This window comes from Diplotaxodon limnothrissa, linkage group LG2 (genome assembly GCF_057381915.1).
Source record: "Diplotaxodon limnothrissa isolate DT_005_m linkage group LG2, D_limnothrissa_male_GT1.1, whole genome shotgun sequence".
In the NCBI taxonomy this organism is placed as follows: Eukaryota; Metazoa; Chordata; class Actinopteri; order Cichliformes; family Cichlidae; genus Diplotaxodon; species Diplotaxodon limnothrissa.
Window position 1 is genome coordinate 29,489,130 of NC_140597.1, and position 117,862 is coordinate 29,606,991.

A 117,862-nucleotide genomic window follows, 5' to 3' on the forward strand; every position below is an offset into this window, starting at 1 on the left:
CAGTCTTTGCATGATGTCCACGTCACTGTAAGTTTCTAGCTGACTCTCAGGTGTGACAGGTGTGCCAGCAGGAAAGAGTAATAATAACCTGCATCCTGAGGTTTGTCATGCAGGATTAAAGGAGCCAGGCTTTGTTCACACAGCTAGGATTGTATTTTACACTGACCCTGGGTCAGTACAAGTATCATACAGTTTAAACGAAGCACTGAAACTTGCACATATTTATTATAGATGCACTGAAGCTAACCGAGATATTTGCTGTCAATCTGTGGCTGCGATTAAACACTTTACTGAAAACTTTATTAACTGGTAACTTCATCAGTCATGACAGAAGCTAATATTTCTGTGCTAACATCGTTTAACCAGTAACAGCTTTCCTCCAATATAAGCTAACGTTTACACCGTAACTTTAAGCTAGCACCATAAAGACGGTAAAACACGTAATAATATCTACAAATGCATCTTAAAGCTGTTATATTAGCACTCGGTGTATTACTAACATAACCACATTAACATTACTGACACTCGCTGACTTTTAATAGTCATTCTATAAATGCTGTCCGTTTAAATGGTCTTACCTGTACACACTGCATATCCACCGGATTCCAGCCAGAGTGGATTCTGGAGTCTTCCCACGCTCCTGTTAGTGATCCTCCATCTGGATGGATGAGAACAACCTTCTGAACAATCTAGCAGGAGATGGCCCATATCTATGGGACTGGTTTGTGCTAATAACGCTAATGTATGGACTGATAACAGCCGAAGCGGGTGAATAAAGTCACCCAGTCGCTAGCTGTGCCATTACCCAGCATACATCACTCCCTCCGTAAATGCAATAAACGATACAAACGTGTTGGTTTGGTGACGCGGTAGATGAGCTCGCCTCATCTACCTTATGTTGCAAGTCTCAAATCTTGATTGCCTGGATCCATTTAGTGTTTTATCATATGTGTTTTAAGCGGTAAATCTCAGGTAAAATGAACTGTTCTATCTGCCAGGAAGGACACAAACACAGACCCAAGATATGTAGGTCAGGTGGTAGCTGACCTACATACTATTAATCATGAGCTAAGGTTTGAAAAACCGCATGTGTCATTACCAACAGGGGTTCCAAGTAAAACCACTGGCATCATGGGAGAGTGTCTGTGTCTAAATTTCAGTCTTTCATGGATGCTAGCATATGCTTGTCAAATAAAGCCTGATTTTAGTTTAGTTTTCCTTCTATAAATAGAGATATTTCTAAACTGGAAATGTTCAAACTTCAAACTGGCGCAGAAAAACAATTCAAAGGGTATTAAGTGTCTGATGGTTCAAATTACCTTGAAGGACGATCATTGCAGTATACTGTAAAATGAAACACTGCATATACATATTATACTAGAGAGTACCTGTGCGTAGTATGAATAACATAACCACCGCACCAGAGGTGTAAGCACCTTTTGCAAGGCACTCAAGGAAACCAATGAACAGCCTCAAAAATAAATGAACAGGTGGAGATGCAGACTGTATTTGCAGATTACAGCTCCACCACAAATCAAATCAAGGCAAGTTTATTTGTATAGCACAATTCAACAACAAGGTGGTTCAAAGAAACAAAAACAAATAAAAAGCATGATTTAAAATTGATTAAAACAAGCAAACAAACTAAATAACAAACAAACAAATCATCCATCCGCTTATCCTTTTCAGGGTCGCGGGAGCCTATCCCAGCTGTCACAGGGCGAAAGGCGGGGTACACCCTGGACAGGTCGCCAGTCTGTCGCAGGGCTAACACACAGGGACAGACAACCATTCACACCTAGTGGCAATTTGGATTATCCAATTAACCTATCCCCACAAGCTGCATGTCTTTGGACGGTGGGAGGAAGCCGGAGTAACCGGAGGGAACCCACGCAAACACGGGGAGAACATGCAAACTCCACACAGAAGGACCCCGACCTGATGGTGGAATTGAACTCAGGACCTTCTTGCTGTGAGGCAACAGTGCTAACCACCATGCCACCGTGCTGCCTTACCTCAAATCAAATCAAACTTCCATATTACAGCGAGACTGCTCAGCAAGGAAAAATAGTCAATCTCAGTAAGACTGAATGAAGACAGACTAAAAAATAATTGCATCTGCTCACACATTACTCAGCTGTAAGGTTTCTAAGTACTCAGATGTAACACTGTGGAGGAAAACCCAAAGAAATGGCAAACAGAAGTTCATTCTAATAAATTGGAAATGTGGGTCAAGTCCGTCAAATAGAGAAAGAAACTTGTCGCAGTGAAGACAAAAAAAGAATGTATAAAAGTCAAAACATTTTAATTAAATCATTAATAAAACAGATAAAAGCAAAGGTGAGTTGATTTTTAACTTGTAACATTTTTGTAGTGTGTATGTGTGCTGCAGCGATCATTAGTTTTGCTTATAAAGATTACTAACGAAAAAAATGTTCTGGTAATATATAGCACCATACGGAGTATGAGGGCCACATTAAGTAAAGAAATTATTGTTGATCATTTTGAGAATACAGTCGAAATTTTGGGATTAAAGTAAAAATTCTATTTTAACAAAAAAGTCAAATTGTGGGGATTAAATTTGTTGTTGTGAGTTAGAGAAACAAATTGATCAGCCGTTTTATCGTGTCTTGTGAAACAACATGTCCGAGGGTGTAACCACTGATATCTTTACATCTATCCACTGATAGCATTTTCATTTTGTACAAATATGGCTAATTCTTCCAAGTTTATTTTGTTGTTCCTTCTGACCATCTTTTTAGCGTCTTTATAAGTATCACCTCGCTGTGTTTATGTGACTGTGTGACCTTCCCACACTTTGGGAAGGTCCGTCATAGTTGATGACAGTGCACCAAGAAGTTCCTGGATAATGGGAAAGGTTGAGAGAACAGTCCCTGATTCTCATGGACTTGTCAGACGTGTGTTCTCCAAAACCAAAAGGCCTGTCAACAAGTTATGTTTCTTGCTTGAAATGGAGGCAACCATTTGAATCTCAGTCTCGTGTGTAACAGATTTATGTTCAACACACATGATTACTGTTTCATGTAATGTTTGGTTAAGCCAGTTAAATTCTGAGTGTTGATATTAAATGACACTATATTGCATTAATATGTAATTGTTATGCCTCAGCAGTAACAATTAGGGGCCGGAATGTAAACTTTCCTTGTTTAAACATGCACCATGGTGTGGTCTTTCTTTGCTTGTGACTTCTTGATGTTGGTAAATACAATAATTGAAAAATACCACATTACATATAATATACATATGATAATGTGCAACACATTATGGAGTATGCTTCTGCTGTGAGGTCCTGCCTCCATGCACTTATGCAATTAACCGCTAGACGGGTATATTTATAAATAATATTATATTAGGGAAATTTTCCCAGACATATTTTTGACCTGGGGGTAGAATTGAAGGGAAAATGCTTATGAACTTGCAAATTAAAAACATGATGCATTTAAAGTATCCCTTAAGAAGAGAATTTGTTCTAGTGTGCGATGGCCGAACCTGTTCCTTTTCGTGGAGATAATTTCTCCTGCCTTAAGGGAAATCCCTTCACATGGCACAGAAGAGGCTGGAGTGCAGAGAAACTGGTAGAGATGCAGGTATACAGTCTACCTGGGCCCCACAAACTATCAGCTAAAGAGAATAAATAAATTCAATTGCTGCACATTTGGCAGACTAACATTTTCAGATTAATTACACAATAAAATATATATTTTACAACATTACATGTAAAGAGTCAAGTGGAAGTTTTTTTTTTAAAGTTATTTAATGACATTTATATTATTGAAGAAGATTTTTGACATTTTACCTTTTTTCCCGTTGTCAGATATAATAAGCACACACAAAACAAAAGCAAACGGCCAGAAACAAAGCTGGAAAACCACACAACAGAACCTCCTCTGTTCCTCGCTGGCTCCAAATCTCTCAGTGGAATGATCAGTGGTTCGCTATCTGTCACCATCAAAACACTCCACAAATCCCGCGAATGATTCATTTCCTTATAAACCATTGAATCAGACACAGAAGCAGTTAGGTTCTAAATGAACCTCGGACGTCACTGATCACGTGACTCTGGCCAAAGCGAATCAAGCTTCGACACAGTGCTTCTGAAGCAGTGTGTTGATTTTTTGGACACACGCACCGGAGCTTCAGCTTCAAGCGGGCCATCACTAGTATTTAGTCCTTTGTCTGTGGTTGGTTTGTCTGAGTTTCCTACCTCTGTTTTTCCAGGTTCCAAGTTTCATGCAGTGTTTTGTTTATTTGTTTTATTTTTGTTTTTCCAGTATAGGTTTTGTTTGTTCTATTCCAGTTGTTCTTTGCTTTTTGTTTGTGCCTTTTTCTAGCAAAATAAAAGGCTCGCTTTTTGTTAATATCCATCTCAGCTCCATGTCTGCTTTTGGGTCCACGTTCACCTCACTCCCTGTCATCTGCCTCCGCAGACGTGACACTTCCACGTATGTTCAACGTTAAAACAATGGCTCATCTCCCTGAAAGATTTGTCTCCAAAAGTGAGATTTACTAATTACTCAGGTAAAAGTAGAGCCCGTACTGCACCTTTTTAAAACTTAATTACAGTGAATACAATTCTGGCCAAAAGTACTGGCAGTGGCACCACTGTTAAAACAATTTTTAAAATGTATTTGCTAATAAAAGGTTTTGAAACTTATGAATTTCCCATGTTTGTTCGTAAGAACTTCATGAATAAGTTCCCGTAACTTAAGTGAGCTTTACTTTGTAAATGAGTTTGAATATTTTTTTTAAGTTTTAGGAACTAATTAGATTTTACAGTGTAGAAAGGTGTAAAGAAAACAACAACTAAAAAACAAACTTTATGTGACCAAAAACTTTTGTTCACAGTTATACAGATTTGTTGGAAACAGCTGTTCAGTTCATCCGGCTGTGTATGAATGAGTTTATCAGTAAGCTGAAACTTAAGTCACATGGTTTCTGGGAAATCATGTGGTGTAGCCATTCTACTTTGACTTTCATTTTTATAGCACTCATTTGAAACGAATGTTTGATCCTGATATGTCTTATATGGCATCTCAATTATTGGCAACTTGCTTATGCAGAGATCTAAAGCTCCTTATGGTATTATATGACATCCATTTCTTGAGAGCAGCTGGGAGGAGTTTATGAGAGGGCAGACCTATCATTAAATATTACTGATCTCTATATAAAGATCAGTGTCTTGTAGGATTCATAAGAGGGCATCTGGATCTACACAAAACAGAGGTGAGTTGATCATTATTTAATAATATTTCTCTTGTAGAATAGCTCTTTATTGTCACTGTTATAAAAACAAACACATTTATGTCTGCGTGTGTGTGCAAAGACCTGGTAAAATCTGTGCAGGCATGAGTATTAAAGGAAAAACGTAACTTTTGCCCCCTACAGTGAGAGTCTGGGTGCTTGGTTTGGCTCCGTTTACACTTTTAGAGGGAACCATAATTTTAAACCAGTTGTAAGTTTTTGGGGGTGGGTTTCTGATCGATCACCTCCTCAAGCTAAATTTAACATTTACCTTGAGGAGGTTAAAAATTATGTAAGAAATAAGCTATAGTCTTTATAGCCCCGAGAAATTATGTTTCAGCACTAATGATACATGTTGAATGAACATTTTAGATGTTGATCTCTAGCTTCACTGTCAAGGAGCACTGAAGTTGTTATGCCAGCACATAGTGTTGCAGTATTTAACTAGGGCACATCCTGTTGGTTTTTCCCTATCCATATTTTGTAACCCATACCCATTAAATGTTTGTTTGTTTTTAGTTTAACCACTAAATGACAATGAGGAGTGATGAGGAATTGTTTAAATTAGATGATTTATGAAAATACCAACTATATTTACCACAATACAATACACATAAACTGTACAATTTAAATGCATTAAAAATGATATTTTTAAAGTTTTAATGTTAAAAGTAATCACTCAACAGAAACAAACACCATTTTTATTCTGGATTATCATGGGAGATGTTTAATGTTGAGCTCAGCTGAAATAGTTTTTGTTAATCCAGCTCATTAAGTGTCAGCCTCATAAAACAGCGACTACAAACATACGATTTTATAGAATACGATGAACAGGAAACATTTTTCTAATCTTCATTTGTCCAGTTTTGGTGAGCCTGTGTAACCTGCAGCCTCAGGTTGCGCCACCTGGTGCGGTCCTCTGCTACTGTAAGCCCATCTGCTTCACAGTTGGAAGTGTTGTGCATTCAGAGATGTTTTTTTGCATATATTTGATGTAACAAATGCTTGAGTTAAATGGTTTGAGTTGAGCCTTCCTATCAGCTTGAAGCAGTCTACCCATTTGTCTCTGACATCAGCAATCATAGAAAATCCCAGTAGATCATGCCACATTTGAAGTCAAATAAATTAATTTTCTTATCAATTCTGATGCTTATTTTGAACTTCAGCCGGTCATCCTGACCATGTCTACGAGCCTAAATGTTTTGAGTGGTGTCACATGATTGACTGACCAAATATTTGACTTAACGAGTAGCTGAACGTGTGCACCTGATAAAAAGTTCTATCTTTTTGTACTTTCATCTTTGATAAACCGAATGCATATGTGACACACAGACCTGCAGTAAAATGAGAAGCTGATGAGATGGATGATCAAGATATTGCAGCGGCAGAGGAAAACAACGACAGCACAGGAGGAGAGTCTGAAAACACGTCTGAAACACCTCCCATCAATGAGAGAAGTAATGTGATCATATTATACTGTTATAGTCAGACCTATTTAGACTATGCATCTGATTTGAGTTTAAACACAGTGAAGCATTTACCTCTTTAATTATTTAAATTTAATTTATTCTTTATTCTTATTATTTAGTTACTGTTCATTAAAATCACAAAGTAATTGTTCACTGTGGTTTTAGTGATGTCTGTATTGTAACATGTTGTTCTTTTTCTTCAGTGGCTCCTGATCTCACACTTGTACTAATTGGTGATCCAGCCTCCATTGAGATCGGACCAAAGAACATTTTCCTTGACCATGAAGTGCACACAAATGTGGAACAGTTTTCCTCCAATCTGTATAATCTGTGTGGTCGACACGTCTGTGTCATTAACATGCTCGGTCTACAAACAAAGGAAATCCCTTTAAATCAGGGAGTTCATGCCTTTGTCTTACTATTACCCAACACTCTGCATAACAACCAGTACAGCTCAGGAGTGCAGTGGCTAGAGAAAGCTTTTGGGCGAGGAGCACTTTCTTATTTAATCACAGTGGTGACTCATGAAACAGGTGAAACATGTGAAAGTGCATTAAAGGAGCTGAAAACTAACACAGAGTTTAATGAAAAAAGATACCACACATGTAACAGAAGTATGATGGATGAAAAAGAGGTAGCAGATTTGTTAGAAAAAATAAACATCATGGTCTCTGAAAATGATCCACAAAGCTACACTGGACTGGTGTGTGCTGAAAACAGAGAACAGGAAGGACACCTGGAGGACAAATCCCACAAAGAAGAAAGGAAAGACTCTGAGTTAAAGACAAATAAAACAGGTACCTGCCTGTCTGTGTTTTAGGCATTTTTCCAACACTGTTGCAATTCTTAAAACAAACTCTCACAGTCAGCATGTTACGACCCCTCTGCTAGGGGACAGGGAGGAGTAACATACATAAGCCTTCACACAGGAAGCTAAATGAAAAAAAGGGGGTTTTATTGCAGAAATTCAAACAGAAAACTGACAGGGCTGCATTTTGCAGGCCACTGGGCAAATAATCAGTACACCATTGATTAGTACACAAGAGAGTGAAAAACTAAAGCTAGCCTCACGGGCAATAACACCAACAACCACCTACTCAAGCTAAGTTCAACCATAACCCGGGGTTAACAAAGTTCAACACCATGAACAGAGTTGGGCGAGCAAAGTTCAAAGAGGGAGGCAAGAAGGGAAAACTGCATGTTCAGTCCTAAGCAGAAGCCACTGAGTGAAGGATATATAGCCTTTTGTAGCCACAGATGAGTACAATCAACCACTCATTGCTTCCTGGAGCACCACAGTATCCCAGGCAGCCAGTTATCTGTGAGGGTTGACATACTGCAATTTGCATTCAGGACAGCACGAGTCTCCAGCTAGCCAATCGTCAGCGAGTGCTGGCACTCTTGCATTTGCTTGAAGAGAAAGGCAATCTCACTCCCTCCAAGGCCCAGGGCCATAACAACCCTCCCCTTAAATTACAAAACTAGGTTTTGTATACACGATCTTCACAGTTCACAGCAGAAAATAAAACAAGTCATACTCACCACCTGGACAGGCCAATAAATTTTCAGTACCCTTTTTATGCTGAATCTCTAAGTTGTATTCTTGTAATAGGGCCCATCGCACAAGGCGTCGATTGTGGTTAAACATTTGAGCAAGGAATACAGGAGAGTTGCGATCAGTGTTAATGTGTCGTCTGTGTTCATGCATTACGTGCTAACTGGTTGCCCAGACCTCTGTTGAACATGGCCCTGTCGGTTTTCTGTTTGAAGTTTGCAATAAAATCTTTATTTTACTTAGTGTCTCATGTGAGGTCTTGTGTATGTTACTCCCCCTCGTCCCCTAGCAGAGGGGGTCGTAACATAAGTACACATAAGTACAATGGACAAAACTGTGAATCTTAATTTTATTAGATACAATTAATGTAGTGACAATATTTATTTATGAACAGTAATGTTAGAATTAGCTCCTCTAATGTCTGATTATTGTTGAACTCATTAAAGAAACCTAACTGGTGCTTTGGAAAAATCTGATTTATTTAATGAATCTGGGTTTTTTTCTGTCTAGATCAGTGGCTCTCAAATTTTTCACAATGAGTACCACCTCATAAAATATATAAAGTACTACCCTTATGACCGACATTAAATTACAGTAGTATAGGCCTATTTAACACCATATACAGTTTGCACAAGACAATTTTATTTCTTATATGAATGTTAGTTATTTTAACTGTCATAAACAGGATGTGAAAAGTGATAATAATAATAATACTAACTGTACAGCATTAAAACATTCATAGCAGGTGGGATATCCAATCTTTAAGTGATGACGTATGAACCCTGCTTCCGGATCCAAACTACTCTGTGTTTATGAAGGCTGTTGTGTTTTTAACATGTTTTAATGCTTTGTATCTTCTTCTATTTAATCTGAACAAGCCCCTAAAAAAGGCAGTGATCACTGTCGGCCTCTCTCAGTTTTTATTACCACTATTTATTTTAAAGCTCAGTTTTTAAAACCTTACAATGTAACTACAGCCCAGCCAATGCAGCAATAAATGAATGACTAACCTTGTATTGTGGATGGATTATCTCAGTTGTTCTCCTGACTGAAGTTTGGTCCATTTACAGCATCCTGCCATTTGATTGTATTTGTCCCTAACCACTGGAAACTCTTGCGTTAACTTTTATTGTTAACTTTTTATTGTTTCGTTTTTATTGTTTAGTTTTCTGTCTTCATTTATGTTGTACGTTTTCATTTTTCAGAAATCCCTCAATCAGAACATGGTATATTATTTAATCTTATTTTTTGGGGGAGACTTCCCGCGTACCACTAGAGGGAGCCCACGTACCATCATTGGTACACGTACCACAGTTTGAAAACCACAGGTCTAGATAATATTAAAAGCAGAGTTCTGTTGGTTTAAGTAGGATCAGTTGTTCCAGCTCCTATGCACGTTTCAATTATTTGTTTCTAAGGCTATCTGGCCGCAGTTGCACTTTTACATTATTCAACTATAATTGAGCAAAAGTCATATGTTAGCTAAACATAAAGTCCTCTGTATGATGATCTTCAAACATATTTCTTTTGCTCCATGAATGTGTCTTGCCTTCCCTGTTTTTTTTTCTTTCTTGCCTGCTTTCTCTAACTTTGATACCATCTCTGTCCTTCAGTTATTCTGTGGTGAATTTTGAATTTCATTGCTTTTCACAGTATTAATGTCAGAGTTATAGAATTGTCTAACAGCTCAGATGGAGGCCAGGATTCATTCAGAGGAGAGCCACAAAATATCCATTATATAAACCTCAAATAAACTGTATTATAGATGACCTTTATACTGTGAAGAAGAACACAGAATATCATTATGTTGACTCATTAGTGTGTTGAAGTTATCACACTAGGTTCATTTCTAGTTACCAAAACAGAAACTGGTTCCCTTGATCCTGCATTGTAAAGCAGATATTTTCTTTGCAGAAGAAGAAGACGAGGAGGAGGATACAAATGAAATCAAGGTAAATGTTACTTTTTTGTTTTAAAAAATGTTCATCATTGCACACCAACATTTACTTTCTAAAATGAATATCAGATATATGACAGAGACACTGGAATTGTGTATTAACTGGTCATAAGATGTGAGCCTGTGAGAAATGTGTGAAAAAAGACATTAACTGCTGGGTCATCTGTAGTCTGTTTCGTCTTTAGTCTACATCAGTGGTTTTCAGCTAACAAACAAATGACAGTATTTGTTTCTCAGAATGAAGAAGGCACTGATGACAAACAATCAGAGAGTACTGATGACAGCACAGCATTAAGAGAAGAACCTGAAATCAAGTCTCCAGTGTGGTCCCCAAACAAACAGAAAGGTAACGTGTTCATTTTGTGTTCATTTACACAGTAACTTATATAGAGACAGTTTGAGAATTCATAAATTAAAGTGTGATGTTTGTATGTTGTGACCCTGGAGCAGAAGAAACTGATGTTGATGAAGTAATCATTAGTAAAAGCAACAAATATATGTTTAGAAACTCTGAAGAGGGTGATACAGAAAATTACACTAGTGTGAGATGTCAGACTGTTTCAACTAACACCACAGAGCATGAGCTATGCTTCATATGCCTCTGTTTCTAATGCTTTTCTGCAAAATCTGGATCACTACAAATGTACACTCTTGTTGAAGTGTGCATGTTTAAATTACCACCAAACTTTGGCTATAACTGTAATATAATACATTTGCAGTTAAATAGCACCTTTTCAGTCTTACTGACATGCAGATGTATTTTTATATTCATAAACTGATGATCTCAAAGTGAGTGTTGCTAAAACAATCGAAAGGTACAATCCCATTCTACAAAAGCAGGGACACTGTGGGAAATGGAAATAAAAACAGAACGCAATGATTTTTTAAATCTTAGACATCCATATTTTATTCACAATACACAAAGATGTTGTATCACATGTTTAAACTGAGTAAATGTACTTTTAAAATGGAATTTGTCCCCACCAAAAAGTAGGGACAATATGTTCCTTTAACAATAGTCTATAAAAGTCCAGGATCTGAGACCAATTGCTGGACTTTTGGGAAAGTAATGTCATCCTATTCTGGTCCGGCATATGATTCTATCTGCTTTTCCACTTTGGCTTCATTTTAAATTAACTTTGGCTCAGAGAAGACTGTTTGTGCATTGTGTTCACATAGATTTAGAAAAAGCAGCTGGAGTGCCAGAAAAATACCATAAAACAGAAATTTACCATCATGTAAAAATGCAAAGCATCATGAAATGCAAAAAATACTTAAATATCAAATATATCAAATATACTGACAATATAAATGCAAAATACAATATTTAAGCACAATTTACTAACATGTACTGATAAGTACACAAGTGCCACCCGCGACCCTTTGCCGCATGTCTCCCCCTCCGCTTTATTATCAGTCTTCACAAAACTTGAAATTGTTTGCAACTTCTATTACTTCTATAAAAATTGAATGTGCTCCATTCCAAATAGCTTTTAATGAGCCATACAAATGAAACAGAATAAAAATCAAAAACATCTAGCAATTAAACTAAACTTAGAGTTACACTGATTATGGCAAATCCCCCTGCTGCTGCAGACATCTAAAGATCTTTGGACACTTTAAACAGCAGAGTTATGCTTCCATCCAAGTCCAGATGAGAGCAGGTACAGTTCATGTTTTTTGTGAAACACAATGAAACACTTGCCGACCCTTAAGGAAAAGTCACCAAGACTGACTGTCCACCACCTGCTAGAAGTGTTGTTCTACCCTTTTTCATCTTTTGCTTGGATTTACTTAACAGGATCAACACTCAATAGTAATTCTTAATTAAACACAGATTCCACTATAATGCGCCTTCTTCACATACTATCAATAAAAGTAGCAAAATAGTTGGAATTTGCAAAGAGCATGCTAATGGTGGGAGTCTGCATTTTATTCCTGCACCAGAGTAATGTGTATGACCGAAGTGATTAGATTTGACTGATAACTCAAAATCTTTACATTTTTAATAATTAAAAATCATTAATCTATGTATTTGTGGCATGCAGAGAGGTGGCTCATCTTAAAATCAAGACAAACACTGCAGTCTGGAATCCCCATGCAATTCAAGAGCTGTTACAACCAGCTTTATTGACTATACAAAAAAAGTAAATAATTATCAAATAAGCATCCTCCAGGAATTAAGTTAGAAAACAAGGGGACAGAGCACAATTTAAAGTACTATTAAATTTACTATTCACCCTAACTCAGTGATCACACTCCAAAACCACAACACAGTGCTTCAGAAGCTCTGTGTCAAGGCTTGGTTTGTCTGGCTAGGTTCACGTGATCGAAGTGAATTGTTTGCTGGATTTTTGGTGTATTTTGGTGTTTTACAAGTAAAGGTAGGGTACACAATGACAAGGAAAGTTTATTCCTTAAAATTATTTATTAATAGAGTCCTGCTGAAATCTGTCAGCACGACTCTTTGGACTTGTAACTTGTTCTGTAATTTTACAGATTTATTTCTTACAATACAGGTAAAAAAGACTGTGTAGTTTTTTTGCTTTTTTTTTTTTTTTCAACTGCACCTGTAAAAAAAAATGAAATTTCTATAGTAGAAAGAGAGAAACTGAAACTTTTTGTTATGTGTGGCTTACTTTTTGTAGTATGAATAGCCATGAGGGAGATTTTTGTCAGTAGGAAAAGCTATAAAATTGACAATACAGGTCCAAAATTTATGCTTGTGCTTGTTTGTGGTGAGCAGCAGATCAAAAAAAGTCAAGAATTATAAATGTCTTTATGCACACATTCAGGCCTGTGAGACTCATTTAGACACTCTAGACGCAGACATTTCTGCATCTCTGCCATCCAATGACATTTTATATGTTGTTTATTTTATATGCTTTTCAAGAGTGAACTGTAAAGTTAGTCTTTTACAAGGAAACTATTTTTTATTCAGCATTTTCATAAAAGCTTGATCTCTATGCATTTACTACTACTAGGGAGGACACACATGAAGTTTAAGGCCTGGACAAGTTTGAAACCTTTTGTCCTCCACAGTGGAAATGGCTTAGAAAATTGAGCAGGTTGGAAATATTTATATGTGTTTGTATATTAGAGTTATAAGAACTTCTTGTGCTGTGTGGGTGGTTCAAGTTGTTATGTGTCAGGTTTCGGCATTGTGCAGGCAGGAGTTGGACCCAAGATGCAGGCTCTCAGACATGAGGGATGAACTCAAAATTACAGCTTTATTGGCTGGCAAGGAAAATGCATGTAACACGAAAACTCAACTAAACTGGGAAAGAATAAACTAAACTCACAGGATAAACTCACAGCAAAACACAAGCATGAGGGATGACACGACACTGACACAGAGAAACTCAGGGCTTAAATACACTGGGGAATAACGAGGGAATGAATTCAAATTTTATTTGTCACGTACACAGTCATACACAGTACGATATGTAGTGAAATGCTTGGACAACTGCTCGTGACCTAAAGAAAACAAAAAGGCTATGAATAAGATAGGAAATAAATATGAAAAATTAAAAAGGGTAAATTTAACTAGGAAGGAATAAGATAAAATATATAAATTAAAGTTGAAAATAAAATAACTGTACAACAAAATACACAATACAGAACTATATAAGAATGTATGAAGAAATATAAATAAATATATACACAATAACAGCAGCTGTACAGTATTAACTGGAAGTGAAGAATGTAGTGACCAGTGTTGTGCAATCCACATTATGTCTTGTGCAGTGCAAATATGCTTAAAGTGATTAAGTGATGAAGTGAAAACAATGTCCAGAAAGTCCAGTGTGTGTGTAAGAACTATATGTGTGGGTCAGTACTGTGTGGTGGTGTGATTGAGAGACCGTATCGCCTGCGGGAAGAAGCTCCTCCTCAGTCTCTCTGTGTTGGTCTTCAGGGAGCGGAATCGCTTTCCTGACCTCAACAGAGAGAACAGTCTGTTGTTGGGATGGCTGAGGTCCTTCACGATCTTCCTGGCCTTGGTCCAGCACCGCCTGCTGTAGATTGAGTGCAGGTCAGGGAGCTCGGAGCGGATGGTGCGCTCAGCTGATCGCACAACCCTCTGTAGAGCTCGTCTGTCCAGCATGGTGCTGTTCCCGAACCAGGTTAAGATGTTTCCCGCCAGGATGCTCTCTATGGTGCACGAGTAAAAGTTCCTGAGCACCTTGGAGGGCAGTTGGAAGTCTCTCAAGCCTCTGAGGTGGTAGAGACGCTGACGGGCCTTTTTCACCACGGTGTTGATGTGACAGGACCATGACAGGTCCTGCGTGATGTGAACTCCGAGGTATTTGAAGCTGTCCACTCTCTCCACTGGGCACTCGTTGATGACAGGGGTCTGGTAGTTCCTCTCCTGCTTAGTGCTGAAGTCCACTATCAGCTCCTTTGTCTTACTGAGGTTTAGAAGGAGACACAGAAGGAGAGCACAGCTGGGGGAAATCAGAACTGACGAGACAATTAAGCAAAGCAGGATATACTCACATGAGACACAGACCTTCAAAGTAAAACAGGAAGTATAACACTGAGATGCGGACTAGACACTGTGGAGACAGATCAACTAAGAAACAGAGACATAAACCATAAGGCATAGAACTCAAAGAATCAAAAGGCTAGAGATGATAAATAATACACAGAGGGAAATACTAGGAACGGAACACAAGAAACTAGACTCAAGGGAGTAACTAAAGACCAAAAATGAGAACATAATTCACAATACAAAGTGACAAAAAACACAGGAAACTAAAAAAAAAAAAGTCAAGAACCCAGGTCCCTGACATTATGGGCCTGTCCTTTAACCACTGATCAAAAGCTTTGAAAATGAGCATAGCCAAGATTTTTCCACTGTCAATGGTAAATACCCTCCACAAACATCTGTAACAAAGGGGTTTAAAAAAAAGAAAGAAAAAAGAAAAAAGAAAACCTGGTTTATATATTAACAGGAATAAGTAAAAATTGGTTACCGAAAGCATTTTTCAAGTGTTCCTTTATTTAAAAGTGGTCACCACAGCAGGGTTTTGGGTCTCCTAGTCTCAAACCACAGATCTTTTGTGTTTTTAGTGAATGTGTTAACCACTGCAGTGTGGAGTCAAAACAAAAAGAAAAAAAATTGACAGGTTGTGCAGAAAAAACTGTATTGCTTCTATCACACATTGATTTGGCCTTTTGGTTCTATTTTAAACTTCAGGAACCTCTGATGTGGACTTGAACGTAAATAAGAAAAACATCAGTGGAAACAAGCACAAGGTAAGAAAAATATTATCAAATAATTAATTTACTTTACCACACTGTACAAAACTACAAATTTGTTACATAAATGTAATTTCTTATTTGCTGCAGTCAAGGAATGACTCTGAAGTTAACAAGAAGGAGTCATGTGAAAAAGAAACTGAAAAACTGTTTGACAGACTTCACATTCAAGAAAATCTTCAAAGGAAGTTTCTACCAGCAGATTTTCTTCAGATACGTCCACCTGTGAAACAGCACCATGTCACATCTGAGACAGATCTAACATATACTTTTCTTCACAGGCTGATGATGTTAGATTACAGGGCCAGATATGTTCGTGTGAAAGCGGACGGTCCTGAGGGGACACATCCAAAGTCTGTTCGAGTGATTGATATCACTAAGAAAGATTTCATTAATTTGGATGCTTTATTAAGCATGAGTGCAGACACGCGTCAGTCAGAACAGACTCATTTGCATCCAATGGATGTTCAGATGGCAGTATTTCACTGCTCAGACAGCTTCCTTAGACAGATGATGATTACAAAGCTCTCTCAGTGTCAGTATGCCTTACCACTGCTTGTTCCTGACCCAGTCACTATGGAGATCGAGTGTCCTCTGTGGACTTTCAGACAAATAACAAAGACCTGGAAGGTAACTGAAATCAAAGACAGCTCAAACATTGTCACTATGAAGAGTGTTCCAGTGTATAAAGCTCAGACACCCTTGGTGTCATTTTTCCGCCTGGGTTCTCTGTCAGTGTCTAAATCTCAGCTGATGAACACTTTGATCAACGACCGTCACAACACCTTCTTCCACAGAAACTGTCCAGGAAGCACCAAGTCTCGCTATCTGATGGATGGTGTGGCAGAGATTGCCTGGTACTGTCCTGCTGGAAAACCCAATGATGCCTTCAATGACTGCATTGCCTTTTGTAATCTTCATGGTGATGCACTGTTGACTGAAAGACAGCGCGACATACTGATTAAAAGATCTTTAGTCACAGTTGTTCTTGTTGCATCTTTGCAAAAAGATGAAAGCTTCTCAATTATAACAGCTCTTTTTGAGTCTCAAAACCATTTCATTTTTCTCACTGTTGATGACGACCGTGATCTTTTTAAGACAACAACTGGACAATACATCATGGGTCTCAAAGGCAAAAGCCAGTCAGATATATCTGAAGAACTGAAACAAATTATTCGAGAGGTTTCGTCATCTCTAGATGGTTCAAACTTGAAATCATCTTTCCAGCTTGAAACCATGGCTGAGCTCTCTGAAATCAGAGTGGATGAAAGCGTCCCAGCCTGTCAAAGAGGGAAATCTGCTGCTATGATCATAGTGGATATTCTTTCAAAGGATAACATGAATGTTTCAAAGCTTAAAGATGAATTCCTTCCTTATCGGGGTGATCTGTGGCATCAGTGGAGCAAAATACATAAAGAACTGTATCATCTCAGAGGAGACATCGAAAAGGAGAAATGTAAAAAGGAACAAGAACTGATGAACATACGTCAGAAACAATGTGCTGCTTCATTCAGTAAACTCGTGGAGTTGTTCATTGTAAGTCTCTCATCTTTTTCACCAACAGACAAACAGTATTTCCTGAAATGGATTCAAATCTTAATGGATGATCTCTCCACAGATGATCTTTCCTCAGTTCTCCAAAGCTATGATGAAAAGTGGTCTGAGGTCTTGGCTTTGAAGAACAAACACATGAAATCAGATCTGTTAATAAAAAAACAAACTGAGCTTGAAGAAATATCCAGAAAACTACAGTCTGCAACTTTTGGTTTGGAGCACATCTTCAGAGAAATGGGACAGATCTATGAAGCTCATAGAGCAATAGAAGGAGAGAGCAGACACACTGACTGGTCTAAATACCCTGAGCTGGCTGCACAGCTGATGATATCAGGACACCCGATGGAGCTGATGGATGGTGATGCAGGTCATGTGCCTTTAACATGGATCTCCAGTCTTTTAGAGGAAGTCATCAAGAAACTGGGGGACAAGAGAGTTTTTGTGTTGTCAGTTTTGGGCGTACAAAGCAGTGGAAAATCAACAATGCTAAACACCATGTTTGGGTTGCAGTTTGCAGTGAGTGCAGGCAGGTGCACCAAAGGTGCCTTCATGCAGCTGCTCAAAGTATCAGAGGAGATGAAGAAAGACTTGAAGTTTGACTATCTTCTAGTGGTGGACACTGAAGGACTGCGTGCTCTTGAGCTGGAAGGTAACACCACTCATCACCATGACAACGAACTGGCAACATTTGTTGTTGGTCTGGGAAACCTGACACTGATCAACATCTTTGGAGAGAATCCATCTGAGATGCAGGACATCCTGCAGATTGTTGTTCAGGCTTTCATGAGGATGAAGAAAGTTAACCTTTCTCCCAGTTGTGTGTTTGTTCACCAGAATGTTACAGATGTTGCAGCAGCAGAGAAAAACATGGATGGAAAGAGACGCCTGCAAGAAAAACTGGACCAGATGACCAAACTAGCAGCTGAAGAGGAGGATTGCAATGCTGACTGCTTCAGTGATGTCATTAAGTTTGATGTCCGAAAAGATGTGAAATACTGTGCCCAGCTATGGGAGGGCAGTCCACCCATGGCTCCTCCTAATCCAGGTTACAGTGAGAGCATCCAAGAAGTGAAGAACACCATCCTCTCTAAAGCTTCACAGTCTGCTGGGATCACTCTCACACAATTCAAATACAAAATCCAGGACCTGTGGAGTGCCCTCCTCAATGAAAACTTTGTTTTCAGTTTTAAAAATACACTTGAAATTGCAGCATACAGAAAATTGGAGATCCAATATGGAAACTGGACTTGGGACCTCAGGAGCAACATGTTGACTGCTGAAAATCAGCTTTATAACAGAATAGAAAATGGAAATCTTGACATGGTGAAAGTGAGTGACCTTACAAAAAAAACAAGCAAGACATATGAAGAAATAAAAACAGCAATGAAAAAGTATTTTGACGAAAACAGAGAAAAAGAATTTTTGGCTCAGTGGAGAGGCCGATTTGAAACCAAACTCAAAGAGGTTCACGATGAACAGGTGAGCACAGTGAAAAGAAAACTGGATGAAGTTATTCAACAAAAGGAGGCTCGTAAAAAGCTGGATGATAAGAAAAAAGAGTTTGAGGACAAGCTGCTACAGAAGAGCAAAGAGCTCGCTCAGCAGCTGAAGGATAAGGCCAAAGATGAAGAAGAACTTCAAAAACAGTTCAACTGTGTTTGGAGTGACTTGGTCACTGAAATAACAGCAGATATAAAACCTGTTGAAGACATCGACCTGGAAGAGGATCAGTTTAAAATCCTCCAAGAACTTGGTTTTGAACATATTCTCATAAATGAATCCAAAACAAGTGGCAGTTACAAGAAAATATCCAGTGTTGGTGATTATTCAGATTATGTCATCCTTCAAAAAAAAAAGGATCTTTATGAGGCAGGTGAAAGTGAACCAACTCAAGATATTGTGAAGGATGACAGTCACGCAAGTAAACTCGGCGCATATGTTAAACAACCTGTCTCAAATTTTTGGAAGTATACCAAAACATTTTTTGGATATAATTCAAACACAAAACAAAAACAACATAAATCACACAGTGCTTTATCTTGTCATGAACAGCAACAGATCAGATTGCTCATTGACAAAGCTGAAAAACTGTCCCTTGATTCAATCAGAGCCAAACCTGTGGCTACAAGAGGCTACACATCAGCTTACTTGCAAGAAGTGGCAAAAATTGTAAAAGAAAAAGTGGAGAAATTTCAGTCAGAAAGTAAATGTACTGTGAAGAAGGACTTTAAAGTCGATCTCTTACTGTATGTTTTCTACAAAGCAGAGATTTTGCTTCTAGACTCCCAGGAGGAATTCAAAATGAAGCATGATCCACTTACTTATTTAGAAAGCAAGAAAACACAGTATTACAATGTTTTTAGAAGCTTTTGCAAAGGAAACTTATCTGCTGTTGTGCTCGCAGAACTGATCTGTGAAAAGCTGAAAGCTTCCATTGTTGAGGCTGTCTGTAACAAGACTGCCATTGGTCTGGCTGGAGAGATGAGGTGTAGTTTCCCAGCATTCAATGGGAACAGGCTGAACTTGGAGAAACATGTGCTGAAGTCACTCGCTGAGAATGAAAACGTTGATGATTTCATCACCTACATCAGAAATCCAAGGAGACAAACAGAAGCTTTTATAAAAGCAGAAGTAAAGAAATACATCTTCAGAGATCACAAAGATGAAACTGTGAATATACTCAAGAAAAATGTTGATGATATCAACTCACTGATGAGTCAAGCTTTATCTACAGCAACACAGAAAGTCCAAACTCAGAGAGGAGACATAAATATGTGGCTGAAGGAATTTTCTAGTTTGTTAAAAGATGAGTTAACTCTTGATACGTTTTCTTCTCAAAACTTCAGTGACATTAATAATTTTGATTTCTTAATGGAAGCATTAAAGAAAGAATTTACACCCATAAGTGATGAGATAAGGAGTCTCTCATTGAATAAACTGAAGGAATCCAGGCTGAAGCCTGATGAAATCCTCATTGATCAGCTGTGTAATTGTTGCTGGGTAAAATGTCCATTCTGTGCAGCTGTTTGTACTAACACCATTGAAGGTCACAGTGGTGCTGACCATAGTGTCCCTTTTCATCGGCCTTCTGGAATTAAAGGATGGCACTATAGAGGCACAGTGGAATTCAGCATTGATTTCTGCACAACAAATGTTGCAAGTGATGGCAGTTTTTATCCTTGTCATGATTCAGAGGAAACTGTTCCCTATAAACGGTACAGAACTGCTGGTCCAGAGTATGCTGACTGGAGAATCACCCCTGATGAGTCTAAACTGGTGTACTGGAAATGGTTTGTGTGTCGATTTCAAAAGGAACTGGAAGAGCACTACAATTTCAAATTCCAGGGTAGAGGAGAGATTCCCAGTGAGTGGAAAACAATCTCTAAATGCAAAGCCATTAGAAGTCTGGATGAAATGTGCAAATGAGTCAAAGAAACAGCATTCTTCGGTTTATATGTCTTACATAATGACGGAAAGAAAGATTTAGTGATTCAAGTAAAATAGCAGATTCTTTTTAGAAATGACAGGATTATTACAACATAGTTATACATAATTCTAACAATTAAAGAGACTCACAGCATGTGAGATTAGACTCTTACTATGTAATAATTATTGAACATTTAAAAGTAACTCTTATTGAAATGTAGCTTTTGTAATAAAACCTTTTTGTGTGTATTTTGCACTTACATTGAACAAATACATTCATTTTACTTTATCTTTCTTTTGCTGAAAGTTGTTGCAGATAAAGTTAAATTAGAATTATTTAATCAATTGTGTCCAGTAATATAATCTGAAACATCTGAATTTGTCTCATGTGTTAATATTCTGTATATTTTGTAATTTTATTTTATTGTCTTCTGTTGAACAACTTCCAGTTTTTCATCTTTGTATATTAATCAAGTTTTCTAATTACAGTTTAGAGGAAAGGAGAGAGATGAAACATGAATATCCACTGACAGATTAAGGGCTCATGAGATTTGTTTACTTGGTTATAATAAATTTAGAAAAATTTAGACTTTTTGTTTTCAACATTGTCTAACTTTTGTTTTCATGATGATATCTTTTTAGACCATTTAGTGACAAAATAAATATAACTTCATTGCAACGAATGGTTGTTGAGTTAAATGGTTTGAGTTGAGCCTTCCTATCAGCTTGAAGCAGTCTGCCTGTTCTCCTCTGAACTTTGACATCAGGAATTATCACTGTTGAGATTTAAATATATATATTTTAAGGCTTATTTTCTTATTATATTGCTTTGTGTACTTTAATAATGAAGGTTTGTACAGCAAGGCCACTTTTGACTCATAAACTAAGTGGTCAGCCAGACTGAAAAACAGGAAGTTAGTGTAGAGCTATACAAGTATATTAATAAATACAGGAAGCCAGACAGAAAAGAGGAACTTTTACCATATAAGGAGTGTTTGTATCAAAACTGTGTGACGTGTAAAGTACCAAAATAACACCTATATGTGAGACGTTTTTAAATTCTAATGTTAGAGTTTCTGCAACTGGCTTTTGGGGCTGTGCAGGGCTCTCTCTTCTGGAAGATGACTGAATAAAAAGAAATATAAATGTTTTGACCACTATGAGTCGGGTTTTCTCTGTTCTATCATGGGGATAAAAGGATCGGGATTTAATATCACCCACCCACAAAGCTGGACTGTCCGGTGGGTCGATGGTGATTTTTTGTTTTTATGGGCCAATGTTTTTTTTTTTTTGTTTTTTTGTAACGGTATAAACAATAAAAGGTGGTGGATTGGCCAATTGGTCATGATCGACTCTGGGCTGGACCAATCACAGCCAAGGAGGTCAGATGCACCCTCCCCCTCAGGGGTCATTTTTAAAGTATATATAAAGTTTTTCTGAATGATCATCTTTTTACCCTCAACAACATTTAACATTTAGCACGAAGAGAAGATAAATGCTACAAATCATAAGGTATAACCAGATCTCAGCACCAATGAGAATTTCTGAGTAAATATATTAGACAGTGATCTCTGTCAGATTTATATTGTTGGATTGTCATTTATGCTTAGAAACATATAATCAGTAATGCTTAGAGATATATAATCGATTGCATATTGATAGAATGTTTCATCCTTAGTAGTCTGCAAAGACTCTGTGTGCGTTCCAGAGTCCTCTGGCATACACGCATATCCTAAGGACATGAGAGAGGTCGAACCTTCTCTTTCTGATTTAGAGTATAGGACAGGGGTTGGCAACCCTAGCCACAGTTGGCACGCGAAGGGTTAACTGATGGCACGACCATAGCTGGACTAGCCATTGGGCATACCGGGCATTTACTCGGTGGCCCGATAATTTTCTTTTTTTTTGTAACGGTATAAACAACGAAAGGTGGTGGATTGGCCAGATGCTGGCCGGTGTTAGTATTGCCCTGTAGAAAATACAGTATCCTTCTGTTAAACAATGTGCCATTAAAAACTGTAAAATAAATTACAGTATGGTGGCAGTAAATTGTCAGTGTTCGGTCCATACTGGGCAGTGTCTTCTCAGGAAAATGAAACCTATCTTTTCCTGTCACATGGTTTCTGGGAAATCAAGTGGTGTAGCCATTCAACTTTGGCTTTTCCTTTCGATATCACTCAATTGAAACTCATGTACACTCCTCTAATATGACATGCCATTTATTGAGAGCCGCTGGGAGGAGTTTGTTAGGGCCAGACCTATCATTAAATAGTACAGATGTCTCTATATAAAGAACAGTATCTGGTAGGATTCATAAGAAGGCAGCAGCATCTACACAAAACAGACAGAACTATAAGAAAAAAAAACCCCACACACAACAAGCAAAGGTGAGTTTATTATTGATTTCTGTAGTAGTGTGTGTGTGTGTGTGTGTGTGTGTGTGTGTGTGTGTGTGTGTGTGTGTGTGTGTGTGTGTGTGTATATACCTGGTAAAATCTGTGCCTGTGTGAGTATGATGGGTAGCAAATTAAAGGAAAAAATTAACAGCTGATCCCTAAAGTGAAGGTCTGGGTTACCTTTTCAAGGGAAATTTAACATTTACCTTAAAGAGGATGAAAATGATGTTCAGCACTAATGAGAAATGTTAAATGAACAAATTAGATGTTAATCTCCAACTCCACGGACAAGGAGCACTGAAGTTGTTATGCCAGCACATAGTGTTGCAGTACTTAGCTAGGACAGAAACCTGTTGGTTTTTCCTTGTCTGTATGTTTGCCGTACCGTTACACACCCATACTCGCTTTATTTGTTTTCAGTGAGGGTTCGTCAGCACTTTCTCTAGAAAAGGAGATCTACTCCAGTTATTAATTATACTGTGGTTTACCCTGCAGCAATATCATTTTCAGGTACCTGTTACACCAGGTACAACATGCTGTTTTATAACTAAGTTGCAGATTTGTACTCTTATGTTGCATTTCTACATGCAGCAACATAACAATGACCTCCCTCACTTTTACAGCTAGATAAGCTACATCTCCCTCTCTGATATTACATTTAATCTCTTATTGTTTTTAGTGCCCATATTTCTTAGTGATCGCGATATTTACCACATTATACTACAAATAAACTTTACAATTAAAAAAATGCATTAAAAAAATCATTTTTAAAGTTTCAAAATTAAAAGTACTCATTCAACATGAAGAAAACACCAGTGTTATTCTGGATTATCATGGGAGATGTTTAATGTTGAGCTCAGCTGAAATACTTTTTGTTAATCCTCCTTGCAAAACAGACACTACAAATATATGATTGATTGATTGAATCTTTATTTTGAACATGTTGAAAAAGTACAACAACATAGAATTAAAAGAGTGGGACTTTCCCCCCAAAGAGGGACAAAAGGACCCCCTGATGATCCTCTAATCACCTAGGTATAAATCTGGGACTCTCTGCCATTTGACCTTAGAACTGAAGAAGCTTCTCGGATAAGAGGTGAAACGTCTTCAAGCAACTTAAAGAAATCCAGACGCTTTTCTTTGCAAGCTCCTTTGACTACGATGACCTGGATGACTGAGAACCTTCACAGACAAATCGATTGAGATAAATATTTTGAGTTGAGTCTTCCTATCAGCTTATAGCAGTCTACCCATTTTCTTCTGACACGAGTGGTTATCACCCAGAGAAATGCTGCTATGATATTTTTAATTTTTTCGACCATAAGCAGTTTGAGTCAACTGCTGTTGTGATTTTGCACTATGTAAATAAAATTGAACAGAATTGAATTCTCTGTAAATACTGGAGAAAATCATGGGAAATCCCAGTAGATCACGCCACATTCGAAATTTATAAATGAGTTTTCTTATCAATTCTGAGTAGGGATGGGTACCGGTATCGGTTCTGACATATACGGTAGTAACCAGACCGAAAAGCAGCGCACATTTCGGTGCTTTATTTCGGTGCTTTTTTTTTTCCTGAGCTGTGATACACTTTAGATTCTAGCCAATCCTTTTACGTCTCCGAGGATAGTAGGCGGGTCCAGGTACGTACGTTCTTTTAGAGCAGAGCTACAGATTAAAAATGCCCAAGAGGAAGCGGTCAAAAGTCTGGCTGTACTTCACAGCAAAATATGCAAACTCAGCAGCCTGCAACAAGTGCTTTAAGCTGATACTGTGATACTGTCAAAGGAGGTAACACCTCAAATCCGATGAAACACCTGGCGACGCATAGCGTTTTTTTTAAAAGCCGAAAAATGCGCCGTATTTGATAGCTTGCTGCGAGACCTCACACCGTGCACATCTACTGCGGGTGTGGTGCCTGTTATCGGACCCGGGGTTAGCAACATCCCCTAATTTTGTGTTCTCCATTCTTTAAGCACCGCTTTGAGCACCGGCACCGTTTCAAAAGTACCGGTTTGGCACCGGTATCGGATAAAACCTAAACGATACCCATCCCTAATTCTGAGGCTCAGTTTGAACTTCAGCCGGTCATTCTGACCATGTCTACGTGCCTAAATGTTTTGAGTTGCTGTCATGTTATTAAAGAGCAGGTCCATGTTTGTACCTGATAAAGTGTAGTGATTTTATGCTGCACACAGGGGACAAATAAATAGTTGTCTTTTTGTACTTTCATCTGTGATAAACTGAATGCATATATGATACACAGACCTTCAGTAAAATGAGAAGCTGATGAGATGGAGGATCAAGATAACGCAGCTGCAGAGCAGAACAACGACAGCACAGGAGGAGAGTCTGAAAACACGTCTGAAACACCTCCCATCAGTGAGAGAGGTAGTGTGATCATATTATAGTGTTATAGTCAGACCTATTTAGAGTATGCATCTGATTTGAGTTTAAACACAGTGAAGCCTTTACCTCTTTAATTATTTAAATTTAATTTATTCTTTATTCTTAATATTTAGTTACTGTTCATTAAAATCACAAAGTAATTGTTCACTGTGGTTTTAGTGATGTCTGTATTGTAACATGTTGTTCTTTTTCTTCAGTGGCTCCCGATCTCACACTTGTACTAATTGGTGACCCAGATTCCACTGAGATCGGACCAAAGAACATTTTTCTTGACCATGACGACCAAACAAATGTGGAACCATTTTCCTCCAATCTGTATAATCTGTGTGGTCAACATGTCTGTGTCATTAACATGCTCGGTCTACAAACAAAGAAAATCCCTTTAAATCAGGGAGTTCATGCCTTTGTCTTACTATTACCCAACACTCTGCATAGCAGCCAGTACAGCTCAGGAGTGCAGTGGTTAGAGAGAACGTTTGGGATTGGAGCACTTTCTTATTTAATCACAGTGGTAACTCACGAAACAGGTGAAACATGTGAAACATGTGAAAGTGCATTAAAAGAGCTGAAAACTAACACAGAGTTTAATGAAAAAAGGTTCCACACATGTAACAGAAATATGATGGATGAAAAACAGGTAGCAAATTTGTTAGAAAAAATAAATGTCATGGTCTCTGAAAATGATCCACAAAGCTACACTGGACTGATGTGTGCTGAAGATAAAGACCAAGAAGGACACCTGGAGGACAAATCCCACAAAGAAGAAAGGAAAAACTCAACAAACGAAAGAGGTACCTGCCTGTCTGTGTTTTAGGCAAACAAACTCTTGCACTCAGCAGTGGGCTAACCTGTGAATCTTAATTTGATTAGATACAATGAATTCGGTGACATTTATCTTTAGAATTGTCCTTGTAACCAAAATTTTATTCATTTGATAGATTTGTGCAAAAGTTGTGAGGGTTTCTGTCCAGAAAATATTAAACGCAGAGGTGTAGTGGTGTTTGTTTAAATAGTGGTTACCCATCTGCCTATGTCTACACACAAATGAGAGTTATTTGTTTCTGAGGCTGTTTCACCCCAGTGACAAATTCACATTGTTGTAGTTATGCATTAACTGAGCATAAAGTCGTCTATCAGACCATCTTCATACATACCACTTCTTTTCATTCTTTCATTTGAGATACCTGCCTCCTCTCTACGTACAGATGCGTTTGGAAGAACAATGATTCTTCGTCAGGCTTCTCTCATGTGTCTTAACTGCCACATTGATGTCTGGGAGCTAGATGGGCTTAAATTGTAATATTACCACTCATTTTGGTATGATCATGGAGACACAAAACACATTAGCTTATTCGTGTTTTGATCAGTATTATTGCTGCTCCCCTTTTTTTCCAAGCGAGGATAGCAAATATTCAGTTTGTTTCAGCTGAAATTTGGTTGTTAGTTTAAGAGTAGGTTATTTCATGCAAGAAGGTTACTAAAGACAAAATAAGCAGTGTTGGGCAAGTTACTTTGGAAAAGTAATTAGTTAGTTGTTACTTCTTCAAAAAAGTAATTGAGTTAGTAACAGTTGTGCAATAAACAAAGCTATATGCAGCTATTTACCTAAAAATGCATCCAAGGCCGGGATTTTTTTTATAAGCATTTCAAACTATTCACAGAACAATCAGGTGTTCTGCATCAAATAAGATGCCACACAAATTATTTGTTCCACTCTAATAAATTATTTCAGTCCACGATACGATAAAGGAGAACATAAATACCCTGATACTTGCAGGGCATGTATCTGTTATGAAACGGCTGTGTGCAGACAGGAAAAGGACCCAAAGTGCAGACTCCGGAGACAGAAAGTAACTCAAACCTATTGCTAAACTCAAAAAGTAACAAACCTGAGACTCCAAGGTGAACTTACACCAACAGAACACACAGCTAGATAAGGGTAGATCACAACACCGACAAACTGAAACACAGGGCTTAAATACACAGAGGGAGCAATCAGGGAATGAGTAACAGGAGGGAAACACCGCTGGGGCAAATCAGGCCTAACGAGACAAAGGAAGCACAACCAGACGCATTTACATGAGACACGGACTTTCAAAGTAAAACAGGAAACATAACACAGAATGAACTTACACACAGACTCACAGGCAGGCACTACAGAGGGAACAGAGACGTGGGACCAGGGCAGACACAGACACTGACTGGACACGGGGATATAGCAGACAGGGGAGACAGCAACTAAGGATTACACAGAGACATAAACCATAAGACAGAACTGTAACAAAGAAACCAAAGACTAGAAATGATAAATAATATAATAAACTCAAAACTCTGGGTCAACAACCCAGGCATCCTAACAGTATCACACGTCCTGTTTTCCACCTGGAGACTGTGTTTACACGGCAGTCTGCCTTTGGTGGCTTTTTAGCAGGACCTGTGACATTCAGCAGTCGCCTCATTGTTCTGACGTACAAAAAAAACAAAAAACAAAAAATCAACTACACAACACACTAACTACACACAACAAACATACTAAACATTGACTTTAATGACTTTCATTTTGGTTTATTGTAAACTACAGTACACAAATATCAAATTATGAAATTCAGTTCATCTGTTTGTGTGTTTTAAATTGAACTATTCAAACAAATTTAAACCAAAATAACATACAAGTATTAAGGGGTAAACACATAATTATGGCATTTCCTGTATGAGGCCTCTGTGGTGTTTGCCTGGCCAATTTCTAGTTACTAAAACAATATATCATGCCTTTACCACTGAAAATGTGCATATGAAATGAGCAGTGACTGGTTGCCTTGATCTTGGATTGTAAAATAATTATTTTAAGACTTGTACGCTGATCAACTGTGTGAAATTTTTGACAGCTCAAGAAATGTATAATTGAGTTGTAATCACTTTTTATGCTGTGGCAAAGGATTGAAATTCACTGTCGCCCAATGGACATGCCCTAATCGATGCTCAAAAGCTTTAAAATTGCTTTGTGCCATCAAAGCTCAGGTCCTCCACAACCATCTGCAACCACTAAAGGGTAACATTTTAATGAAAATTGGATTTTATATTAATAGGAATAAGCCAAAAATGGAAATGGTGACAAAATACTCATGTCAGCTGCTCCTTTATTTACAAGAGGTCACCAGAGCAGATGGATTCATATATTTGATTTGGCAGAAATTTCACACTGGGTGCCCTTCCTGATACAACCCCACCCAAGGTTTTATGTCTCCTCCCTGTCTCCAACCAGAGATTGTTTATGTGTTAGGAAAATGTGTTAACCACTATATTACAAAGTCCCAAAGAACAAGTTTGAAAGCTTTGCAGCAAAAACTAGAGAATTGTATTACTTTCATTACACATTGATTTGACTTTTTGGTTCCACTTTAAACTGTAGGAACTTCAGATGAGGAGGTGAGTGTAAAGGAGAACATCAGTGGAAACAAGGAGGTAAGAAAGTCACCATTTTTTTCATATAGGACATTTTACTTTACCACACTATATAACATTATAATTTCTTTACATAGAGTACATATTTATTTTCTTATTTTCTGCAGCCAGTGAAGGTTTCTGGAGAAATCAAAAAGAAGAACTCATGTCAAAAACAAACTGAGATACTGCTTGGCAGACTTCACCTTCAAGACAAATTTCAAGATAAGTTTCCACCAGCAGATTTTCTTCAGATACATTCACCTGTGAAACAGAACCATGTGACATCTGAGAAAGATCTAGCTCAGATGTTTCTTCACAGGCTGATGATGTCAGACTACAGAGCCAGATACATTCCTGTAAAATCAGACAGTCAGACAGAGGGGAACCACCCCACACCTGTTCAGGTGATTCACATAACTTAGGAAGATTTCAGTAATTTGGGGGCTTTATTAAGAATGGGTGCAGGCACACATGAGACAGAACAAACTCATTTGCATCCAATGGATGTTCAGATGGCAGTATTTCACTGCTCAGACAGCTTCCTTAAACAGATGATGATTACAAAGCTCTCTCAGTGTCAGTATGCCTTACCTTTGCTTGTCCCTGACCCAGTCACAATGGAGATCGAGTGTCCTCTGTGGACTTTCAAACAAATAACAAAAACCTGGAAGGTAACTGAAGACGGCTCAAACATCGTCACTATGAAGAGTGTTCCAGTGTGCAAAGCTCAGACACCCTTGGTGTCATTTTTCCGCCTGGGTTCTCTGTCAGTATCTAAATCTCAGCTGATGAACACTTTGATCAACGACCGTCACAACACCTTCTTCCACAGAAACTGTCCAGGAAGCACCAAGTCTCGTTATCTGATGGATGGTGTGGCAGAGATTGCCTGGTACTGTCCTGCTGGAAAACCCAATGATGCCTTCAATGACTGCATTGCTTTTTGTAATCTTCATGGTGATGCTCTGTTGACTGAAAAACGGCGCGACATACTGATTGAAAAATCTTCCATCAATATTATTCTTTTTGCTTCTCTGCAAAAGCATGAAGAAAGTCAATCATTTATATCAGGTCTTTTTAAATCTCGCAAACCTCTCATTTGTCTCTGTGTTGATGACTGTGATGTTGTAAAGACAACAACTGGACAATACATCATAGGTCTCAAGGACAGAAGCCAGTCAGATGTATCTGAAGAACTGAAACAAATCATTAGAGAAGTTTTATCTGTAGATGGATCCAGCTTGAAACCATCTTTCCAGCTTGAAATGATGGCTGAGGTCTCTGGAATCAGAGTGGATGAAAGCGTCCCAGCCTGTCAAAGAGGGAAATCTGCTGCTATGATAATAATGGATTTGATTAAAAAGAATAACATGGATGTCTCAAAGCTGAAAGATGAATTCCTTCCTTATCGAGGTGATCTGTGGCATCAGTGGAGCAAAATACACAAAGAACTGTATCATCTCAGAGGAGACATCGAAAATGAGAAATGTAAAAAGCAACAACAACTGATGAACATACGCCAGAAACAATGTGCTGCTTCCTGCAGTAAACTGATGGAGTTGTTCATTGAAAGTCTCTCATCTTTGCCACTGACAGACAAACAGTATTTTCTGAAATGGATTCAGATATTAATAGATGATCTCTCCACAGATGAGCTTTCCTCAGTTCTCCAAAGTTATGATAAAAAATGGTCTGAGGTCTTGGCTTTGAAGAACAAATGCAATAAATCAGATGTGTTATCAATAAAACAAACTGAGCTTGAAGAAATTTCCAGAAAACTGCAGTCTGCAACTTTTGGTTTGGAGCACATCTTCAGAGAAATGGGACAGATCTATGAAGCTCATAGAGCAATAGAAGGAGAGAGCAGACACACTGACTGGTCTAAATACCCTGAGCTGGCTGCACAGCTGATGATATCAGGACACCCGATGGAGCTGATGGATGGTGATGCAGGTCACGTGCCTTTAACATGGATCTCCAGTCTTTTAGAGGAAGTCATCAAGAAACTGGGGGACCAGACAGTTTTTGTGTTGTCAGTTTTGGGCGTACAAAGCAGTGGAAAATCGACAATGCTGAACACCATGTTTGGGTTGCAGTTTGCAGTGAGTGCAGGCAGGTGCACCAAAGGTGTCTTCATGCAGATGCTCAAAGTATCAGAGGAGATGAAGAAAGACTTGAAGTTTGACTATCTTCTAGTGGTGGACACTGAAGGACTACGTGCTCTTGAGCTGGAAGGTAACACCACTCTTCACCATGACAACGAACTGGCAGCATTTGTTGTTGGTCTGGGAAACCTGACACTGATCAACATCTTTGGAGAGAATCCATCTGAGATGCAGGACATCCTGCAGATTGTTGTTCAGGCTTTTATGAGGATGAAGAAAGTTAAACTTTCTCCCAGTTGTGTGTTTGTTCACCAGAATGTTACAGATGTCGCAGCAGCAGAGAAAAACATGGAAGGAAAGAGACGCCTGCTAGAAAAACTGGACCAGATGACCAAACTAGCAGCTGAAGAGGAGTTTTCCAGTGCAGAGTGCTTCAGTGACATCATTGAGTTTGATGTCCAAAAAGATGTAAAATACTGTGCCCAGCTATGGGAGGGCAGTCCACCCATGGCTCCTCCTAATCCAGGTTATAGTGAGAGCATCCAAGAAGTGAAGAACACCATCCTCTCTAAAGCTTCACAGTCTGCTGGGATCACTCTCACACAATTCAAATACAAAATCCAGGACCTGTGGAGTGCCCTCCTCAATGAAAACTTTGTTTTCAGTTTTAAAAACACACTTGAAATTGCAGCATACAGAAAACTGGAGGACCAGTACGCAAACTGGACCTGGGCCCTGAGGAGCAACATGTTGACCATTGAAAACCAACTTCATAACAGAATTGAAAATGGAAATCTTGACAAGGTCGAAGCAAACTATCTTAAAAAAGAATCACATGAAACACATGAAACAATCCAAACGGAAATGACAACATACTTTGAGGAGGACAAAGACAAAGAAATCTTGGCTCAATGGAGAGGCCGATTTGAAACCAAAATTAAAGACTTTTGTGATGAACAGGAGAGCACAGTGAAAAGAAAACTGGATGAAGTTATTCAACAAAAGGAGGCTCGTAAAAAGCTGGATGATAAGAAAAAAGAGTTTGAGGACAAGCTGCTACAGAAGAGCAAAGAGCTCGTCCAGCAGCTGAAGGATAAGGCCAATGACGAAGAAGAGCTAAACCAACAGTTCAGCTCTGTTTGGAGTGACTGGGTCACTGAATTGACAGCAGATACTAAACCTGTTGATGACATCAACTTGAAAGAAGATCAGTTTATTATCCTTAAAGAACTTGGTTTTGAAGAGACTCTGATAAATGAACGCAAACAAAATGGCAGATACAAGGACATGTCAAGGCTTGGAGATTATACAGATTATGTCATCCTTCCAAAGAAAGGAAATCTCTCTGACACAAGTGAATCAACTCAAGATATTGAGGAGGATAACAATCACACAAGTAGACCAGAAGAACATGTTTCAGGACCTGTCAGAAATGCTTTGGAATATATAAAAAAAACATTTAGATACAATTCAAAAACAAAACAAAAACAACATAAATCACACAGTGCTTTATCCTGGAATGAACAGCAAGAGATCAGACTGCTTATTGACAAAGCTGACAAACAGTCACTTGATGCAATTAAAGACAAACCTGTGGCTACAAGAGGCTACACACAAACTCACTTGCACGAGGTGGCCAAAAACGTAAAAGAAGAAGTGAAGAATTTCCCAATGATATATAATTTGAAAAAGGAGTTTACAGTCGATCTCATACTGTATGTGTTTGACAGAGCAGAGAGTTGGCTTCTAGACTCCCAGAAGAAATTTAAAATGAACACAGATGCACTGACTTATTTAGAAAGCAAGAAAACACAGTTTTACACAGTCTTTAGAAGCTTTTGCAAAGAAAGCTCATCTGCTGTTGTGCTCGCAGAACTGATCTGTGAAAAGCTGAAAGCTTCCATTGTTGAGGCTGTCTGTAACAAGACTGCCATTGGTCTGGCTGGAGAGATGAGGTGTAATTTCCCAGCATTCAATGGGAACAGGCTGAACTTGGAGAAACATGTGCTGAAGTCACTCGCTGAGAATGAAAACTTTAATGATTTCATCACCTACATCAGAAATCCAAGGAGACAAACAGAAGCTTTTATAAAAGCAGAAGTAGAGAAATACATCTTCATAGATCACAGAGATAAAACTGTGAATATACTCAAGAAAAATGTTGATGATGTCAACTCACTGATGAGTCAAGCTTTATCTACAGCAACACAGAATGTCCAAAGTCAGGGAGGAGACATAAAGATGTGGCTGAAGGAATTTTCTAGTTTGCTAAAAGATGAGTTAACTCTTCATACCATTTCTTCTCAAAACTTCAGTGACATCAATGATTTTGAGTTTCTGAAGGAAGAGATAAAGAAAAGACTCGATTCCATCATTGAGCAAACTAGCAGCCTCTCTTTGGGGAAACTGAAGGAATCCAGGTTAAAACCTGATGAAATCCTCATTGATCAGCTGTGTAAGTGCTGCTGGGTAACGTGTCCCTTCTGTGCAGCTGTTTGTACCAACACCATTGAAGGTCACAGTCCTGATGACCACAGCGTCCCTTTTCATCGACTCTCTGGAATCAAAGGATGGCACAAAAGAGGCACAGTGGAATTCAGCGTCAATTTTTGCACAACAAATGTTGCAAGTGATGGCAGATTTTATCCTCATCATAATTCAGAGAAATCTGTTCCCTATAAACTGTACAGAACTGCTGGTCCAGAGTATGCTAACTGGAGAATCATCCCTGATGAGTCTAAGCTGCCGTACTGGAAGTGGTTTGTGTGTCGATTTCAAAATCAGCTGGAAGGGTACTATAAGTACAAATTCCAGGGAAGAGGAGAGATTCCTAGTGAGTGGAAAAAAATCCCTAAGGATGAAGCTATTAAAAGTCTGGATGAAATGTGTTAAAGCATCAGAGAAACAAAACCCTTCAGTTTTGGTTTCACATTGTAACTCATTACTCAAATGAGTAGAGTTTTTAGTGTCATAAGTAAAAGTGCAGGGCTTGTAGAGATGACAGCATTGCTACAGGGAAGCAGAAGTAGTGTCTGAGATTATACTGTTTTTTAATGTGATAATGGCTTAACATTTAAAAGTAACTATTATTAATATGTTCTTTTACAATAAATACTTTCTCTATGGATTATACTGGAACAAATAACTTGATTTTACTTTTTTCTTTTCAGGTTCTTTTGTTCAGGTTGTGATAGATCATGTAAAATTATAATTCTTCATTCCTTTTTTTGTCTTTCACATACAATAATAATATTAATAATAATAATATATTCTCAGTCATCTGAATTTGTTTCAAATTGATTTTCTGTAATGTGTTTTTGTCATCATGTTTAAATAATGACATATATTGATCCTCATATATTGATTCTCAGTTGGTCTAATCACAGTTAGAGAAACACAACTGTTTTTTTATATTACATGAAAATTCATTCACAGATTTAAGGCTGATTTGTTTTGTTTACCTAGTTGGTACATTTAAAACTAGTTATCCAGACTGAGTTTACTTAAATTAGAATTTTATCCTGTTTTTCTCCATTTTATCCTGAATATTTTCCTAACTATTGTTTTTATGATAAAATCTTTTTACAGGTTTTTATAAGTGTGCCATTCAGTAACAAGTATAAGATGAACATTGGTGTTATCTGTGTGCAAATGTGTTATGATAAAATAAAAGACTTTCTTTCTGACATGCAGTGAAAATTGTGTGGCATTTATATACTTAGAACTGAGTCTTTCTATTTTGTGTTTGTGTGGGTTCTCTTCAGGTACTTTCTCCCACAGTCCAAAGACATGCAGTCAGTGGGGACAGGTTAATTGGTAATTCTAAATTGCACTTAGGTACCCTTAACATGGGTAAGCGGAAGAGGATGGATGGATGAACTGTTATAGGACCTGCAGTCTTCATCATTCAGCACTTGCCCTTCTTCTATTGCACTTTTATCTTTGTGATTGCTAATAGTTATATGTTTCTTGGTAATTCTTGTTAGGCGGATGTGATTACTATGTGGTGGCTAAAAGAAACAGAGTTAGGGGGCTTTTTGGTGTTGTGTTGTTCTGTTTGTTTATTTAAATTATTATAGGTTAAGGTTTTGTAGTAATAGTTTTAATGAAGTGCCAGTAAAAAAAAGACATGTTCAAGAGCAGAAGGGGTGGGCATTTGTAAGTACTTATCAGCTGTTTTTACTGTTTTATAGTCTAAATTTAGTTTCTCCCACACAAAACAGCTTTCAAGCACTTCCACTGACAAATGGCTGCAATACTAGAGTATATAGTCGCAACGGTAGAGAACGTGTTCAGTAAACCTACCAGTACAACAGCATACAAAACTGTATTACAAGTTCAGGTCTTCCATGAAAAATTCCTAATTTAATAATTAAAGGATAAAATTAGCTTGATAAATACCGAAGTTTTTCGAACTACCACTTTAACCTGTTTTGCTCAAAATGACGTCATAGCTACTGATGATTTAAGGTCATGTCAGTCAGACCTTTCTCCAGTTGTATTTTGATGCATTATGATCTCTGCAAGATTCTGGCACAGATTTAACTAACCATAAATAGGCAGAGTAACATAACTATAAATCGACAGAGTAGAAGATAAACCAATATTGATTATAAAATAAATAATCTTGAAAGAAAATAAACATTTGTTTTAATTAACGGTCAAAAAATTAATTCCTAAAGAAAGCTATTACAGCATTTTCCACATTTACTCATAAGTTTGACCTCCCGATCTACTGCCATTGATAAAAGCTGACGAACTAATAGCGCCCCAGAAGTTCAGAGGAAGGTTTCTGCTGCCCCCTGGTGTTTGGCTGTAGTATATGCCTGGATAGAAGCATTTACAGTCTCTACCAGTGTTGACATGCAGGTGGAGCCCTTAGGTTCCTAAACAAGATCACAAATCACTCGCAGCTTTCACACAACCGCGCCATTTATAAACTCGCACCTACTGTTCTAAAAAAAAAAAAAGCAAAAAAAACAAACAAAAAAAGGACAGTGGTTGGGGGTGATGGTAAGAGGGTTATGCACTGCATTTTCATCATTTATCCCCCAATCATCCAACATACTGAAAGAATAGGTTCCACCTTAAGATATGTGCTGATTTAAGGAAATAAAGCAGTTAAAATTAAAATTAACACCTCGCTCAAAATGTACCTTAAAGGAATAATTAAGCATATAAGTACAACTGCTCAGTATATGCTTGAGGCAAATGTTGTGTTACCTTAGTTAACACAGGTCTGTGTACTTTGCTGCAACTCTGGTAGTCTTCCTTTGTGGTAAGGCCAACACCTCACTGGGTGCCACAGTCCTGATTAATTCTGCTCTCTGACATTTCATGTGGTTTCATGCACTTTTATGGACTGAGACAGGAAAGACGTTTTATTAATGAGATCTCATTTAGAAATAGAGGCAGCATTTGGATGCAGCTGGTCTCTGCTTAAACCGTGTGGTTTTTACATGTTTTGCATCTAGTTTTAATTAATGTAAAACATGCAAAACATATGTGCGATATATGGATGTGTGATACCATTAGTTCAGTTTCAGCCGTCACGGTGTTTATTAAGCCGCACATTGTAATGACAAACTGATTTTGATCCTGTGTGTATATTATATGCAATGAAAAAATTTCAAATTGTATGTTAATTAATAAAAAAAATGCATGATTAAGATCGAAGGTCTGAAATGTTGCGTCGTTCTGATCATAAGCTGGGTTTCTCAGGGAGCCTTTCCCCTCATGAAAGTTAAAAGTTGTGGTGTTGCCCTAAAACAAAGTCCGTGCTTTGTGAACTTCAACATCAGAGGCCACGAGCTGGTTAAAGGTTATATGTAAGCAGGGTGTGCAAATGTTGAACTACGATAACTGATAATCAGTGAATGGCTGGTGTTATTTGATACCATATCTCAATAGATTTTGTAGGATGAATGAATCAAAGAGTACAGTGAACTTATGTTCAGCAAACATGATTTGAGCTTTGTAACTGGGTTATGCTGCTAAAAAGGTAAAAAGATGCCATCAGAAGATGGGTAATCAGCAACAATACTTAAGTAGGTTGTGGGATTTTAAACAAGGCAGGATGCTTTGTTGTTTGCCGCTGCCATTTGAATGTTGCAGTAGAAACTGAGACTCACGAGACCAGGAAATCGTTTTTCAGCCTTCTGTTGTCCAGTTTTGGTGAGCTTTTTAGAATTGTAGCCTCAGATTTCTGTTCTTAGCAGACATGAGTGGCATCTAATGTGGTCTTTTGCTGCCATAATCCACCCACCCTCTTCGAAGTTCAATGTGTTCTGCACTCAGAGATGCTCTTCTGCATCTTTGAGATGTAATAAGTTGCTGTCTTGACTTCCCGTCAGTTTAAAGCAGTTGAGCCATTCTTCTCTGAAATCAAGTGCACATTTTCTCCCAGAGAACTTGACCATTCTGTGAAAACCCAGTGACTGTAGAAAAATCCCACATCAACATTTTGTGAAATACAAAGATCTCTCCGGCAGTAACAACATCATTCAGAGTTACTTAAATCACCTTTCTTCTTCATTGTCTAAGGAGCTTGGAAAGAAAAGCGTCTGGACTTTAAGCTGCTTGAAGACGTTTCACCTCTCATCTAAGAAGCTTCTTCAGTCCCAGATTTAAACCCTGTGGGAGTATCCCCCCAAGAGGGAAAAAAGGACCCCCTAATGATCCTCTACCTAATCACATGAGCCAAGGTGCGAAAACGAGTGTAGGTCACAATCACCCATGGTTTCAAGTGAGCTCATTGGGAAACCTAGCCCCACCCTATCATGGGATTTCCTGAGGTCAGATGGACCAGGGTATGAGTGGGCGTTAAGGGGTCTGGAAGGGATCTCAAAACTGGATTATAGATGGCAGACAGTTGGTGTCATAAGCCACCGCCTCTGTTCAAAGATGGTCGCTCACAGTGGACATAGATGGCTTCTTTCACTCCTCTTTCAAACCATCTGTCCTCTGTGCCCAAAATGTGAACATTGGCATCCTCGAAAGAGTGTCCTTTGTCTTTTATATGCAGATGGACCGCCGAGTCTTGTCCTGTGGAGGTGGCTCTTCTATGTTGTGCCATGCGTTTATTAAGTGGCTGTTTGGTCTCTCCAATGTAGAGGTCTGGGCATTCCTCGCTACACTGTACAGCATACACCACATTGTTCAGTTTGTGTTTAGGAGTTTTGTCTTTCGGATGATTCCTCATTCATTGTAGCTTCGTGCTATTAACACTGAAAAATTCTCTGAGAAATGATAGATGGCACATGTCCCGTGATGGTGCGAGTGATTTTCAATAACTTTATTAAAACCATATTGTGACACAGACCAGAACACTTACAGAGCACACAACAGAAATAAATACCATCATGTGTACAGCGCTCATTGCCGAACAGAATTATTGCAGCTGGCTTTTGATTTATGTCATCCAGAAAGGGAGAGGGCATGCTATGTCATCAGACAGAGATACCACCAGGAGCTGGGCTCAGTGTGCCAAACACCCTGCCTGCTTTTTGACCGTAGAGAGCAGTTCCTTAAACACGTCATCGGCTCTGATATACAGCTAGGCTGCGTCTCAATCTAAAACAATCAGCTCCTGCTCAGCTCCGCTCGAGGAGGCATCGGGCTGCTTTAATCAAGGTCCATGTCAGGCTTGCTCTCTGTAGTTTCTGAGGCAGGATTGCCCGCAGCCTCGGTCGTTCCCTTGTCTGCCGCTGCTTCCTGGGGTTTCTCCTGGCCGTCGACGGGCCCGTTCTGCTCTGCAGGGGTCTCCTCTTTGGGAAGCTCCACTTTGGGTTTGGGCTTGGTCACGATCGGGTTACAAGCACCGAAAAGCTCCTGTGGAAAAATGAAATGATGGGTTGATTCAATAAAAACTGAACTAACCCTACAGTCTAATATTCCTAGTGCTTACAATCTTAAACTCACCCTTGTTTTTGCTTTAATGTCTTTGACTTTGACAGATGGATCCACCGCCAGGCTCTGTTTGCTCTGCTGGTTCATGGCACTGTTCATCCAGATCATTGCATCGTTGTTCAGTTTGTCCACCTTGTTTACATCTGCCTCATCTAAATGGTCATACTGCTCATCCTGGAAATCAAACAGGCAATATTATGTGCTGTGCAGGCAACAGAAGCTATTAATAGTAGTTCTCATGTCTTTTAAACAATACCGTGTAAACATATTTAAAAACAAATACATTTCTTAATACTGTAGTTAATAGTAGTCACCTTCATTTTGTAGGCTTCGATAAATTTCATGTACTGCTGGATTTGTTTTCCCAGCTCATCAAAAGCTTTAGGTCTCTCTTCAGACTCTGCATACCTGTCCTGAATCGGCTGACCAAGTTTCTGCAGAGCACACCGTAAACACATCAGTTAGAGGAATCAATATGTGATCAGATTAAGACAAGAAACATAAATAAAGAAATAAAAAGAAATCAGCGCAATAATCACCTTCAACTCTGCCAGTTTGTCAATGTACACCTGTTTGGGTTGGTCCTCTCCATCTTCATACAGCCAGTTTTCAGTATCCTCCAGCTTTAAGGACAAAACATCTCGGTCCTAAAGAATTAGAATGATTTCACATTATGTCGAGGGACGTTGAATCTGCTGCTAATTACATCACGGCTTATCTTAAACGATGAATGAGACGATGCTCTTCACTCACAGTTTCGCTGACGAACTTCTCCAGCATGCCGTGCAGTTTGTCCCTCATTTCGTACACGTACTCTTCTACATTATTCTTAGCGTCGTTCCTCTCCTTCTCCAGCTTATCCTGCATGATCATCTTGCCCTGAGGAGAACAAACACAGCCATTCTTACTCCCAGGCGAGATGACTGGATTGTGTAATGTCAGTGTGAGAGATGGGTGAAAATATAGGTACCTCATTTTCTACAAAAAGATTGAGCATGTCGTTTGCTAGCTGCCACTGTGGGTTGTTTTCAATTGGAAGCTCCAGAACTTTTGTCTTGACTTTGGGTTTTTTGGCTTGTGGAGGCTGATCGGACTTCTTCTCACCCTTGTTCTCCTCTGTGGAAGTCTAAGGAAAAAAAGAAAAGGTATAACAAAATATAAACACACAGAATGAAACAACTGTATTATAACATTTACAGTCTAATGAATTTGCTTCATAAGGATAAAACATAAAAATCAAAACATTTCAGGGTTCTAACATAAAGACTTTAATCTGGGCTATCAATATTTAACTGATTCTACACAAACATCTCACCTCCATCTCTTCACTCTCTCGTGGCGTCTTCTCTTCTGTTTCTTTCTGAGCCTCTCCCTGAGTCAGCTGCTCATCCTGATCTGTCTGCATTTTGCTCTGCTGTGGGAAGAAATTTAAGAAGTCTTTAAGAAGAAGCATCTCACAATGAGTACCGCATGACTCTTTGTGATGAACCGTTTGTCCAAACTACCTCTCCATCTTTGTCGGCAGCCTGTTCTGTTTCCATTGGTTCCTCTGCCTCATCAGACTTCTGCACTTCAACCAGAGAGGCGCTGGACACACTAAAGATTCCGTGAATGTTCACCCGCACTTTCACTTTCACTTTGGAACTCTCACCTGATGCCTGGGGGACAACTTTCTGGATCATAAACTGACCTGTGGAAATAAAGGGTTAAAAGGAGTAAAGATAAAAAAATTAACTAGGAAAAATAGGTTTAGTGAAGCTTGTTAATCGCTGCCTGTCATATCCCACAGTCATTAAAAAGATATCACTCAGGGTCAGTTATAGGTCTGCATTTATTAAAAAAAACAAAAACAAACAAACAAACAAAAAAAACCCTAGGGAGACTGCAACATATTATTAAAACCTGGAATGATAAAGGTGAACCGTGATGTATTAGGTAGAAACTGATCAGAGAGAAAGAGGAAAAAAAAAGATGATTACTGGAGATCATTTTAAAATTTAGTGAGATCAAACTGGTAAAACAAAACAAAAAACTAACACACAAAAAGGCCACATTTAATAGTGAAATTAAGAGGATTTCAAGCACAAGGAACTCAAAGCATTGGGCCTAAACAGCTGTGTAGCCTTAAGAAAAACTCTTATCAGTGAGACTAATAAAAAAGGCTTCAGTTGGCAGAAGGAACATAAAAATTGGACTCTGGAGCGACGGAAAAAGATCATGAGGTCTGTAAAGGATTTACTGTGATGGTCACATCGTGGTACAAAGAAAAGTGGATTAAGTGATGCACTCATCATCCATAGTGTAGAGTACAAGCTTATGAGAGCAGTGTTGATGATGTGGCATTACTTCAGTTGGTCAGTTCTTGGTTCAACAACATTCTGCACCCAAAACTTCACCTGACAATCTGGATATAGTGAGTCAACAGGTTTTTCGATCATAGGATTTTTTTTTTTTCATCTTTATCATCGATGGTTCAATTTGTGAAGGAGTTGTTCAGGTATCACGAGACATCAGTTTCAATGGGACACCAACTGGTCCAGACATTAACCCAACTTTTTAGGGTGTGCTGGAGAAGACTATACACAGTGGTCCACCTCTTCACTCGTGAACACAAGATCTTGGTGAGATACTAATGTGATTCTGGACACAGATAAATCTTAAGACATTGCATACGCTTATTGAAAAGAAGTGATGGCAAATGAGCACCATCATCAAAGCTTATGGGGTCCAACTGCACATTAGTGTGTGACTTTGTTTGGCCAGGCAGTAAATTTGAAAGTGAGGAAAGGTACACCAACCAAGATATTTTTCTAAGGACTTTATGGGGGGGAAAATAAAAACTTATAGGTACAAATCTAGCTGTGTGTCTGCTTGATGTGTAGGTAACCAAGTTTTAGGAAGGTTTCATTTCTTACCTATAGTGGGATCTGGATAAGGCAGCTCATTAGGGGAACTGTAGTAAGCCTCCAAAGAGAAAGGCTCTTTCCGGTAGAAAGTCAGCACTTTGGAAAAGGGCGCAGCATGGTTTTTGGGAAACACCTCACAATCACTGCAACAAATGAATATTAAATTACATTACGGTAACTAAGATAAATGTCAGCATAAATAAATAATGATGACGATAATAATAATAATAATAATAATAATGAAAAACAAAGAAGCCTTTTTCTTTTTTTACCTCACACCATCCTCTGCAGCAGAATGCCATTTCAAAGAGATGGGATATGGAACGGCATCTGTGATGGAGAATTCACGGACTTTGAAGGCCGGAGACAGGATTGCGCACTGAGGAGAGAGATGGCCTTGTGTCAATGAGCACTGCAGTAGCATTATATTATATTAACTCCTCTCAATCATCAACACTTGTTAAAGTTTGCCAGATGCAAACAACTGATTATTTTCCAGTAGACATCAGAATAAAACCAGACTGCATTGTACCTGCAGAGCGCATCCTCTGGCCACAGCTTCATCAGCATTCAGTGTAGTGCTCAACTCCTTTCCAAAGAATTTGCTGATTCTCTCTTTGACAGCTGGGATTCTAGAAGCACCGCCGACTATCTCAACCGCATAGATGTCTTCTTTCTTCAGTTCTTATGAAATAAAAACAAAGTTTAATCTTAAACATGAAGAAAAACTAATGAGTTCCTTTTTTAAACTCAATTAGACAAAAACTAAATTAAACTTACTGGCCTGTTCCAACAGACTCTGCAGAGGGGGTTCTACTCGGGCCAAAATGTCAGCACACATCTCTTCAAACTGAGCCCTGCAAAAGAAAAGAGGAACATGCCGTTAGATGTAAAGTAGATATCAACAATCAGCAAAAAAAAAAATCACTTTCTTGTCGAACTACCTGTTCATTTTTCCAGTGACATCGATGTCATTCATGAAGCACTCGATGTTGAGTGGCAGGTCAGAGGAGTTAGCGCTCATCAGTTTCTTCAGTTTTTCAGACTCCTGGTAGAGCCTGACCAGAGCCCGGGGCTTTGACTTCACATCAAGCTTGTACTTTTTGCCAAATTCCTCGCAGAAATGTTTAACGACAACCTCGTCAAAATCCTTTCCTCCCAACAGCGGGTCACATGCTGTGGCAAGAACCTGAGCGGCAGGGTAAAGAGTTATGGTTATGACACAAACTCAGTTGTAGACTGATAAACTGTGTGCAGTGCACTGGGATGTCTACACACCTTGAGTTTGCCTTTATTAAAGGCACACACAGATGTCTGGTATCCAGAATGGCCCAGGTCCACAAACACCACATTCCTGGCCTTCTCCTCAGGAGCAGGCAGATCCTGTTTGTAGATTCCATAAGCCAAGGCAACTGCAATCGAGTCAATTAGAATTTTTAGGTGTACCTTATTAACTAGTTAGAAAATGGAAGCTTACAAACAACACCAAGCTAGAGTGGCTTTGTATGACTCAAAGCTCAAAATAATCCTTATCTGATAATTAACTATTTTATTTATACTGGGCAGTGATGTAGCCCTTTTAGTGACTGATATGATCATATTATGATATCTCCTTTTAAGAAAAAAAACTGTTTGAAATTTGAGTATGTAGAGCATTCGACTGATTTGAGCATCCACCACTTTGAATATGACAGAAAATGATCAAGAGCAGAATAGGTCTCAATTACTGTCAGATCAGAGTTGGTTAGTGAGATGCACTTCCTTGCCTAAAAGCTCTGGTACAGACCTGCAGTTGTCTCATTCATCAGCCTCAAGCAGTTGAGTCCAGCAATCTGAGCAGCATCTACTACAGATCTCCTCTCAGCATCAGTGTAGTAGCAAGGAACCTGGTTAGAACAGAAGGGAGTCCATTGATTAGTCTGGTTAATCAGCCCGCAAGGTGGCACACACTATGATTTGATTCTGATCTTTCTCAGCTGGTAAACAGTAGATAATTTGGTCACACGACTATGCTCTCATGTTAAGCAATACAATGTATCTGTGTCTGAATTACAGCAAAGTCACAGACTGAATGTCACACGCATCTTTAGCATTTGCAACAGGTTTTTATTGTTTTGAAGGTTGGAAATGCTTGTGTATGATTGCTGAGAAATAAACTTTCACTGCCAATTTGAAAAGAACTCTGAGCAATTCAAAAAAAACAACTTATAAGCAACATTCTCAAAAATGAATCTCTCATCCAACTCCAGTCAGCTGTCCTCTGCTCTGCTGCTTGGAAGAGTTAAGCATAATGGAACATAAATCACGTATCTGCCTGCTGCAAGTTCTGGTTTAGAGTGCAGCAGATCTCCAGAGCAGAAGGATTACTACTGTAACCACTAGAAGTTCTTGGAGGAGAGTTTAATTATTAATTCTAAAATAAGTCTGATGCACAATCAAAGGTCATGGGTTTATGATAGAATATGGATGATTCAATAATTAAGACTGGATTTAGTGAAACCAAACTATGTAAAACATAGACTCTCTGTTGTATGCCATTCTCTCAGAGCTTGTGTATTATTCTATTAACCTACTTAATGAAAGACAGATTCAGGACAAGTCTGATCAAGTAACATGACAAATGCATGTGTGTGAGGCATGGACTTGTTATGACAGCATACTTACAGACACAACGCAGTCAGCCACGGGCTTCTTCAGGGCGTTCTCTGCCGTCTCCTTGAGCTTGGTGAGAAGCATGGCGGTGACCTGTTCGATGCTGAATACCTTTTCCTCCTCCATGTACATCACCTTTAACAAAAATCCAATTGACAGACATGGAAGTTTATTACGCGTCAGCTCAAAATGAGTGTTTTGTATAGTAGCAGATTTTTAAAAAATATTCCAGTTAGTGACACAGAGCAGCAAAAGGTTCTCAGAGGTTTTCAATTAGATCCTCAAAGAAAAACAAACCCATTATCAGCTGCTAGAGAAAATGTCAGACCAAGTTTACTATAAAGTCAGGTCTGGAAAAAGAATACCAAAATTTTAACTATAATGCAAATGTTCCCTCTTCTTCTCTTACCTTGATGCCTGTTGTTCCCGAGGGCATTTGTGCAATATCGTAGACCATGTTTTCTTTGAGGGACTGCACATATGGATCTGAAAATGCCCTGCCATGAAACTTCTTGAACCCTTGGACTGTGTTCTTGCAGTTTGTGACAACCTGTTTAATGAGAGAAAGAAAAGAAAAATGTTTAATTGACACACAAATACTAACTGCACAAACTGTCAATTTATGACTTGGCAAATTGATTTGTGTTGGTGCAGTTTCTGTGTAGAGTTGTTCATGCTCTGTGCACTGTGTGATGAAGCGACCCCCACCCCGGTCTCCTGGGCAAAACCTGTACCCAGCACCTCTCAGCTTCTCGTGAAAACATACCTGGCTTTTTGCAGCTGCACCAATTGATCGATTCCGGGGTCCAAAAGAAACACATGCTCTAAAAACAGAAAACACAATTCACCTCTCTCATCTACAACAATTGCTTCACAATGGTGCAGTTAGTTCACCAACTGGCGATATAATATTAACCCTTTCACGTGTATTTTTTAAGATTCTGAAATCACAATTCTATGGTCCTTTATCTGGTTTTTCTGTGGACCGAGAGCGTTAAAAATGAAGCACAATAGGCTGATAATGTGGTTTTGACAGCCTGGTTCCGGCCTCCTCCCGTCAGCCTGCAGTAAAACATCCATCACCTGACTAGTTAGGTCACTTAACGACCTTTAAATATTTTTTCGATGGTATTAATGTATTCAAACCCCAAAAGAAACAATAAATTAAAATCAAGTTATCCCAGGGTTTCTTTTCTCCAACAATTTCGTTCCGGCTTGCTAGCATTAGCTTTAGCACTCACATGCTGTTTCCTGTTGTGAAATCTGTTAGCATGCTAACTAGCTAGCAATGTTAGCTTCACTCAATATTAGGATATAGAAAAGTGCATTCATTCACGTTCTGTAGGCGTTATCAACGCAGACGATAGATTGCAAAGCATCCTCAATGATGTGACTAGTCGTACTTACGGTGTACATCGATCGCTGTATTCATTGGCGACAGTTTCAATCCCTCCGGCTCGGGCTACTGCTACATAGCAGTTTAAAAACCCGACGTCAAAGCCTACAACTGACATTATCGCTAGTTAACTTGGTAGTGTGGAGTTACAAGGAGGAACAAAAATACAGTTCGGTGCTCAAAGTGACAACGGTGGCTACAGAAGCTCTCAGTCAGCGGACGGTGATACACCCTTGTTCTTCTTGTTCCATGAAGCTGAGCAGCAGCATGCGGTACGCCGGCAGATGCGTGACAGCGTTCAGGAATTTTCTGTCTGTGCACTGACCAATAGCATCCGACTGCGGGGACCAGAGAGATGTCATGCGCCACCTACAGCTCAGACCCGGTATCGCATCAGCAGGTCTTTTTTTTTTTCCTTTGGGGGTCGCAAAAGCGGATCATGTGATTCCTTCTCACCGTTCATAGCATCCTCTTCTGTCACACCAACCCTCTGCATGTCCTCCTTTGGTACATCCATGAATCTTTTTTGTGGCCTTTCTCTTTTCCTCCTCGGTGGAAGCTCTATATCCATCCACCAACTCTTTCTCATATCTTCATGGCATGGGTCATCATCTTTATCGCTGTATATTTACTACCACTCGGTCTGTCACACTTGTTTCTTCTCTTCTCTATACCTCTGGAATCCTTACACTCTCCATGACTGTGTTAAATTATCTGGTTAAAAACTCAGCTGAGCTCTGCATACCTCCACATGTATGTTATCTAAACCAACTGCCTTTCCACTCATTCTTTTTATAGCTGCCATCATTTCCTCCTGCTAATCCTCTGCACTTCCTGATTTACATCTTCCTCTCTCTCTCTCATTTTATACATTCATCAGGTCCTCAAAGTACTCCTTCCACCTTCTTAGCACACCCTGGTCACTGATTAGTACATGCCCATCTCTATCCATAATCACCCTAACCTGTTGGACATCCCAGTATCTCACTAGAGTCTGTATGATCGCTGTCTGACTTCTGGTAGCTGTAGCGTCAACCATTTGCAGGTTGGTATTTTCTTAAGTATCACAACTACTTCAAATCAGCTGTAATAAAATTGTCTGGCTGTTAAGACTTCTGATTATGTTTCTGGCAACTCTCACCAGCTAAACATATCAAGGAGTCACATCAGCAAATCAGCATCAGGTGATGCAAAATCATGTTGTTACAACAGTGTGTTCTGCTTTTACTTTGACACATAGTACCCACTTACGCTGTTGCAGATCCTGCTATGGCAACAGCACTCACCAGTGACTGTGGTCAGCAGGACACAACATCACAAAGTCAATCAGCCTACTTTTATTAGACACTCATGAATTTGGAGATTCAACTAACACAGGGAAGGAATACAGTATATAAAGTTCACTGTCGTGCAAAAAGACAGCTGTGGCACTGCCTCCACCCCTCAGACTCAAAGCGTGGGGATGATTCCTGAAACACTGAGCCTGAAAATAAATACATTTATATGTCTTATATATCCATTCCTCAGCACTGCTTTTATGACTGACTAGTATTAACTTCTGCAGTTGAAACATTTCTGTCTCATCAGTATTATTCTCATGGGATCAAAAATAGCAAATAATCACATCAAACGGTTCAAACTCACTCAAACACAGATTCCAACATTTTTAACCACACTTTTTTCTGTGTACTGATAAATTAATTCAATGCAAAATATGTATTAGAATATCTAAAACTGCAACCCTATCACAACATCCACCACATTCTAAGTGAAAACATGACAAACTGGTGTGCACAGGCATCAGATTATTGGCCAGAACATCACCAAACATCATTTGCGAGAGTACCACACTTATCCTCCAAATGTCACACTCTAACTTAACTATTTTTTATTTTGTCATTCAATGTTAGGAATTAAAGTGAACCAACAGTCAATCAAAACTGATTTCACATAAATATTTTCACTTTTTATTGGTTAGACGTACAGACTTGGAATTATAAACAGAGGGCAGTTTAGAGAGGCGGTGCGTGTTCATTGATCGTTCTCGTAGTCGGCTGAATTCTTCCTCTTGCCCTGCTGATGGACGCTGTTGCCCCAGCTGTAGGTCAGATACATAAGGACCATTGCTGCAAAAAGGAAGATTACAAAACACATTAGCATTAGCGATCTGACACTTTATGCACCTTACTGTGAAATAAGTGTCTTTAGTAAATCCTTAAAAATCATATTGTCTGTCTCTTCATTCTCTTCAAATCTTCACTCATGCTTCACACATGACACGACTAAAACACTTCTATTATATAAGCACAAATACTGTTATGGTCAAACTCATAATCAATTAATTTAACAGGTCATCTAGGTTTGTCTGTGAAGGTTCTCAGTCACCCAGGTCATCGTAGTCAAAGGAGCTTGCAAAGAAAAGCGTCTGGACTTCTTTAAGTTACTTGAAGACGTTTCACCTCTCGTCCGAGAAGCTTCAACTGAAGAAGCTTCTCAAATGACGTTTCACCTCTCATCTGAGAAGGTTCTTCAACTGAAGAAGCTTCACGGATGAGAGGTGAAACGTCTTCAAGTAACTTAAAGAAGTCCAGACGCTTTTCTTTGCAAGTCATCTAGGTTTGCTTTATTTTCTATTTTCTCTATCTTAAAAATAGCCTAAAGTAGTTCAGAATAAGATCCTTTTATAGTTTAAAATACAAGCGTTTTTAGCTCAGAAACCAACTCCAAGATTCCAGGTGAAGTTTAACTAGGAAAATATGAATGACAGAGTTGAAACAAACAGGCCAAGCATGCTACATATGCTCTTATTTAATTTTAAGAATTTACTGATATTGACACAATGAGCTGGTATACCAGAATCCTAACATAGTGTAAAAGAAAAACACTCACGGGGTGCAACTTTGAAGAAAGACGACGTGACCCTCCTCCACACATTTGGGATTCCCTTGGAGAAGTAGTTGGGGAAAGCCCTCTGCTCAAAAGGGGACAGACTGTATGTGATTATATGCCTGACCTTGGCCAAGTTTCCAAAGTGGCGTCCCATGTTTACTGGAGAGCTGGGCTGAAAAGACAGCAAGACGCATACAAACACAGTCATCAGTGCTTAAGTGTTTCTGTGAGCTGGATTTAAAGAAAATATTTTTAACCCAATAGCTGGATAATATATCTAATGTTCTCCTCAGAAACCAGCCTGTCATTGGAAAGGGGGTTATTGGGGTTACTGAATTTTAAATATACATAAAGGGCAATACATACGTGTCGTATTAACTTTAACGTAAAGTCGTCATTTAAACGTTAGCTTATGTAATGAGGTTCACAAGTCAGCTTTATAAAGCTGTTTTATGTAAGAGTATTACATAAACAATCACCTGCCCTTGTCTTAAAGACTTCCTGTGATAGTCACTAACACAGAACCCCCAAAAGGGTGCCAGATTGTTGATCCGTAGCCTGTCTCAAAGAACACAAAATTAAAATCCCAAACGAGCTAAGGTTAGCCGCGCTAGACGTTAGCTTGTCTGTTAGCTCAAACAGGCTAGCTCCTGAGGTACAAACAGACCTTGAGCTTGCACGAAAGCGTGGTATTTGAATCGCAATAGGCTCACACTAGTTCAGTTTCGCTATTAAAAAAAATTACTGACATATCACGTTTTAGTATTACGGATAAATTCAAGAAAAACTTTTCAGTTGAAATAATGACATTGAGACTCACCGCTTTGCTTGTCCACGGTGTTTCTGAACACTTCCGGTGTCCGTCGACCTTTGTTATTCAGGCGTCAGCTCACGCCGAGGGCATTACTGCCCCCTGACGGGCTGGGGTTTAAACGGCAAGCCATTAACTGAGTGAGGAAAATGTGTTTTTTCTAGTTCCAGGTCTATTAATACTGTGCTCGTGTGTTTTCAGATATTCCAATATTTGATTATGGGCATCATCTAGTTTAGGCCGCAGATCCTAGCTGCCACAGCAAATCACACTCAGAAGGTGCCAATATTAATCGACTAAGCTCTAAAGGTTTTTTTCCTCAGTTAGGACTTTAAGCAAAACAAGTAAAGTTGTGGTCGAAAGTTCCCATACACTCATGGAGGGCATGGATGTTATGTTAATTTTTATTCAGTGCTCTAGGGTAGAATGATTGTGCATCATAGATCTTTAATCACTTTAAAAAAACAAAACAAGAATTGGGTGCAGAATTGAATTCGTGTTGGATTTTCTTTAGTGTACATCTGTATACAGGCTTAAATATGAATATATACATTCCCACTAATATTTAGCTAAATGTCTCTTAACGTGTTGCACTTCAACCAGAAACTTTGGTTGCCATAAATAAGCTTGAGGCATATTTTTGGCTGGATGACCACTTTTCACGGCACAGTTGGTAGTTCATTTAAATTGATTACTTTCAAGGCAATGACTGGGCATTTAAACATAGTCCACAATTTTTAACAAGGGTTGAGGCCGGCGTTTTGGCAAGACCATTACAAAGGTGTAATATTAGTCTGCTTTATTTATTCCAAAACCACTTGTGATGTATGCTTGGCATCATTGTCCTGTTGGAACATCCAATTAGATCTGAGTTCATACTGTCTAGCTTTGATTTAAGGTGATGAAGAAAGACACCTCATCTCTGTGGCCAGATAGCTCAATCTTTGTCTCATCTGGCCATAAAACTTTTCTTTTTAGTAGATTTCCTCAATTTCAGCACCACTCACCTTTCTTTAGTGGCTCATAGCTCTTCCCATAATTCCATTTAAACAAGGTTTATGCAAGTTATTTTTAATTTTCTTCAACTTTTGCCTACATAATTTCATTCTTTCGAATATTCCTAAGCTGAACACAGACACACAGTGAATTCATTCAGTTTGCATAAATAGATATGACATGCATTTAGTCTCATTCAACCAGTACAAATATATAAGCATGCAGTCAGTTCACACGTATGCAGTCACTCAGTGACCAGAAGTAATAAATACACACTGAAACCTCGACAACTTTCATTCTGGACATTATGCAGACAGACGTCTGTAATCCCCATGAATAAAACGATATGTAAAAGGTTTGGGAAGCGTTTGTGACTGCTTTTTCTTTTTGTCCAGAACAGGGCTACTTAAAATTTGGCAAATTGTGTTAAATTAAAGAATAATGACAGACAACCCACCCAGAATAAATGAACAAAAACAAGCAAACTTAAAATAAATCATACATCACACATTTTTATCTTCAAGTGTGTTAGATTCATTACAACATTTCTAACAGCTGAAGATCAGGATGCATCTGCACCTTTTCTGCCTTAACAAAACCGAAATAAATGCCACACTTTTACATGATAAAATACTTTAAGTAAACACAACTGCTCCAGACCAAACTTCTTTCATGCACAACGATTTTATAAATTCATGAAATCACCGAGCCTGGTCAGAATATTTGATGCTTGGAAACAGTCCACCTGTGTGATGACTGCTGATGAGGGTTTGTTGACATTCTGATCAGCCTGAAAAACAGAAAGGCATGTTGGTTGCTGGCTTAGCGACATGTACACCTGGTGGCGACCATGTCTTCAAACTCCTTGTAGACGTAAGAGCCGTCCTCTTCAAAGATCATGACACTGAGGGGGCTGTAGTGGGAGGGGACACACGAGGGCCTGGGAACAGAGGAGTCAAGCTTCTCATAGATGAGGTTTTGCACCATGGTGTGGACGGGTGACCCGTAGATGAAGCCCGTGATCCTCGGGCAGATTCCTCTGCAGTACCTGGGATTGTACTTAGGAGGAAACACAATCCAGTGGTCCAGTTTGAGCTGACTGAAGCGCACCCTGAAATCATACAAGGCGCAGTCACGTGTTGGGAATTCGGAACTTGGGAGAAGCTCAGGCAGCTGGATGTCCAACTTTGTATCACCTCGTTTGCTCTTTGGAGATTCCCTCTTCCATCTCCTCTTGCGCCCACGCCTGCGTTCTGGTTTTAAAGCCCCCTCCTTCTGAAAATTATTAAAGGCCACAGATGGCCTTTTACTTGCTTTAGCACTCTCTAGTGACCACTGGTGGGCAATTTTACTGGTGTCATTGAGGTAAAGAAGTAGAGGAGGGGACCTCAAGGTGATCTCCAGGGGACCTTTGCAACCATTGCCCTTGGCTCTTTGTTCCTCTGGGCAGGTGATGTTGACAAGCAAGTGTATGTTCTTTTTCGGAAACTTTAGGAGAGGCAGAAAAAATGAAGTGATGTCAATCTCCACCCAGTTTCTCCAGCTCCTCCTGCCTGTGCTGGCTGAAAAGTTCACTGCACGTTGGATCCCTGGACAGAGCGGGCACTGATTCGACCTCTCATACTCCTCGATAGTGATGTAACACAGAGAGCTGACAGGTGCTGAACTTTCATGGTCCAAACTGTACAGCAGGGCCGAGTTCAGAAGTTGCTCTTTTCTTTTCACTTGATGGAGGCTGTAGGATAAATCCTGCATAAAACTCTCTGTGGAAGAACACAAGAACATAAAGGGCAGAAAGTCACCATCATGTCATGATGCAGACGTGCTCAAGATTACACCAAATTTTAATTAGGTTGAATAAACATGCACAACTTATACATGTAGCCAATTCCACCAATGACATTTTACTTTTAAGGGAAGGTAAAAATGCAGGATTAGTGACAATAATGTGTTTCCATAATCAGTTACATACAAAAAAAAACCCTAAAAACGCACACTTTTTGTGTGTGTGTGTATATATATATATATATATATATATATATATATATATATATATATATATATATATATATATATAAATCAACTATTACACACTTAAAAATATATATAATAAAAAATATTGGTATATTGTAGCATACCCAAGTATTATCACACTAAAGTTGAATGACTAAAAAAAATAAAAAAAAATTAAAAAGACCTCAAGCTTTAATATCTGTGAAACCATACATGTGGTTTGGACCGTTTAAGATATTATGTGTTGTATATTAGAAGCTATAAAAAATATATCTGTCCCCTGTCTGCAAAACTGTGATTTCTACAGGCATCCAATCTGCTGCCAGAGATCTGACATTCAAATATTTTTGATTTTAAACGGTATTCATTCTGCGTTAACTTGAGCTACATCCATGAGTCCATATTCATAGAATTACAGTAATAGATTTAACGTAAAAGTATCTGAAGGGCCTCACTCAAGATGCTTTGTAGATAATAGAACTACAAAATGAACCCTCACAAAAAAAGTGAAAGACTAAATCATCTAGAAACCACTTACCTTCTTCCCTCACAGTTTATGTTATAAATCTTATTAAAGACGTGCATCTTTTTCCTGGAACATCATTAAATCCAGCAGCCACAGTATATACCAGCCTTGTGTAGAAATTAGTTCTCCCTTTAAACCAGGTTTCCCATGGTACCCTCTATAATTTGGGTTAGCACTAAGGTTAAGTTATGGCTTTTCATAAGTACTTGACTGAGCAGTTTTGCTGTAATTTTGCTGCACCAGCAATCAGATAGCAAGCAACACAATCCTCAGAGCAGGTATGACTAACTTCACCACACTGGCCTAGTGAGTTTGTGTGTCAACAGTGCAAACAACGCACCTAGTTGAGCGAGGGTGTGTGCAAATGTACGTGCATCTCTTGGCAGCGAACATCTACTTGCTGCTCTGCCTAATAACAAAAAAGCGCAGAGCAAAATGGATGATCTGGGGAAGAAATATAGGTAAGGCAGACAGGGAGGGAATAAAAATGAGAAAGAAAAGGCAGCTAAATGCTGCAAAAAACATCCCAGTTATGAGCCAGATCAAACAAACACTCACCATACATGCAGCCTAATGATTTATGCAGGTGCACCAAAAGCCATGGCACCTTGAAATTCAGTAGTTAGGATTGTTGGCAGTCCCAGGTTGCCTTTTTTAATGTTATAATATGAATAAAGTTATTCATTTATAATTAACATCAATGCACAACCTGTAAAATCAGTGGTTAGTGTATTGCATGTACATGGTGGACTGGAATTATTTACGTATGATCTAGTCTGCCCCTGGTACAGCAGAGAGAAATGGGTCAGGTCAGGGTAAGATGATGAGATGTAGTATAAGGTATGGTTAATGTCAAACATGAAACAGTCACATTGTAATACCATTAAATGAACCACTTTTTGTTCTGTGTTGAGTCAGTTTGTTGGGACATTTGACTCAAAAACTTTATATTACCAAATATAAACTGAGATACTTATCCTAGGGTGCATCTGGGGCTTGAGGTTCTTCTGAGATCCAGGAAGCTCTGGTAATTTCGCTTTGCTTTACCTCATCTTCGAAAAAGTGACCTATATCTCCAAATCATTGAAACTCTATAATCTTAATAAACACATGACCCTTAGTAACTATCCTTTGGGGTGTTTTAAGGCTGTGTGCCATGTTTCAGAGCCTATTCGTTTATTTAAATGGCCATGGAGCATCAGTGCTGCATGACCGTTTTGTTTTCTCCAGTGCAGTCAGCTGCCCGTGTGACTTGCTCACCTTTGTTACTTTGTGCCAGGCACTCATCCTGTGGCTTGATCAGTCGGACAGTGTTGTAGATGTTGCTCCCGTCCACACTCCTCTGCACTCTGGAGGACTTCTTGTAAACCTCTGTCAGATATTTCATGTACCTGTGCTCGGGTTTGAGCTTTTTCTTCAGACCGGGGTTCCACCTCGACCCCCCGTGCTCCGACAGAGCTTTCAGCAGCGGGGAGAAGATGCTGTCGTACTGGTAGGTGAAGTCGGTCAGTGTGTGCGGCGCGTTAGTGGCAGGCCTGAATGGCGCAACCAGCTTGAAGCTGCAGGTGACAAGCAGCAGCAGAGCGACAGTGCGAAAACGACTAAGGGCAGCTGACATCAGCATTTGTTTTTCCATTATAAACAACGAAACCGGTCAAAACCTATCGGGACTCTCTGTGGAGAGCTCGAGGTCAACAGGAGCGAACACGTGCTGCCGCTGATCAACACGCGCAGGTGTGGGCAATCAGCTCCATCACTCATATTACTTTGTCATGTAAAAGAAAGCTGCTGCAGGAGCCCCTGCGGCTGGGTCGTGTGAAAAATAAGAATGAAAACTGCAGCGAGCTTGTTTTATATGTAGCATAAGTGAGAGGACTGTGTTTTGTAAAGCACCAGCTCTGATTAAACTGTGAACCTTTAACTTCTGGTATTGAAGTACGTTTCCGGTTATTGTAAAAACAAGGTCAGACTACACATTTTAACATTTAAAGCGGAAAACCGAGCCCTCTAAACAGATTTGAAACACATTTTAGCAAATTTAAATACATTTAATCCTAAAGTATATGGATTTTAGCAGAGCTACACTGTCTACCAGTATCTCAGAAATTATTTAAATTGTTATTTAAATTATTTACTTTTACCTGCATATAAAATCCGAAATGGTCTCTTGCCTTTTTATATTTCTGTAAGTCTGTAAGTTTTAGATCCTATGCTGCTTAATTTTTAGTTATCCAGTAGTAAACTGGAAAAACTGGGGGCGCAGCTCTCCCAATTTTTGCTGCCAAACTTTGGAATAGCCTACCTCAAAATCTTAGGAAAGGAAAAGAAAACGTATATAAAAATATATAAACACGCCTTGTTAGTGCTTCCACCTAATAATAAAAAACACCACTGTACAGCTATATCTGCTGCATCATTTTATTGTTTATGTATTTCTGATGGGTTTCTTGTTTGTTTAAATGCTTGTTTCAACATTTTTATTTACCTCATTTTATAACATAGATTTATTTTATATCTAATTTAGAAAAAAACTGAACTGAGTTTTCGCAGCATGGATAAGGAAGAATTTAAGCTAACAAAAACCAAACGTTGGTATGGCAATGTTTTTATTTTGAAGAGGTCCCTCCAAACTTCCGGTGCCACTCTTATTCTTGTGTTTTAAGTTTAAGCGAAAAACCTAAAGCAAACCTAACCTAAAGCAAAAAAATTGTCAAGAAATATATAGTTGGCTGATTATTTAATAGAAGTATCAACCGACCGTTTTATATAAGCGTATGCTGTCTGCTAGGCGTAAGCTAGCAAGTTTAAGCAGTTAAGCAGTTAAACTTAACTGCTATTTTAAACTTAACTGCAAAGACGAACGAGTTATTAAGGGTATTCTGTATGTTTCAGGGAAATGGGATCCCAGCAGGAACCATTAGTTCCCATTAACACGGTAAGAGATAACTCAACCTAATAATTAAACAAGTTTGAGAACAGTACAGTATTACGCTATAAAGAACATAAACAAGCCATACAAACAAAATTTACTTTTTGCCAGCTTCCTTGTACATTTTTCCTTTATTTCTTTTTACACCATTTTATTTGGACAGCTTGAAAAGGCTGCCAACAGATTTATGTGGTGAGTTTGAAATAACCAATCTGGACCATGTCCCAGACAAATGTGTGTAGTTTTTGACAGTAACTGTTTATTTCCTCAATCAGCTCTCTGGGAAAAGCTCGTCAAATGTGACAGTATGTTTTGTCATGTCATCACTACAGAAGTGTGGGTTTATGTTTACTGAACAGCTTCTCACCATTGGACCTGACATACTGTGCCAGATGACTAATTTGTATTGTTATTTCCATTATCTTTGGGATCTAAACATCAACAATAGCTGATATTAGCTAACATTATGCCAGCTTATGTTAGGCTCGAGTGTCCTGAAAATCACACCTTGCCTCTGAAAAACAGTTTGGTTACATTCTCATTTTGCGTGAGAGTTTATTCACTAAGCATCAGAGTCCAACAATGTTAGATACACTGGCAGATATAGCAGTGCTTAGCAGCAGAGAAGTTCAGAACATCCTCAATATCAGTGTCATCTAACAGAAGTGAGTTTTACTGGCTCATTGACTCATTTCAGACTCCTTTCACAAAGCCTCCTCTAGAGTAAATGTATGCACCCAGCATATTGCTAACGTAAACAGTGGACTGACAGCCTACACTTACTACAGATGAACGTCAGCCAGAGTATTTTGAGTGGACTTAGGGGTAAAAATGTAAAATGCTGCATTTTTTTTTCTAGGGTGATATTATTCAAAAATGTTAAAATATAGTGTGTAGAAAAATGTTTTTGTACAGAAATGCAAAGCAGCTGGCTATTGCTGTTATAGAGCAGTCTAAATGTAATGTTTCACTCTCTCTTGGCTGCCATACACTGTAGCTAGGATTATACATTAGAATTAGGAGGGGTAAGAAATCAGAACTCAATTGACTGCAATCTACTGACATCTAGCGGTGGGATTTTACACACTGTACCTTTAAATGTAGGGATTGCATGTTCTCTCCTAGTACTCCAGCTTCCTCCACAGTCCAATAACTTAATCCAAAAAACTGGCTATCGGTATAAACGTGATTGTGAATGATTAACTTGCTCTAGTTGTTGATCCTGCAATAGGTAAACTGGAAAAAATAGTAGTGAAAATGTATGGATGGATAAAATTATAGGGGTGGTATGGTGGTGCAACGGTTAGCATGGTTAATTCATGGTGTCTGGTTCAAGTTCCAGCTGGGGTCTTTGTGTATGGAGTTGGTGATTTTAAATTTGTGATTAAATATTTTCATTGGGTATATTGTTATTTTAAACGTTAGTATCACTATCAGTCCAGAATATCACAGTCTCCACTCACAAATTGTTTTGTCCTTGATTGGCACGTTGCAGCCACTGGTTTTTATAGTGTTCCCACAGATTTCTGTTTATTGTAAAAACTGTGATCCCTAACTTTGTTCTCAAACACCACGCTTGTGGCACATCATATAATTATGGCACCACACTACAGCTTTTTGTACTGGTGTTCTCTGGAGTGTAACTATGAACTCAAGGGACCATTTCAGAGCTTTAGTTATAACTTTGCCCCAGTTTACTACAAGTACTGAAGCAAATAAAATCAGTTTATTTACAGCAAGTGCAGTTAGTATATAAAGTATATAAAAACAAAACATTTTTCTTAACAGGATCTAACATAGTTACCCTAGAAAAACTTTGATGTTTAGAAGTTTTGCTTGGATCATGGGACATAGGAAACCTTTCTGTGGGAGATTTCCTTTTTTAATCACATGACACAGTTTCTATGAGTGGAGCTGTCCTTTGTCTTTATGTAAGCAGCTTCTTTTCCTAAATAACAACACAAAGGACATTGTTCTGGCACTGCTCTGAATACGGCTTTATTGTCCAAGTGCCTTTTAGACCCAAACTTGTTTTCAGACTGGGTCAGCTAAGTAACAAATGAGGTTATTTAATCTCAAAATGATGTTTTGATGCATAGCTGGTCTTGAAAAAAGATTTATGTTTAGTCAGTCATGTCTAAACAAGGAAATATGTTTTAATAAGTTTAGGTTTAGTTATTTATGGCTCAGATAAAATATTGCAAAGGCTTTTTCCACTTCATTGTGTTGAAGGTATTAAATTCAATGCAATTAAATGTTAATAAAGTCACTGCAATAGTTAGTGTTCCTTGCTCATTAGCTTTTGAATACAGTTTAAGCTTATGTATTTATTTAAAGATGGGGAAACTGCTTTGTTTTTATTGCAGTATGTTTTAGAGCTTTGGCTGATACTGCTTATCCCACAGAACAGTGTCCTCCTCATACAGTACAAACTGTTGACAAAAAGTGTATAATGCAAACACTGCACTACCCCAACTAGTTTCTTTCCTGCTTTGCTTTGCTTTTATTCCACACTCTTTGCATGTACTAACACTGAGATGTTGAATATGTTAAAACCTAACTTTATTTGTTTCTTCAGCTATACTGAATGTTTCCTTTTCCTTTGACAAAGCTAACTGATTTCATGTGGATGATAAAAGTGATTGTAAATGTGATCAGCAGCCCACAAAAGCAATGAGCATACTAGAACAATGTATTACAGGTTGATGAGTTGACAGTTACTATTTCCCAAGAAGTAGGGAGGTGCAATCTATTTTTCTATTTCCTCATACTTTGAAAAGTCAGGAATCGAGAAGTGACCTGTAAATATTTACTACACATTAGGTAATGAAAATATGCATGACTATACACATTGTGGTGTTAATCAGTGAGAAAAATAACACATCAGTTTACATGAAATTTAAGATAAACAATGATAATTATAAATACCATTAATAATTTAAAAAAAACCACACTGTGCAGTGCCATACAAAATACAGTAAGTACTCCTCTGTAATTCAGTGAAAGACTGTAAGATATGTAAAGCCTTAATAAGGTGTAAAGTATAAACAGTGTTATCTCCTTCAGGTTTAATAGTTCATGTCACAGCTTGTTTTGTGATACTTCTTACCAGTCATGAGCAAACTTAGTCTTTTGTTTCTTCCCATGAGGCTGAAACAGTTTACTGATTGTGTTGAAGCCTTTCGTCTGCTCTCTGTACTTCTCTATATCTTCTGCTTTCAAATTCTGCTTCATTCCCAGAAGTGCTCTGACCTCAGCCGGAGCACCTTTGCCCAGGTAGTAAAAGGCCTTTTTGCCATCATTGTCTCTTTCATTTACATTGGCTCTGTATCTTTGCACAAGCAGAACCATGACCTCAGTGTGCCCATGTATGGCAGCGATGTGCAAAGGCGTGTAGCCTCCATGTGCTTTGGTGTTGACGTTTACATGGATGCCACGTTTCCTGGGGATGTCCATGAGTTTGCGTATCATTTCGCTGCTGCCGTCCTTAGCAGCCCAGTGAAGTGCTGTGAACCCTGACATGAAGTCTTTCCTCTGGGCTAAACCAGTGTCCTGCAGCAGCAAAGCATATATATGTCCCCACATCCCAGCTGCACACTTCACCAACCACTCATGAGCCAGTCGCTCCAAAGGCACAGACTCTGAGTACTTGGCATCATCTGCTTGTCTTGTGGTCTTGTTTGGCGCCCTCACCTCTGGTAAAACTCGTGGGTGTGTGTCATCTGTGTGTGTGACCATCTTACTTTGGATTTCTCTGGATATACCCTTGCAAGCGGAAAAGTTTGCGTTTGAAGTTGGTGCTGGTCGTGTAGAAACTTTTGCACTCGAATTAATTGGTTTGTCTAAAGTTATCTGCTGATGCACTCGGGAGTGTGATCCGTCCAGTGCTGCTGCTGCACAGTCTCTCCCTGGAGATTTCACAGCTATGACAGCGAACACAGCTCCAGATTTCCCCGCTCTGCTCGCCTGATCTCCGGAGATATTCAGGATCTTAACAGTGGTCGTATCCTCGATACTCACGTTTCCAGATAACACATTCTTTTTCTGCATTTCCCACAGGGACATGTGTTTTACATCGGTGTTAGAACTGGGATTAAAGTTTGAGGCGTCGCCTACATTATTGTTTTCTATATCTGAGTCAGTCCTGGCTGGCTCGGCTCGGTCTGGAGATGTGCAGGAAAAACTCGTGTTTTGGCTGGAGAAGCTCTCATCCATCTGCAGTTTCTGCGACACATCCTGTGCCGCCTCTTTAATAAAGTCCTGGTACCTTTTCTTCACCACCACAAACTTCACCTCGTCGATCTGTTTGACCACAGCGACGCTGTTCACCAGCTTCTTGAAAAGCTCTCTATTGTGCTGCTTTTCCGCGGGATCGCTGCAGTTGATGCGGAGTCTGAAATAGTTTAGCAGTTCCGAGTTCTTTACTTTGCCTCCGTGCTCTAGTAAAAAGGACAAAATGGACTCTTGGGTCAGATCCATGTTGTCCCGGCGGCGCAAAAATATGAAAAGATATAGCGGATGGTTTAAGTAGAGCCCAAAGGATAATCCCGCACTGCCTGCTCCCCTCTCTGCTGTCCTGCACCAACCTGCTGCTTCCGGCGCCTCTCCAAATAAATCCACCCGTATGTTATTGCGGCCCTCCCAGTTAAAAGGACTGTGTGCAGGGCTGACCCTCCCGTGATCAGTGGATTCATATAAAAGCTTAAATCTTCTGTATTTTTTTCTTTATCAGCGTAGTATTTATTTACGGAGTACACGAGTTTAGCTTAATTTAAGATGTGTGTGTATGTATATGTGTGTGTGTATATTATACGGGGTTACACTTACATACCACAGATATATTAAATTTCTCAAATATTTCATCATTGAGGGCTTATAAATTAAATTACATTGAAAAACGAAATTAATAAATACACGAGAACTGGAAATAAACATATTAAAAGCTGTCTGCATGTTGTAGCTGGTCACGGACGCCTATTTAAAATATTTTGCATTTTTTACACGGTTAGTCTTTCCTTTAATTATATATTTTCTCTGCAAAATTACATTTTCAACCATGGTTATCAAATAAATATTTAAGTAGCATTAAATAGAAAAAGTAACGTGAACAGGTATTAAATGCATACATTTTTCCACGGTCCTACTGTGTCGTTCATTTTCTTTATAGGCTCTGTACTCTGCTGTAACCCCACTGAAATTTCATAATCGTATATAAAAACACTTTCTGGGCCAGATATTACTGTTTAGTGTCACTTTGTGTAAATATATAAACCTTGACAATTACGTACTACAGGTTTTCAAGTCAGAAAACTGGATGAATATTGGAAAGCGGCAGAAAAAACTCCCTCTAATAAATAAATTGTACAATTTTCATTTCCATTGAAAATAATTACAAATCATAGTTAAAAAGTGCTCCCATTGTGAACCAGGTTTTCCGTGGCAGTCGTTGCAAACCCAGTCAAAGCAGTTATTATCGTAATTTCGCGTAAAATCTCATCAAAAGCAACTATCTCGGTGTAGTTTAGTATATTTCGAGCTGGTGTAATATCATCCTCCAGCACCGAGGGGGTGTTGCCTTCAAGTAGCCATATTGAGAGCAGTGTGAGTCTGTGTGTGATGTGGATGGAGTGCAGGTCGCGCTGAACACTCATAATTCCTGCACACAGCCACTTGTGACGATGGCGACCAGCGAGGTGGATGCTTTTGCGGTAAGTACGACGGTGGGCTGTCTGCCGGCCTGCAGCGGTGACGAGCGGTTTTTAGAAGAGCAGCATTGAGCTAGCAAACGGTTTCTTACATTCGGGTGTAAATAAGAGCAACGTGATGTGTGCGGGGATTGCAGCAGGAGGGCTGCGGTGATGAGGAAAGCTCGTTATGTGTAATGAATCGCGATGAAGATGGTTGATTCAGCGGAGAAATGCTTCGTCGCTCCGTTTTGAGGAGCTGGTCCTCGGAGACGTGCGGAAAGCGCGCACTTCAGCATCCAGGCGCGCTGTCTTGGACGAAACAGCACGGAGCCCTGCTGTGTGTCAGTACTTTCCTGTTCACCGTGTCAGCACCTCTGACAGGTGTGCACTGGTGCTGAATTAACAGCACGAAATTAGCATGTGGTTGAAGACCAGGCCAGCAATGACTGAGAGACTGAGTTAAGAGGATAAACATAAGTAGTAGTAAGTGGTAGCTACCAGCTCCTCAACCGTCAGCATCATATTGCTCAGCAAAAACATGTCAGCATGTTTCAGCCAAACATGTAATTCAGGGTAATGACATGCGTTAATTAAATCCTATCATGGCTCACCTCACATACCTGGAATTTAGTTTCCTGTCTATGTTGTAAAGGATGGAAGAGTTCAAGTTAATGTAGTGTTTGTGGAGGGGAGCTTGGGGGGTACCAGGGCAGCCAGCAGCTTGGATATCCTCCCATCCTGTGAAATAACATCCACATAAAGAGCTCTTTGTGTGGGTGTGTGTGTGTGAGAGAGAGAGATGTGAGGGAGAAGCAGAGGATTGTTGTGTTGAAACACATCCTGGTGCTCATGTTGAGCCTTTTTGCAAGATGCCAGGCTCCCAGGGTGAATCTGGTATTGGAGGAACAGTCTCTCACTGCCAACTTACCAGGCTGTAGCATCATTCATCCTACTGCGTATAGTTTGGGCTACTATATACAAACTCGCAATACCCAAAGCTCAAGCTGGGAATTCTGAGTGAGTTTATCAGCTTGAGTCTCTGGCTACATATACTAGGTTCACTGATATGATTGTCAGTAAGTTACTTATAAGCGCCAGTTTTAAAAATAATTTATCAAACAAATATTTGTTGATGATTTAAATGTTCAATAATAATAATAATATCTTTATTTTTGTACCTGAGGGCTGAGGGAAGCTGTACCAAAGTTTAGCTGCTATAACGTCTAAAGTATGCTGCAAAACAGTCCCAGGGAGTTTGGTATATACAGAGCAGCTTGTGTATGTCGTTTTTTGTGTATAATTAATTCATTTTTACTATGAATACTGAATTACACTTGAAGCCAATGAAATCATGAAAAAACACTCTAATCTACTCCATTTCATAACACACGAAGCATATGATACATTTAACGTGACATCAGTGCTAACTGGAATTTGGTTCACTATTTGGATAGTTCCTTTTTATAGATGGGACTGTTCAGTGTGTTAATTGGAAGAGGGAGAGAGAGAGATGACCTCATTTGCAAAAGATGCTTTTAAGCCTAAGAGCAGAGTGTGTGTGGATGGGATGTGACAGATGGACCTTTTAAGCTCACCATTCCAGTCACTGTTTTATTTTGTTGGATATTTACTAGCATAGGATGAATATGGTTTTGTTTTCATTGTAATTTCTCAGAATGAAGAGAAGCGAACTCTGGAGCTCAGTGGCCATGTGGGGTTTGACAGCCTTCCAGATCAGCTGGTCAGCAAAGCATCTGCACAGGGATTCTGCTTCAACATCCTCTGTGTGGGTATGTCTGAACCCAGGAGGAGCTTCAAACTTAGTCCTGTAACCATAACAAGAGTTCATTTGAAATTCACATGCACTCATTCTGCTTCATCTGTAATTTTCGCTCCTTGTTTTTCTGTCTGTTTTTAAGGTGAGACCGGGATCGGCAAGTCCACATTGATGAACACTCTTTTCAATACAACATTTGAAAATGAGGAAGCCAGCCACTATGGGCAAATGGTGGAGCTGCGCCCACACACGTATGAACTGCAGGAGAGCAATGTCAACCTCAAGCTGACTGTTGTACACACTGTAGGGTTTGGAGACCAGATCAACAAAGAACAGAGGTACAGGTTGCTGATGGATGTGATGATGGACTTTTAGTTAAAATGACTTTTATTTTATTTTTTAAAGAGGAAGAAACAGTTTAGAAATCAAAGAAAACCTTTGAAAATTCACAGAGGTTACACTATAAACCTGATAGATCAGTGCCAACCCTGAATCACTTTGCCATTTTTCTCTTATGCTGAAACAATTTCCGATTGTAAAATCGAGAGCCAGCTCTGCCCCGCTGCTGGCATTTTAATTGGAGTGGAAGAAAGGGAACCCGGGAGTGAGTGATAGAGCAAATGTGGTTTCAATTGCTGTTTGAGTGCTCCATCAGCAGGAAGTGTACGCATCTAACATGCTTGGCTGTGTACAGAGTTTTTACCATGGTTACCGATATGTCTGTTGAACAACATGAAGTTGAATGTTCATGCATGTAATGTTTGTTTTTTTTACTGCAGCTACAAACCCATTCTTGAGTATATCGATGCCCAGTTTGCGAAGTTTCTTGAAGAGGAGCTAAAAATAAAGCGCTCCCTGTTTAACTACCACGACACGAGGATCCACATCTGCCTGTATTTCATCGCCCCCAACGGACATTCTCTGAAGTCCCTCGATCTCGTCACGATGAAGAAACTGGACAGCAAGGTGAAAGGAGATCCAAGCTATGTGTATTTCAGCAGTTATTACTCAGTCCATGACTTATCTTCTGGTTATCTTCAGGTGAACATCATCCCCGTGATTGCGAAGGCAGACACTGTGTCCAGGAATGAGCTAGAAAAGTTGAAGATCAAGGTTATGAGTGAGCTGGTCAGCAATGGAGTCCAGATATATCAGTTTCCCACAGAGGATGAGGCTGTTGCAGAGATCAACTCCTCTATGAATGTGAGTCCTAAAAACAGATAAACATAAAAACATGTGCACCGTGGATTTGGTACCTAATGCTTTTTTAATGCTTAGTTGTAGTCATCGGTTAATCTGCATACTTGCTCTCTCTTTTTTAAGCTAACTAATATTATGCTGATAATCACATGTAATGATAATCAACTTTGTCATGCCATTTGAAAATAGATGTTCATTGGTGAGGAAACAGTATTTTTAGAAACATTATATAATGCATAATGGCATATTAGGATCCTGGATATGACGCAGCATTATTAATAGCTCCATATTCTAACATTATCAGTACTCTTTGTCACAGACTCTTCTGCCGTTTGCTGTGGTTGGAAGCGTAGACGACGTGAAAGTAGGAAATAAGATGGTGAAAGGAAGGCTGTACCCTTGGGGATCTGTGGAGGGTGAGTCTGCTGAAATGGTTTGGCAGTCATCATGAGGGAGCTGTTTAGTCAGATGCCTGCTGCTCAAATCCAGTTTTTTTTATTTATTTATTTATTTTAGGTATAAACATGATGGATTTTATGAGCAATTAAAAGACCAGTTTTTCTTTTCAGTGGAAAACGAAAAGCATTGTGATTTTGTGAAGCTGAGGGAGATGGTGCTGCGTGTGAACATGGAGGATCTCCGGGAGCAAACGCACGCTCGTCACTATGAGCTGTACCGTCGCTGCAAGCTGGAAGAGATGGGCTTCAAGGACACAGGCACTGACAGCCAGTCGTTCAGGTGAAATTAGGGAAAGCAGTGATGCAAATGCATCTGGGCAATTTACTTTATCAAAAAAAAACCCCAAAACAAAACTCTAGCTTTCTTATGAGGTTAAAAATGTGCAAATAACTTGGATTATTCATAAACAGCACATTAAAGTCAACGTTTTAAGGAGATTTAGATAAAGAATGTGACTTGAAAACTATTAATCCCTCTGTATCACAGTTAAAATGTTTTATAATTTGGTGTGTTTTGTTTTCTAATTTTGAATGTTGAGTTAAAATATTGCTTGTTTATTATTATTTTTTACTATTGCAGAGCATTTTTCTGGATGAGTTCTGCTAGCTGTAGTTAACATTACAGCATTTGCTCTACAGATTTTATGGCTCAACGAAGTGTGAAGTTATAGGGCAGTAAAGTGAGCATATTATTGACTTTACCCTGATCTTCAGCCTGCAGCAGACGTACGAAGCCAAGAGGAAGGAATTTATTGTGGAGCTGCAGCGCAAAGAAGAAGAAATGAGACAGATGTTTGTCAACAAAGTGAAGGAGACAGAAGCTGAGCTGAAAGAGAAAGAAAAAGAGGTGAGGATTAACAAAGTCATAAAAGAACTCCTGTGTGATCATATCTCATATTTGGCTTGTATGACATTGCTCTGTGTATATATATTATCATCACCTGTAGCTTCATGAGAGGTTTGAGCAGCTCAAGCGGATGCACCAAGAAGAAAAGAAGAATCTGGAGGAGAAAAGACGAGAGCTGGAGGAGGAGATGAATGCCTTCAATAGGAGGAAGGTTGCAGCAGAGACACTGATGGGACAGGCACTCCAAGGTTGCTCACAGCAGCCATTCAAAAAGGACAAAGACAAGAAGAAGTAAGTTAATGTGTTTGTATTTACCTTGTGCTGGTTGCTTAATTCACACACTGATTGTCAGCAGAACTGTTAATACAGTCAATGAGTAATACCTTGAGATCAAGCTATTTATGGATAACCATTGTCAATCTACATTATATTCACTGACCTTCCATATCATGGAGGTCAGTCTTTGTGGTGTTTTTTGGAAAAGGGGGAGCAGTAGAACGTGATTAACGAGATAGTGTTATCTTCCCGGAGGCTATGTTGGCTCAGAAAAGGATACGGGGACAGATTCAGACTGACACTGTGTGCCCAGACGCTGTAGGAAGGGTCACAGCTTGGATGACACAGCCTGATGCTTATGTCTCTGCAGGCTGACCTGCCAGACTGTATCTCGGGCAGGGACAGTTCTGTTTACATTGGACTGGTCTCACCGATGCTCACGCCATGCAGAGCACAGATGATACTCATACATCCCGCAAAGAGCTGTAATCATGATGTTGCATATGCTTTAAATGCAGCTTGATCCTGGCATCAGCCTTGTAAAACACAGCACACCAAAGCTGTCTTAATAGTCAGTAAAATAGAAAAATGAAAAGAACTGAGTGAGCAGAGTTTCTTGGAAACATTTACTATTAATGGTAAGGGCTTCAGTATTCCAGACAGTAAAATTTTACGAGGCATTTAGCCAGTATAATTACATGTGAGGTGGATGAAGAGATTTCAGGTATTTTAATGTTTTAATAATTCTTCCTGCTATTCTTATAACACTGTTTTTGAAAAAGCAATAAATGCATTTTTATGCATTTCAAAATTAACAGCTTCGTACACTAAGCATATACACAAAGGGATTTATAAAATAATCCTTTAAATATGTCATATGAAAGATGAGGAAATGTTTGTAAAAATCTTACTGTAGACAAGAGTGAGCTGAAGCTTTAAGGTAAGATTGCAAGTGGAAAGTATTTAAAGTCACTGTCTAACCAAAAAGTCTGGTTGTTGTTGTTGTTGTTTTTTTAAATACACTCACTGAGCACTTCATTAGGTACACATTGCTAGTACCAGCTTGACCTCCCTTTTTACTTCAAAAAACCATCTTAATTTGTCATGGTACAGATTCAACAAGGTGTTAGAAACATTCCTCAGAGGTTCCTCTGGTCCATATTGACATACTAGCGTCACCCAGCTCCCGCAGATTTGTCAGCTATAGTGGTCCCTCGCTGTAACGCGGTTCACCTTTCACGGCCTCGCTGTTTCGCAGATTTTTTTTCCATGCAATTTTGCATGCTTTTTTTAATTTTAATTTTAATTTTTTACAGCACATTGTGTTCTGTGTCCTGATTGGCTGTAGATCATTGTCAATCAATCTCTTCCATGTTGTGTCTCCTGTACAGTACAGAATGCGTTTAGCTTGTCAAATTTACATAAATCTTCGATCGCTAGCAGCGTGACTCTGAAGTGCTGTACTGTATGTTTGGAAGTTTTCTCCCCAACAAACACAACAATGTCGACAAAACTTTTTGCACTGTCAAAGGCACCTGCGGTAGCACCCAAAAGGCAGAGGAAGATCCTAACCATCGCACAAAAAGTTGCACTTCTGGACATGCTAAAGAAAGATAGAAGTTACTATATTTTTTGGATTATAAGGCGCATTAAGCAAAACAAAACAGTCAGATAAGTCAAACTTTAATCAACTCATTCTTCTTGCTTCCTCCACTTCCGTATGATTGAATTACACTGAATTAAATTGAATTGATTCTGTTAAATTCTCTCACAGCTGCTCTATTCTGTTCTGTTCTGGACCTGAAATTAGGGTTTGATCTTTGGTTTAATTCTATAATACTGGACTTATTTTTCTACAAAGGTTTGAACTGTGAGAATGTTTAAACAAGAGAGAAAAGTGTGAAAATGTTCATGCCTGCCTCAGAGAAGTGAATGAAGTGCGTAGTGAGGGGTTTTACAGCCTTAAAACATCTATAATATTTGTAAATAATAAAGTTGGCTACTTCACGGATTTCACCTATCGCAGGTTATTTTTAGAACGTAACTCCTGCGATAAACGAGGGACCACTGTATACATCCACAATGTGGATTTCCCATTCCACTACATCCCCCCAGACCTGGTGACTATGGAGGCCATAGTACAGGGGTATTGTGCTGAGGTTTTGTACTTACTAACTCATTGTCATGTTCAAGAAATCAGTTATCCTCCTAAAAAGAGCCATCAGATGATGGGTACTCTCGTCATACAGAGATAGTCATGGTCACCAACCATATTCAGTTAGGCTGTGGTGTTTAAATAATGCCTAGATAAGAAGAGTCCTAAATTGTGGTAAGAAAATATCCCCCACACCACCACCAGCCTTCATTCTGATTCTGCCATCCAAATTTTGCAGCACAAATCAAGATTCATCACACCAGGCAACATTTTCCATTTCCTATTGTCCAATTTTGGGTTATTTTGCAATAATGAGCAGCTGAACAGGTGTACCTAATAATGTGGCTGGTGAGTGTGTATAGCCATTGTTGGTGTATAAAGAGTTAAGCTGTCAGTGTTTTCCTGTTGGACTGGAGCGACTTGACTCAGAGACAGTAGAAACCTCAGACTTGTCACACAGCTAAATGTCTCTCTGGGATATTTGTTAGTAAATGTGATTTAAATGTTAAACTGTCAGTAATGGGAGCTGAGCTGCCAGCATATTTCAACAGAAAAAAAATCTTGCATTCCAATTCATTCACTATTTACTTTTGATTCCTGCCATATTTCAGATCCGTCATCCTTTTGTTTCTTTTGCCATATTTTGTCATATTTCTTTTCCCCTTTCAGTTGATTTATGGATCAAACATCAGTGGAAACCAGGAATGTTTGTGCCATCAGCATGGGAAAAACGATCTTACGGATGAGAAAGGGAGCCTTGTTCAGTGTATTTAAGTTTCATATGCTGATTGTGCTAAACACATAATAATAAATCAATGGACGTTTTTCATAACATGTAACTTGTGTAGTTTTATGTTCTTGACAAGAATGTATGTTCATCTTCAGTTGTAAATTTAAGTCTCTGGTTTTCAATGAGACACTAACAGAACTTTATATTAAAAAATGAATATTGAATAATCTTTTTACGTATATATTAATACATTTATTCACAAGATGCTTTGTAATGTATATGAATATACTGATCTTTTTTAATTGTTGTTTTTCTCAGGTGATATCTTTCAATTGCCTAAGCAGTGTTCTGTGCAGCGTTATGAAGAACATGATTAAATTTACTGACAGTGAATCTGGAAATGAACACAATTTCTTTGTCTTCATTTACATTTAAATAAAGAGAGATGATGGGAAACAGAATAGAGCATCAGTTTGTGTGTCACCTGAACCCATTTCCATCGGAATGCCTCAGTGCTTTGGGACTTCCATCGCATGAGCCCTTTGGTTCACTCAAAGCATTTCATATTGTAGCTGTTGTGTCGTGCCATGCCCAAAACACATCTGATGATTTTGATTTATTTAACAGTGTTGCTTGTTTTATTTTTATATCAGTGAGTGGCAGCAGCAGGAAACCCAGCAACATGATTTATTTTTAATCAACATGTGCAGTGTTGTTGAATTTGTCACATGACCTTTACTGACTGATGCTTGTTTGGATAAATGATGATGTGGTTTTTCTTTCCTCTCATAGCTTCTTTAGTCTCCCATCTGCGTGCTCCCTAACCTCAGGAAGGAATTTGAATTAGAAGACTTTCTACCACATCTAAAGATCACAGACTAACTACTCAAGTTTATTATTTTTACAGTGTTAAAATAAAAGTTTTGCTGAACTTTCACTTGAAGTGAGTCAAAGTCTTCCATGTCTACTAAACAATGTTCTTTTTAAACAGCGATCTGTAGCATGGTCTCTGCATGGCTCCTAAACTGCAAGTATGCTTTTATTAAAATATCTCCAATACCAAAATTTCCAATTTCTTTTGTACTAAATGTGCTACTTTTGTCTGTTATGTTATGCTTGTGGTTTCTGATAAATGACAAGTTACACTGTGAAATATATACTATAAACTGACATGATTATTGCTGTTAAAGGTACTGATTGTGAATCATTATGATTTAGAAGCACTTTAAAACAGTTATAGTAAATATGCTTTCTTTATTTATATCCAATTATAAATGGTACCCTGTACTACTAACTTGTCAGCTCTCTGTTGTGTTTGCTATATATAATATAATATATATATATATATATATATATATATATATATATATATATATATATATATATATATATATATATAAATATAAGAGAGAGAGATTTCATATTTTAAACTGTATATAAATTCAGGATTAAATCTCTTTATGTCATAAGATCTATATACTGGGTCTGTGTAGACCTGCTTGGCAGATTTTTAAATCCTAATGTAATAAAGAGTTACTTTATTGAAAAATGAACTGTGTACTCTCTATATTTACTTTGATTTTTAGACAGAAAAGACCAAAGGAGTGATGGATAATGCAGGTTCCTTCCAGATTGTTCCAGAAACTTTCCAGTTGTGTGCGTGTGTGTCTTTTTTTAAATAGTTTTCTATGATTTCGACACCCTTTTAAAAATGTAATCTATTTTACTACCCACTAAAGACATTACTGTGTAAATGTTGATATAATTTGTATATCTGTATTTATTTATTAATGAATTTTAAAAAATTAATCCAATATAATTTATATACCAAAGGAGGCAACTTTATTACGACGCTATTTTGGGTCGTATCCCACCTTCTGACGTGCGATTGGCCCTAATGCATGAATGGGGTGGACCTTGTATGTGACTAGCTAGTTAAATATCCAACTAAAATGTAGAGCTGGTAACGTCACTTGTTGAGGACCAATAGAAAATCGGCATGGTTGGTCATGGGCTTGGTTTTATGCCTGTTTTAACGCCTTAACTGTCCTTTTCCCCATCGCCTTACGCCAAGGGTAGGGGGGTGTGCATAGGCAGAAACTAACCTATGCTTAAAACTTTCTTTAGTGAAAGTTCATACTTACACTTTTGTGTGTTTTATTTCTCCATTCACCCGCTTATTTGAAGCGCGTGGATTTTTTTTTAAATACAAAAAGCAACGTAACTGTTTAAGGTAAGTAAACCCATTTTCCTTATATGATATATATATATTTTTTATCTAGTGGTGTTCGTGGCTCTAAACAGTAAATGATGTGTTGCTATCAGCCAAAAAAATGCTACTAGTTTTAGAAATGGATTTTTAGCTAGCGTTAGCTTTGATTGCTAAACAGTTTACGTCGTCAACAAAGAGTAGTTTGTCATTTTCTGGTTTCTCTAATAAAGTATGAAGTTTAACTTACATAGTACTTACAGACTTGTGTTGTTGTTTCACTCTTATCTTTATTGTTTAAACTGTGTACTGTCACTTTGGTTTGCTGTGCCATGCTTTGCGTTAGCTCTCCTTTGGTGTGTATGGCAGGGACATGTCTCGACATGACGCCGGTCCTTGCCCTGACATACACAAGGCCTGCTGCTGTGATACGGCTACATGTGGACTCACAAACTAGCACTAAAGCTGTGGAACTCGTGTTTTACACACTTTTAGTAGCAGAAATGTCGCTTTAACTAAAAACGGAGAAACTTTTTGAAGCATATCCCTGTTCTGTGTTCGTCTCATTTCGCCTCCTGTTTATATACAGTCATTGCTCCTGTCCAGTCCAGTTTAGTCCAGTTCAGTGACGGGCATGTGTTAGCGGAAGGCTTGTTGCAGGATCTTGTTAGTAAACTACGCTCACTGCATTTGTTTAACCATTTTTGTTTCGGACTAGATGTCCTTTAAATACACCAGTCTAATATTTCAATTACGTAGCAGACAGAGCCTTGCCTTATTAAAGAGACTAAGATGTTTATCAGAGTTATGTTAATACTTTATACACAGTTTATGGTCACACAGTTAATTCCAGTGTATCTTTTGTTTGTTTGTTTTTTTTACTGTATCACTAAGTTTTATTTTCATGTCTGTGCAGATGATTGACACAGTAACAGGCCCTGTGGCACAGCCCTTTGCAGCCCAGCTGAAGGCCCTGATTGATCTGGAGGGCCGATACCAACCAAAGCTGAGTGGCTTGAGGTTCATTGAAAGCGCCCAGGACAATGGCCTCAGGATGACTTCCCGACTCAGGGAGCTGGAGGTGAAGGACCTGCTTTCACTGACCAGGTTCTTCGGTTTCAGTTCAGAGAGCTTCTCGCTGGCTGTCAGTTTGCTGGACCGATTTCTGTCTGTCATGAAGGTTTGTAAATGCAGTACATTTTGCTTACTTTCTTAAAATCGTAGCAGTTGTTCCGTTCTCCAATATCCATTTCCCCATCTCCTACAGATTCAGCCAAAGCACCTTCCTTGTGTCGGTCTGTGCTGCTTTTACATCGCTGTGAAGTCCACAGAAGAAGAGAAGAACGTGCCTCTGGCCAATGACCTGATTCGCATCAGTCAGAATCGCTTTACAGTGTCTGACATGATGAGGATGGAGAAGATCATCATGGAGAAGCTCTACTGGAAGGTGAAGGCCCCCACGGCCCTGCGCTTTCTCCGCGTCTTTCACAGCCACGTCCTGGAGCAGCTCGACGCTGAGAGGTAAGGACAGACGGTCACACCAACCTGCAGGGCTGAGCTATGACTCAACGAGATTATATTTACTCTACTAAAATGTGTCTTCTCATATTTGGTTTGAAAGCTAACACTAACCAAAAAAATATATTTTTTTTTTTAGCCAACAGGCACAGTCCTTTTTGAAATTGTGTAGACTTTTAGACATGTGACAGGGTGTTAGAAAACAAATATGCAAGTCCCCCCCCTTTTTCAAACGTTACCTTTTAAAAAAAAAAAAATAGAAATCCTTTTGGTTGGCTTTTTTATCACTATTTATGTAAGCTGTACTTCACATTCAGTTTGCTTTGACACTAAAAGCATTTTTTCCCTTTAGCATGAAGATCCTGAGCCTTGAGAGACTGGAGGCGCAGCTGAAAGCCTGTCACTGCTCATTTGTCTTCTCCAAAATAAAGGTAAGCCAAAACAACTACTCTCTCCACATTGAAAATAATGACTTATTTCAATGCTTTTCTGCGCTTTTCATTAAAAATCAGACTGCTTTTGTCTTGTACACTTCTCGTTTGTTGTTGTATCTCAGGTATAATGTAGGTCATCTGTGTCGATTTGTTTTTAAATGTTATCATAGTTTCTACTTTTTTTTTTTTCTTTTTCTTTTTTTTAACAAGAGACTGTGTTTGTGTTTCTGTGCAGCCATCTCTGCTTGCCCTGGCTCTCCTGTGTTTTGAGGCCCATGATGAACATGACCCAGAGTACCTTGACAAAATATCTGAGGCCTTGAGCAATCTGCAGCAGCAGCTAAATGTAAGTCCAGCTCTGAGCCTTTTGCTTTAAAGAATATATACGAGCAGTTCAAACTAATCCTTATTTTAAACTGGGCCTCAGAAGACACAAGCCCTTTATGCCAACGTTCTTCTGATTGGTTGCCCCTAGCAGGCAGAAGGTTTAAACAACAGGTCAGTGGGACTTGTGTGCTCATGGCTACACCCGTGTGCCTTATTAGGAATAGGTCCATCTTATCAACATACAGGTCAGAGTAGGAAAAACTATCAAAATGAGCCTTTGCTCAACTCAAACCAAAATGGCTCGTTTTTAACATTATTGCATATTAGTGTTTTTGTCACAGTTAATATAAGGTGGTGATCCATGCAGTGTAGCTTAATGAATTTTAATGCTTCTTGCCAAGTGTTAAGCAGAGAAAGATGCGACTCCTCTTTCCTGCAGATCAAAGACGGGGATCTGGTTTGCATGCGGGAGCTAGTTGGAAAATGCTTGGCTGAGTACGCCACCACTAAGTGCTGCAGGCCAAACGTCCAGAGACTTCGCTGGACTATTTCAGGAAGAACTGCACGTCAGCTGAAGCACAGCTACTACAAGATCACTCACCTTCCCACCATACCTGAGTCAGCTTGTTAAAACCTGGGCGTCCAAGTGGGTGACTTGACATGGAAAGAAAAATTACAACATTACCACTGTTACATCTTTGTCCTCTGACTGGATGTAACATGCAGTATGGTCACCCACTTACAGCTCCAGCTTTATTTTCCTTAGAGACCTTCATCTGTGATGATGGATGTCTTTAAGGAAATGCCCCCCTTTTTTTTTCTTTTTTTTATCCCTTAAGTTTGTAATCATATGTTGATCAGACACACATTTTTCTTTCCCTATGACAAGGAGTAATTCTTCCTCAGAAAGGTTGAAGTTTTACTTTCTTGGTTGAGCCGTTTGCACAGGTGTCTAGTATGTTCTTGTTTAAATCCGTACCACGGTGTTTGGTGTTTCCCTGGAACGGGTTGCTGGTTTTAAGCTAATAAGTATAGAACCACCTAGGTCCTCAGTCCACCATGTGGAAGAGGAGGGAGAGGGATTTTGTGAACAGCAAAAAAATGGAACCAAAAGATCGGGCCCAAAGTCCTTCACTCCCACCCTAGGTTGCTAAGCTGTCCTGAATGCACACTCCTACCCAAGGTGATGATTTTTTTTTTTTTTTTTGTTAAGGCGAGGGAGCTCTGGTTTGTACCAGGGAAATGAAGCTAGTGATGATCCTGTTATCTACAGCTCATCAGTGTTTGAGATGAAACGTTACCAACTGTTACAGATGAGTTGTTTTCACCAACTCTTAATTTGTGGACACCGTGTGAAGCGCCACAAATATACTGAGTTAAGTTGTTAGTTTTTTAGAGAGCACTCAGAAAACCCCAAAAAAGGTCATTGCAGTGGAAATTCAGGTTGAAATTTATATCGCATTTTCTGTGCCAGTTTCCCTGTTTAGTTTGATTTTAGTGACAAAACAAAATGTGGTCTCAAATTCAAAATGACTGAATACACCATCTGATTAACCTATGTATTTGTACCTTTCAATAAAACTTTATTGAAAAGCTATTGCTGAGTGCACTTTGTTTTTATTAAAACATGTCAGAAAATTCTCATAACGAGAGTTATCAACTTCCTTTGTAGAGCCTTCCCACTCCCCACATCTGGTTTGCACAAAATCAGTCCTTTGAGGACGAGACCAATGATGTGACAGCCAGGCTTTTTAGTTCGTCTCAAGGCAAATTCTTGTCACAGTAGACCGAATGCATCCACTGTTGTTCTGCACATTGTGCATGATGGGCAGAGGTAACTCCTCAAGCATGTACTAGCATCATGGTATGGGTCACTTCTGTAAGCTGGAAAAGTCTGGACCGCCACCGGCAAAATTCCCAGAGATCTCTGCACCGCTGAAGTCAAATCCAGGATTCTAACAAAGGAAAAAAAAGAGTCAGTAAGACATACTGCTGATTGTTAATCTGTAATTAAGATTTCCTGAGGATAGATGTATCGGAGTTTAAGAAACAGATGTAAGAAGACAAACTCATCACTGAGTGCTCATCTCAACAATTTCCAGAATCACAGCAGTAACACTGCAATGAGTGTTTAATAAAGTCTAAAGACACTTATTAGGTTAGTGATAGTAAATTAGCCACAGGTGCGCACACAAATGGTTGGTAGTCTCACTGTTAGCCCTGCAACAGACTGGTGACCTGTCAGCCTCTCACACAATATCAGCGGAGAGACTTCAGCTCATCCTGATTTGTTAATTTAAATTAAATTTAAATTAAGAAGATGAACTGATGGATGGATTTCTTGATAAAGGGCTTTGAGGTTGAAAACAATGCCTTCATTAACTTAACAGATCATCACCTTTAAAACATTCTCAGGAATGAGCTCTGACAGCCAGACTTTCAGAACCCCTTACAGGTTTCATTACGCAAAATATGTAATATGTTAAAAGTCAGTGACTCACACTGCCACATAATTGCAAGTTAGTAATGTCGCACATTACATCAGAAATCTCTATTGTAATGAGGAAGACATTTTCCAATCTTTCCTTCAAGCTGAAGTGTTACTGATAATCCTACAACTCAAAGAGCATGTCAGCTGCATTTCTGAGAATTAAGGTGGCATGGTTATTTTTTTTTCCTCTTTAGCCTACCCAGAAATGACCATCACAGAGTTCCCTTGATTATTTCCCTTCATTATTTATGGATTTGCTTCATTTATAAGAAAAACCGATTTATCACAACCTGGGGACTGAGTTATTATTAATGGATTGGGAATGAAAACAGTCAGATGTCTATATTTCAACAATCCAAAACATACTCTCATTACACCTGTCCAACTGCATATCTAATCAGCCAATCACATGGCAGCAACTTAATACAGTTAGCCATACACACATGGTCAAGATGATGTGCTGAAGTTCAAACTGAGCATCAGACCGAGGAGAATAAAGGTCATTTAAGTAACTTTTTTGGAATATTTATATTTCAGAAACTGCTCATCTCACAGCAATTTCCCCACAGACCCACCTGTGGGGTTTATGGAGAATGGTTTGAAAAAGAGAAAATATCCAGTTATTGGCAGCTCTGTAAGAAAAAATATATCGTTGATAGTGGAGGTCAGAGGAGACTGCCCTGACTGCTTCAAGCTGCAGGTAGCAGGAGCTTCAATAACTCAGTTACTACTTGTTACAACCAAGATGTAGAAAAGAGTTTCTCTGGAAACACAACATGCTGAAACTCAAAGCAGATAAACTACAACAGCAGAAGACCCATCCTGTCAGCTAAGAACAGGAAACTGATGCTACAATTCAAGCGGGCTCAAATTGGACAATAGTCTCAATCTCTGCTGCAACATTTGGATGGATCTACGTGGCCCTGTATCAAAAGTTCAGACTGCTGGTGGTGGTGATGGTCTAATGATACTGGAGCTAGGCTGTGGTGTTTAAATTATGCTCAACTTGTACTAATGAGCCCACAGACCAAAACCTGAGTATTTTTGCTGACCATGTCAATCCTGTCATGACCACAGCGTACCCATCTTCTCATGGCTGTTTCCATTAAGATAACACACCATGTCACAAATCTCAAATCAATCAATCTCGAAGCGGTGTCTTGAACATGACAGTGGTCTCAAATGGCCTCCACAGTCACCAGATCTCAATCCATTAGAGTACCTCTGGGATGTGGCAGAATTGGAAATTCACATCATGAATGCTGACAAGTCTGCAGCGACTGTGTGACACTATTATGTCAACATAGAACAAAATCTCAGAGGAATATTTCCAGCACCTTGTTGAATCTGTGCCATTAAGAATTAAAGCAGCTCTGAAGGCAAAATGAGCTCCAAACCCAGGCAGTTGTAAGATGTGTACCTAATGAAGTGACCAGTAAGTGTATGTAAAGCCTTTAAAAGTTTCCTTTTTAGAAGGTGGTCCTAACCTGGCTGAAAAAGTAGCAGCTGTGCAGTAGAAGAAATGTATTAGGATTACATGCGTACAATATACAACAGTCATTAGGATGTACAGTAGAGTCAACAGTGCTACAGAGGTCAGCGAATCAAACTCACCTCTCGCTGAAACCTCTCCAGAGTGAGTTTTCTCTGCATCTGGTCTTGGACCCAAGCATTCGCACAATACTCCCCCTCCAGCAGCGAGGACCAGCAGTTCCCTGCTTCTCTGTTGGTCTTCATCAGAATGATCCGGATAAGACATTTATCCTCTGAGGAAATGATCAGCAAAGCAAACAATGCATTAAGCTGGCTCTCATTAAAGTCTAATTTAGTAATGTCTCCTTTCTATTTGACCATTTCTAATTCAACAATGACATAATACAAAGGGTGAACATAAAGCCCCCAGTAACTTAACATAAGTAACATAAAGACATGAATGGATGAATATCACAACACAGCCAGTCAACAGCAATCGTTAGAGTTATAAGGATAGTTATTAATTCCCTTAATATTTCTGTGAGTGTGTCACTTACCTAGTGTCCATGTGGCCTCATCTGATACAGTTGTTCCAAATAGCTTTCCCTGGCAAAAGAATAAAATAAAATAAAAAATGAATAATATCAGTTTTATTCATATCAGCACACCTGGACCTGTTCTTGGAAGAGTTAAAAGACCTGCACATGACCAGAACAGGTCTAGCTGCGTTACAGCACAATACAGTGAAGTTACATACTCTTTACGTACACACAACAGCCCGACTGATTTCATTGTACGGTATCAAAATAGGCGACACTGCTGATTAACTGTGACGTGGACTTTTAGGTCCAACTGTGATAAGTATGACGGAAAGGGGCTACATGAATGGTCTTACAAGGCTGGATTGGGTTTACTGGTTAGTTCAGTCACTGGGTAAAAGAGGGTGAGAGTGGGGTGGAGCTGGAGGATAAACCAGGAATCGCATTATCTTACTTTCTGCAAATAAAGATCACAGCATGCAGGTTATTCTCGGGACCTGGGAGTCACTTTGGTGCCCTACCTTGAATATTTCCTTTCCCTTGACCAACAGCTCGATGTCTCTGGACCCCAGGTGACACTTGACCTCTTTAGCAGTGGTCCCGTGAGGCACGTTGACTTCAATGAAGACCTCATCCATGGTCTGGTACCAAGAGCCCCATGGCGTCTTGCAGGGGACGACACCGCTCCTCTCCTCGAAGTGTACCGACATGCTACGGCTGCACGCCGGCTCACGGGTCGGCTAACCTCCGCTGACCAGCTTCCAGCGTGAAACCGAGCAGGTCGAAGATACGCTGGAGGCTTGCTGTGCGGTTAACTGTTACAGTTGCCTATATGTTTTGTTTTGTTTTTAACTTTAAAGGTCTGTTTTTAAGTTGGTGTATTTTACCTCTCCCTGTGGTGTTTTCCCCTCACAAGCTCCAAATTTCTTCTTCTTCTCAGTCTCGGTGTCATTTCCGGTTGTGAAAATCACGGAAGCTGCAGCGCCATCTACTGCCTGATAGGATGAACCAGTAATTAGAAAACCTTGCTCCTATGAGACACACCATAGACTCTTTAGCTAGGATTTTTCTTTCTTTTTAATGTTACTGAAATGTCACGTGTTGTATTTATTTCCTGTTTTTAATGCTCCTATTTTAACTATTATTAGTTAGTTATTTTAACTAAATAAAGCAACTAAATCCGGAGTTTTTCTAAAAATGGAGTGGATTTTCTAATCTGTTAATTAGATTACACTCCCTGCCTCGTTGTTTCCTGCGTCCATATGCATACCTACTGGTAACTTTAGCGACACATAAGCAGAAATCCTGCTCTGAAGTGGCTCTTTTTTCTTTTTCTTTTTTTTAATTTTATGAACTTGTGAAACCTGATTCAAAACCTAGGATGGCCGTCCCTTCATTAACTTTAGCTGCTTTTATCTGCTGGATGAGGTAAGTCCTGTCTGTGGAGTTAAACGTGGAGCAGAAAGCAGTGATCGTGCGAGTTTAAGGTTTGATTTTCTCTCTGCAGTCTAGGTAATGTATGGGGAAATGAAAAGATATACTCAGACAACATCACTCGCATTCTGGACAGACTTCTAGATGGTTATGACAACAGACTGCGACCCGGTTCTGGGGGTAATTTAAACTTTATGTCCTAATACCTTGCTCCTTCGAGATAAAGACATTATGCAACAGCACTTTTTGTGCTCTTAGGTACATTTTGCTTTTGTTAAATAATGTTGCAGGCGGTGTCACCGAGGTGAAGACAGACATCTTTGTCACCAGCTTTGGACCTGTTTCAGATGTTGAAATGGTAAGATAGTACTTCTGTCAGGAAGTGTGTATGTGCTGACTGTGGGAGATAATAGTGCTTCAGTGACCAGCCTTATGGGCACTCTGCCATGAGACCATCTAATGAGCTTTAATCTGTTTGACCAGCCCTATAACTCCGTTATTGATGGCCTCTAAATCAATATGACAACATGTCAGAGAGCGAGGATCGCTGAGTGGATTGATTAATGATTATCCGGGATGAGTGGCATCCATCACTGCCTCATCGTCTCCCCTCACCTTTCACTCTGTATTGAAATGTCACCTCGGTCTTGTGCGTGCTGATGAATGGACGAAGATAGAAATTTCATTCTTGAATCTGGGATTGTAGTTGTGGTTTTTTTTTGTATCAAAACAATATTACGTTTGTGCCTCAGGAGTACACCATGGACATGTTTTTCCGCCAGATGTGGGTTGATGAGAGGCTGAAATTCGAGGGCCCCATTGAAATCCTGCGGCTGAATAACCTCATGGTGGACAAAATCTGGACGCCAGACACTTTCTTCAGAAAATCCAAGAAGTCCATTTCCCATAACATGACCACACCCAACAAGCTCTTCCGCATCATGCAGAACGGGACTGTCCTTTACACCATGAGGTGATTTTTCACAGTGAACGTGTAGTTTTGTTCTTTGTTTTTTTTTTTTGTTTGTTGGAGCAGATCATTTTTGCTAAACACAAGACCAAATCAGAACATTTATCAGAGACTGATCCCAGCTCCTGCTTTCAGGCTCACAATCAGTGCAGAGTGTCCAATGAGCCTGATGGATTTCCCTATGGACGGCCACTCCTGTCCTCTGCGGTTTGGAAGCTGTGAGTATTTCAGACCAACGCTAGCATCCAGGAATATCCAGATTGATAAATATGACCAAACCTTGAGCATGTTGATGTGATATTTTCTTCCTGTTTTAGATGCATACACCAGCAGTGAAATTATATTTACCTGGAGGAAGGGACCAATAGCTTCCGTCGACTGTCCCAAAGAGTCAATGAGTCTTCTGCAGTACGATCTTGTCGGACAGACTTTGTCCAGGGAGATATTCAAATCAAACACAGGTAATGCAAAATAAAAAAACAAATCTATTTTCATAAGCAGCCTATTATGGCCGTAGCCACATATACAAGCATAATTAAAAGATCCACAAGTGTTTATTAATGTTTGAGTAGAAAGGGGTCAAATGAGTGTCTGCAAGCCCTGCACTAGTGTCCATTACTCCCCGCAGGAGGACGATATATAAAAGCAAAGACTTCCTTGAGCCACCATCTAAGATGCTTAAGTGGTTAGGCCCTAATGCGTACTGTGCACCTTAATAGAATAGCATAGAATAGAATAGAATAGAATAGAATAGAATAGAATAGAATAGAATAGGCCTTTATTGTCATTGTACATGTACAACAAAATTCTGGGTGCTCCACATCAACTGTGCCGGAATAAAATATAAATAGTAAACCGCTTAAAAACCATGTAGAACCCCAGTGGATGCTCAGGCGGGGTGGGGGGTGAGTTTTATGTGTGTGCATTTTCTCTTTTTACCAGGAGAAAGCCTCCCTGCTGTGAATCCAGCACATTCCTCGAATGGAGCAGAAAAGGATGAGGCAGGCTCCAAAATGTAGCGATGATACACATTTAAGAAACACAGAGTGAGACAGAGGATGTCTAAATAAGTGTGTGTGAGCGTGCATGATGCAGCACGTTTTCGGTCTGTGAATGTCTGCATGCATGTGTTCAGACAGAGCAGGGCAGCAAACACATAGTGGCACTGCATGCTCTCCGCCAGCCCCCACCTCACTGGCTCCTTCCCCCTCTTCCTCTTTCCTTCCTTCCTTTTTTTGTCCCACTGTCTTCTCTCCTCTCTTCCTATCTCCTCTTTCTTTTGCTCCCTTAGACTTAGCAACCTGTTCCTGTCCTGGCAGCATCAACAACTGGTTCTTTCAGCTGCTATTCCCTTTTGAAGGGCAAGCAAGGGCATCTGTTCTGTGCGACCACACTCTGTCCCTCACACTCGCTGTCTTCTCACGTGCTGTTTATCTTGCAGGTCACTACTCTGTGCAGGTGGTCTATTTTCACCTCCAGAGGAAGCTGGGCTACTACCTCATACAGACCTACATCCCTCTTATCATGGTTGTCGTACTGTCACAAGTCTCTTTTTGGATCAACAAAGAGTCTGTTCCTGCACGCACAGTTGCTGGTATGCCCCCTCTTCCCTCATGCCCAGTTTGATCTAATCTCCCTCTGCATGTGTGATTCATGAATACTCTGCTGCCCTTCAGGCATCACCACAGTGCTGACCATGACCACCTTAAGCATCAGTGCCCGCCAGTCTCTACCTAAAGTAGCCTATGCCACGGCAATGGATTGGTTCATTGCTGTGTGTTTTGCCTTTGTGGCGTCAGCTCTCGTCGAATTTGCGGCAGTGAACTACTTCGCCACCTTGCAGGCCCACCGTCTGAAGAAGAAGGCAGCCAGACAGGAGAAGCTTGAGGTCCTGGCCACCGGCAGCGATGATGATGACACAGTTTCGGTAAGCAGTTTTCATATTAAAATGTAGAAAAGCTGTATATAACTTCTTTAAAGGGGAACCCTACTGATCTTTCCACCAGAGGGCCTGATAAATGACTCAAAAATGAGCAAATTTCATTGGGGTGAGAACAGAATGAATCCTCTTTAGCCAGCTCCTCAGCTCTGTGGGATAATGGTTACAAGCGACATTTACTGTTAAGAGCCAGTGTGGCTGGGGTTTACTGTGGGTAATGCAGTCACCAGATAGTGTTAAGAAAGATGAATGTAAAGAAGCCATTTCTGAATCTGAACCACCTATTTCGATGCGTTTTAAAAGTCACTGTCAAGCACTAATGCTTAAATGTTTGGGGTCAATTAGAAATGTCTTGCTTTTAAAAGAAAACTACTTTTTACATTAAATCGATCAGAAATAACAAAAACTGATAAATGGAATTATTAATCATGATTTTTAATGCATATGTGGGTGGCATATCCAGCAATCGCGACACTAATGGCACTTTCATCATCTAATGCAAGTTTATAATGCTGAAAACATTACACTCACACTAATACAAGCGACGACACATTTAGTGAGTGAGTGTGTGAGAATTCAGCCCCTGTGCTTACACTGTAGTTTTAAAAACCCCACATTTTTGTAGAACAGTCATTATTCTTGATGTGAGAAATGAAGGCTATTCATGTGGGACCCTGACATAAAACCTCTGGTGTGTACTACTTCCTACACAGAACAGGATCGCGGTTTCTAACCTGAAAAAAAAGAGAAGTGGAGATCTGAGCAGCCGAGTCTTTAGTCTGAGAAACGAACACCTCACAGGTCCTCAACTGGCAGCTTCATTAAAGTGCCAGATTGTAGTGGTTGGAAAGAGAGTAGTACACTCCTTTGTGTGAATTTTCTTTTGGGCACAATTTCTTGTGTGGTATAATCTTCATTCACTTGGAAAAAGACCAAATTTATTTTTTCAGTTTGATTGTGAGACTCTAATCAACTCCACAGGGGCTCAAGGTCCAGACAGTCCTCAGTGGAGTTATCGTAAATGAGAAAAATTCTTTTTAGTGATAAATCAACCTTTACATTGGATAAACATAAAACAGGTAACATAAAATGTCAACAGAACAAACAGGCTTTTATAGATATTCCAATAAAATCATTAAATCAAGGATTTATAGTTCTAATTCCATCAGTTATTAATTGTTATATTAGAACAATTTGCTTTTCTTTCAAAACCATGGACATTACGGAGTAACCGTAATGCTGAGAGGTAGTGTAAGTCTCACAGTGGTGTAATGGAGCAATTCTAAATATGTAGTTTAGATTAACCTGATCTTTTAAGAGATAATCCATTTTTTCAGCAAAGCAATAAAGCAAAACTGTATACTGTATGTTTTAAAGGCTATATCTGGGAATGCACTTAGTCATTTTGTTACTAAGGAGGGATATGTTGCCAAGATGCAGTGAGTTTCCAGTTATGAACATGGAGACTTGTATACCCTATAGGCTACATCTTTATAGCCAGTTTCATGAGTTGACTGGATAAGTGTTGTCTTAAAAAAATTTTTTTATAGGAACACAATGCTCAGTTACATCATCTTTTCCGCAGTGTATTTACAGCGCTAATAATGGCGAATCTTTAGGTACAGAGCCTCTGAGTCTCTAGTTGATGCAGTGATGTTAGTGACGAGGAGACAGTCAGCAGCTGCAGAAGCAGAAAAAAGAAACTGTGTCACACACACGGCTCTTTTTCTATGCATTTCCAAGTAGTCCCCCTGCCTCTTTCGCTCTTCTCACTTAGGGCACACCATGCATTAAAAAGTAATATGGGCTGTTGTGTACTCTCATCTCTGGGCTAGCTATATACTGTCTGCTTTATGCTAATACAGTAAGCCACCCCGGTGTCCTCCTGGGACCTGCCTCACGTGTAGATCTCATGGTTAGATGCTCGCTTTAAAAATAGCTTCAGTGTGAGAACAGAGAGCAGCTCCAGCACTCCTCCCCGTGTGATCTCACAGCCATCATATATGCATCCTCAAAACTTCCTGCTGCTTCCTATAGAAATGTAGAGATGCATGCCATGGTGAGAACGCTCCTGTGGAAACAAACCCGGCTTGCAGCCTTGCATACACGACACTAACATGTTAGCATGTGTTCCCATTTATAAATTTGGAGGTTAAAAATCTGCCCCATCTCTCTTTTTTTCTTTTTTTTTTTTACATCCACCCCCTCCCTTTCAGTGATTACCACAAAACCAACACTTACCTCATTTTACCTCTTTTCGCTTTTCCACAAAATCATTCCTGCTACTCCCCCCATCAGTCGGACAGCAGCCCCCGGGAAGGCCTGAAGAGGAGAAACCACTCAATGAGCCGCAGTGAGCCAGGAGATATTCCCCATCTGCCCATTTTTCTCCAGCAGGGCTCAGCCATTCCCCAAATCCCACAGCTGGCCGGCACCAGCCCTATTGATGCGTATGCCCGCATCCTCTTCCCCCTTTCCTTTGCTCTCTTCAACTTAATTTACTGGTATATCTATCTGGTCAAGGACACAATGGAGAAGCCCAGGTAAACATCCTGTTCTTAATTACACTGGTACATCTATTTTTGTCTATTTGTTATGTCTAATAGGGCAAAGGCAAAGTGTATAGAAGTCCAGACATTTAAAAGGTAAGTAATCATCAATAATTCGTGGAAAAAAACAAGGTGGAAACGAAATGCGTGATGCCAAGCATGAGCTTATTCATCTGTGCTAGAGAGCTCCATTTTGGTCCAGACACCACTAAGCACAAAACTAAGACACATCTGAGTACATCTGCTAAAGGCTGCACTTTTATTTCAGTACATCAGAGAGGAAATGGGCACCACTGGCTTTTGCCCTAACATGATAAATACATTTTCCAGTTCAACAAAGAGTTTCTCTTCTTTCCTTTTCACGCTGCTTAAAATAACAGGTATAAATAAAAGACATTGATTTAAATTAGACCACAGTCCCCTTCAAGATGGTCTCCTTGAGCAGCCCTGCATCGTTCCTAGCGTTCCTGCTATTTATGGAGCTCAATATTCAAGTTCTAACCTTCATTTTGTGGATAATTACAAGCGACAGGAGTTTTTAAGCAGATGACTCCACAGAGCGCAGCCAGGGCTTTCACAGGGTTGGATCACAATGTCCTGAGAGGTCTGAGGGAGAACATGCGCCGTTGTGCTAACAGAGGATTCAAAATGCAGGGGTTTTAGCCACAAGACACAATCTGCACTCACTCTACCCCAAAATGAAATTTTACTTCAACAGTGCACCTTAACAGACTCACACATGCCAAAGGGTTTGGACAGGACATCTGATCTGGGGAGCAATCTAAACATAGCGGGGGACATAAAAGTGGTGCAGCGCTACACAAGTAGACTGTGGGTTTGCTGTTTTGAATATATTCGTAAAGATTATCCAGACAAGATAACCTTATGAAAAAGACACAACCTTTCAAATGTATTTCTCCTTGTTTACATCTCAATGTAAATGGTTAAATCCTACCTTCTGAGTCATGCTGAAAGCAGTGAAAATGGCTGATATAGAGCTGGAGGGTATCCAGTATTCTGCAGATGAAGTTAAAAACATCTTACGGTAAACAAAAAAAACAAAAAAACGTGTACACGCATACTTAGTCCGTGTCTCAAAAAGCCACAATCCTGTCTTGCTAATATAATAGTTTCAGTGGAACCATAACTACCCACAGTTTTTGTCAAACACTCATCTAGGCAGTAAAGACATCAATAATTTCTAATGCTGAAACAGCCCCGGGAGCTGTAGGCGAAAAAGGAAAAGAAAAAAAAAGGAAAAGGAGAATGATGTTAGGTGGCGTTGCTGCTGCATTGATGCCAGCGCTGAGGCTTTTATCATCATCATCATAGATTTACAATACAACAACAGGCTGGACTCTCAGCTAACTTGAGAGGAAAGTAAGCATCACGCTCTGGTTTCTTTTAAGTACGGTTTACCTGAGGGAGGGTGGCTGTGTTAGTGACAACAAACCTAAGTTTACTTTGTGCATCAACCACACGAACAAGCTTCTCTTCTTCACTTTCCCACCTATAAGTGAGCCGCTTATAGAGCGCAAAGCTCCATGTCCAAGAAGGAAAAAGAGAGGTACAGTACAAAAAGACAGAGAGAGGCTGAAGGAGAGATGGTGGGGGAGAGATCTGTTATGTAACACTGGGGAGTGCAAATCTGCTCATCATGCTTCTCATGTTCCTGTCAGAGAATTTTTATGGTTGTTTTGTTTATAACGTTCTGCAGAATAATGAGAGAGACAAGATGGAGAGCATGAGAGCAGCTGCATCACATCTCTCCCCCTTTATATTTTCGCCATGTCTCTCGTCTGCTACTTTTTTCTTTTTCTTTTTTTTTAAGGAGAGGACAGGGAGCATGGTAACAGTTTTGGCTGTGCAGTATACTGCAGAGAGAGCATCTCTGAATGTGGAAACAGAGAGGCTTCTGTACACTCTGCTCACCCCCCCCCCCCTCCACTCTGCTGTATTCTGGTGTTGCAGGGTTATGGAGCTAGACTGAGAAGACCTGGAAAAGGGCATGTGCAGCCTGAGAGACCTTCAGCATCCAGCCGGCTTCACCTCACCCTCCTCTGCCTCAGCGAACGAGCTCTCAGCATTCACTGTGCTCTCATCTGACAGAGGAAATGAATCAGAAACTCATTTATTCTCCCGCTGCACATCTATTCATTTCACAGGCTATGACCACTGCCCACTTGTGTTCTGATCAGTAGCTGAAGAGCCGCCCTTTCACGGGCCTCGGCCACTTTAAAACCCCACCGAGGCACACATGACAACTTCTGAGACCCCCGGACCGAAGCTGACGACACACACACACACACACACACGGTATGCATGACGTCCACACACACGCACAAACCAAGAAACACATCAAAAAGATGTGGATGATATAATCTATGATGGCTTTAACTGGTGGTGATGCAACAGTGAACCAACACTTTCAGAAGCCTGCCCTCTACAGAAGCACAGCTCCCACTACAACAACATCAAAGGCAATTTAGAGGAGGCTGCATCCCTCCTTGAAGGCTCAAAAATGTACTGAAACCTGAAAAAGAAGAAGAAGAAGAAGAAGAAGACTTGTGGGCTTGTGTTTTCCACCCCACATTTCTGCTTTGGTGCTCCCCTTGCATTTCCAGAAGTACAGCAGGTCCTCTGGAAACACTGCAGGGAGGAGTACGATATATACCCATGGGTGATGGTGGTATTCTTTTCCTATTTTTGTATGTACGATGCATAAAAGATAGTTGTGTAAAGGTAGGCTCGTGTACATGTGATGGATTGATTCTGTTTTTCACCACTTAATATATCCGGTAAGATGAAAACAGAGGGAATAAAGTTGTTCTTAACTTAATCTGACCATTTTAAACCCTGCAGTTTTTTCCATTCTTCGACCTTGTCAGGAAATAGACAAACTCATCTGCCGTGTAATCAGCACGAAGAATAAAAGCAGCCTAAACGAACGCGGTTGTCGGTGTTTTCACTCCTGCCACAAACGCTTGTTTCTTCATTACGCACATTCACTTGTCCCTTTAATATTTTTCTCTGCAATGGAAACTGCTCATCCACCATCATCAGTCTCCACTCTTTGATCTTGGGCTGGCTGCACGCATGCGCCCCTCATTGGCTCCTCTGCACTGTCTGGAGTAAGTTGGATGTGCGCTCCCCTCACTCGCATCCCGAAGGCGCCTCAAAAACTGTTGCGATGGGGAGGATCAGGAAAAACCACTTTGGGATTTTGACTTTTTCTTTACTAGTGACTTTTGTGTGGGCTCAAAGGTAATCTCGTTTTTTGCGTCTGTGTGTCTTGCATGCGATTTTAGCTCTGTGAACGCGTGCCTGGCGCGTGACATTAATGCACTATTTTTTTAATATGTGGTTCTTTTCTTGCATTACACCACCCTTTTCTCCGCAGCATCAAGGATATCAAAGATCCGAGCAATATGCCTCTGGTAAAAGAAACAGTGGACAGGCTGATGAAAGGATACGACATTCGGTTGAGGCCAGATTTCGGAGGTAACGAGCAAATTGAAAACGGGAATGTCATGTTTTCACGCCCTCCTGACGTGCGATACATGTTTAATGAATCGCAAAATCTGCTTTCATTTACATAATTATCCCTTCACAGTCAAATAGGCCTTTCCGATTAGCCCAAGAGAGATGATGTGCATATATTTCATATGATGATGGGGGGCTTTTAACGTGATCGATACCGCTCATCAATGTTTGATTACGCCGCTAAATAAATGAAATTAACACCATTTAAGCTCATCTGTGTATCAAGCGTGTAGGGGTTTTTTTTCTTGATCGGGCTGATGATGCACAAGCCTTCTGTAGGTGCGGGGTTCGGAGAGGAACCTGCACTGGCGTCACGAATTTGTTAAAATTTACATGATGGTGAGAATAATTCATGTCCCGTGTTAATGCCTCCTTTTTCACCACCCCCTTCCTTCCTTCACAGGTGCCCCGGTTGCTGTGGGGATGAATATAGACATAGCCAGCATAGACATGGTCTCAGAAGTCAACATGGTAGGTGAATCTTTATTATCATTACCGCCCGCTTCATGTTGCCAAATGTACCTGGCACGGCCGCTATATCCTCTGAAGTGAGCTATACTTATCATGGGGGCAGTATACGTGATGGAGCCAGGTCGTTAATTACATTTAGAGGTGGGGGGGATATAAAAAAAAAAATGTGAAGGCTTCCGTCCCCCCTCCTACTACCCCAAACACATCATCGGCATCCTCTCCTCAGTCTCCGCATTTGCAGTTCTGGTGTGTTGCTGCATTTGAATTCAAAACACACACTCACTGGCGCACTCGGACGCACAGCCCCGGCTGCGCGCACGGAGAGAGCTGCTTCTGTGTGTGTGTTTGTGTGCGTGTCACTGCTTCACGTTGTCAAGCCTCGGTGCTGTAATTTTGTTGCCTCTCTCTCACACACACGCACAAAACACGCAAAAAAGAAGGAGACCTAGAACACCACCTTTCCTCTAAATGCGCATAATTTCGCTCTTTTTAATTCAACGGCCAATCTCATCATCAACCTCTACACAAGCGATCTCCCCTCTATTTGTCAGATGACGTCAGCAATTTGTTATTAATAAATGTATAATCACACGACGGTGGAAAAGAACCCCCCCCCCCCCCCCCCACCACCACCACCACCACCATCACACACACACAAAAGAAGGAGGGTGTGTGTGTGTTTTAGTTCGGGGGTGCACAAAGATGTAGAACTTCTGCGACTTGGAGATAGGGCAGATGGGTGGGTGGGTGGGGGGGGATTTAAGCAGCCCATGCAAGAGCACCACCTATTGATCCGTGTGACTGACAGACAGACGGACCACTGCAGCACACATGACACTGCCAAGCAGTTTAAGCTACTTCACTGCAGCTGTAGGGCATCAAATACTGTCTGCCTCCATTGTAAAATTAGTGGTTTTGCTCATGGGAGGAGGGGGTGGGGGGTAATGAAAATATTAAGGCCATATTGAAGAAATCCGAGTGTGAGAAAAGATGATTTCTAAAGCAGCCTCTCTGCAGGGCAACATAATAGATGTGTTATATAAGAGCGTGAAAAACAAGTTTGCCACCAGGAATGGAAGGAGGTGTGTTTTCTATCATTAACAGAAGCTTTTTCTTTTTTCTTTTCCTTTTTTCTGAGCTGACGTCTAGTTCATTTTGCTTGTCAGATTTTGATTTGGCAGCCCGTTAAAGCCGCTGTGTCTGACGGTCGTTTGAAAGCGGACAGAGTGGGCTTTCTTTCTTTTTTTTCAGCAGATAGATACGACAGTGATGTGAGTTTGCTTTGGGTGGGGAAAAGCACTCAATGGTCAGAGCTTCTCCTTTGATGGAAATGATTCATTTTGGTGGAGGATGCTGCCAGAACGGAAGTGCCTTGGGGGTCCGGGGAGATTTGAAATAGAAACCCCTCACCAGCTTCCGCCTCTCCTTGTCTCTCTCCCTCCCTCTCACTCCCTTCCTCTTTCCCTTCTCCATCCTTCCCTCCCACCACATTGACTGGATCCCTGGATGTGACTCTGGACTCAGCAGCCATGTAATCTACCTCTGCCTTGCTCCAAAGGGTTATCTTACTTAAGAACTAGGCATCTATGCAGGCATTCATCTGGAAAAAAACACTGCTTCATACATCCATGTGTGTGTGTGTGTGTCTGTGACAAAACACAAAAATGAGCGCAAACAGTGAATGGCGACTGACGTCATGCAACTCCCCGTGGCTATGAGAGAGCATTCATCTTTCTCATTTCTCAGAAAAGCTCTCCCTGCCAAATCGGCACAAGCGTCCCTCTGACACGACAGACAAATTTAGACAAAAAGAAAGGGAAAAAAAAGTCTAAGTTCTTGTGGACTTGTGCTACGTTGTGAAAAATCCTCCTTGCAACTTACATAACACGCTGGAATTTCCTCCTCCTCCTCCTTCTATCTTCACGTCCGGCTTCTCTTTGGTGCAGTAGAGGATAACAGCAGTTGACAAGATTGATCTCGGAGAAATCAATAATATCACCGTGCGCCATGATCACGAGGATGGAGTTGGTGACCTGTGCTTGGTGCAGGGCTGCTTTGATCTTCCTCATCAGGGGCAGCTTGCTTTTAAGATTAAAGTGCTGAGAGGGAAAACAACAAGGAGAGAGAGAAGCGAGGATGAAACTGGTGATGAAGGCGGCGAGGAGCGGGGTGGGAGGGATGTGAAGGTTACTGTGATCAGTTTCGGTATCTCCTCTAATGATATCTGCACACATGGTGTGAGCTGAACTAAAGTTGCTGCAGACCTTTGTGCCAGCACAGAAGATCAGGAGTGTCCTTCCTAAACGCACTGGCGCTTTTTTCCATTTTGACATCTAGTATTAGCACACGTGTGTATTCCTTGTCAGTTATTTTCAGCTTCCCCACTGAAATTATACAACCTTAAAACTTGTATCAAAACCCAAGATTTTTGTGGCAGAGTCACCTAATGAAATGGAAATTTTCTGCATGCTTGTGCATAATTCCCCACACTCTTTTGGAGGTCTGCTGTATTTTAAAGTAATCTATGGGACCTTTGTAGTCCAAGGTTTGGCTAAAAACCACAAGTTTGTTATGACTTTGGTGCAGGGTAGGGGGTTAAAAACAGAGCAAATTAGATGACTGCAAATGTGCATCATGCAGTCTTGTCTAAACAGTGTCATCAGAGATAGCCACTGGAAAAACAGGCATCAAACAATGTCCATGACATTGTTTGATGCCTGTTTTTTTTTTCTTCTGCCTGTAATGCCAAGCTGGCAGTTAGAAGAAAATTGATTTTTTGTAATTTGTGCAAGTGATCAAAATTAAAATGAAGAATGCAGAGATGTTAAACTTGTAATAGTTAAGCTGATTTTGAAGGTGCTGTCCACCTTCACCATCTTCAAGATCAAAAAATGTTCTGCAGGCTACCCTCAGAGCAAAGGCTAACTTTCTGAAAGCAAAACTGAAAGTCTAAAGATATATTCAGATGGGAATGATTTCTGAAGAAGCTTTTCTAGGGATAAATCCAACTTCATCCAAGTCATGTCTGTTTCCAAATGAATGCAGTTTGTGGAGGGGAAGGAAAATGGAGGAATCAGCTGTATGCAGGGCCATCTCCAGGATGTTTTCATAAGGGTGGCCATATGGGGGCCACTGAAAGTATTTGGGGTGGCACACCAAAAACATAATTTCCAGTTTTATTATGCTGTTGTCAAGTATAGGTTACCTGAAAAATATGACAACAAAGATACAAAAAAAGGTAATAATCTGTGTTAATTGATTGACTGATTGACTGATTGGGAGTCCCAGGCATCACTTTAATAATTCTCAGTATTAGATCGTGTAAGAGTGTGAACTGTTACCTCTCCAGGGATTGGCACCAGCTTTTCTGCAACCTTATTACATTATTACCAACATAGGACAGGAAGGGGAGGGCAGCAAATTTTGCGGGGTGGCCAATGCCCCCACCCCCGGTGGCACCCCTGGCTGTACGAAGTGATCTTGAAATCAGCTGTTTGTGTGCAGGCCCGCTTTCATGGTGGTGTGCAGCACTGGGTTGCAGACAGCTGCTCGCTCCTCTAATTAACGCTAAAAACGCCTCTGGTGGAGAATGAACTCTGCATTTTGAACGGGGGGTGGCTGATTGAAGACATTGTGGCATTTTTGTTTTATTTTATTTATTTATTTTTTGCTCTGACATGAAAGCCATGGCGGTTGTGGGAATTGTAGTTTTGCTGCTCCTCTTGCTGTTTCAGTGCCTGTTCACATGTGTTTGTGCCACAGCTGTGAAGTAGTATACATGTATGTATATATATATATATATATTTGCACATTCTTGTGCGGTCTGCAGCACTGGCCTGCTCAGGCTCAAAGGTCAGCCATGTTGTGGGGCCATAAAAATGTGCAGGTCAGTCAGCGCTGTGGTAGCAGCCTCGCCTGCATGACATTACAAATGTGCTATTTTGAGAGGAAAGTGTCCTCCGAGTCCGAGGTGTGACCACACATCTTTGCTGGGTGGGCTGTGCTGACTCACTGGGGTTAGTGCAAAATATGGCACAGATATGATATCATGGCCGAGACCCCCAACCCCAACCCTACTCCACGGTTTATCAATGTCTGTCTGTCTGTCCTCTCCATCACTCATCTCCCTCACTTAGCAGCTGAAGTTTGATTTGCATAATGCTGTTTGTTTTTTCGCTGAAACCACAGATCCAGGAACCCAAACCCTGGTTACGGTGCATTAAAAAGTGTTCTGCACACAGCCGGTGCAGCTGATTAAATACAAGTCGAGTCTGTTGTCTCAGCAATGCATCAGCGCTGCATAATAATGCCTTCAGTATGCAATCCATATGTTGAGCATAGCTGTGCAATGCAAGGCAGGAATGGGGAGGAAGTTAAATGAGTATTTTCACTCCTCTTTTTTCCCCTCTTTTCCTTCCCGGTTGTTAATTACATGTAAAATACCTGAGGTTTGTGGTTGTTAAGAGGCACTGCCTGTACTATAATACTGTTCTCTGAATGTTAATTAGCTGGCTGTGAATTAAAAGATTTAAACAAACCAGCTGTGGTGGCTTCTGGGATGGAGGAATTAGTGGGGCGTGAGTGTAGCTTTTTATTAAGATCTTTATCCCGACTGGTGTGTTTCTTTACGTGAGTAACGGGATCTGGCCGTCAGATAACGGCGGCCGATGACCAGAGGGACAGGAACGGCCGTGCAGCACGTCCGTGTGATGCAGCTTCGCTTGTGTGTCTGTGAATTAGCAACCATTTTGATCTTGTTTGTCCAAACTGATCCTGTTCCATTTTATTTTCAGCTTGTGGAAAATAAGCTTGTGTTATTTTTACTCAGTGTTGCTATGACAACCCAGCCATTTCTTTTTCCTCTTTTTCTTCTTCTTTTTTTATATGGTGGATCCAATGAAGTCAAGGGGGAAAAGGCCTCTTTTTTTGTTGATGAGACTTTTTTGAGATTTTTCTATCACTTATATTCCAGGTGAAGGTTGTTTTGACTTTGTTTTAGCATTTTGTTTTTAATTTCTATTTCTCTCCATCCATTTTCTTAACTTCTTATACACCTGGAGTCCTGGTTGTGGCTGGTTCAAAGCCTCTGGACACTCTGAACACCATCCCATCAACACAGAGACACAGACAGGTGTTCACATCACACCTGGAGTCAGTTTAGGATCAAGCACTTAACCTAGGGAGAGCATGCCTGGTCCAAACCTCCAGATCACCAGAAGCTTCGAACCCACAACCCTCCCTGCTTATCATCTAAGCTGATTAAAAACTGATCGAGCTTCTGCGTGATGAATGGCTTTTAAAAAACCACCTAGTTACCTAAATTTGCACATTTTCATTCAGATATATTCACACCTTTCTACCATTTAAATACAAGAAAGACTTTTTTTCATGTGTTGCTGCTTCAATTCTTCTTTCTGCCTTTGCTCTGCTGAGCTTTCCAAAAAAGCTTAAGAGAAGAATCCAGGTTATCCAGAACACTGTCATTAGTAATGCTGAGTGGACGCACACAGTAACAGATTAATATGGTAAGCAGTATAATTACAACAGCGCAAGAACAACACTTAATCCTGCAGCTTTCTTACATGCATGCCGGCTCTTCTGCCTTAATGTTTAGTCCATGGTCACTTAAACTGTTAAACCTAAGGTACTGTAAAGAGGCACACGAGCTTTATGCTACACCTAAAGGTAAAATCTGGCAAAACATACATTGTTAAATATGGAAAAGTATGCATATTTTGAACACTAGGAAGTTAGTGACTTAAATGGAAATGCAAACATTATGCCACGATTTTTTCCAACGGGACTTATATAATAACAGGAAATCGCTGCTTTGCTAATGTACTGAATGTTCTTATTATTAACTTACCCTTGTAGAGTCCCGCAGCATAACGTTGCACAAACTTTAAATTGGTTTTAATCTAATTTCATTGTGGCCAGTGCAAAGGGAAAAAAATCTAAGCTTCCTAAAGTGGGATGTAAGTTATCCAGCTCCATTAAAAGCCTTTAATGTGTTTTGATGACTCTGTTAATGATTCTGTCAGGCACTTTCTCCACTGAAACTAAGTAGCTGAAAAATGACCAACTGGAAAGAGAGTCATAAAGGCCATGTTGTCACTTCCCTCAGGATGTGCATGGCTGGCAACTCATTCAGAATGCACTTACAGCCCCCTTGACCCCTAATATTTAATTTGAAGACTGTACTTAACCAGAAACACAGATAGAGAACGACAAATGAATACGCTCAGCTTGACCAGTTGTTCTGGGTATGTGCCTCCGCTTGTAAATGCTGAGACGTCTGCAGACAAGCTCGTTATTCCCCAAATGTCCAGTTGTCTCCTCACACACAGTAGATTTTGTTATTAGCAGATTCTTCCTGCTTTTGCTGGAGCGCCTGACAGCAGGACCAAGCACAGGAGAGCATTAGCAATATGGTGGACTTCTGTCTACTGCTGCAAAGCTGCAGAGAGACGAGGGAAAGGTGCACAAACCAAACATCCATGGATCAGTTTTTTTGTTTTAGTATTATTTTTTATTTAATGTGTATATTTCACCACAGTGAAAATATCTTTAGCAAAAATTATTATTATTATTAGTATTATTAATAATAAAACTAGTCTTTTAATGAAGACAACGAACAAGTAAAAATGTTTTTTTCATAAATATTGTAATGTATTTATCATTGTGTGGGTATAAACCACAGAGAGGCTGACTGGTCTGTCGCAGAAAATGTTTGACAAAAAAAGGGAGTGCTGTATAGAAAGCATTATTAACAACAAGTACAAATTATATCCATCACATTTAATTATGTTTTACGGTGGGAATTAGTGCAGGACAGCGACTTAATAAATTATTAATTAGAAATTAATAAAGAACATGAAAGTGACTGTCTGTGGACGTGTCTTTTCACACACTGTAAAAAATTATCCCGTTGATTAAGAGTAAATACTGGCAACGGGGTTTCTCGTATTTTAGCGTTAGTTTCCTACTAAGTCTACACTGCAGCAAATCACCGTGGTAACACAAGCACACCCAATCACAGTAAACAGCTGTATTTTATTTGTATTACTGAGCAGCGTTCACGGTGCCTTATCGTTTTTTAAATTTGTTTTGTTTTTACAATTTTCTTAAGTAAAGTTACAGTTTCTTACTCCTTATGTTTATTATGTTATATGTATTATATAAAATCTAGTGAATTTTCACTATAATCAAGGTAGCAGGGTAGTCAGTGCAAAAGTATTTTTTATTTTTATTTTTTTAAGATTATCAAGGGAATTTCACCTTTACCTAAATAAATGTATGATAAATATCATCCTTTACTGTTGATTAGCAATTTCAATAAACCAAACCATTCTCTGGGAAAAAGGAGACTTGGAAAATAATGTCACCTAAAAATGAGTTCAATCTGAAAAGACAAAAACAAGTTTCAGGCACATACCATCACCCTTACCCCTTCCTAAACCTAATGTGACTGCTTTGCACAGACAGAACAGAGGAAGCAGTTTATATGTTTATGAAAAGTGAATGCTTAAAGTCAACTTTTCCTTCAAATCTAAATTTACAAACCCAGCAGTATATTGTGTTAAGCCCATCTATGTGCAGCCCCCCTCTTATGTCGCTTGTGACAGCTGATGTAGTTGTAATGGAGGACTTGTAACAACCATAGTCTGTCAGATTTCTCAGGGAAACACAAATGTACTCCTTGTCACTCTGTCAGGTTCTTAATGGGGGTTTGTTAGCCCAGAAACATATCTGCAGCGAGACACTGTCACTGTGCACCCAGCCTTGATGTTTTTTCAAGTTAGCCGAGCCTCGTTTGTATGCTCTTTGTGTTTATGTATACGGTGCTGTCGTGCCTTTTCTTTTAAATGTTGGTGCTCTCCACAAGATTTCTCCCTCACTGATGCTTACTGGCTGTCTGTGTGATGTTAATGGAGTTTCTGAGAAGTGCTTGTGACAAGGAGATTGAAGGTCGCTCTGGAGACCAGTGCTCAAGCATGGGATGCTCCGACTAGCTGCAGCTTTTTTCTGGGTGCGGATTGGAGAAAAGTCAATCAGGATTTTCTCTCCTTACACAGCCCTAGTGACTGAATGCTAATATACAAGATGCAGAAACATATTTGTCAGATTTTCAAAGATAACCTCGTTATTTTTTTTAGGCTTTTGAGGGTTTTTTTGCATAAAAATAACATGGTTGTCCTGCTTATTTTACTGCACAGCACCTGCACAGCATGACTCAGCCAGCACTTCGTCTGTTACAAAACTGTTCCCTTGCAGTACTCTGTGTTGCAGATTTGGTTCTCAGGCTGCACTGAGAGAGAGAGAGGTGAGGCAGCTGTACTTTGTGTCTCTCTCTATGCTCAAGTGATGTCCAAGTCAAGGTAAACAGCACCATCTGCAAGGACGTAATTATGCTGCCATTTTACAGCACAGCCAGGAGGCAGCGTGCAGGCCCAGGTGTTCTCTGCGCATATCTATACTGTTAAAACCTCTAACGCACACACACAGAGGTCCTGCAAATATGCAAACTCAACACTTTAAAACGAGGACAGGCATCTTTAAAATCCAGGTTTTAGCATTCACATCGTTTGGTGTCCACTCCTCATCTAATCTGAGAGGTCACAGTCAGAAAAGTACATGTGTAACTGCCTCACTGTCACGCTGTCATGTCAGAAATCTTTATCTTATTAGTAACACCTAAACTTTTCCTACTATGACAGGATAAAATGTCCGTTGTGAATATGTGACTCATTTAGTATCCGAGTACAGGAGACACTTCACAATGATTCAAAATCAGATTTTTATTTGTTGCCTACTATTGAGCGTTTACTGTTTATACGGGGAGTAGCGACAGATTTTGGTAACAGGCTGTTATTTTTATTATTTATTATTGTTTTATTCTAATCGGTGAATTAAAATAAAGCTGACTTTACTTTAGAATTGTAAAATTTGAAAATTAAAAACAGAAGTCTGGAATCAAAGTTTGAATTTTGTCAGAAAAATGTCAGAATTTTTTGTCTTTTTTTCATTTTTATTTTTTCAGTGGCCCCTGTCTTCTTCCATGAAAAGTGAACAAACTCTTATGAAAAAAATAAACTGAGCGTTGAAGCCAAACTGGGTTTTCTGAGATTTATTGAAAGAAACTCTGCAGAGGGATCAATACAGTACAGGCAGTCTTTGCATTAGCATCGATGCAGAAAAGGAAATTAGCAGCTCCTTTATGCTCATTGTGTGGATACAAACTGTGTGATCAGCTGTGGAGGGTTTTCTTCTCACTGTCACATAGGCGCCTGCTTGATAACAACGACACAGAAAGCGCCTCATGACCTCGAACACAGAAAACAGTCGGTTGTTTTTCCATCTTCTCACACTCTTTTTGTAAACACATGTTACAATCACATAAATGAGCTGAAATACACATTTTCCATTGTATCATCTAAAGACAACATGCTATGTTAACAGTCTGATTATTACTTAATTCATTATCTGAACTTACACCTAAACTTAAACAGTAGCAGTCCTTTGAGTGTGGCAATGCTCCTTGTTTAGAATATAATTAACTGAAACAAGTATGGAGGCTGAAAGTCCAGAAAACTCAGTGTGAACAAGTTAAATTGAATAATCACTATAACTGAAGTTAAATGCATCGTGTCATTTTAAGAAAGGACATTTCATTTTCAGTGTAATAATGCTGAAATGGACTGAAACTAATATCACCAGGTAATCACCAGAATTTGCTGGTTATCTTTCTGTTATATCTTCAGGACTCTTAAATCTTTAGGTTTTAGTTACTCGAGTAATTTCAAGTTGAGAGCTGGGACTGCAAACAAGAAAATCAAAAATAGGATAATGGCACTCCCGGTTCACACCAGTGACTCTATATTAAAGATGGACCTGGCAACTGTGACATCACCCTTTGGTTTATGGACTACCGTTTTTGTCGCCATCTTGGCTGTTGGAGGCAGAAGTAAGAATATTTGGACACAAACCTTCCTCACAGCAGTTTATCAGGACCTTTTAATCTAATGATTTGTGTTTCTGGGCACAAATTTGGCATCATTTTGTTTGCCTCAATATAAAATTCCCATCATGAACACAACTTTTCATCGGCCCACTGTCATATGTACTGATTTAATTCCATTTTCACTATGTTAATATTTTCCACAGTCTTCATTCGGAAGGTGGAGGGGTTTGTGGCTGTGGAGCCGATTAATTCACTGTTAACACCAGAGACTCAAATTTGAGCTACAGACTTTTCAGATGTAATTTCTGTCATTTTTAAATATGTTATTGATTAACGCTTAACGTTAATGCATGACATTTGATACATTTGTTTTTGAGAGATCAGAGTGATTTTTTTCTCTAGAACAACATAAATAAATTACACCATAAATTGCACACAAAAAATGCTGGATGCAGCAAAAATTATGCAAACTAAAACTAATATATGCAAATACACACACACACACACACACACACACACAGCACATTACTTACAAATACACACTTACTGACACAAAGAAACCCGACAATTTGTGTTCATGAACCACAGCAGTTCGAGAAAAGTTGCATAGCTAAATTATTAACATCTCTAACGTTTGCTTGGTTAGCAAGGTGCATACACAGACTTGCTATTGCTATTATCCGAGTTATTCTGAGTGTTTTTGAGTTGCAGCTGGGGCTTTAAAAGCAAGGACACTGCCTCAGCAGAATATCTAGTAGTGATCAGATGGACTGCACTGGTGCAAAGGTGGGCATTTTAACATGGAGGTCTATGGGGATTGACTCACATTTGAAGCTAGCCTCAAGTGGCCACGTGAGGAACTGCAGTTTGTTGTCTTTATTACTTAGCCTCCTTGTCACATTGTGACTTTATCCACCAAAATGTCTTGAGGTGTTTCTCTCTGCAAGACTGACACCACATTAACAGAAAGTTTCCACAACAATAATTTCTGTAACCATCTTCTCAGACTGGGTTAATATTATGTGTTATTTCTTTTATAATTCTGCTAAAGAGAGGCCTGTTTGTTTTCCTGCGATAAAGACAGGAGTGTATCACAGGATGTGCTGCCTGGGTTTGTGATGTACTCTGAGCCTGCAGGCAGCAGCTAACGATCCCAAAGGTGATAGAGATATCCGATCGACAGGCTGATAATGAGACAGAGAGGGAGCGAGTGTGAGAGGAGGGTTCAGTGGGAACCCTTGTAAAACAGGATAAGGAAGCAGCTGTCCTCGCGTGACTTTTTTTTATTTCTGAAAAAGAAAAAATCAAGATGGCAGAATCTGGTGTATTTTTAGATGGCCTTTTTTACACTAATACTTCGGTCGGGCACGCTGCACACAGTGAATTTAGTGTTCAGTGGCAACTGTGCGGCAGCGTCACGCCAATGTGTTCTGATGGGGCTCTGAAACATAGAAACACAGCGATAAGTGATGATGATGGCTGCTTGGAGTAAAAGCTCAAGGGCCTTGTTTCATGGACCGTATTTTTTAATTTGTTTTCCCACTCGCTGATTGCACTGCAACACACTGTAACCAAGCAGATCCGACTGCAGTGCTGTTTTTCGCTGTGGCTGTGTGTGGGTGTGAGTCTGTTTTTAAGAGTGAGAAGCAGAGAAAAGATACACACGGAGAGGGAGGAGGAGGAGGTACGGTTTTCTACCACATCTCTGAGCATGTGTAAAAACAAACTGTACAGTATAAATACTGATTTTTTCCCCCTCCCCACTAAGGTTAAATCTGGAAAAGTCTCCCCTGAATCTCAGTCGCTGTGATTGTTTATTATGCAAAGTCAGAACATAAAAAGAGAGAGCGAGGGAGAAAGCCCCAGCTGCAGATATCTACCAGGAGTTTGCATTAAAGAGGGTATTGTCTCTGTAAAGCAGAAGGCAGCTTCATTCGCTCAAGTGGAAGCAGATATTTTTAGCATGAGACAATAGTCAGCCAGCTGAGAAAGTTGCCCTCTGGTTATGGTCTAAAAATTAATGGAGGATAGTTGAATATTAACCCCCCAACCCCGGCCACCACGGGCCCCCTAGTGCAGGCTGTGGCCTTTCAGACCACCGACGACCTTTTGGCTGACCTTCTCACTATGCAGAGCCCATGAAAACATGCCATGGCTCAGACATGAGCGTGACATGACATCCCGGTAGAGCTTTATGTGCTCCCCGGTTGAGATGGTGATGAAAATAAAACATATATAAAAAAAATGTACAATGAGTTTGACTGTGGCGTTAAATGTAGTTCACCTCTGTTTGGCAGGACTACACCTTGACAATGTACTTCCAGCAAGCGTGGCGGGACAAGCGGCTCTCCTACTCTGAGATTGCTTACAACCTGACTCTGGATAACCGAGTGGCTGACCAGCTGTGGGTCCCTGACACCTATTTCCTCAACGACAAGAAGTCCTTTGTGCATGGCGTCACAGTGAAGAACAGGATGATTCGTCTCCACCCTGATGGAACGGTGCTGTACGGACTCAGGTAAGACTTTTATGTGTCATAGCTGTGTCTTTATGAATTGTTTTTATTGGCAAATGATCTGGTTGGACCACAAAAAAGAAAAAAAAGTAAGAAAATAAGAGAAGATATTTCAGCCTCTCCAAACTCTACTCAGAGCAGTCAAGCTGCACTTTTCATACGCAATGAGGGATTATTACGAGGCTGCCCATGGTGCCGCTTTCTGAGATGATTAACAAGGTTGAAAAGAAGAGGCAACATGGAGGCCAAGCGAGGCAGGTGTGTTTGTGTAGCGCTGCTCAACAAGAAGGCATTTTAAAATAAAACCCAGGGTTATATATATATTGAAAAAGGCAGTGTTTTCAAAGAATAACCTAAATCTGATTATTAAAAAAGCTGATATGACACAAAATTAACACCTGTTAAAGTAAGAAAAAGTGCAAATGTGTGTATTTCCTGTTTTTTTTCCCGCTTCTTTATTGATATCAAAGGATTGGTGATTGTGTTTGGGCACAGAAAGGTTACGTTTGACTGTTTAAGTTAGAGTTCAGTGATTTCAATAATCTATACCACTGACTTATTGACTTTCCATGCTAATGTCATCGAATTAATTGCACACAAGCCACAAATCTAAAAAAAAATAACACCCCGGGTCGTAATGAAGTATAGAAGGTGTGTATAGGAGGAACTATATGCACTTGTACTGTAGCCTTTCATATCTCCTGATGATCATCAATAATAAAAAGCTGAACTGACTCTGATTGTGTGCAGCCCATCTACACGATGTCTCTTTGTGGCGCAGGGCTGCGATGCCTCTGAGGATGCTGTCATCCATAATTGATAAAGTCATAATCAATAATGTAGCAGTTCAATACAAACACTGAATCTGTATTTGTACTGACGTTGCGTATTTGACTGCATATGCTAACGCAACCCGTCCATCACTGTGCCGCTGCCTCCTCTGATCTGTCACCGCCTTTTCGTGTGCGTGTGTGTTCATGCATGTGTGTGTGTTAAAAGCTGAGGTTATTGTTGCTAATTCAAGATGTTGCAGTCGTTCCCTCTCTTGACTGAGATGCCCTTCTTGCGCAAAGGCTGCTTAAAAAATTTAAGTATCTGCACTGCACCACATTATTCATCGCTACATTTTGTCTCAACAGTCGAGAAATGTAATTCCGAACACTCTGACTCAATTATATAAGCCTAACACATATTTTTTGCATAACAGCCAAAAAGCAATGAAAGCCAGGGGAGTTGTAAGAGTGTTGTGAAATTTTAAGGGGGTGTGCGCAGCAGAAACATGTGGTTTTTACCTCGGATGCGTTGTCCTTGTCAGTTCTTCTCCGTTATTTGGTTCGTGGGTTTGGTCCAGGTTTTATTTGATGCTAGCGAGTCCAGACACAAGCTGCTGTCAGAGTCAGCCCGGCCAGATGCTTGCGTGCTCTGAGCACACTGACACGTACCTGTAGAGACGGGTCAGCTGGTTGCAACAACACAGCTTTAGTGGGTGTGGAGAAGATGGCTAACTGAGAGTCTATAGGAAAGAGGATGTATGTGAGCACACATCCTGTCAGAGGAAAGGAAAAGTGGAGTAACTACAGTTGTCAAATACATGTATCTGAGTAAAAAGTAGAGACGAAATGTTTCCAAGTAGTTCCACCATAATTACTGCCCCTGAAAGCCATTTCCTAATTATTTATAAACATGTAAACTGTGAAAGGGACCACTCTCATGAGTAAATCTATATGTATGTAGGACATAAACATTAACTATTGATGTAAAAGTACATTGAAGAATCGGAGGGTAATTAAAATTATTGCAGCTGTGCCTTTGAAATCTTGTAATCTTGTTGCTTTTGAAATGGTTGCTTTAGCCATGAGGACCAGGTCTTACAGGTAGTAGCACTCTTCAGTGCAGCTTAGGTTTGTCAAAAAGGCGATGAGTGTGTTATCAGTTTGCAGCTGAGTAGGGTCAAGGTCACAATTCCATGTAAACTGGTTGTGAATGAATAAATCGCAGGAAATCATAAACCTTTTTCTGTCAGTTGCCGTCTGCATATACAGAAATCCACATGAAAGTGAAAAACCACACTGTTTACCTACTTCCACTCAGTGTCCAGCCAGAATCTCTGAAATTCAGAAATTCCTCCAAAAACAGTAACATAGTTTCTTCAGGACAGTGATTCAACTGCAACATGACAAAGACAACCTTGGCAACCTTGCTCTGACATAATAGAACCAGAATACAACCAGTTGGCAACTAGTCTAAGTCTCCTACTGCAAAGAGATGCATTGCAGATAAGTTGTATCCATTAGCACAGACTGACTCAGATTGATCCCGATGTGTTTATAATCTCTCTGCTTGTATAAATTTTAAATACATTTTTGCAAATCTTAGCTGATTTTTCTGAAAGTGAGTCAGATGACAAGTGTTTGGAGACAGGTTGCCTCCCATCAGGCGACCTGTGCAATCATCTTGCAATCTTAAGTGGTCCCCCAGTGGCTGAGGACTTTGGATACTCATCTACTTGCAAGCCATTGCATTTTTAAAAAAAAATTAAATGCAATCATCCAGCAACCACCAATTTTTCCAAGTCAAGTGTATTTTTGTTTTTTTCTATTTTGATTTGCAGCAATGTGACAATCAAAAAGTCATTGACTTCAGTGATTAATATCCACTGGCAGTATGGAGTGGGTGGGTCCCACTTTTCTGTTTTATTATGTGGATAAACTCTACACAGCACTTCCAGAGGCCTCCAGTGGCACACCTGCCAATTTTGAACTAAACTGCATGAATGGCTGTTAAACATCACAAACATACAGAGATTTCTTCATTTCCTCATTTATTAGAGCAAGTTTTGCATTATGAAGAATGAAGAAGGTAGGAAACTAAAAGATGTCATTTAGAAATCTATGGGTGCTGACATGTTTATGGAGCGGTGCGGTCAGGATATCTTCACCTCTGCTGTGATATTAAATCACGGGAGTAGATGAAGCCACATGCAGGACACAGCGACTCTCTTATTCAATCTGTACAATATAAACACAGAAAAACTCAACCAAACAACCGTCTGTAAACGTTTAAATACATTTTAAATTTATTCTAAAATCTACCGACTGGTCTGCTGACTCAGCCTCTGGATAGAGCAAGCTAATTTTGGCAAGTAATAATTGCCAGCTAATAGTCATCACATGCCATCCTTCTAATGCAAGTAAAGCCTGCTCAAGGTGACTTATCTTATAGTGCTTGAACTACAGACTGAAAACCAGAAAGCTTCCTGCCCCTATAATTTTACCCCCTTACTATATGCTGAATCTCTCTTTTTGGAGATTAAGCTAAAATGTTTGACTATAAAATATCAGGTAATATTGCTAAATCCTTAGATAATGAGGGGCAAAAGTAAACATATTATTGATCTTGCAGGAGGAGTATTTGTGCTGAGCTGAAACCAGCTAACACGCTAACTGGCAAACACCAGTAGGTTAAACTGTTTAGTTTGCAGGAGATGTGTGTGTCTGTGTGTGCAGTTTGTGTCTCTGGGTACATGTGCGTGTGAATGAGTGAGTGTTATTTTCAGGGGTGCACACGAAGGAGGAAGAGTGAGGGTGTTGTTTACTCCTTATTCTGTGGATATATAGTGCATCCCAATCCTGCCAAATCCTGGTCTTCAATTACCAGGAGGAGCAGAAAATTACAACAGTGCTCCCAACTGTCACTTTAGAGCTCGGTTTGACTCTCGGGGAGAGGCAGTCTGATCTAATTACCCAGCCCCTGAAAAGGCTCAGCCAATAACACAGATACTGCCCAGGCTGCGAGGAAAAAACACACATATACACACACAACAGGAAAACACAAACTCCACTTAGCTTTTCATTTTATGCAGGAATGGAGGAAAAAATGAAAAAGAAATATAGACACCGAGTGCGTGACTCGTGCTGTATGTCGCTCCACATTGGCATACAGAGAGAGACTGAGCCGAAGAGGGAGAAAGAGACGTGAAGGTCAGACTTCATTCAAAATGGAGAAATTATTAGGATTCTCCCCACTCCCTCTCCACCCTCCCTCCTTTCTCTGTGACTATTGTAACTCCTTTTGTGTTGTGAGAGGACACATCCTTGTGCTTTGGAGACTGACGTCGTCTTCTGTCAGGCCGAGGAACGTTTCTGCTCTGCAGCTAAAATGCACAATGATATCCCGTGCGAATGCTGTCAATGGGATCACTTTTAGAGTTATCTCCTTCTGAAGTTACAGATCAGGCGAGAGGGAAACGTAGAAACCTCTTTATTTTTCCTGCTTTTTGATTGGATGTGCTCTGTGACCTGCCTGAGCAGGAAGAGACAATCCTGCATGTGTTAGCTCAGCTCAACATGGGCTCTCTATCCAAAATGGAGGAAGCTTCTCCATCTTAATTTAACTTCTGAAATGATCTTTCTATTTTTTTCTCCTGATGCCTGCATGCATGATAAAATGTCAGTTTAAGTAAGCCTGCACCAGGTTTGGAACCTGCAAAAATCCCCCTCTCATCTGTATTTTGGCCTCTTCTTCTCTGATGCTCCCTCGAAATGAGATTCTGTCTGGGAATTCGTGGTGGTTGTGTTATGTCCGTAAACAAGGTCATTTGGAATAAAGGTGCACAGGCCGCCTTAGGGGGGTCCACACACACACATATACAGAGAGAGAGAGCGCGCCTGGGTTGAACTGTTAGAGGAACATAGACAAAAAAAGAAAAAAACAGCCTTTTTTAGACTCTGTGTCCTATTAGCTCCGACGCAGAGCAAATGTAGCGTGTTTGATTCTGCGTGATCTGCGAGAGCATGGCCTTTCCGCCGGCAGGTTGGGATGAGCGAGAGACGGACCGGCTCTGATGTTGATGAAGAGCAAACAAGCCTGTGCTTCATGACAACTGCTGCTGCTGCTGCTGCTGCAGAGGTCCACAGCAGACTCTCTCTGCAGTGGAGATGACGAAGACGAGGAGGAGGAGGAGGAGATTCAAAGATGGGGAGGGAATCCTGCAGAGAGAAACCCTCGTCCTGCTTCTCCTGCGTGCTCATTATTTGCATTTTTGGGGTAATTGTTAGAGCAGGTTTTGGATGCTCTAGCTCAGCCGGGTGGGGTGGGGGGTGCAGAAGCAGTTCTTGATCAGCCGTGCGGAGTCTCAGACGAGAAAGCTGTGAGACTTCTGCTGATGATGTAGGTGGGCTATAAATAGGCTGTTATTTTTACCCCTGCCATTTTGGCCTCATTTCTGCTTTTCCCCTGTGTTTCCTCTGTGCCACCGCGATGATTTAGTGATGGCGATGGCGATGATGGTGAGTGATGAGTGCCCGGCTATGCGAGCACAACATCCTGGGAAGTTGTGGCCATAAAAAAGGGGTAAACTAGGACAGAAATGAGCCTCCTGTTTTAATCCCCCAGTGCACCATGGCCCTGCTAACTGGCTCTTACATAAGAGCCCAGAGAGCAAGAAAAAAGGAGGCAGAGACGGAGAGAGCCCGAGTGTGTGAAAGAAGACTCTGCAGCTCGAAAAAATGAAATCCCAAACTTGCCAGCCTCGGCCTGAGGGAGCTGAACATCTTATGCAGAAAGATTTCAAATAAAGTTTGCTCTTAATTATTAAAGACAAGGCGCTCTTAAAGATGCATCTGTAGATGTGATGAAGTTAACCGAGAGAAGGCATTGTGATTGTATTTTTTTATTGCCATAGTGTCCCCGCAGCTCCACGGGACCACGTTCTCAATCTCAAAGCAGCAGCGATTTGAAAAATGTGTGAACTAAGAACATTTTTTTGCCCATTTCTATTCATGTTTAAAACATTTACAGGCTTTCAGGAGATGACAATGCACACCAAACAATATACATTTCAGCACTTTGTCATAAATTTTTTTCCCATGGTAGCACTTCCATTATGATTTTATAAATAGTGGAATGACGTAAAGTCTTTGATTTATCAAAATAAGCAAATCCAGACACCACTGCTTGTGTTTTTTAATGGTAAACAACAGATTTTTTTTATTATTTAATATTTATTGTCCCTGATTTATAAAATTGCATATCCTCCTGAGGCCCAATTTCTGAACAGAGATGTGCAAAGGTGACCCTCATAAGCCCTCAAATAAGGACAGCGGGTTTGTTTTACAGCTTAACACTGTAAAATGATCATCATGAAGCCTTTTTGTTCACATCACCTCTCTTATAAGGACAGTTTACCTTTCATTTATTTTTGTATTAGTTCAAATTCAGTGATAAGCAGCAAGATTCATTTGTTCCCATTACAAACACTGTATTTCACAAAATGGTGAAACTGAAGAAATAAAGAATAAAAGGACATATGAACTAATATATTGATGGAAAGTGCAATTATGAATAAAGACAAATTATGATTGTGCGACACTGAGGGATCCTTGTTGTTGAACTGAATGTCCAATGAATGTAAAGTGTAAATGTAGCATGACTTTTACTGGATGATCTGGCTACTCAGTGACCTTTTTCATTGCCACGTACGAATGAATGGACCGCTAACACAATAAATCGATGATGTGACCGTAATCAGCTGTGACAAGGAAAACCCGCGGTTATGACAAACACTTCAACCTATACTGGGAATTCTCCCACAGGCTGCTATTATTATTAATGGTCGTGTGACACCATCATGTTTTATATCAATCAGTGTGTTTGTTTGTGCGTGTGTGTGAGGGGGTTCGTCTTACACGTCTACGCTAGATTTAGCCCCCATAGTTAGATTGTGTGGCCAGTCTCTCTCAGACAGCCTCAGGGGTTTGGTGCGGCCGGGTGCCAGCCCGTCTCAGCTATGGCCAACTTGTCATCTATAACAGGAAGTGCGTCACCCTGACTGAACCTGTTGGATATGACTGGCCTGTGCTCGACGGCTCTTTTTTTAAGGAGCCCATTGACCAGACGTTGAACCCTGCTTTTTTTTTTTTTTTATCTCTTTATGGGATAAAAGTAAAACCAGCATAGTGTCCAAATTCCACACTTTGTTAAGTACAGTAATTACTAGCTTTAATAGTTTCCCAATCTTGTCATTAGAATAAAATATGCAGTAAATTTCATAATAAAAGCAGAAAAGAATTTCTCAATAAAAAGACATTGTCAGCATCAGCTTACGATTTATGGAGGCTTGAACTGAGGCTGATGTAAAAAGTGTGCTTTAACAAGAAGGAAACCAGACAGAACCAGGCTCCGGGAGCGCGGCCATCTGCCTCGGCCAGTTGGAATGGTTTCTCAGATTTGCCAAACAGCATCTGATTTTGAGTTAATCCTGATCCCCACATTTGATGGCATTTTCCATTTGAACCTATTATTTCCGGAAGAATGGCTTTCATGTCTGGTGCTCTTCAGGTTTGCCAACATCCTGCAGGGATGTTTACATTACTCTGCGCAGTGAAGGTCAAATAAAATGAACCCAGCCTGCTCGTGGCCGCCTCCACCTGTTTCTGCGTTGAATCCTATATTTCTTTATCCCTCTCTGTGTGTGTAGGATCACTACAACCGCAGCCTGCATGATGGACCTGCGCCGCTACCCTCTAGATGAGCAAAACTGCACCCTGGAGATCGAAAGCTGTAAGTACCGTTGTCCCTGACAACCAGCTCTCACACCCACACGAAGACATCGAATTAAAGAGATCCCACGTACGCATGCAGCTCGGAAAACCGTCCTGAAAACAGTCTGCCAGCCCAGTGGCACCGAGGTAGAAAGACAGTTGATAAGACAGGATGTAAAATGCTGAGAAAGGCTGATGAGATATCAAGAGATATGCATCAAGAAGAGGAACATCACTAATGGCTCAGTGACTGATAACATCCAGCCTAATTAATTCAACTGCTACTGCAGTGGCTTCCCAAGGCGAGGAGGAGCCTGATTAGGTCCAGTATTTCAGGAGGGTGCTGATAGTGGATGTTGTGTTCAGCTTTCTCGTGAAGCCGCCTCCATGTTTGTGAAGTACAAAGACTCAGTTTCACGTGGAGTTTGTAATTGTACGTGATCCGGTGCTCTCGAGTCAGGGGAGCGAGGAAAGAGAGGAGGAACGTGAGAGAGAAAGACGAGGTCCTCTGCGTGTATTATCTGGGTCCCCTAGGAGAAGGATTATGGGGCTGGGATGTGGTGTAGGCCCAGTCTTCCCGGGTTTGATCACACTATTGCCAGCAGCGTTAAGCAGCACAAAAACAGCGCGGGTCAGAACCACCCCCCCTCCCCCGCTGCTCCTCTCCCATTATGCTTGCCATCTCTCTCCCCATCACCCTCTCTTTCCGTTTCTCATCTCCTTTCTTCGCACGGTCTCATCCTCTTCTTTTTTTTTCCCTCCCAGCCTTTTTATCTCTCTCTCCATCACTCATATGCTCTTTTTTTCTCTCCTCCTCTCTCAGGCAGAAATACACACACACACACACACACACACACACACACACACACACACACACACACACACACACACACACAGCTCCAGTTTTGATCACCAGGCAGTATCTGCTCTCATATGGATTAACTGGCAACGGTTTTAACGTTGGAATCTCTTCATGCCAGAGCATGCTATTTTATTCAGACTAATGAGCCCAGAGAAGTCTCACTCCCCTTGATAAACTCAATGCATTTTTAACAGACACAAGTTTTAAAACCCCAGAAACCCCCGATACATCAGCGACTCACTGCTGCGGCTCAGGCCGTGGGACTCACGTGCTGCACTGAGGAAAAAAAAAAGAAAGCATTTCTTCCCCTCTAACACCAACTAATACGATCTGTTATGCACATATAAATGCTGACATACAGTATCCATGCACATCTTTGGCTCAGGCACCCTTCATATCAGTCTTGATAGACCAGGTTGAGTGCAGTGATGTAATGCACTAACAGAGACAATGGTCTGGAACGAATGGAGCTACAAACTAACTGAATGTACTGGCCATAAACTGCTCCCTTCATATTGAAAAAAAACTCCCCTCTACCAAATGACTCAACACCCCGCTGATCCCCAGCCTGACGTAGCCGATAAGAACTTAACCGAGCTGCACCTCAACAGCAGCATGGTACACTAATTGGGGTAATGCTGTGACGATAACGGTAGAGCTTATTTATCTGCTGGTGTGGAGTTCCAGCATCCACTGCTTTATGCTCTGCAGATGCATTCAGTATTCAGTGCCATAGTTTGCCCTGGCAAGAAAAGCTTTAATTAAAGAATAAGACTAATTTTAAACAAATATCGGAGAAGTTGGTGCTCCCTCTGCACCAGAGAGCTTCTGTGTTGCACTGATGGACATCCTTCTTCATTACTGTCATCACACACTGTGAGTTTGTTTTGAGTCGATCCCACGTACTTCATCCTGCTGCTGTGAATACTCACCAGAGCACCAAATGTGTTGCAGAACCTTAACAGATGCAGAATTTACTCCTGTTTGAGTAATATTGGCCATGAGCTACAGGACCCAGCTGTTTCGGGGGATTTCTTTTTTTTTCTTTCAAACAAAAACAGCAACAAAAAAAAAGAAGAAGAAAGAAAGAAAATCTGTATTTGTGTGCCATTACCTTAACTGTCAGTGATGCAAGATGTTAAAACCACCCTAGAGACAGAGTTTCTTTCTTCCACAGCAGACACATCGCAGTAGGAAAAGCACAGGTATAAATAATATACCGAATGGTGGCTGTTGAGTTTCCTGACATTGTGCATGCAGGTTCGTGCAGAAGGAAGCCATTGCTGATATTATTAGTAACACCTGAGCTTCTCCAACTATGACAAATCAAAATGTCTGCTGTGAAAAAAAAAAGGCCTGTGGGTGAAGCCGGCTGCCCGTCCGACCAATAACAACCCGACGTGACTAACTTCACCTTCAGTGTCAGCGCCATAGCAACAAAGAATTTTGTGTTAATTTTTAAAAATCAAAGCCTCGGACTTTAATTATTCATCACATCTGAATAGGTCACTGCCTCTATTTTGAGCATGCGGCAGTCAAAGTGGAGCTTTGGAGTAGGGAGACGGCCATTCCCTGGGTGAGCACACGACGCCGCTCCGTTGACTGTAGCAGGATAAAGTTCAGACGAGAACATGTTTCTTGGTACATATACATGCTTCACACACAGAGAGTTGAAAATGCTGAGTGTTGATTAATTTTTTATATGCAGATAGGTTCCTTTGTCTCCATTCACGATGTGTGCAGCTATGTAGAAATTAGCTTCCTGCTTTAAAGTGCTGAAAAATAAACACGTTGTCAACCAGATAACTTCTTGCAGTTACACGAATTGTTTCAGGTTGATGGAAACAGGTTATGGAAACAAACCTGCAGTGAACCGGCAGCCACATATTTAGTGAGCGTCCCTCTGTTTCTTGTCCCGGTGACGGAGCTGAGAGACTTCTACTTCCTGCAAGTTCTTGAAATCACCAACAATCACCTCCTTCTTACGCTCATGATTAATTTTGAGTGACAAATGGATAAATGCATGTTTATAGAGATTACGCTTACACAAAGTTTGCCAGCAAATACTCAGAGCACCGCTCAAAGATTTCTGAGGGCTGTAGGTGTTTCTGTAATCTTCCCTGCTGTTTATAACCTTAAAATTTTAAAATGTGACAAGCCCCTAATGCAAAGATGGCCTCTGCAGCAGTGGCTGGATAAATGGGAGATCTTAAATGTGTGTTAGTTTAATGATCCTCACCCTAACCACAATCATAGAGATTTGTTTCTGCAGTGAGCGCCGCGGGCCTTTTCTCTGGCTTGTGGCTCTTAAAGTCAAATTGCAACACCTCCTTAAATTTTAAACACTTTAAATACTTTAAACCAAAAGTGATTTCATATTTTTAGAGCCCTAAAATGGCACCTTCATTCTATTTTCCAAGAAAGCATAAAATATGTTGTTAAATTTCCTGTTATTTAAAGTTCCTAATCATCTTATGACCCCTCAGATGTAATCAGAGTTGGTGACGGCTGCTGTGGATATTGCCAAGCATTAAGTATAGTTAAGGGCAAAGACAGACAAAACCGCAGACGACTTTTAACATTACAGCACTTTGCTGTGATATATTATAGAGCATTAATGGATGGTGATAATGTTTCTCTAAGTGTCCTGGCTTTTTTCCCCTGCAGATGGATACACCACAGATGATATTGAGTTTTACTGGCGAGGTGGAGACGGCGCAGTGTCCGGCGTGGACAGGATAGAGCTGCCTCAGTTCTCGATCGTCGACTACAAACTCATCTCCAAGAACGTCGTCTTCTCCACAGGTGCGCAGAAGCTTCACTGGGTTTTGCAGGTTTTAATTAGCATAAGCTGCTGTGTTAACAATTTTTTGGCCTTTTATTTTTAACATAAAATCGACAGTCAGTATTAGAGAGAGAGTGTATGCGACAGGCTCGCTTGCGTCAAGGAAAATGTATTTGGTGTCACTGAGGAAACTCTATTTCTATCCCACTTCCTCTGCTCCTTTGCCTCCTTCAGGTTCCTACCCCCGCCTGTCCCTCAGCTTTAAATTGAAGAGGAACATTGGTTACTTCATCCTGCAGACATACATGCCTTCCATCCTGATTACCATCCTCTCCTGGGTCTCCTTCTGGATCAACTACGATGCATCGGCTGCCAGAGTGGCCCTGGGTAGGATCGGCTCGCTTCTGCTCAGCGCTGACCCTCAGAAATAACCCAGAGCCAAATGATAGCAGAGCATGAAAAGAGCCATTTAACGTACATTATTATGCTCAGGATTTCTGCATTATTGTGTCTGTGGCGAGCCTGATGTTTTCCCTGTATTTTCTCAGCGTTTACTTTTTTTCCTCATTAGCTCTAAGCACAGTGAGTGATAGCAGTGTGTGATAGGCTGCCTGGCTAAATGTCTGTTGTTCAGAGATGACTATATGCATGAGTCATGCAGAGCGAGAGGCACTGCAGCTCGACCTTGAAGTGTGCTGTCTTTCTCTCATCCTGTCTGTCTTTTGGAGCCTCTCGCTGGCCGGAGATCGCAGCTTATCAGAGCCCGAGCGCAGCTGTATTTGTTTAAATGCACCGTGCACTTTGGAGCTCACGCTCTCACGCCAATGTCAAACTGGCACGTCGGTAGCTTTTGCGTTTTGCGCGTCTCTTTCTTGTCACACACCGTTTGTTTTTTCGGAAGTGGGGACGGCTGGCAGGTCAGAGTCCCAGACGGTGCGTTTAGAGGGTAACGTGATTTAAAGATGTCCCCCCCCCCCCCTCCCCGCTCTGCTCTCAGCGTCCTAACCAAAAGAGAACAAGTGCAGCCAATGGGGAGACGAGGCTCCGTGCTACAGTGACAGTGCTGGCTGCCGGGTTATTTATAATACGTGTGAATCTGACCAAATGCAGATTGTGCAGGCAGATGACTACTGTATCAAACACAATGTGTACATGTCAGGAAAGCAGGTGAATCGTGCTGTGACTAACAACAGATGTTTACAGTGGCAATGTGGCCCTTTTTTTTTAAAGCCTACAGTTTGTTCCATCATCATTGGTTGCACGACGGGATGTAAGCTATCGCAGTCTCAGGTGTTTTTTTATTCCATGTGGACTCACATTCTCTCAAATTTGACTGCTTGTGTTCATTAAACACTATACATTGTACAGCATAAGAGCAAATGCACATGTTCCCGAGCACGTATACTTTGGAGATGAGCATCTGAGCTCAGTTAGTTTGATGCTGGGGCAAATTCCAGCGAAGCGAGAAAGACATCTGTGTTCATTCATTATGCACTGCCTCTATAGTAGATCCTCAGTTGTAAGCAGCTTATATAAAATGCAGAGTTATGGCATCAGATGCAGAAAACTGTGCAGTTTGTTGCCTAAAACCAGTGGAATAAAATGGCAGACAGTAGCTATAGTGCACCATAGCCTGCACAGGGAATGACTCACCTATAGACTTGGGCAGAGCGGTGCTTTGGGCCAAACGCTAACATCAGCATGTTAAGCTCTGCATGCTAATGTGACCACACTGATGACTAACATCAAATTTAAAGGGTTCATCGTGGTAGTATTAGTATTAAGGTGCTAAATAATCAGGCCTCATCTTATCTTAAAGACCTGATAGTATTGTATCACCCAAATAGAGCACTTTGCTCTCATACTGCTAGTTTACTTGTGGTTTCTAGAGTATTAAAAGGTAGAAAGGGGGAAAAGCCGTCAGCTTTCAGGCCCCTCTTTTGTGGAATCAGCTCCCAGTTTGGATTTGTGAGACGGACACTATCACTGCTTTTAAGATTAGGCTTAAAACTTTCCTTTTTTGATAAACATATACAGTAGTTCGTGCTGGATCAGGTGACTCTAAATCCTCCCTTAGTTACGCTGCAGTAGGTCTAGGCTGCTTTGGGCTTCCCATGATGCACTTTGTTTCTTGCCTTGCTCACTCATTATGTGTTTATAAACCACTCTGTGTTTTATCATTAGTTAATATTAATCTCTGGCTCTCCTCTACAGTGTGTTTTTTGTCCTGTCTCCCTCCCCCCAACCAGTCGCAGCAGATAGCTGCCCCTCTCTGAGCCTGGTGCTACTGGAGGTTTCTTCCTGTTAAAAGGGAGTTTTTCCTTCCCACTGTTTCCAAGTGCTTGCTCAAAGGGGGCAGTTTGACTGTTGGGATTTTCTCTGTATTATTGTATGGTCTTTACCTTACAGTATAAAGCACCTCAAGGCAACTCGTAAATAAATAAATAAAATTTGATTTTAAAGCTCTTAAAGCTTTAAATTCTAGACAGAAATCTGGATGAAGCACAAAAGTGATTATCATTATAACAGTTGAATATTGCGACTAAACTTCACTAACACCTGACACAAAACATCACATGCGGGGCTTTTGTCTCTGAAACTGTGACTCTGCTGATGTCCAGGGATCACCACGGTGCTGACCATGACCACCATCAACACCCACTTGCGAGAGACGCTCCCCAAGATCCCCTACGTGAAGGCTATTGACATGTACCTGATGGGGTGCTTTGTCTTTGTCTTCCTGGCCCTGCTGGAGTACGCCTTCGTCAACTACATCTTCTTCGGCCAGGGCCCCCAGCGACAGAAGAAGGCGGCCGAGAAAGCAGCCACCGCCAATAACGAGAAGCTGAGACCCGACCCCAACAAGGTACGTGCGCGAGCCGAGCTCCTCCAAAGGTATCCGTGTTGTCAGTTAATGTGCGTGTTTGTTTCTGTGCGAGAAAATTACCTCTTCTCCTTTCAAGGTCAATGTGATGCTGTGATCAATGCTTGATATCCTTTACCAGCACTCTTTACTCCTGCTCTAGCTCTCCATTTCTCACTGGTTTAGCCCTGTGTATCAACTTTATTACTCAGCTAGGATCTGAAAGAGTGAATGCAGAAGCAATGACTGGCTTATACTTTATCTCCATATTTCTGTGTCTCCCAAAGGGCAAGGCGCCTCGGAAAAATCACTGGCTGTGGTGCCAAAGCCTTCTCTTTAAATTTTATTCAGCTGCTAAAGTTAGCAAGAACAACGGCAGCATAAGGAAAAAGAAATCAAACACCCTTTCCTTCTGAGTGTGGCAAGCTACGATTTCCCCCTAAGTAACAGTGCTGATTTTGTATGCTTGCAGTGGCTGGTGGGAAATGTAGTTCAGAGAGATGATGCTCTGTATGCCAGAATGAAACAGAGGGAAATTGACGCATATGACTCGATGTGGGATCCCATCTTTGTGGACGATGCCGCATTAGGACTAGGCGAGCAAAGAAATAAGGTACTGGAGGTTTTGAAAGTCAAAACTAACAATGTCATCAATCTGAATCAATCCAGATCAGAGGAAAATGCTGTAGTTTTTTTGTGCATTTCTTTGATTTTTTATAGATTTTTTAAGGCAACCTTGATCATCACTCCCACCATTGTGTTTTTTTCCCTCTCTTGGTTTGCTCTTCATGCATTTTCCTGACAAACATGGCTTAGCAGTTTGATTTCTGCAGGCATTAATTTAATCTTAACTTGGGCTGTACATCTGAATTAATAGGAAATGAGAACAAGAGAAATGAAAACATCAGTAGCTCCTCTTAAGATAATATCATCTAGACCGAAATACTGTATCTCTAAGGTGACTGATTAATCTCTTGAAACTAAGTGAAGCAATTGAAAAGAAAACAAAAGCAAAGAGAAAAAAAAAGCATCTCCAGATAAGAGAAAGAAATCATTTGCAGTTTGATGAAAAGCTCCAACTAAGTGGCTTCGCTTTAAACCCCCTAAAAAAAAATCAACAAAATGCATCAGGCTGACATTTACAGCAGGACGGGATTGGATTATTGGGATGTTTTTCCTCAGAAGTCAGGCTATGGATGAAGAAATGTTGATCCGAATTCACTTCCCACAACGTCTTTCCTGACCTGCCCTGAACCTTTTAGCCTCTCCTCCATCTTTGCAAAGTCCTTTACAGTTTCTCTCAACCTTCTCCTGTCACATTTTCCTTTTCCTTTGCTTTTCTCTTTTCTGTTTTTGTTCAGTTTGTCTTGTGAATCGACAGAATTTTAACCACACGCTGGTTGAAATTCTGACATGGCAATGAAGGTTTCTCCATGAGAATTAAGTTTGTGGAGTGCGTTGTGCTTTTCCAGGAGTGTTATCTCATAGTCTTGTGGTTGTATTGTCACTCAGATAATGACGACAGATGATCAATGATTTATTTAGAGCTTTTTTTAAAGTGCTTAAAATCTTTTCTTCACTGTAAGTAACACGATTTTTGACTCATTTGCATTACCCATTCTAGCACCCCATCAGTGTTTTTACACAGTAAACTGCATAATTATCATTACAACTTCAATTATAATTTTGCTAGACGTAGACTGAACGCTCCAAAATTTCCTCCCTGGCAGTAACTTCTCATGGCTGCGCCTGTTTTGTTTTGTTTTGTTTTGTTTGCACCTTCACACAGATGACCCCCGACGACAACATCCTCTTCAGCACCTTGGAGATGAAGAATGAGATGGGCGGCGCCGGGGATCTGTCCCGGGGCCTCGGAGCACCCGGAGACCCCCGCAACACCATGCTGGCCTATGATAGCTCGACGCTGCAGTACCGCAGGGCAGCCATGGCACGCCAGAACTATGGCCACAGCGCCTTGGAGCGCCACGCCCAGAAGAAGTCGCGCCTACGGAGACGGGCTTCCCAGCTCAAGGTGAACATCCCAGACCTGTCTGACGTGAACTCTATTGACAAGTGGTCCAGGATGATCTTCCCCACTGTCTTCTCCTTCTTCAACGTGGTCTACTGGCTTTACTACGTCCATTAAACCGAGCCGGCTCGCGGCAGGCATGTAAAGAAAGAGGGAAGAAGGGGAGGAGGGAAAAAATAAGAGGAGATGAGAGAGAGGATGTGTGTGAGAGAGAGAATGTGAGATGAACAGTGCACCGACTTTTTTTAGGTGGTTCGTTTTAGAGAAAATACGGAGATACAAAAGACTTTTAGACGGACTGCAGCAGCACCCAACACTTCAGTCGGCAGTGACTCTTTTAGGATTTGGGAAACACCTTCAAATCGACTGTCAAGCTCTTGAGAAAAGAAGAGAGAGTTTTAAAAAGACAGAAAC

General features: G+C 40.2%; 12 protein-coding genes across 18 annotated transcripts; 7 read left to right on the top strand and 5 right to left on the bottom strand.

Moving 5' to 3' along the window:
- The first annotated feature begins 5,026 nt into the window (after positions 1 to 5,026).
- Positions 5,027 to 20,578, top strand: LOC146638641 (interferon-induced very large GTPase 1-like). The gene is made up of 7 exons (XM_085361960.1): positions 5,027 to 5,244; positions 6,595 to 6,719; positions 6,935 to 7,528; positions 10,201 to 10,238; positions 10,481 to 10,589; positions 15,444 to 15,502; positions 15,596 to 20,578. Exons 2-7 carry the CDS (start codon positions 6,623 to 6,625, stop codon positions 20,483 to 20,485), a joined length of 5,787 nt encoding a protein of 1,928 aa, XP_085218086.1. The 5' UTR covers positions 5,027 to 5,244; positions 6,595 to 6,622; the 3' UTR covers positions 20,486 to 20,578.
- A 4,577-nt stretch (positions 20,579 to 25,155) lies between these two features.
- Positions 25,156 to 29,156, top strand: LOC146638642 (uncharacterized). The gene is made up of 4 exons (XM_085364346.1): positions 25,156 to 25,272; positions 25,488 to 26,081; positions 28,700 to 28,752; positions 29,007 to 29,156. The coding sequence occupies exons 1-4, from the start codon at positions 25,176 to 25,178 to the stop codon at positions 29,154 to 29,156; spliced, it is 894 nt and encodes a 297-aa protein (XP_085220472.1). The 5' UTR covers positions 25,156 to 25,175.
- Positions 29,157 to 29,174: 18 nt separating this feature from the next.
- LOC146638643 (interferon-induced very large GTPase 1-like) lies at positions 29,175 to 33,731 on the top strand. Its single transcript, XM_085370221.1, has one exon. It carries the CDS (start codon positions 29,190 to 29,192, stop codon positions 33,729 to 33,731), a length of 4,542 nt encoding a protein of 1,513 aa, XP_085226347.1. The 5' UTR covers positions 29,175 to 29,189.
- Positions 33,732 to 38,109: 4,378 nt separating this feature from the next.
- hspa4b (heat shock protein family A (Hsp70) member 4b) lies at positions 38,110 to 46,005 on the bottom strand. Its single transcript, XM_085370224.1, has 19 exons — positions 45,713 to 46,005; positions 45,072 to 45,129; positions 44,715 to 44,855; positions 44,318 to 44,440; positions 43,440 to 43,539; positions 42,932 to 43,065; positions 42,598 to 42,842; positions 42,434 to 42,510; positions 42,186 to 42,337; positions 41,926 to 42,032; positions 41,663 to 41,796; positions 40,253 to 40,437; positions 40,063 to 40,161; positions 39,718 to 39,873; positions 39,501 to 39,626; positions 39,287 to 39,394; positions 39,062 to 39,181; positions 38,760 to 38,921; positions 38,110 to 38,669 (listed from the first exon to the last, which is right to left on the bottom strand). The coding sequence occupies exons 1-19, from the start codon at positions 45,817 to 45,819 to the stop codon at positions 38,463 to 38,465; spliced, it is 2,541 nt and encodes an 846-aa protein (XP_085226350.1). The 5' UTR covers positions 45,820 to 46,005; the 3' UTR covers positions 38,110 to 38,462.
- A 1,364-nt stretch (positions 46,006 to 47,369) lies between these two features.
- Positions 47,370 to 49,447, bottom strand: uqcrq (ubiquinol-cytochrome c reductase, complex III subunit VII). The gene is made up of 3 exons (XM_085370231.1): positions 49,411 to 49,447; positions 48,591 to 48,762; positions 47,370 to 47,827 (listed from the first exon to the last, which is right to left on the bottom strand). The coding sequence occupies exons 2-3, from the start codon at positions 48,742 to 48,744 to the stop codon at positions 47,733 to 47,735; spliced, it is 249 nt and encodes an 82-aa protein (XP_085226357.1). The 5' UTR covers positions 48,745 to 48,762; positions 49,411 to 49,447; the 3' UTR covers positions 47,370 to 47,732.
- Positions 49,448 to 51,219: 1,772 nt separating this feature from the next.
- On the bottom strand, positions 51,220 to 54,572 carry gdf9 (growth differentiation factor 9). 3 transcript variants are annotated; one of them, XM_085362004.1, is made up of 3 exons: positions 54,197 to 54,572; positions 53,277 to 53,345; positions 51,220 to 52,160 (listed from the first exon to the last, which is right to left on the bottom strand). In XM_085362004.1, exons 1-3 carry the CDS (start codon positions 54,570 to 54,572, stop codon positions 51,220 to 51,222), a joined length of 1,386 nt encoding a protein of 461 aa, XP_085218130.1. The 3 variants fall into 3 exon arrangements, with proteins under 3 accessions (XP_085218130.1, XP_085218138.1, XP_085218147.1); XM_085362012.1 differs by lacking the exon at positions 53,277 to 53,345; XM_085362021.1 differs by lacking the exon at positions 53,277 to 53,345 and having other exon boundaries at positions 51,220 to 52,156; positions 54,193 to 54,569.
- A 959-nt stretch (positions 54,573 to 55,531) lies between these two features.
- Positions 55,532 to 69,842, top strand: LOC146638647 (septin-8-A-like). Of its 3 annotated transcripts, XM_085362047.1 has the most exons (11): positions 55,532 to 55,610; positions 55,807 to 55,871; positions 63,228 to 63,342; positions 63,472 to 63,667; positions 64,109 to 64,295; positions 64,371 to 64,532; positions 64,849 to 64,945; positions 65,099 to 65,267; positions 65,702 to 65,834; positions 65,935 to 66,125; positions 69,788 to 69,842. In XM_085362047.1, the coding sequence occupies exons 2-11, from the start codon at positions 55,833 to 55,835 to the stop codon at positions 69,840 to 69,842; spliced, it is 1,344 nt and encodes a 447-aa protein (XP_085218173.1). In that variant the 5' UTR covers positions 55,532 to 55,610; positions 55,807 to 55,832. The 3 variants fall into 3 exon arrangements, with proteins under 3 accessions (XP_085218173.1, XP_085218181.1, XP_085218165.1); XM_085362055.1 differs by lacking the exons at positions 55,532 to 55,610; positions 55,807 to 55,871 and adding an exon at positions 61,541 to 61,558; XM_085362039.1 differs by lacking the exons at positions 55,532 to 55,610; positions 55,807 to 55,871 and adding an exon at positions 61,544 to 61,573.
- On the bottom strand, positions 58,971 to 60,344 carry sowahab (sosondowah ankyrin repeat domain family member Ab). 2 transcript variants are annotated; one of them, XM_085361998.1, is made up of 3 exons: positions 59,982 to 60,344; positions 59,765 to 59,903; positions 58,971 to 59,707 (listed from the first exon to the last, which is right to left on the bottom strand). In XM_085361998.1, the coding sequence occupies exons 1-3, from the start codon at positions 60,342 to 60,344 to the stop codon at positions 58,971 to 58,973; spliced, it is 1,239 nt and encodes a 412-aa protein (XP_085218124.1). The 2 variants fall into 2 exon arrangements, with proteins under 2 accessions (XP_085218124.1, XP_085218118.1); XM_085361992.1 differs by having other exon boundaries at positions 58,971 to 60,344.
- A 1,187-nt stretch (positions 69,843 to 71,029) lies between the features above and the next one.
- On the top strand, positions 71,030 to 75,059 carry ccng1 (cyclin G1). The gene is made up of 6 exons (XM_085362067.1): positions 71,030 to 71,228; positions 72,121 to 72,384; positions 72,472 to 72,725; positions 73,075 to 73,153; positions 73,392 to 73,502; positions 73,923 to 75,059. The coding sequence occupies exons 2-6, from the start codon at positions 72,121 to 72,123 to the stop codon at positions 74,112 to 74,114; spliced, it is 900 nt and encodes a 299-aa protein (XP_085218193.1). The 5' UTR covers positions 71,030 to 71,228; the 3' UTR covers positions 74,115 to 75,059.
- Positions 75,007 to 78,898, bottom strand: nudcd2 (NudC domain containing 2). Its single transcript, XM_085362080.1, has 4 exons — positions 78,508 to 78,898; positions 78,005 to 78,053; positions 77,589 to 77,740; positions 75,007 to 75,438 (listed from the first exon to the last, which is right to left on the bottom strand). Exons 1-4 carry the CDS (start codon positions 78,694 to 78,696, stop codon positions 75,355 to 75,357), a joined length of 474 nt encoding a protein of 157 aa, XP_085218206.1. The 5' UTR covers positions 78,697 to 78,898; the 3' UTR covers positions 75,007 to 75,354.
- Positions 78,899 to 79,367: 469 nt separating this feature from the next.
- On the top strand, positions 79,368 to 86,868 carry gabra6a (gamma-aminobutyric acid type A receptor subunit alpha6a). The gene is made up of 10 exons (XM_085362030.1): positions 79,368 to 79,414; positions 79,494 to 79,600; positions 79,711 to 79,778; positions 80,173 to 80,393; positions 80,526 to 80,608; positions 80,708 to 80,851; positions 81,832 to 81,984; positions 82,067 to 82,317; positions 84,628 to 84,872; positions 86,850 to 86,868. Exons 1-10 carry the CDS (start codon positions 79,368 to 79,370, stop codon positions 86,866 to 86,868), a joined length of 1,338 nt encoding a protein of 445 aa, XP_085218156.1.
- A 1,200-nt stretch (positions 86,869 to 88,068) lies between these two features.
- Positions 88,069 to 117,565, top strand: gabrb2a (gamma-aminobutyric acid type A receptor subunit beta2a). 2 transcript variants are annotated; one of them, XM_085361972.1, is made up of 10 exons: positions 88,069 to 88,142; positions 88,279 to 88,379; positions 88,825 to 88,892; positions 101,151 to 101,371; positions 108,846 to 108,928; positions 112,439 to 112,576; positions 112,791 to 112,943; positions 115,178 to 115,422; positions 115,892 to 116,032; positions 117,209 to 117,565. In XM_085361972.1, the coding sequence occupies exons 1-10, from the start codon at positions 88,069 to 88,071 to the stop codon at positions 117,563 to 117,565; spliced, it is 1,581 nt and encodes a 526-aa protein (XP_085218098.1). The 2 variants fall into 2 exon arrangements, with proteins under 2 accessions (XP_085218098.1, XP_085218107.1); XM_085361981.1 differs by lacking the exon at positions 115,892 to 116,032.
- The last annotated feature ends 297 nt before the right edge of the window (positions 117,566 to 117,862 follow it).

Bases quoted from the DNA above. Each gene is read 5' to 3' on its own strand.
- uqcrq (XM_085370231.1), bottom strand. From the start codon at position 48,744: ATGGGACGCCACTTTGGAAACTTGGCCAAGGTCAGGCATATAATCACA. The intron at 47,828-48,590 runs GTGAGTGTTTTT...TCCTTTTTGCAG, and splicing joins TTTCTTCAAAGTTGCACCCC to CAATGGTCCTTATGTATCTG.
- gabrb2a (XM_085361972.1), top strand. From the start codon at position 88,069: ATGGGGAGGATCAGGAAAAACCACTTTGGGATTTTGACTTTTTCTTTA. The intron at 108,929-112,438 runs GTAAGTACCGTT...TTTCCCCTGCAG, and splicing joins CACCCTGGAGATCGAAAGCT to ATGGATACACCACAGATGAT. The intron at 112,944-115,177 runs GTAGGATCGGCT...GCTGATGTCCAG, and splicing joins GGCTGCCAGAGTGGCCCTGG to GGATCACCACGGTGCTGACC.
- sowahab (XM_085361992.1), bottom strand. From the start codon at position 60,344: ATGGATCTGACCCAAGAGTCCATTTTGTCCTTTTTACTAGAGCACGGA.
- gabra6a (XM_085362030.1), top strand. From the start codon at position 79,368: ATGGCCGTCCCTTCATTAACTTTAGCTGCTTTTATCTGCTGGATGAG. The intron at 79,415-79,493 runs GTAAGTCCTGTC...TTCTCTCTGCAG, and splicing joins GCTTTTATCTGCTGGATGAG to TCTAGGTAATGTATGGGGAA. The intron at 80,852-81,831 runs GTAATGCAAAAT...TTTATCTTGCAG, and splicing joins GATATTCAAATCAAACACAG to GTCACTACTCTGTGCAGGTG.
- hspa4b (XM_085370224.1), bottom strand. From the start codon at position 45,819: ATGTCAGTTGTAGGCTTTGACGTCGGGTTTTTAAACTGCTATGTAGCA. The intron at 42,033-42,185 runs GTACAATGCAGT...CTCTCTCCTCAG, and splicing joins CCAGAGGATGCGCTCTGCAG to TGCGCAATCCTGTCTCCGGC. The intron at 39,182-39,286 runs GTGATTATTGCG...TGTGCTCTGCAG, and splicing joins ACAAACTGGCAGAGTTGAAG to AAACTTGGTCAGCCGATTCA.
- LOC146638641 (XM_085361960.1), top strand. From the start codon at position 6,623: ATGGATGATCAAGATATTGCAGCGGCAGAGGAAAACAACGACAGCACA. The intron at 10,590-15,443 runs GTAACGTGTTCA...TTTAAACTTCAG, and splicing joins GTCCCCAAACAAACAGAAAG to GAACCTCTGATGTGGACTTG. The intron at 15,503-15,595 runs GTAAGAAAAATA...TATTTGCTGCAG, and splicing joins TCAGTGGAAACAAGCACAAG to TCAAGGAATGACTCTGAAGT.
- gdf9 (XM_085362004.1), bottom strand. From the start codon at position 54,572: ATGGAAAAACAAATGCTGATGTCAGCTGCCCTTAGTCGTTTTCGCACT. The intron at 53,346-54,196 runs GTGAGCAAGTCA...TTTTGTTATTAG, and splicing joins CCTGGCACAAAGTAACAAAG to GCAGAGCAGCAAGTAGATGT. The intron at 52,161-53,276 runs GTGCGTTGTTTG...GTTCTTCCACAG, and splicing joins ACACACCCTCGCTCAACTAG to AGAGTTTTATGCAGGATTTA.
- LOC146638643 (XM_085370221.1), top strand. From the start codon at position 29,190: ATGGGTGCAGGCACACATGAGACAGAACAAACTCATTTGCATCCAATG.
- LOC146638647 (XM_085362047.1), top strand. From the start codon at position 55,833: ATGGGATCCCAGCAGGAACCATTAGTTCCCATTAACACG. The intron at 63,343-63,471 runs GTATGTCTGAAC...TCTGTTTTTAAG, and splicing joins CTTCAACATCCTCTGTGTGG to GTGAGACCGGGATCGGCAAG. The intron at 64,296-64,370 runs GTGAAAGGAGAT...GGTTATCTTCAG, and splicing joins TGAAGAAACTGGACAGCAAG to GTGAACATCATCCCCGTGAT.
- LOC146638642 (XM_085364346.1), top strand. From the start codon at position 25,176: ATGGAGGATCAAGATAACGCAGCTGCAGAGCAGAACAACGACAGCACA. The intron at 25,273-25,487 runs GTAGTGTGATCA...CTTTTTCTTCAG, and splicing joins ACCTCCCATCAGTGAGAGAG to TGGCTCCCGATCTCACACTT. The intron at 26,082-28,699 runs GTACCTGCCTGT...TTTAAACTGTAG, and splicing joins AAACTCAACAAACGAAAGAG to GAACTTCAGATGAGGAGGTG.
- ccng1 (XM_085362067.1), top strand. From the start codon at position 72,121: ATGATTGACACAGTAACAGGCCCTGTGGCACAGCCCTTTGCAGCCCAG. The intron at 72,385-72,471 runs GTTTGTAAATGC...CATCTCCTACAG, and splicing joins GATTTCTGTCTGTCATGAAG to ATTCAGCCAAAGCACCTTCC. The intron at 72,726-73,074 runs GTAAGGACAGAC...TTTTCCCTTTAG, and splicing joins GAGCAGCTCGACGCTGAGAG to CATGAAGATCCTGAGCCTTG.
- nudcd2 (XM_085362080.1), bottom strand. From the start codon at position 78,696: ATGTCGGTACACTTCGAGGAGAGGAGCGGTGTCGTCCCCTGCAAGACG. The intron at 78,054-78,507 runs GTAGGGCACCAA...TTCTTTTGCCAG, and splicing joins AGGGAAAGGAAATATTCAAG to GGAAAGCTATTTGGAACAAC. The intron at 77,741-78,004 runs GTAAGTGACACA...TCATTTCCTCAG, and splicing joins TGAGGCCACATGGACACTAG to AGGATAAATGTCTTATCCGG.